The sequence below is a fragment of the Astyanax mexicanus genome, chromosome 8 (assembly GCF_023375975.1).
Source record: "Astyanax mexicanus isolate ESR-SI-001 chromosome 8, AstMex3_surface, whole genome shotgun sequence".
NCBI lineage: Eukaryota > Metazoa > Chordata > Actinopteri > Characiformes > Acestrorhamphidae > Astyanax > Astyanax mexicanus.
Genome location: NC_064415.1, coordinates 45276134 through 45396609, shown reverse-complemented (window position 1 = coordinate 45396609; position 120476 = coordinate 45276134). Strand labels below are relative to the sequence as shown.

Sequence of the window (120476 nt, the reverse complement as noted above, 5' to 3'; positions counted from 1 at the left end):
ATGTCTGTATACATTATCCTTAGAATAACAAACCTGCCCTTAGTCTCATGTGCATCTCTTTTTTCCCTTGATATGGAGATCATTGCAGAGCCATACCATCCCACATTTTAGCCATTTAAAATATAACAAGTTATAATCCACCTATAAAGACGTCCAGACATGGGTTCTGCATTTTAAGTTCATGTGACCTGCAATGTTCCTCTTCATTTACTGCATTAAGTAAAAGCTGAACTCGGTTGAGTAAAAAGGAAGTTTAGGTGAAACCTCTGTAACTCTAGATTTTAAGGGGTTTTGAAACACGGTGTCACAATATGGTGAACTCCATGTTTTTGCAGTGAGGTTAGGGGCTGATCGGTGTGCACTGTTTTTGCATCTTTTATTTTCACAGGAAACATGGTTGCTTACATTTAAACCAACAAATTACTTGTTATGATTATGTGTGCATCTAGATCTTCTTCACTTCTCCATGTCCACGTCATATTCAATTCTGCATTTTTTTGATTCAGTAAAGTATTTCTTCCATTCTCCTCAAGAAAGAACTGTAATCATGTACCGTACATGATTACATGTACAAAAGAAAAATGTCCTTCAGTGTAAAATTGTGAAGATTTGGATATTGCACTAAAAACAAGCTATACTGATCCTGTTTTGAAAATTAGTGTATGGGCTCAGGAACACGTCCAGAAATCGGAAAATTGTATGTGAACACTTTTAAATAATTAATTCAATGAATAAAATCTAAACTTAAAGAGTATCAAGTACCAGGATAAAAACCCTGAAAACTCTAAAATATGAAATTTAAAATTTAAAGAACTAATAATAGCTATGACTTGTCATAGCTGTGATAGTTTTAGTTCTTAAGACATTTATTAATTGAAATCATGTTTAGATCCTTTAGGTTTTCTGGTAATCTTGTATTTTCTTGCACAATTCATACATGCTGAATCGTTCTAGATTTCTCCGGTTTGTTAGTGTATCTTATAAGTTGTTGGGCTGTCTAGCAGACATTTTCTACATCAGTGTAGTTGGAAAATGTATCTTGGCTAATCATCAAACATTCATCACCATTACAACAAATTGCAGGTTGTCCTTTGAGTATAAATATGTATTGTTCAGGTTTTTAGGTGTATTTTGAACTTCTTGTACCATTTGTCCAAAAGTAGAACTTTTCTAAATCTTTGAGTTTGTAAATAACAACTAAACATACCTTTTGTTCCCAGGTGTTTAGTGTGTTTTCCTTAACACCTTCTTTGTGCCTAAAATCTCGAAAGTATTTGGACCATTCATCCTTTTAGATTTTTTTCTGGATCCTTAAGGTTTGTAGGTATGGTCTAATTGTTATTTGAACTGTCCTCCCAGGGGATCCTTCCTGCCTGAGGTTTGTACATGTATTTTGAATATTCCAAAACCAAGACAAAAGACCATTTGGATGCTAAAATATTTTGTATTTATTTATTAAAGGGTTAAATTTTTTTTGGTTTGGAATGGTTACGGAAAGCACCTTTTATCAGCACGTCTGAGATCCTTTCAGTGTAGATATTTTTAAACAGTGAAAATCACATACCTTAAGAAATAAAGAAGAAGTAGGTGTGTGTGTGTGTGTGTGTGTGTGTGTGTGTGTGTGTGAGTGTTTACCACATACAGGATATTTTTTTCTTTCAGTTCAACGTACGGAAGTGAGCAGTTCCAGTCTGTGATTGGTAAGAGGTGAGAAAACCAGAGTTTAGCTGTGTGAGTGAGTGAGTGAGTGAGTAATTGTGTGTTCACAAGATATACACATACATACACAGAAGAACACGGTAAGAGGCTCTTTAATGATGTGCTTAAATTTAGTTTAGCTGCTGAATGTGCACAGTAGTAAAGGTGTGTGTACCTTAATCTGATTGGACAAATCTCAGATATCTGATTAATAAATATGATCTTAATATTAGTCTAATCAGGACTCTTAACAAGAGTCAGAGGAATAGAGATATGTCTGATATAAAGCAGCTTGGGGTTGTGATTTTTTTTAGCTGCAAGGTTTTTTGTGAAGTAGTTTATCTGAAGTGGTGTTGACTATATCACTATATCGCTTTTTTATTTAATAACAGTAATAGCTGGAGCAAGAGAGAAAAAAAGAAACAGCGAGAAACATGCGTTTTACATGCATTGAGGTCATCAGTCTGGTCAGATGAGGAACTAAGAGTGTAACAGTATCAGATTATCAGTACCTTGATAATAAGCTTCTGTGAAAATTCTGTAGCATCTTCACAGATTTGTACATTGCATTTTTCTGTAAACCTTTATTCAGTAATTGCTTTGTCTGTTGTCAATTTTATGTAACATACAGTGGTGGGAAAAAATTTATCACCCTTTTAATGATTTTCCTTTATAAATCATTGGCTGTTCAGATCAGTAATTTTAAGTAATGTTCTTCAGAAGGCATCTAACAATGACTGAACGACTGTAATATTTTTTGTTTTAATGATCACTGCTTTAATATTAAGCATCAATCTTATACATTTTCATCTTCACCCTTGCAGTCTCACAGAGACCTCGGAGTGCGCATTATTAGGGTAATTACGGTAATTTCGCAGCAGACGCAGCTCTCCTGGTCTCCAGTGTAAAGTCTCTGCTGTCTTGCTGCTGCTTTCATATTTCTGTATTTGACTGAAAATAAACAAGTAATCAAGATATTTAGATCTTTTCCAGCTTATTTTACCCCCCAGATCGACCGAGAACGCTTTGTGTGTTGTTAAACTGCTGTAGGATGTGTAGTTAGCGCTAGCTAAGTTAGCTAGTTTATGTGTGTTAGTTAGCTAGCTAAGTAAGCTAAATTGTGTGCGTGGTTAGCGTTAGCTAGCTAGGTTATATGTGTGTTAGTCAGCTAGGTTATATGTGTGTTAGTCAGCTAGGTTATATGTGTGTTAGTTAGCTAGGTTATATGTGTGTTAGTCAGCTAGGTTAAATGTGTGTTAGTTAGCTTGGTTAAATGTGTGTTAGTCAGCTAGGTTATATGTGTGTTAGTTAGCTAGGTTAAATGTGTGTTAGTTAGCTAGGTTATATGTGTGTTAGTTAGCTAGGTTATATGTGTGTTAGTTAGCTTGGTTAAATGTGTGTTAGTCAGCTAGGTTATATGTGTGTTAGTTAGCTAGGTTAAATGTGTGTTAGTTAGCTAGGTTATATGTGTGTTAGTTAGCTAGGTTATATGTGTGTTAGTTAGCTAGGTTATATGTTAGTTATAGTAATTATTTAACTGTTACCATGTTTCTCACTTTATAATACTGTGACATGATCTGCAGTAACTCTTAAAGAAGAACACAGTAACTAATCTAACTAACCTCAGTAATTAATAATGGGTTACCATGTGCTGCTGTTAACTCCTGAAAAAGAAGACAGGGACCCCTTAATTATCTATGAAATTATCTATGAAAAACACAGGGACACATAGTCCGTTATCTAACACAAATATTTACTTATTAAAACATGGTTTCCAGCAAAATAAGGATGTAGGACACAACCTACAGTAAAGCTGTATGTGAGCCATCACTACTACTAAACACATCTCCAGGAGGACTTAGAATAAACACCTGTAACACACTGACAGAACATTACAAAAATTAGGGTTAAGCAGATTATTGCACATTTCAGTGTGTCTAACACTTGGACAATATTAAAGGATACTATGGTAAGTAATGTTTATAAATGACAAATGGTGTCACTGGCTGTAATATCACCACCTGCAGCAGCTGTCCGGCGCTGTGAAATTACCGTAATTACCCTAATAGTGCGCAAATTAAAGTATGAAGATAAACTTTTAAAAGGTTAGTGCTTAGTAATAAAGCAATGATGATTAAAACAAAAGTTATTACAGTCATTCTTAAGTGTCTTAGATGCCTTCTGGAGAACATTAATTGATGTCTCCTATGTAATAATATTATGTCATTATGTTTTTTCTTCCAAAAATGAGGTTAAGCAGACTAATACACTCTGTAGTATTTTACTATATGTTGCTAATATTTAAAAGATACTGAGGATAATAAAATAATTAAGGTTACTGCTACAAATGGTGTCACTGGCTTCAAATATGCCTTTATTATCACCACTAATCAAATAATTTCCCCAAGTGGCATGTAAGGGTTTTCAGTAGTTAATGTTGATTAATGTTGAGCAGTAATTAATGTTTTAGTAATTAATAGTTACTAAAAAGAAGACATAATTAGTAAGTAATTCTCCAGGAGGTATGTAAGTCTCAGTAAATAATGTGGAGTTAATAGTGAACTACTATAATCATTAGTTCAGTACTATCTACTAAGTACTTCCTGGTAGTTAATAGAAGAGGTTTAGGTGTTAATGTAGCACTATTACTTAGTTACTGCTTAGTTACCTATTAAACAGTGTTGTCCTTTGAATTGACTAAGAATAAAATATTTTGACACTGATTTCCATTGAAAGTTATGTTATTTGCTTCTATAAGATGTTGCTGTTCTTGAGATACATTGTTCATTATCTTCCTTATCATAACCTCAAAGCCCACTAACCTTTATTAAAACAACATTAAGACATCACCAAATTCACACATGTGATGCCTGTGGAAACACACTTTCCTCACTCTGTGTTTTTTTTTACTCTGTTGTTTCTTTGCCCAACAGTGGAAGGATTTACTGTCACAGTGAGCCCTGCATTACTTATTATTATTATATTAAATACGAAAGATTATACACTAAAATTAATACACTAATATACTTTCTGACAAAAAATGATTGCACCAAGAAGGAATCAAATGAAACTTTGTGTGTGAATATAATAATGATATTCTGTACGTAATTAATTAAGTGATTACAATATCAGAGTGAAAATGTATTAAAAAAAAAGCAAATAAACAATTTAAAGTATTCAACATAAGATATGGTTCCTGGTGAGCGAGAAGGCCAAGGAAATGTTGCAATCTAGAGCAGACATTCTTGGGAAGCCCATGCTCTGTGTGAAAGAGCATTATCCTGCTGAAAAATGACACCCACAGGATGTCCCACACATATTGCTGAGATGTTAGTGTCCCTTTTATCATTACTAGGGGTGACTAACTGCTGTATGCAATGGCTCCCCATTCCCTATGGCACCTTCATCCTTCTTGTATCCTACAGAATGACGGACATTCAGAAGCAGCCGATTCCTGAGGAGGTGAGCGGCGGCCCCGGTGTGGCTCCAGCTGACCCACCTCCGTATCAAACTGGACCAGATCAGATGCAGCCCCCTCCTCCATACCCCTACGGCTCAACCGTCTACTCCACTTACCCTCCTGTAGCTGCAGCCTATGGTCCAGACCCCACCCCACCTGTGTATCCAGCATATCCACCTTACCCCCCTGGGCAGGGTGGTCATGTAGCGGATAACCTACCCCCTGAGGGTAATATGGCCTATACAGGTACATCCACTCACTGGCCACTTTATTACAAACATCTACATTCATGAGCTTTCACTTTCTGGCCACTTTATTAGAAACACCTATGAGCTCCATCTTAGTGGCAGCTTGTATGGCACTGGGTTTCTAATAAAGTGGCCAGGTAGTGTGTATCACATTGCTGATGTATGATAACTGTGTTGAATTTATTTTTTAGGAACTGAGTGCACAGATACTCAGTCAGTTCTTGTAGATTCAGCATTCGAGGACAAAACCGTGCGGCGGGCTTTTATCAGAAAGGTTTGTGCTATTTTTTTTAACAGTTTGTATTTTGTGTTTGCTATTAAAAAGTATAACACAAACACACACACAGGTCATCAGACAGTGTTAGAGATTAGCCTCCAGTTCAGAGGACTCATGTCAGCTAAAAGGCTAATTTAGCAATCGAGCTAGTTACATTAGCTAGCATGTTTAAACTATGTTAAAAAATGGATAACCCACACACATATGGTAATTATGGTAATGTTAATTGTTGCCAGCCTTGTTATAGGATTCTAGCAGTAGGTTAGTTAAGCTAACCACAATGCATTTAACATGTTTTCCAATTGCAATAGCATTACCACTATCTAGAACCTCTGTTAAAAATATAAGTTTGAGTTTGTGAGGAATCTATACACCTAGCTAACAGAGAAAGTTATAAGAACATATTTCACATTTTGAAATGTTTCCTGGAACTTTAGCCAGTAATGCTACAGAATGCTACAGAAATAACATGTAGCAGTCCTACTACATGCTCTGCAGCCCGGTGTCCCTCCACCGAAGGCGTTGCGCTCTCCTCGTTCACTTCTGTCACTGAGAACGAGACACTGGCTCTCCTAACACGTAGCCGTCCTACTACGTGTCCGCTTGACCCAATTCCCTCAAACTTACTACAAACCATCGCACCTGCAATCATTCCGGCTATCACTCACACCATCAATGCCTCTTTAACTTCTGGTGTTTTCAAACAAGCACATGTGACACCACTGCTTAAAAAGCCTTCTCTCAACCCCGCCCAGGTTGATAACTACAGACCGGTCTCACTACTAACCTTTCTCTCTAAAACTCTTGAGAGAGCAGTTTTCAATCAGGTCTCTGGCTTCCTCTCCCAGAATGACCTCCTGGACCAGAACCAATCTGGATTCAAAAAAGGACACTCTACCGAGACGGCTCTGTTGTCTGTAACTGAAGCGTTGAAAACTGCTATAGCTGCAGGCCAGTCCTCAGTGCTCATTCTGCTGGACCTCTCGGCCGCCTTCGACACGGTCAACCACGACTTCCTCCTAACTATACTCTCAAACATGGGGATCTCAGACAATGTGCTGTCATGGTTTAGATCATACCTCACTGGGCGCTCGTTCAAGGTGTCGTGGCAAGGACAGCTGTCCTCAGCCCACTCCCTATCCACTGGGGTTCCCCAGGGTTCGGTACTGGGTCCCCTTCTCTTCTCAATATACACTGCCTCTCTTGGTCAGGTTATCCACTCACATGGCTTTTCCTACCATTGCTTTGCTGATGACACCCAGCTTTACCTATCATTCTCACCTGAAGATAACTCAATCTCTGCACAGATATCGCAGTGTCTCTCTGACATATCCGCATGGAGAAAGGAGCATCACCTTCAATTAAATCTCTCAAAGACTGAACTTCTGGTCATACCAGCAAAACCATCTTTTCAACACAACTTCTCTATAAGCATCGACTCTCTCTCTCTCTCACCGACAAAGGTTGCTAGGAACCTGGGTGTTATGGTTGATGACCAGCTCTCCTTCACGCACCATGTGGCCTCAGTTACTCGATCCTGCCGCTTCGCGCTTTATAACATCAGAAAAATTAGACCGTTTCTGAGGCAACAGGCCACCCAACTCCTGGTACAAGCAGTCGTCATCTCACGCCTCGACTACTGCAATGCCCTGCTAACTGGCCTCCCGGCCTGTGTAGTAAAACCACTACAGATGATTCAGAATGCAGCAGCACGTTTGGTCTTCAACCAACCAAAACGGGCACATGTCACCCCGCTGCTCATTGAGCACCACTGGCTACCAGTTGATGCTCGCATCAAATTCAAAACTCTTACAATCGCCTACAAGGTGACGACAGAACAGGCTCCTTCCTACCTGCACTCACTCCTGAAGGCTTACGTTACCTCCCGGCCGCTGCGCTCCTCCAATGAACGTCGCCTCGCTTTGCCAAACACTCACACAAAGCAATCCAGACTGTTCTCATACAGAGTTCCCCAATGGTGGAACAAACTACCTTCCACTACCAGATCAGGAGAATCTCTCGCTATCTTTAAGAGACTCCTGAAGACAGAGCTCTTCAAAGAGCACTTACTCTCCTAACACCTCTAACACACTAACTACTTCTAACCCCATTTCCTTCTTCCCCTCCTTCACTTCTCTATCCCTTTATTTCCCTTCGACCTCCTTTAAGCCCTATCTAAAAATGGTTTATCTTAATTCCTATTACTTTTGTACTTCATTATTGTAAGTCGCTTGGGACAAAAGCGTCTGCCAAATGTAATGTAATGTAATATTTTGTTCTGAAAATCTGTGACATAATAAAAGTTTGCATTACAACATTATTACGTTTCTTAAGCTGTAACATTCCCAGCTATGCAAATGTTAACATTAACATTAAAAGTAATGTTCCTAAGACTACAAATAAAAGTACTGTAAAAAAACATTCTAAGAACATCCAGAAAACCTGAATGCTTCAACCATGTTAACTGTAAGGTTCATGAAACGTTCTTCTAACCAAAAATTGTTAGCTGAGAAGGTGCTTTGAAGAGCCTTCATGAAAGTTTAAGGTGCATCAAGGAACATTTTCTTTTAAAGTGCTTTTCTTGAAGATTCCTCAAGGCACCTTAAGAGGCTTTACAGTTAAAGAAGGGTCTAATGCTAGACAGAGACATCACATCACTATTTACACTTACAGTCAAGTAGAACTTTGCAGTTATACAAAACTGCATATCGAGTTTTGCATTTGTATTTTTTATCAGTTGGTGTAATTTGAGTTGGCTTTAGTATGTTAAATACTTTAATATTGCATATTTTTTTAGGTGTTCAGCGTGGTCACTCTGCAGCTGCTGGTCACCTTCTCAGTAGTGTGTGTGTTCACCTTCTCGGAAACAGTGAAAACAGCAGTGCAGTCCAACATATGGGTGTACATCAGCTCCTACATCATCTTTATGGTGGTGGCTATGTGTCTGTCTGTTTGCTCCTCTTTCAGTCGCTTACACCCATGGAACCTCATCAGCCTGGTAAGAGTGTAACTGAACAAGCAGGTCTTGAAATCCATCACTGCAGTGCTAAGAATAACCCACCACCCAGATCATACTGTACATACTCTTTGGTGGTCCTGTGGGGTCCTGAGCATTTAAGAAAAGGGTAAAAAGAGAAAAATAAAGTATGCAATGAAACAAAATGGACTAAAGTCAGTAATTATTATTATAGAACTATAATAATATAATATAATATATAATATAATATTTATATGCTCAGAGTGCTGTTATGCTTGATCAGTATATAGTAAACTATTACCTTAGTAAATTTTATCATAATTCAGTAGAAGCATCAAAAACTTCCTCCTGTGTTATGTTATGTCTCCTGACCTGATTTATTTGTTCCTGTCTATGGTTCTCATGCCTCAACAAGCTGACCAAAAAAACAGTTTACCGCACATGTAGGGCATGAACTTCACTGTGGTTAGACATCTCACACTCTTTTGTTCTTTCTTTTCTGGCATTACATCATTTCTCAGGCAGCCTACACACTGGGCTTTACACATTTGTCTATTCATTCAACCTACAGCAGTTTATTCCACACATTCAGTCTACAGCAGTTTATCCACACATTCAACCTACAGCAGTTTATCCACACATTCAACCTACAGCAGTTTATCCACACATTCAGTCTACAGCAGTTTATCCACACATTCAACCTACAGCAGTTTATCCACACATTCAGCCTACAGCAGTTTATCCACACATTCAGCCTACAGCAGTTTATCCACACATTCAACCTACAGCAGTTTATCCACACATTCAGACTACAGCAGTTTATCCACACATTCAGTCTACAGCAGTTTATCCACACATTCAGTCTATAGCAGTTTATCCACACATTCAGTCTACAGCAGTTTATCCACACATTCAGTCTATAGCAGTTTATCCACACATTCAGTATACAGCAGTTTATCCACACATTCAACCTACAGCAGTTTATCCCACACATTCAACCGACAGCAGTTTATCCCACACACTCAGTCTACAGCAGTTTATCCACACATTCAGACTACACATATCCGTGATTATGACTAGACTTATTTCTTGTCTGGGAAACTGATGTATAGGAGATAAATCTTCTAATGAACATATTTTAAATTGTGTCTACAGGCGGTAGTGACCTTGAGTCTCTCCTACATGGTGGGAACTGTGGCTTCCTTCCATAACACAACTTCTGTGGTCATTGCTATGGGTGCTACACTAGTCATCTCCTTCACCATCATAATCTTCTCTGCTCAGGTAAGATCTGGAATATTTAAAAAGTCAAATAATACCTCAAATATAATCTGTCACTGAGAGTATTTACATGCACTACCTAATTTGATTATGAACAGGTTAATGCAGGTATCTGATTATTCAATTAGTCATGTAAACAGCATACTCTGATTTTGTATATTGGAGTCAGATCTTAAAATCAGATTAGAAAATCTGATAAAATGAGGAACAATTTACCTCAGCAATCAGTCTTTCTTAAGGCCCTGTCCCACTGCGATTGCGTCCAAATATCCACTAAAGTACGTCCAAATTTATCAGAAAACACTGCGTCCACTGAGTGAACGCGCTGCGTCCAAAATATAGACGCACTGCGTCCAAATTACTTCCATATTCCGTCTAAATTGAAGTTGGACGCCGACTTCCAAATTTGTACGTCGACTTCCACTCTTTGGACGTCCACTTTTTGGACATCGACTTCCAACTATATATGGTTGTTTTTTCTAGTGAATCATCATTTCTTCTTGAGCTACAAGAGAGAGCACATCTATTCTCTTCTACACAACCATGGACCACAGATTCCTTGCAGTGATGGTGCAGCAGCAGAACATACTCCTCCATGTGCTGGACCAGACCGGGAGGAGGAGGAAGCAGCAGCAGGAGAGGACTGTATGGGTCAGGCCTTGGATTGTACGCCGGGTGGAGTTTGGAAAGTGTGGAAAAGCGATGGACGCCAGAAAAATATTTTTATGGACGTCGACGTCCACCTGTACGTGCCGTCCAAATATCCACTAAATTACGTCCGTACTGCGTCTAAATATCCACTAAATTACGTCCATATTAGTTGCCGTCTATTCCGAAAATTTTAGTAAGTACCAAAACCACTTTTGCGTCTAAAGTGGACAGCAACGTCTAAACTACGTCCACTTGGACGGTGCCGTCCAAATATCCACTAAACTACGTCCAGATTGCGTCTAAATATCCACTAAATATCCACTAAACTGCGTCCACTGAAATTTGGACGTACTTTAGTAGATATTTAGACGCAATCGCAGTGGGACAGGGCCTTTAGTGTATGTGTATTCTTAACTAAGTTTTTTTTTTATTTCTTAGTTTGGTACCAGAAATAAGCGAGCAGCGTTTAACAAGTAACAGTTTTTAGTCTAAAGATTGAGGCTGTGTCTGAGTCCTGAACATATTCTGGAAATATTCCCAAATATGTTTAGGACTCATAGAAACTAATGTTTAAAATACTTTGGTATAAGCTGAGGTATCAACTCAACCTTTTTAATTTTTACTTTCAGAACTACTTAAAGTATAAAAGTAAAAGTAATTTAGGGGAAAAAAATTGCTTCTTGTTTCAGCTGCATATATTCATTGAAAATGCTAAAAACTGAAAAATTCTGCAGTAATCTGATTATGAAGTTCATGTAAGCACACTCAGTTTTTTTTGTAACTGCCTGTTTGTTTACTAAAGCTCCCTGAAGAGAGCTTGTTTTATACCAGAGTGTTTTGTAAAAGTGTTTCGTGGCATTTAGGTCGAACTTTTGGCTGATTGACCTCAATAGCTCAGAAGCGAGTGGTTACCACTTCTCATCTAATATTCCCTCATGGCATGAAAAAGTATTTTGCCCCTACAGATTTCTTTTGTTTTTGTATTTTTGTCATACTAATATTTTTTTGATTATCAGACAAACTTTAATATCAGACAGAGATAACCTGAGTGAAAAAAAAACTTTTAAATAAGAATTTTATTAATTCATGAAAGAAAATCTTTCCAAACCATTCTAGCCCTGTTTGAAAAATAGCGCTGCAACTAGAAGTTGACTAATCTGATAATATTTTTTTTGATTAGTCAGTTAGTCGTGGTTGTTTTTTGTCATGCCCTCTGTTTGTACTTCCTATTGGTGAGGCTCCCAATCCAGTGTGGTTAAACCAAAAAAGTCCAAAAAATATTTACCCAAAGTCCTAAGCATCATCAAGATGTTTTTTTGGCAAACGTGAGACTGGCTCTTGTGTTCTTTTTGGTCATCAGTGTTTTTTGCTATGGAACTCAACCAATCTCTTTTTTACTATTGAATCAAAACACTGACCTTAACCATGCCCTTTTGGAATAATTTCAGCCACTCCTAGGAAGGTTCACCAGTGTTCCATGTTTTCTCAGTTTGTGAATAATAGCTCTCACTGTGGTCCACTGGAGTCCCAAAGCCTTAGAAGTTCCAAAGCCTTTGTAACCTCTTCAAGATAACATTGTTTTCTCATCTGTTTTTAAATTTCCTCAGATCACGACATAATGTGTTGCTTTTTGAGATCTTTTTGCTGATTCATGTTGTCAGAAAGGTTCTATTTAAGTGATTTCTTGATTCTTCAGGTCTGGCAGTAATCAGGCCTGATTGTGGGTAGTTAACTTAAACTCAGCTTTCCAAAAAGTGTGATTAATCACAGTTAATTTATTGGGGCAAACACTTTTTCACACATTTTCATTCAAAATCATAATTTAAAAAGTGCATTTAAAAGTAACAGGCTATATGTGTCTGATATTGAAGTTTATTTATACAGATCAAGCAGGGTGATGTTTAAGTTACCCAATATTTTCTGCAGTGTATTAGTTTGTGAGAATGAGTCTACAAATCACGAACATTTTGGAGCATTACACAGCACATGTAGTGTATTACAATCTGTCAGAATGTGTGTGTGGATCATATGAAAATTCCAGTTTATACCAGTATGTCAGGATGGGTATTTGGATCATATGAACATTATATATAGCATTATAGAGCTCCCCCCTACCCTTCATTTAGAGTATTAAAGTCAGTCAGAATGAGCAGGAGGAATCATATAATTGTTATAGTTAAGTTCTGTTTTTTAATATTTCAATTTTATTTGGGAAAGAAAAAGATTAACAAGATTTTACATTTTCACATCCCATCAGAGAGAATATCTGGTACATTAATACAAAGCATTTATAAATAGGATTATAAGACTTATATTCATAAATGAAAAGAAATACAAACACACACACACACACACACACACACACACACACACACACAAAAACAAACAAAAAAAAACACCCTACACACATCCAAGGAGGTTTTGTTATATATGCGTACTCCACTTAAGTATTTCTTCATTAAATATGGTGGTATTATTACTAAGACCAATAATCATTTGGTCTTATTGGTTCCTGTTTCTAATTTCATGTGTGGTAAAGTTAAGTAACTGAAGTTATTTGTTGTTTTCTTGTGTGCTGTGTTTCAGACCCGAGTGGATTTTACTATATGTAATGGTATTATCATCATTCTGGCAGTCGATCTGCTCATGTTTGGCTTCTTCAGCATATTTTACTACTCAAGCATGTTACAGATTTTGTACGGATGTCTGGGAGCTCTGCTTTATTCACTGGTAAGAAGTGGTAAACATGCCCATCCACAGTCCACACTCAGAGTGGTCCAGTACACCACAAATCAGGGGTAGGCAATTAATTTTCCGGAATGACCACATGATATGCTGAGACTGTTTTGGAGGGCAAGGCCAACCAGTTGACTTCTATTTGTTAATTTTATATTTTTCAATAATGCATTAAAGATGATTTTGATAAGCTGTTACCAGTAAGAGTTACAGCAATGGAAATGTAAAGCACGCATAGTAAAAAAAACATTAATATTACAATTTTTATTTAAAATTCCTATTAAACAAAAATACTTATGTGAAAATGTTCGTGTTTGCAGTAAGAACGAGCATTAAATTACTTAATACTTAACAATTGTTTTTTGTCTTTTTAGTACTTTGGCTTGAACAAGTGCAGCAAAATCTAGTTAATTTTTTGAGAGCCGGGTATGGAAAGGCAAAAAAACAGATGTGGCCCACAGGCCTTATAGTTCCAGGGTCTGCACAGAACATTGCTGAATATGCTGGACCAGTATGTTTTGTAGTTAAATCTTATAGGAATAAAGAGGGGCGTTCCACAAGGTTCAGTTATGAGGCTGTTCATGTTTTGCCAGTTATTTTTTTTTTTTGCATGGTTCTTATGCATTCCACTGTGAAGAAAGTGAAAAACAAGTTTAGGACATTTTGCAATTTTGTGTGACACGAAGTTTGAGAAATTGGTTGCATAAATCTGGGAGGAAGAATAGGAAATCTGGTAAATGCTGTTGCACAAAATCAGCATCCGTGAGAAGATAGCGTTTGATCCCTTCTGATGTTGATTCCTGATTCTCAGGTATATGCTAATATTAAGTACCAATATCAGCTGTGACCTAATAATTATCTGTTCAAGAGAGTCCTTTACTATTGATATTTTCTGAATTTATTCATTTTTCTTACAGGCAAATTTCTCTTATTGACAATATGAACAGTTATTTTGTTTTATATTTGATCGAAATTGAATAATTCATTTCAACTGCCTTTATGAAAGAATAAATACAAGTTTAAATAAAGCACATTTAAATATTTTAATGTAAAAAAAAATAATAAGAGATTTCTCTGAAAAATGGGTAATCTATTGTTTTCAAGAAATGATTGATCTATTGTCATCTGTGTAGGAGTATGTAGTACATACTCAAAGTTACTGTCGTAGTCTAATGACTGTCTCTCTCTCTCTCTGCTGCAGTTTCTGGCGGTGGACTGTCAGTTGGTGATGGGTCGGGAGAAGTACAGCCTGAATCCTGAGGAGTATGTCTTTGGAGCCTTAATCATCTATCTAGACATCATCATGATCTTCCTCTACATCCTCATGATTCTTGGTGGAAGCTCAAACAATTAACTGCTTTTGATTAGAAAAGAAAACGTTCCATTAAAACGCATTTATACAGACATTCTCCATTTAGCACCAGTTTTGTAGAAGATCCAGAAAGGACATTTCACTCAGAGTTTGGTTACTATAGCACTCAAACGTGATTAACATCACTGAGTCTGTCTATTTATCTAAATATCTCTCTATACATCTACCAACATGTAATGTGACTGAAATATAAGACTGGAACTAATGACTCTTTAAGTAGTCGACTAGTCTACCCATTATTTTTTGATTAGTCGATTAGTTACTATTATTACTTTTGTGTTTCCTATTGGTAAGGGTTATGATCCAATGGATGTTTTACTGCACATTGACAGCTAAACATTTAGGGCTCTAGACAGATTTTGCAGGATATATAATACCTATATTAACCTAAATATTACAAAGCAAACTATAGGGGAGATTCACACATGCTGGATGTTGTTATTTTCAGGAAAATTTAGGTCACTTGAATATATCTTCAATGTAAATATGAACAGAAATGATATTGTCCAATGAAAAACAAGTATATTTTTGTTTTAGTATGTTTTGCATACTACATAATGTGAACACACAAACTGTCTCTTACACTGTGGCAAAATTCTTGATGAATGGACCAATAGAAAACGAAACGACCTGAAATGAACTCTCTTTACATTGACTTTAATTGAAAGTTAAGAAGCTTTTATCTCTCACCTTTAAAATTTCTGTTTTCAAGACACAAGTTGTTCATTGGACAGAAACAATTTATTACTCTGAATTTGACCATTTTTAGGCCTGTCGCGATAACTATGTTATCGATTTATCGTACAATAAGTTTCAAGAAAGGGTGGTATGTCCTGATTAGTTTATCACATCTGATGAAAACTAGCAGGAAATAAAAGCTGAGATTCTGAACTCTTGTCTCATACTAACCTTTCTGTCTTAAATCGAATTACTTGTTTTGTGGTCAAATGTTTAGTACAGCACAGTTCTACTCTGATACTACTACTGTGGTGTTTTATTATTTTTCTAAGTTATTACTTATAACTAGTTATTACTTGAATTGTGCTGAGTAAACCTTGATCTTGATAAACATTTGTTTGACTTACATGCTAAAAACTGTTCATAACTGCTGATTATCTAAACTGATTATAGTTTACTGGATTTCATGGAGCTGCCCACCATCATTCAGTGAATATAAAGGTATCCCACACCACGAGTGGAACTAACACCTCTGAAGTTCTCATGGAAAGCTTGCACGGTGGTGATATACGACTTGTAGATGCATTTATAAGATGTTTCGATAACTTAACTGATAACTGAGCTATCTGTTATAGACTATGTTGAAATTGTGCAGATTGATCAACTTTGTTAAAATGTAATTGATTACTTTCAGATTTCCTCATTTTAATATTTGAAATTCTGAAAAGAAAAAGTTTACTTTACTGCTGATAAAGGTAAAATGCATAGAAAATGGATTTTAAAACCAATCAACACTCAGAAATGTATGTGTATTTTCCTGTTTGCTAAAGGAATCAAGTATAAATGTTAAATACACCAAAATCTATTGTGAACATCAAAAAAAAAACAAAACCCATCAAATACAGTGGCTTTGGAACACTGAAATCTGTCATATTGACATTTTTCTGATTCTAAAATTTGAATATCAGACAAATATAATCAGCATTAAAATGATAATTTTATTAAAAGAAAGAAAACTATCCAAACCAATCTAGCCCTGTGTAGAACAAGAGTTTGCCTCCTGCAATCTTTACCGATAACTGGCACAGAGTCTCTTGCATCTCTGTGGAGGAATTTTGTTCCACTCTTTTTTTACAGAATGTATTTAATTCAGACACATTAGAGGGTTTTCGAGCATGAACCGTCTGTTTAAGATCATCCACAGCGTCTCAGAGTTGTTTGTGTGCTTTGGATCATTGTCCTGCTGCAGAACCCAAGTACACCTGAGCTTGAGGACATAAACAGATGTCCTTCAGGATTGTCTGGTAAACAGCAGAATTCCAGGTTCCATCTGTTACAGCAGGTGTCCAGGCCCTAAAGCAGCAAAGCAGCCCCAGACCATCAGACTACCACCACCATGTTTAAAGTTCAGTATGTTCTCTTCACACCAAAGATTGTTTATCCAAAGTTCTGGGGATCGTCAAGATGTTTGTTGGTAAATGTGAGACGGGTCGTTGTGTTCTTTGTGGTCAGCAGTGGGTTTTTCTGTGGAACTCTCCCATGGACACAAATTTATTATTAAATCATTAACACTGACCTTAACTGAGGCGAGTGAGACCTGAGAGTTCTGGTTAAATGTTAAATGTTGTTCTGGGTTCTTTTCTGACATCCTGGATGAGTTGTCCATGTCCATTTGGAATAATTTTGTTTGGCCAGCCACTCTTGGGAAGGTTTACCAGTGTTTCATATTTTCTCCACTTGTGAATAATAGCTCTCACTGTGAGTCGCTGGAGTCCAACAGCCTTAGAAACGTTTGTAACCTTTTCCAGACTGACAGATAATCTTTTTTGAATTTCTTCAGATCACGGCATAATGTGTTGCTTTTTGAACTCTTTAAGCTGCTTCAAGTTGTCAGACAGGTTTTATTTATGTGATTTCTTGATTCCACAGGGCTGGCAGTAATTAGGCCTGGTTCTGGTTAGTGAAACTCGGCTTTCCAAAAAGTGTGATTAATCTCAGTTAATTTATGGGGGCAAACCCTTTTTCACACAGGGCTAGATTGGTTTGCATATTTTTCCCGTAATAAATGAAATCATGTGAAGGAGCTTTTTATATTTACTCAGGTTATATTTGTCTGAGATTAAAGTTAGTTTGATCATTTGAAAAATTTACCTATGACAGTGTGAAGTGTAAACACAAAAAAAAAAATCCGTAAGGGGGCAAATATTTTTTCATCCCACTGTATGTCAAAAATGTTTGCAAAACTGAACATTACATTTGTTTTATGATATATCTTTCTGAAGACAGTAAACATGCATGTGTCACTGGGGTCCAAAAATAAATAGATACACTTTTCACTTTTAATAAATTATTTTTAATTACAAAACATAGCAGCAGCATAAGAACTGGAGTGAAACATGGAATATAAACTTCAATTCCAGTATTTGCTGTCTAATCAGCCTCTAAGACCCATCTGAGTCTCCTAAAACTTCAAGCACATATAACCTTTATTTACCTCAACTTTGACAGTGTCATACATTCACTTTAAATGAAATAGAGCAGAACCTTCAATATTTCAATATTCATTTTACATAGCTTTTCTTCTTTTGAAGTTCAAGCCGTAAACAATCACCAAATTTCCAGTTTTTCAATGTGTTCTTGAAAACCCAAACATGAAAACCTCTAAACCTTACTTTTTAAACCCAATAACGTATTAATAATTCCAGTAACAAAATGTCTAAAAGAAACAGCAACAGAGCAAAAAATAGTAAAATAGGTATCTTCAAAATATCCAGCAACTGTTACAACAATAAGGAGTCTGTCAGAACTGAACCCACTGTACGTTCTGGAGTCAGTACAGCTGTATCTACACTATGCTTCTACATGCAGGTCCCTTATTTCAAACCTTTATCCCAGGCACAGATCTGTAGCGCTAGGCTGATCAGCCTCACCACAGAGAGGAGTAGTTGAAGTGCACCCGGAGGAGGTATCTCATGCGTGTTTGAGCTGGGTTATACACCACAAACTCATTATACAGCAGGGAGCATCCTCCACCCTGGCCTACACCAGTCTTTACCCCGGGACCCATGGGCACGGTGGCACCATCCCTACAGAATAAGAGAACAGCAGAGAGTGAGAGCACTGATCCAGAATGAATTCACCACTGTACAGTCATTTATTTAAGCTCTTGGCCTATTATTCAGTTATTACACCTAATGCAGGAGTTGTAAATTCTTTGATAATGTTGTGGAATCCCTGATCTTAAATTTACAATGTTCATATATATATATATATATATATATATACTGCTCAAAAAAATGTATTAAACAACACAATGTAACTAAGCAAATGGAACAGAAAACCAGTGGAAATTATAGGCAAGAAAACCCCTATAAAGGAGTGTTTCTGCAGGTTAGGACCACAGACCACTTCTCAGTACCTATGCTTTCTAGCTGATGTTTTGGTCACTTTTATTGTTTTGTAATTCTTTATTTTTCCAGTGTGTACTTCCAAAATTGACATTCACAATATATAAAAAAAGAAATAAAATAGTTTTCTGGGTTGTAGTTTAGTCTGTTTGTTTTTCAATGAAATCTGGTCTTTCATTCTTCATGTAAATTGTCCATTTTGACCATAATTTTGCAAATTTTGACATTTGCAGCCTAAGTGCAAATGTAAGTTTTTCCATTACATATATTTCATTGACTATATTAATCCATTCTTCCATTACTGGGGGATCAGGTATATGCCATTTCCTTGTTATGGCTTTTTTACTTGCAATCAAAAGAATATTCCACAGATATCTATTTGATCCAATTGCTTCAGGACTGATCTCTCCTAAAAATAAAATATCAAATCTCTGGTTAATTTCTAAGTCAAATATTTTTTGTAGTGTATTGTGCAAATCTGACCAATAAGCCCTTAATTTTGGGCATCCCCAAAATATTTGCCAATGTCCAGCTTCCTGACCACACAGCATTTTTGTTTTATGTATTCAGTTGAATTATCTGTAATTTCCATTAATCCCTTATACATTTTAGATATAATTCCTTTTAGAGACTGAGATTGATGTGCTTCAAAAAATAATTTTGATGTGTTATCAGGTGAATTATTTTTAATTGTTTTATAGAAGTAGTGTCGAATCTGTAGATAATGATAAAAATCTTGGTTCTCAAGGGACTATTTTTTTTTTTACCGTTTGAAAATTTTGTGGATTATTTTTTTCAATAATATTACAATACGCTTTAATCCCGTTCGATAACCAAATTTTAAATCTTTTATCTAGTTTATTAGGTATGAAATCAGTATCATAAGCACACCATCGGATTACTCTCAATGAATCCGTGTATCATTCGTTCATTTGATATTCAATTGAGAATCAAAATCGGAAAATTAAAAAACCAATTCGTTTTTTCGTTTTTGAATATAATACCAAAAAACGAATAACGGCTTGTATTTTGTATTTTTATTTGGTTATCCAAACAAAAATTGGAAATTTAAAAAACGGACCAGGAGCCGAATTTGATTTTGATTTTGAACTTGACCCATTTGTGTGCCCCGGAAGTTACTGATTTGTTTATTCTTGGTGGGTTTCTGTTGCGCGGGAGTTCACTGCAGTGTTATCTACACAGTCTGTATTGCTGTAGGCTTTGGATGGAGTTGAGGATGGAGAGTTTTATCTTGTTCAGAGGAACTAAACGCGTTGCAGTGAAAGAAGACGATATGACAACAGAAAAAATCGGCAGGATCTTTCAGGTGTTTGTCTAACGTTCCGTAGCTAAATGTCATATTTAGTTAATACCTTCAAAAAGATCTTTAATTAGGCCAGAATGTGGTTCCAGTCCGGCCATGCTGCCTACAGCAATACAGACTGTGTAGATAACACTGCAGTGAACTCCCGCGCAACAGAAACCCACCAAGAATAAACAAATCAGTAACTTCCGGGGCACACAAATGGGTCAAGTTCAAAATCAAAATCAAATTCGGCTCCTGGTCCGTTTTTTAAATTTCCAATTTTTGTTTGGATAACCAAATAAAAATACAAAATACAAGCCGTTATTTGTTTTTTGGTATTATATTCAAAAACGAAAAAACGAATTGGTTTTTTAATTTTCCGATTTTGATTCTCAATTGAATATCAAATGAACGAATGATACACGGATTTCAATGATTCCTTTAAATTATGTTTTTTTATTACCATTATCCATGTACTTAAGTTTGCTTTGATATATGTGTTTTTTATACAATCAATTTTATTTTTGACAAATTCCCAATCCCCCAGAAATGCCTGTACAGGAGGATCATTTACCAATGAAGCTTCCATATCTTTCCATTTTGCTGTATATTTGGGATTACATGAATAAATTGGAGGCCTTGTCTGTGCTGCAACGTAATATTTTTCTAAATTTGGTAATGCCATTCCTCCTTTTTCTTTTGAGAGCTGTAAGGTTCGAAATCGAATTTGCCATATGCATCTAGAAATAATCATATCCCATGCTTTAAAAGTACTTGTAGGAATTCTGACGGGTAGCGCTTGAAAGAGATAAAGGAAACGAGGAAGTACGTTTATTTTAATGGATTCCACCCTTGAATTAAGGTTAAGAAAGGGAATCACATCCCTTCTTTGAATATCTGATTTAATTGTTGTGAAAAGAGGTCCAAGACAAATCTTTAGGTAAGGTATTTCCTAAATATTTTAATGTTTCGTTGAGCAATACGGACATTGAAACTGGTGCATGATCAGAAAGGTCTATGGTTCATTTTTCACATTTTAACATTTTATGCCGCTCCTTTTTATATGAAAAAAAAATAGTCGATTCTGGAATATGTTGAATGGGGAAATGAGTAGTGAGTGTAATCACGTCCTGTTGGGTAGAAATCCCTCCACAAATCTATTATTCCTAATTCCTCCATTATGAAATCTAATTCTTTTTTGTATTGATGTTAATTTTTTAGGTGATGTATGAGGCACATCCATTTTTGGATTAAGGTGAATATTAAAATCACCTCCACATATTAATACTCCTGTAGCCTCTGCCATTAAATTAAACATTTTCTGATAAAATTTAAGATTGCTACCTGGGGGAGCATATATATTTAACAATGTTATTTCCACCCCATCTACACTTCCTGAAATTAAAATGAACCTACCTTCCTTATCTTTGGTCATTGTATGCAACTCAAAAGCTACCTGTTGTGATATTAATATAGCTAATCCCCTTCTACTCCCAGTTTTGTATGAAGAGAAAAATATTTTGAAGAAACCCATGCGTTTTAGCTTTAGCTTTTTAGTGTCATTTAAATGGGTTTCTTGTAGAAAAACGTCAGATGCTCCTTCTTTCTTCATTTTGGTTAAAATTTTGCTTCTCTTTACAGGATTTAGTAGACCATTTACGTTAAATGAAATTATCTTAAGTTCCTCATAGGTCATTTTGTTTATACAGTCATATGAAAAAGTTTGGGCACCCCTATTAATCTTAATCATTTTAGTTCTAAATATTTGGGTGTTTGTAACAGCCATTTCAGTTTGATAAATCTAATAACTGATGGATACAGTAATATTTCAGGATTGAAATGAGGTTTATTGAACTAACAGAAAATGTGCAATATGCATTAAACCAAAATTTGACCGGTGCAAAAGTATGGGCACCCTTATCATTTTATTGATTTGAATACTCCTAACTACTTTTTACTGACTTACTGAAGCACAGAATTGGTTTGGTAACCTCATTGAGCTTTGAACTTCATAGCCAGGTGTATCCAATCATGAGAAAAGGTATTTAAGGAGGCCAATTGCAAGTTGTTCTCCTATTTGAATCTCCTCTGAAGAGTGGCATCATGGGCTCATCAAAACAACTCTCAAATGATCTAAAAACAAAGATTGTTCAACATAGTTGTTCAGGGGAAGAATAAAAAAAGTTGTCTCAGAGATTTAACCTGTCAGTTTCCACTGTGAGGAACATAGTAAGGAAATGGAAGACCACAGGGACAGTTCTTGTTAAGCCCAGAAGTGGCAGGCCAAGAAAAAAATCAGAAAGGCAGAGAAGAAGAATGGTGAGAACAGTCAAGGACAATCCACAGACCCCCTCCAAAGAGCTGCAGCATCATCTTGCTGCAGATGGTGTCACTGTGCATCGGTCAACAATACAGCGCACTTTGCACAAGGAGAAGCTGTAGGTCCTCAGGACAGATCTCCACAGAACACTGTGGAAACACACCTGTTTCCTAGCACTTCTGTGTTTCTTTTCAGTAACTGATTTCTGCACTTAGCACTGCCAATTACCCAACCCACTCACTAGGGCTTCCCCTATCACCTCCTGGCCCCAACACACCAGGAGGGTGAAGACTAACACAAGCGCAGCGGCTCGGTTCCGATACATCAGCTCACAGACGCCCTGTGCTGTGGACATCACCCTTTAGTGATGTGGCAAGAGAGCGCCATCTACCCACCCGGAGGGAGCAGGTCAATTTTTGCTTCCTCTGAGCGCCGCAGCTGCCGGCAGCTTGATGGCAAAGCTGCATGAGCGGGGATTCGAACCTGCAACCTCCCGCTCATAGGGGCAGCGCTTTAGAATGCTGGACCACTCGGCAGTCTATTCCTTTTAATATAAATCTATTGGTTTACCATAAGATTCACCACAATCCCACAATTCTTAGGTTGGCTGATGGGGGAAAATATCATTCTTAAATTCGGAACCTACAGTGTGACAAAGTTTTTAGGATCAGGACCGGTCTGTCCCAGGCCTTTAGTGCTGTGTTTTCCAGAAGGCAGTCTGTCAGCATCATAGTTTGCATCCAGCATCTCATTACAGTCACCAAGAGCCACCTGTTGGGGCAAGAAAAAATAATAAACACTCGTTCTTGTATGAGATTGCATTTATTGCCTCTGTGTTTATTTTACCATCTCACAACATAATTTAGAGTTGTTTATGAAAATAGTGAAACACCACAAAAAGTGCCTTATGCTTAAGGACCTTATGTTTATTATATTAACGTACACAATGATTTACTATTTAAATACACAGCATGCAGTAAATACTCAATACTTACACTATACCAGCATGAGAAGAGTTTTGGAAATGTTCTGAGTGATGTTAAACCTCTAATTTTTTTGTATGAATATTATTTATCTTTATCATAATATTGTAAGAAGAAGAAGAGTAAGAGAAAGAAGACATTTTGTGTTAACCAGATACCTAACCCTCCTTATTATACCAATAGATTTATTTATTTTTCTTTTAACCCAGTCTATTTGCTCCTTGCAACTTAAATAAAACTTTGAATTTGGGCACTTTAAGCAACACCACAGATTCAATTGTAATTTTTGACATGCTTTTAGTTTATGATTGTTAAAACAACATGGATTATCTGCTTTAAACATGGGAATAACTTTTGGTAACTTTTAAATCTTCTGCCACAATACAAGTTTTAAAAGATAATTAAAAAATATAAGCAAGTGGTTGCAATAATGCAGAAATATGACCAGCTGAAGATATCTCTAATTTATCAATTATATTACTTATTTCCTGGATATCAACAGATTTAAAAGAAGATATAATAGAAAATGTTCTGCTTATAAAGTGTAATTATATTTAAATTGTGTTTTCGTGAGAAAATAAAAAAAATACTGTCTAGATAATCAGCTTTTAACTCTGATAGTATATATATTTACAGTTCTGTACTTTTAGTTCCCTCTGACTAAGTGTGTTTTAAACACCTGGTCACCTCACCTCGCACAGCAAGAGCAGCCCAATGTTATTCTTCTGATTGGTGAAGCAGTAATTGGCACTTTTGGATGACATGTCAGCAAAGTAAATACCTTTTCCAAACTACAGACAAAAGAAAGACAGAGAAATGGCCATAACAAAACCAAATTATAAACCACATTAATAAACCTCAGAACAACAGTGTGAAAGTGTCCATTTATTATTTAAATTCAATTCAGTACTGCTTACAGATTTCTGGGCAATAGAGTATGAAGAGGAATTAGTGCCAAATTGAAAAGCAAACACTACTATGGAAAAATGTAAAAGCAAGCCAGAAAACGTTTAATGCTTTTCCTCACTAACATGCAGAATACATGCCGAAATGAAATGCAAAAACACATCACATTACATTTCACTGCACTTGATCTCAATACACAAGAATTTGCTTTTTTAAAACCAAACGCTGAACTTTTCCACCGATATTCAGGCTCAAAAGCCCCACACTTCATTGGCAGAATCTGGAGAGCCCTGACATTTAAAACGAAGCATTAAGAACTGCACAAAAAGTTTATTAAAAGCCACTGTTTACATCCCATTGCATGGGCAAATCTGTGGGCGTCGAGCACTATTCAACAAAGGTTACTATTTTTTTATCACGTTTTAATACACCCAAAGTCCATTTTACACTGGAGTTCTGCTTTAAATTAGAGAAAATGTATTTTTTGACAGGATATAATACTATAAATACTATAATACTATTAGGGTTGCAACAGTATGAGATTTTCACGGTATGATAACCGTCTCAGAAAATACTGTGTTATCACGGTATCACAGTTTTTACATATATTATTAAACTGACCCTTAACGAAATTACAACAAAGGTTTTTTGTTCAATTAACTATTTATTGTAGAAACCTGGAACAATTATAATTTTAATGTCTCCTTAAAAAAAAAAAAAAAAGGTGTACACCATTAGGTGAAGGAAACCAGGTTTTTGCACTACTCTTAAGGGCATTAAGAGTGTATATAAAAAATATATATATATATATATATATATATGTAAATATATATAATATATATATACACACATACACACACGTTATACACATTACATGTCCTCTAAGAAGTAAAGATCCTGTATTTAAAATATTCAGTACAATTATTTAAGTTTAAATTATTTAATATCTGATGAACTGAGACTGGGTCAGTGTCTGATAAATAACTGTTGTAAACGTCCGTTTTACTGCCAAGTTGGTATATAACCAGATACTGCAGAAAGAGGGGATTTATTTCTGACATGATCCTCACAATAGAGATTTCTATTTTAAGGCTTTCACACAGAGTCTGGTTTTAACATATGAAAAACAGGCACGTCAGAATTAGAAAATTAACGCATGTAAATAAATGGCGTCTTTCACATCCAGTCCGGCCAGGACCTTTACACGGACACGTGCATCCATCGTAGCACGCACTTCACGCCTGTACCTGCGTGCCCAAATTTCGGATAACTCAGCGCTTTTGCGGGCGCTTACCGCATGGGTTGTGCACGACTACAAAGAGGTTTTATTTAGGTTCAGAGTAAAATTATAAACGAAACATATTCTTTGCGCTGCACGGCGGGATGGTGTTCTCGGAGATGGGAGAACAGGTTTGACGTATGTTCACCTTTAGCTGTGACTTTACGGCCACATTGATCACAAAAACGGATAACCAGCCTCGGGTGCGTTCAGCGGGTATCCGAAATAGTCCCACACTGCTGCAAATTCAGTGTTTGGTTTCGAAATGTAAATAGTTGTGTATTGTTTTTCAATAAAGAGACCATGTTAGTGAGGAAAAGCTGCATTCACATTTTCCCACGGTAGTGTTTGCTTTTTAATTTGACACTAATTCCTCTCTATAATAGTGTTTTTATGATTGCTTTAGTGTGTGCTTATAAGTGTGTGTGTGTATGTGTGTGTGTGTGTGTGTGTGTGTGTGGGTTATCACCATATAGCCGGTAACTGGCGCTTCAGGAGGAGCCACTCGAAGACCCTGACTCAGGATGCCCACCCAGTTAGAGAGACGAGACCCATGCCACAGCAGCATCCTTAGGTCAACACACACACAATTATTAAGGATCTGATACAGCATAATACACTGTATGAAAAAAAGAGACACCTTAAAAAAACTTTTATGACATCCTGATAAAAGGCTCTAAAAGGTCTAACAGAAGGTATATAACTCTGCAGTTATTAAGTCAGTATTATAAAAAGACTGACTAATGTTTAGGGAGAGTGTGTCTGCTTAACCAAAACATACCACTAGAAAGGTACTCATAAGGCGGATGAAATTATGACCGCAAAGATGAAATTACATATTTCTATTAGGTGTCGGCCCTAAATGGCTAAAAAAGAATTATCACTTTATTTCAGGGTATTTTTGCAATAACAATGTTCCTGGATTTAAAATACACAACAAAAATTATTATTAAAAAAAATATGTAAACTTTTGTCTATTTTGTAAACAACACCAAGATTCTGATTTTGTGTTAAATAGTAATAATGTAACAATACACAATAAATAGCAAATCATTCAACCATAATTCCAAAAAGCTAAAACCTGAAAATCTAAACTAAACAATACACTGCTTTAAAGACTGCTATTATCACAATACGTATTGTTTAAAATCATATTACTATAATGATATTACTGTCAAGATATAATGTGTACGATACAATATTACACAGCCCTAATTATTAAATTGATAAATGCAATATATTATAGAACTACACACTTTCCACATTTCCTTAGCTCTGATTGCTCTCTGAACTTTCCTGCTAGACCAACTAGGCCAATCAGAAAAACTTATGTGGCATCTCAAAAAATATATCTTAGAAGAAACACTGTCTAGCCCAATATAATGTTGAATAAAATGTCTGCTAAGACTGTCATGGATTTGCTTGAAGTTCCACCCAATCGACAGAAACCTCAGCCCTCTGATTTGCAAATATATTTTTTGTTTAAGAAAATCACACTCAGATGTTTGTTAGTACCTGTTGTGCATCTCAGTGAGGAAACTGTCCCTCTCTCCTTCTCTGTCCACTAAGAAAATATCCAGGACAGTCATGGTGTAGTCACTGTGGGTGGGTGCATGGGTGGACTGAAGATACTTCTCAATTACCTAACAAACATTAAAAAAAGTTGTGGAGAGTATGAACAGATGCACATTCCAGTAATATTTGACAGTACATCTCTTTTCTTATAGTGTAAAGACTGCCTATTTGTTCATAAAGTAACACTTATATTGTCACTGATGCACAAAAACCTTGCAGCCTCTTAACTGTTAATGAAAATCAATGTAAAAACGTTTAATTCTAATGCATTAGGAAGCAATTATAGTGGTCCATTTATCAAGAAAATTTGAAACAATGCTTAAATAATTTGCCCAAGTTTTCCCCTTTTCAATGTAAAATGAAGAAAGCAAATTTTTTTTTAAATGTTGAAAAAAATTATAATATTAAATGTAACGGCTTTTGGAGATCAGTTTATCTTCTGCAGTTAGGAAGTGGAGTTTGAGCTTCACACATTTCTGGACAAGCTCAGAGAAAAAAAAAAATGTTTTGCCTGTGCTGATAATGTTTTTAGGATGATATTTGCCTGAGAAATAATTGCAATAAACAATATTATCATTTTAAGGCATTTCATGCCACTGCAATAAAGATAATGAAATATAATCTGGTGCGCCTTGTATGTATGAATTTTACCAGTTAGTTTGTAAGGAGCAGTAAAGCCACTCGCTGAAGTACAGCATTATACAGGAGTTTCAGTTTAGTTCTCCAACACAGAGACTCAAGACTGGAGCAGTATTAGCATTACCCACTAACTGTGCTAAGCGCTAGCTACTTTGCCAAGTCAGTATTATCGGACCATAGCCTGTGTTAAAACAAGCTATGTGGGGTGAACTAGCTAGCTAATATCACCCTGGCTTACCAGAACACTCGGGGTTCCTCAGTGTAGCGCTGTCAACCGGCATTAGCCGCTTACCGCGACTAGCCACTGAAATCTGCAAATCTAAGCTTACTATAAGTAAACAGAAGCACTTTACTCACCCAAATATTCAGTTTTCAGGAGAGAAATCAGTGTATATTAACATCCAGCACCTTATAGTACGGAAAATATGGTAAAAAGTAAACTGAAATATTAAAAAGCTTAAATATTATACCACACCTGTCACAAAAACATTTTTATGTGCACAATATATTGTACCAAAATAATTGTGATAAACGTTAATCATTCATTGTTTTGCCAATGATTTGATGATAATAAATAATTGGTAAAATTATGCCAATGATTTAATGATAATATCCTAAATAAATAAAATGAAACCACTGTTTTTAAACCAAGTCAACATTATTCTATTTACCGTATTTTTCGGACTATAAGGCGCACCGTATTATAAGACGCACTATCAAAGAACGCCTATTTTCTGCTATTTTTCCATACATAGGGCGCATCGCATTATAAGGCGCGTTAAGTGACACTAGAAAGGGTGCCTATATCAAAGTGAACAGGGGTGGCGCCATGTTTCCCTTCCCCCACCGGGGGTGGTCGCTTGCCGGTGGAGCGTCTCAGTATACAAAATATAGCTCTTTCAAAGTCAAACGAGTGCTGGATATTAATCTACACAGATTCCTCTCCTGAAAACTGTTTATTTGGGTGAGTAACGTGCTTCAGTTTATTTACAGTAAGCTTAGATTTCCAGATGTCCACTAAGGCTTGCTGCACCAGCGTTAGCATAGCTATCCGCTAGCACGCTAGCTAGTCACCTAAACTAGTAAAGTTAACCCAAACTTAAACGACAGCGTTACACTGAGTAATCCTGCGTGTTCTGGTAAGACAGTGAGATATTAGCTAGCGATTCGTCCCCCGTAGCTTGTTTTAACACGGTAAACAAGCAGATTACAGGCTGATAAAACTCACCTCTGAGAGAGTTAGCGCTTAGCATCTAGCTAATGCTAGCCAGGCTAAGCAGCACAGACTTACAGGCCGATAACTCACCTCTGAACGGTGAACGCTTAGCGATTAGCATCTAACTCTAATAATACTGCTCCAGCAGTATTAAAAGTGCTAAATTTAGAAAATACTGATCTCTGAACAGTGAAAAAGCTAGCTAGCTAAGCGGTTAGCATCTAGCTAATGCTATTTATTGCTGCTCCAGCCTCGGAGCGGCACGGCTCTGCACGGAGTGTGTGTTTACTGCTCCTTACACCTGACGGGTAAAATTTAGATAATACTGATCTCTGAACAGTGAATAAGCTAGCTAATGCTATTTGCTGCTCCAGCCTCGGAGCTGCACGGCTCTGGACTCTGTATAGCACTGAAACTCTGTATAACGCTGCACGGAGTGTGTGTTTACTGCTACTTACAACCTGACGAGTAAAATTTAGATAATACTGATCTCAGTGAATAAGCTAGCTAGCTTAGCGGTTAGCATCTAGCTAATGCTATTGCTGCTCAGCCTCGGAGCTGCACGGCTCTGGACTCTGTATAGCACTGAAACTCTCTATAACGCTGCACGGAGTGTGTGTTTACTGCTCCTTACAACCTGACGAGTAAAATCCATACAAAAGGCGCACCGTATTATAAGACGCACTGTCAATTTTTGTGAAAATTAAAAGTTTTTAAGTGCGCCTTATAGTCCGAAAAATACGGTAATTAATTGCTCCTGTTTTTAGTGTTGTATGGTTATTTGCAATCCTCTGCCGCCATCTACTGACCAATTTTGGTGTTTTTTCTATTCAGTAACTAGTTGATGATATCATATTTAGTGGACATTAGTTCTACATGAAAACAGAGCAGGGTGCTTTACTCTTGCTTGCAGAGGCTAAAGTTACACGTTTATTTCTTCCTGAGCATCAAGGTTGCTTTGAAGGCATCGTCGGTAGGTTATATTTCACGAGATGCTTATGAATGACTTAGTTATAAAGTTTAGTACAAGACTGTATGTTACTTTATACTCTGTCTAAGGTAACCTTGTTTTGCTAGCACTCTGTTAAGTTACATTCTGAATGGGTTGTATTTGTTTCCTAGTTTTACCCTACTTCAAAGACCATAAAGTGTGAATTGGAAACTGTCGTCTGGTGTGTTTTTTTGGAGGAGTTAACTTGCTGTTGACCCTGGCAAGGCATTGGGGCAGAACAATACAAACATCCTGGCCATTCACATTATTATTCTAACAGGCCTGTCACTGAAAGTTAATTAAATACAAAAAAAAAGAAATGCTACATAACAATTTGCTGCAGTGAATTAATTTACTAAACATCAGTAAAAGCCACCTTACTCCAATCAACTACTGGTTCATATATTATACTAAAACATCAGTTCTAACTGGGCTATGATCAACCTGCTGTCCAGCTGCTGCATCTGAGCACAGCTAGTTGTGTGTACCTGGAACTCGTGGCTGTTGGGGGTCACAGGCTGCAGCTGACACTTCAGAGAGTGGTATTGCCTGTCCAGAGGATGCTCATCACTGTGGCTACTCGACTCCACCATCTTCACTGCTATCTGGATATCACTTAGGGCCTGAGTGTGTGAGATGTGAGATGTGAGAGAGAGAGAGAGAGAGAGAGAGAGAGAGAGAGAGAGAGAGAGAGAGAGAGAGAAAGAAGGGGGGGGACTTACGCTACTTTTTTTTAGAATATAAATGACATGGTAAAACAAGTAAACAAACAGTTCAGCTAATTATACCCATTTATGATTTATGGTATAAGAGTTTTAATAAGTTTTATGATCAGTGTTCTGTGATTAGCTTGTATTTCTGCTCACACCTCCAGCAGTGCCATCTTCTCCTTTAGCTCCTCCTCTGTGCGGATTGTAGGGGGCACCCGTAAACTAGAGAGCAGAAATAAAAGAAAATTACAGATTGTAATGTTTTCAAATTAGATACAGCTAGTACAAAAGTTAAGCCCTAAAACAATGTTTATTGTCAATCTCTCTTTCTTTATCTCTCTCTCTCTCAACGACGCTTAGTATGAATGTCTAAAAAATTTATTCTACCAGATCTAAACCACACTACACTATTATTACTGTGGCCTCACAATAATACTAGGAAGTTTCAGCATTAAATGAATTTTTAATTCATTTTTAAGTGACTGACACCACTAATTTAATTAAATTTTAACAATCCATTGCAGATATTTCTTAAAAAGAACTCAAACATAAAAAAGCACGGAACCGTGGGGTTTATACGAAGTTTGAACTGAACCGTAAATGTTCTGTGCCGTTTTACCCCTATTTAGTACTATTAGTTATTAAGTCTTCACTATGAATAATGTAGTACCTAGTGACTTATTTCAAACCTCTAGGAATCATTCAGTGTCTACTATGAAATGTTCAGTATCCACCGTGAATTATTTAGTATCCATTGTAAATCCTTCAGTAACTACTATGAAATATTCAGTGTCCACTATATATTATTTAGTATGTAATATGAATTACTCAGTACCTAATTTGAATAGTATCTACTGACACTTTTTCAGCATCACCTATGAATTATTCTGAATCCACTGTATTTACTTAGTAAATACTATAAAATATTCACTATTTACTACGTATTATTCCACAACCACTATATATTATTTATTAGTATCCACTGAGTTATTTAGTATCTACATTTATTGTTTAGTATCTACTAATAATTATTGAGCATCATCTGTGAATTACTTAGTATCCATTCCTAACCATTAATTATTCAGTAACTACTGCAATACAAATGAATCCTCTAAAATGTATCTTTTTAATTAATCTAATAAGCTACTATAAATCGTTCAATATTTAATAAGATATATTTTGTATTATTTATATTATTCCAACCATCCATTTTTCAGTAATCACAATGGACCATTTAGTATCCACCATGAATTATTCTGAATCTACTACAAATGAATCATTAAGTATTATAAATGACTATTCAATACTCATTATGAATTGTATTGTAACTACCACTGAATTATTTGGTATGCACTACAAATTATTTTGCATTAACTATTATTAATTATTCAGTATGTACTATTGTGCACGTTTTTTTTTAAGGTGTAAACATTTGTGCTGCCGTTTTACTGACTGTACCCGAAGTCGTGGGGGATTCGAGTGTAAAACTGGTTGCAGGCCTCCAGAAGCTCCCTGTTGCTGCCTTTTTTCTTCAGACACTCCTCAATCCTCTTCAGAGAGGCGTACCCTGCTCGGATCTGCTCGACAGTCAGCTTCCCTGAAAGCATTTACACAAAAGTTACAATCTGTGTGTGATTATAAGAATTTAGATCAGTTAAATTAGTAGAATTTAGATTTACCATTTTTTCTGTTAGAGACAGACAGACACACACACACACACACACACACATACCTAAAGGAGCTTTTTTGGTGTCAAACTTCATTTCAAGAACACACTCCTCCATGGCTTTAATGTCACAGATGAGCTCCAGAAGAGACTGCAATTTAAGGTCCAGCTGAGACGGCTTCTTCTGGACAGAAGTGGAGACATCACATGATTCTTCCTCCTATTAAAGAAGCAGAAAGTAAATTATTAGATTAGATAAGGATTGACCATAACTATTAACTGAATACAAGTAACCATTCATCAAAAAACGAGTAAATAGGTAAAAATATGTGCAATCACTTATTACATTAATTTCACTTTAAGGTTAAAGATGTGTTTTGGTTAGATGTTAAAAAGCAATCGTATGTTAACCATGATTCCACTAATAATAGTAATAAAAAACACTTCACACAAATATTTATATTATAAAATTTCTAAATACATGAGAGTTTACAAGGATCAAACCATTTGTTCATTCTTACATTGTCATTACCAGTATAGTCCATGAACACCAAATCATATTTTCCAGGTACTTTTTCAAAATTTGCCCGATCCTCCCACTCATTTTTTGTCTTATCTAAGAATCTGGGAAACAAAAACACACACACACAACTGTAAAATCTATGCTAACAAACAGTAACTAACAGTACTGAAATCAACCTTTAAAGAAAATCATACTTTTTTTTAAAGATCTCTTTAGCTTCAGCGAGGTTTCCACCACACGACACCAAATTGTTCTGTCCAACTTTTCCCACTGTGGGAAAATATCATGTGTTATAATTAGTACAGTATATACTGCAGACCAAACCAAAATCTAATATTTAGCAGTACTACGTATCTATACTGTATCCACTGCCTTCCAAAGAACAGGACCTGCATCTATGGTTCACTGCATTAAATTGAATTATAATTTTAGTGGAGGGGAATGAATCTCGATTATGGGGAAAGACAGAGAATACACGGTACCCAAAAACAGCTAACTTAAAAGCCTCATATGCACCAGATACATCCATTGCACAAGAGGTTGTAGGTTGAATGTGTGGATAAACTGCTGTAGACTGAATGTGTGGATAAACTGCTGAAGACTGAATGTGTGGATAAACTGCTGTAGACTGAATGTGTGGATAAACTGCTGTAGGCTGAATGTGTGGATAAACTGCTGTAGTCTGAATGTGTGGATAAACTGCTGTAGACTGAATGTGTGGATAAACTGCTGTAGGCTGAATGTGTGGATAAACTGCTGTAGTCTGAATGTGTGGATAAACTGCTGTAGACTGAATGTGTGGATAAACTGCTGTAGGCTGAATGTGTGGATAAACTGCTGTAGGCTGAATGTGTGGATAAACTGCTGTAGGCTGAATGTGTGGGATAAACTGCTGTAAGCTGAATGTGTGGATAAACTGCTGTAGGCTGAATGTGTGGATAAACTGCTGTAGACTGAATGTGTGGATAAACTGCTGTAGACTGAATGTGTGGATAAACTGCTGTAGGTTGAATGTGTGGGATAAACTGCTGTAGTCTGAATGTGTGGGATAAACTGCTGTAGGCTGAATGTGTGGATAAACTGCTGTAGGTTGAATGTGTGGATAAACTGCTGTAGGTTGAATGTGTGGATAAACTGCTGTAGGCTGAATGTGTGGATAAACTGCTGTAGGCTGAATGTGTGGATAAACTGCTGTAGTCTGAATGTGTGGATAAACTGCTGTAGTCTGAATGTGTGGATAAATTGCTGTAGGTTGAATGTGTGGATAAACTGCTGTAGGTTGAATGTGTGGATAAACTGCTGTAGACTGAATGTGTGGATAAACTGCTGTAGGCTGAATGTGTGGATAAACTGCTGTAGGTTGAATGTGTGGATAAACTGCTGTAGACTGAATGTGTGGATAAACTGCTGTAGGCTGAATGTGTGGATAAACTGCTGTAGGTTGAATGTGTGGATAAACTGCTGTAGGCTGAATGTGTGGATAAACTGCTGTAGGTTGAATGTGTGGATAAACTGCTGTAGTCTGAATGTGTGGATAAACTGCTGTAGGTTGAATGTGTGGATAAACTGCTGTAGTCTGAATGTGTGGGATAAACTGCTGTAGGTTGAATGTGTGGATAAACTGCTGTAGGTTGAATGTGTGGATAAACTGCTGTAGGTTGAATGTGTCGGGTTAAAATGCTGTAGGCTGGAAAATATTGCCTACCTCTCCCCCATCTCATCCATACACTGTAGGCTTTGGCGTGGTCATCCTGCAGCAGCTGGATAAGGTAGTACTTATTGTTGTTGAACTGCAAATTTGTCTGAAAGATGGCACAATCGGTCAATTTGAGTGGATGTGGACTCAAATCTATTCAAAGTGAATGTGAACATCACATAACTACGTTACAGTTTAAATGTCGGAACTAAAAAACGCTCCAACAGGTTGGATTTTCTACTTAGAATACCGGAAAAGCCTCTCAACCCCAAGTTAAAACAGAGCAATAGTGTTGTTAGGCAGGTAGGAGGGTACATAGGTAGGTAGGGTACACTGTGTGATGTAAAACTTTAAGTTAAAACAACCAATCTGAGGGACATAATCTGCTGCACCAAGGTGGAACAGATCATTTGAATCAGCTTCATATAGGCCTGTCATGATAACATTTTCAGGATGATATATTGTACCAGAAATGATTGCAAAAAATGATAATATTGTCATTTTAAAGCGCCACTATAGAAAATGTTTTTTTTTTTTCCTGCTTCTGGGCTCCCAAAGTAGCTTAAAGACAATGTGCCACAGTAATGATAAAGTAGCATTTTAATGTGAAATTTGACATTGAGAATGTGACATTGAGCTTCCAATACTTTCCTTTACTAAATAAACAAAACAAATAAAGTACAACCACACTGGGGCACATTGTGAATTCTAAGAATTGTCAGACCTTGTCAATAAAACATGTAAAAGGGTAAAATTAAGTAACAACAAACTCTGGAAATAACATACATATGTATTTTTTACTGTTTCAATAAGGAAAAATCCAAGCAGTCTGTTGTTATGATAAGTCGATAACATAACTATCGTGACAGGCCTAGCTTAATATTATATTACATTATAAGTTCTTAATATTGAACAGCTTTTGAATTGTGTGTAACCATGGGATTCATATATTCTGCAACATTTGGCCAATGTTTCGACATCTTGTCCCTTCACTGTTCTGTTTCATTAACAAATTAATACAAATAAACCAGTTTAGTACACACCTGATTTAGCATGACATCATAAATGTCACTTCCTTCGCTGTACACATGAGCCTGCAGAGGAGCAGGAGGGTGGACGTCACAGGGGAACCAGAGGAATGATACATGTTGTGTTCAGTTTAAACTTTCCAGCTTATAAATAGAAAAACGTCACATCACCCTACAGCTCTTCTAAAAGTTACCTTTCCCAGTTTGGCCTTGCACTCTAAATCTACCGGAGCTTTCCCCTTCATCACCACCGTCTTTACCACCTCTGTAGCAAAACACACATAGAAGGAACTGTGAATAATGTTTATTTATATGCAAATCCACAAAGCAATTCATCTGAGGATTAGCTGTTACTGCTACTAAATTCCCCATGGAAAAGAGTGGATTGAAATAAAACCTTTTCAGGAACTTGACTGTTAAACCTTCTACAGCGCCAATGAGGGATTTACAAAAATAGTGTAAAATGTTTAAATAAACCTAAACAAATGATTACATTTTTTATTAAAGTTTTATCTAAGTTTTATCTTAAACTAAAGTAAATCTATTTTTGCCATTTTACATGAAAACTACACAGAAAGCTACACAGGATATAAACTATGGGCATGGATCAACAGGCACATTAATTTGAGCCTCCACTAATTTTGGTTGAATATAAAACATAAATAATATATTATATGAAAATATAATACAAATATATATTTTGTAAAAACAACATACATATTTTCATTCACATGCGTTTTAGGTTATTCTGATTCATGACATAGTAATAAGTTAAATAAAATTAAACCCTGTTGTGTTAGAAATACGCCTTAATGCTGAAGGTCACTGTTAATATTGTGCATATTTCAGCAGATCTACAGTAAAAGTCACCTTTACTGTCTGTCTCCTTAGTGGGTGAAGCTTTGGTATCTTTCTGGCTCTTCCCACCTCTGCGTCTCTTCTTTGCATCAGGCACCTCCTCCTCAGTTTCTTCCTCTTTAACGGGAGCATCACTGGTCAGATGGGAGCCCCCATCTCCATTCACATTCTCTGTAGGGTGAAAAGACAGAATGTGTGTGTATGTTTCTGTGTGTATTGCCTTTATTGTCTATATGTGGTAAATAATGTCTTCCACATCTACCTGCCTTCACAGTGTGTGAGCGGATCTTCCTGCAATATTTGGTTGCTGAGTTAGTCTGGGTCATCTTCACCAGGTCCACTTTGTATCCAGGGCCGAACTGCAGGGTTACTAAGCTCTTCCTGGCTCTGAATGCTGCATCAAGCTGGGCACACACTGTGGATGTATATGGCTCCCACTGTCCATCATCATTCTCCCACTGCCACACTGAAAATAGGCAGAAATATCTTCTTTATTACCAGCCATACCTAATAGTAGCAATATTCCAATTTTTTATAGAGCTGAAATATTTTCTCTTGTGTGTGTCTGGATTAGTGCTGTTGGAAGCAAGGTATACAATTAAAATTAGGATCATGGAAACCATGACTGTATTGCCTTTAACAGTATCCTGTACTAGAACACACTACTTGTGTGAATTTACTGTAAAAAGCTTACAGTGCTGTGAAAAAGTATTTGCCCTACATTTTTTTGTTGTTTTTGCTTTTTTTTTTTATCATACCATACTTATATTTTTTCTGATTAACAAACACAATTTTACATCAGACAGATAACCTGATTCAATATAAAAAGCAGTTTTTAAATAATTCATTTATTAAGAGAAAAAAGTTATCCATATCAATCTAGCCCTGTGTGAAAAAGTGTTTGCCCCCTAAGCCTATTACCGGTTGGGCCTCCCTTGGCAGCAACAACTACAATTAAGCGATGGCAATAACTATCAATGAGTTAATCTCTGTGGAGTTAGTGCTGGGCAGTATGACCAAAAATGCATATCACAGTATTTTCAAGATTCTGACAGTTTCACGGTATATCAAGGTACTATTATTATTATTATTATTTTTTTTTTTTCAATGACCGGGCTTTAATATAGGTTTGTAAGTTACTACACTGTTAGGAGTACATATAATATAAAACACAAAGGCTTAAACTGAGGCTTTGACACTATTGAGTTTTAGAAATCAGACTTCATTATCAGAAATACAGCTGAAAAATAAATAAGACATTTTACCAAAACAATTGGTAAACCACAGTTATCTAAAATAAACTGATCACCATCACTGTGTACTGTCTTTTTGTCTCATTGGCAAGATTAGAATAGAATACATTACTCTTCTTTTGGCCACCAGGTGTGAGTCACAATAGACATTCAAATCCAGGAGAGATGAGCAGCCATATGGCTGTTTAATTAAGTCAGATGACATTTTGTCTGTAGTAAAATGCACAAATAAATACAACAGTAATGAAAAAAATGGGACGAACAATTTTAGTTTGGGGTGGCTGACAAGCTTAAGGACAGTTGGTGGGGGGGGGGAGTTAGTCTGGTGTTTTTTTTTTAATTCTACTTTTTATTTTTTGCATCACTAGGCTTTTACATTGGTTTGTGAGTTACTGTACTGTTAGGAGTACATATAATAAATAAAATTCTAAGGTTTTAAATTAAGGCTTTGATTAGTATCCTACAAAATTAAACAATATATGAAGAAATCAGATTATTGGCTGAAAATCAGCTGAAGAATGTAAACAATCAACCTTAAAAAGAGATATGCCAACAACTTTAAAACAACTTCCTTTCCTAAACTAAATATTTAATTACCGTTTAGTTTAGTTATATAAATTATAGTTTCATAATTACTATAAGCGGATCTAAAATACACAAAGTTTAAATATTCAAGAGATATTTCTCAAAAGCTCTATTGCACAAGTCAGACAAGTTTAATATCTATTTACAATATATTAATCCAGAAGCCATTAGAGGCTTTACAGTATTAAAATACAGCCACAATTCCCCTTTCTTCAGTTAACAAATACATTCAAATCCTCCTTCAAGCTACAGTATTAAAATATTTAAAAGGGCTGTAGGTACTGCTGTATTTTACTCAGGTAAAAATACTCATATAGTGAGAAACAGAAGCAGGAGCTGTTCTCATTTCTCTCCAGGCAGGACAGAGCTAGACCAGCGTTGGACTCCACAGAGCTGCTTGTTCTTTTTTACAGTGCTGTTTCTCACAGCGCTCCGCAGCGCCTCTAGCAGTATGACGGTATGACAGAAACACATACCGGTTCTACTTTGCCCTCAGGTATGCCGTAGGGACCGGTATACTGCACAGCACTACTGTGGAGGGTTTTAAAACATGAATAGCCTCTTCCAATATATAGCCTTTTCAAATATATATAGATATATACAGTAGCATAAAAAGTATTTGCCCCTTATAGATTTCTTTACCCTGTTTTTGCATTTTTGTCAAACTTGCATTATTCAGATTATCAAAAAAACTTTAATATCAGGCAAATATAAACTGAATAAATATAAAAGCACTTTTTAATGATGATTTCATTTATTAAGGGAAAATAAATATCCAAACCAAACCCTGTGTGAAAAAGATTTTGCCCCCAATTAACTGTGATTAAATTAAATTTTACTAACCACAATCAGGCCTGATTACTGGCAGACCTGTGGAATCAAGAAAACGCTTAAATAGAACCTGTCTGACAACATGAAGCAGCAAAAAGATCTCTAAAGCAACACATTATGCCGTGATCTGAAGAAATGCAAAAACAGATGAGAAAACAAAGTCACAGATTATCTGTCAGTCTGGAAAAGGTTACAAACGTTTCTAAGGCTGTTGGACTCCAGCGACTCACAGTGAGAGCTATTATTCACAAGTGGAGAAAATATGAAACGCTGGTAAACCCAGGAGTGGCTGGCCAATCAAAATTATTCCAAATAGACATGGACAACTCATCCAGGAGTCTTAAAAGAACCCAGAACAACATTTAAAGAACTGCAGGTTTTATTTAACAGTGGTAATTATTCAATAATAAGATATAGACTGGTTAGAAAAGGTCTCCATGGGAGAGTTCCAAGAAAAAAAAAGGTCTGGAAAACTTGCTGTGATAAATGGAACCAGATTTTCTGCTGTTTGCCGAACAATTATTAAAAATAGGATACAGAGTAAACCCGGCTGTTAGATTTACCTGCTGGCCCTTCAGTCTCTGACTTAGCGGCTGATTTTGCTCGGAGGCTTCTTGTTTGACGCATTTCGTCTTTATAAAATTATATAATTAATATTGTTTAAAGTTTATTTCTCCTGCAGCGCGAGGGTAATGCTAACTACATGCTCCTTCCTAACTCCTTCCTGTTGGAGTTCGCGCCGGAGTTACAGTGAATTCGGTCCCCCAAAGCCGCATTACAGAAGCACAGAAACCCCACACGGAATTATTCAGAACAGCTAAACACGAGCAGATTAAAATAACTCAGCATTTAACAGAGATATAACATGCACAGAGTTTATTTATATGTTCCACTAAAAACAGTGTAGAAGTATCTACACTTTTATCTATACTGACCGAAACAAATGTTAGTTCAAGATATGATAGTAGTAATGTGCATTTTTTTATTTGTGCAGTTTTATATATATATATATATATATATATATATATTTAGACACACCTTATTGTTCAATGTGGGTATAATAATTCGACTTATAATTCGATTTACAATTTCTACAAGCAAAAAAGGAGCTTTTGTTAGCAAAAATAAAACAACTGTTATTATCGATAGAAATGGAAATTCTATGTAAATGGATGGTGTCTAGTCAGAATGGGTTTATAGTTCTGTATATATTATTATTTGTAAAATATTTACAGCTGATCTCCGAAATGAGAACTTTTACTATAGAAAACCAATCCTACTTTGTAGAGATATTACATTTTGAGTTTTTACCAGTAAAACTGATTTTAGGCTAAGTGGCCATATTACGGTCATATAACGCTATAGGAGCGCTGAGGAGAGAAACAGATTGCATTGTTAACTCCGGAACGAGTTACAGTCCGCTGCGTGTTTCTGCACGGCTTTATTTTGATGCTGCTCCTGTGTGAGTCCATGTGCCTTGATGGTGGTGGGTGATGAGCACAGGCTGTGCTGGACTAGAGATTATCTGAGCTTGTTCTGATCCAGTTTATCTGATTGTTTATCTTCATTAAACCGGAGCATTTTAATCCGGATCAGGAATGTCTTCTCTGCTTCAGCGGCTGATCGGTGCTGGTTGGAGACGCTTTGCTGCTTTTCCCCTCAGAGACACACAGATGGTGAGTGTGACCCTGCGTTCATACTAGAACGCGACGAGTCGCTCGTGTCGCCTCGCGTTTTTCGCTTGTGGCCATGTCAAAGCTCAACGCGCGCGTGTATTATGATTCAGCGAAAGGAACCAACAATTCAGAGAGCAGAAGCTTTGAGGACTTCCGACCGCCTTGAATGTGATAGGTCCAAAAAAGGTTGGCAGCCTATCAGGTTAGAATGTCGCTTCACCGCATCATAAATAATATGCATAAAGTTGAGATAATTTCAACTTTGTGTCGCGGCGACAAATCGTGCCTTGCCATAGGAAATAGTCACTTGTTGCGTTGTCGCTTTCCAGCATAATCGCAGGGTGAGTGTCCCTCAGAGACACGCAGAGGGTGAGTGTGAGGGTTCCTGGCTGTTTGCTGTGTGTGTAATGCTGCAGACCGGAGCCCCAGTGGGCGTAGCTAAAGGGCGGAGCATGTGTCAATCATTTTCGAATAGAAAAGCCCTGACTTTAGCCTTTGTTATCCATGTGATCTCTATTACATGTAAACTGTAAATTTGTTCACTGTTGATTGTGGGATAATGTTATTGATTATAGTACACAGTAAAATTGTATTTTAGTAATAGTTAAAGTAATGTAATATTTTAAAGAGATCAATGTAAAATCGAACTACCATACCACCTACATAAATTAAGTAAGCATAACTTAAATACACACTTTACACATTTAGTTCATTTGTATAAGATCAACCTATTAGCATATTTTGACTTAAGGTCAGTTGATTTAGTTGAGTTACTCACCATCCATGAGCAGATAGTGCTGGCCTCTGTTTTATAGGCTGTAAGAGCAAGTTAACCCTTTCTCTGCTGCAGAGAGTGGCCTTATGTAGGTTAAATGCCAGGTCAAGATGTATAATCAGAAGGTTCTGGGTTAACTTAAATAACTGTCTGTACTTCATTCAGTGTGTTATTTAAGCTCAAATTATTACAATTATTAACACCTAACTGGTTTAAGTTGACTTGCTTTACATTTACATTTACGTTTTATTAATGCAAACATTTAAAAACAATTAGGTTGAGGTTTAAAGTAACTGTGTTAATGTAACTTGTTAACTTGATTTAGAAAAAAAATCCATTATGTGTTCCCAATTGTATTTTTTTTAAGTTGGTCTAACAATTCTCTTTTTTCAGTGTAATACTGGATAATACAAAATAAAGGAAGATGAATTGTTCAAATTCTGACATTGAAGGTGTTAATTATATAATAGGTGCTAATAATATATATTTTTAAATAATTTTAATCATTATAACTAAAAAAAGCCCCTTTCTACCCTACAAGAACACCCTGTAAGAATAGAATATAAACATGATGGAACCAATAATTTTAGGGTCGGTTTTCTCCAATACAGCTATTTTGGAAGCCAGTGCAGGTCCAAATTCAAGATTAAAAAGCGGGAGGAGAGTAGTCTGAATTGGGTTCCGGTTCAGTGGACCGGCTCACACATCGCACTCAGTCTGCCAGCCGCGAGCGATTCCAAGCCTGCTCGCACCGCATCAGCTGCCGGAGTTCAGATCACTCCGCGCGGCGTCTCGTGCGGGTACTTGCGCGCTGGCCACATTTCTCTGTGCGCTCGCTCATCTGGTCAGATGACGCCCTGCGAGAGCGGCGATTGGCTCGTGTCTCAGACCTTCCCCGAGATGATTGGTGGAGTGACGAGCACTCAGCACGTGACCTCTACAGTGAGCTTCCACCCGCTCCGGAAGTTATGACATCGGAAGACTGAATTTATAGGCACGTCAGAAGGAATTGTGTTTCGATTACGGTGGATTTTTTTTTTACGATTTCGGATTTGTTTGTTTGTGTTTAAGTAACAACATTTATGTTTAGAACAGTAAAACTAATGATAGGGTGTAATACATTTCTCTGAACGATTCGCGGAACGAAGAGATTTTTGGGAAAATGCAGATAGCCCTCAGTGATTGGTTTAGACTGTATGACGTAAGAGGACGCGCTCAATGTTGCAGAACGCGTTTATATTATAAATCATAAAAATGTCTGGATTTTTACCGTATTTGGATTTCTTAGTCAACCTTCTTATGATTGTTGATTTAAAGTTTCACACTCATACAAACAACTGTTTGTAGATGATTTATACCTCTACCAATACCACACTACAAAAATCAATTTACAAAAACAAAATTCTTGAAGTATGACTTGAACCAAGTAAAAATCTCTAATTTTATATCTTAAATTTGTACACATGAATCAGATTAACTTGACTGGTGATATTTTTTGCCCATTTTGAGTTCAAATAATTTATAAAATGAGACCAAATTTCTAAGTGAGTTTATTTTAAGGTCATTGTTCCTAAAATTAGATAATTTTTTTGCAAGATTTTATTTTTTTGTAGTGTAAAGTGACTTTCTTGTCTTAAGCCTTTACATATAAGATCATCTAATTTTATTTAGTATTTTTGTTACTTTCAGTCGTTTTTGCAAATTACTTAATTAAATATAATGTTAATGCAAAAAAAAGGGACGTGTTTAAATGGTAAAGAACCAAAATCCTAAAATGTTCATGTCAACATTACGAATATATAATTTAAGCTTAGTGTTTCTCGATTTGCACTCCTACATGCATGTGTAATAGAAAACATTATTATTATTATTATTATTATTATTATTATTATTATTATTATTATTATTATGTTTGTTTATCTTATTACCTAAATTTCTGTGTGTAATGTTTGTTAGTGTGAGAGTACAGCAGTGGCTCTGGTCCAGGCTGAGTTACTGAAAGGCTCTCCACACAGAAAACACCCCGGAGTGACAAACCTCAAAACAGTCCGTCTGCCTGAGGATCTTCAGAGAGGAGCCCTAATGCTCATACACAGTGAGTGTAAAAACAAAAAACACTATTACAAATATAAATAGTGTTTTATATTTTATGTTCACACAGCACTGCATCATTTCTGTGTAGAATGCCATTCAGTATTTTCTTACTACAATACCCAACATTGCTAGCTGCTAGCTTGGCCACTAAAGACCCATCCAGCAAATTTATATGGGTGCCATGTGGGTTTATGACCCATTTATATGGGTCCCATGTGGGTTTATTATATATATATATATATATATATATATATATATATATATATATATATATATATATATATATATATATTTTTAATTATATGATTTATATGATTATCTCTGTATTAGAATCTGGTGTTTTGGTGTGTTTATGACTGAACTAACCCACTCTCCCTCAGACTGTGACACTCCTGCACATACCTGCCAGCCAGAGCAGGACTCCGCTCCTCTCCCAGCACTACCCTCAGTTTCTGTTTATCTGATAAATCAGTGAATATGTTTATATTTATTACAGTGGAGGAGAAAGTGCATCTCTGTCTACACCTCTCCCCGCCCACACTGATCACACAGCCTCTCTCCTCTGGGCAGCCAGGTCTTCCTCTGCCTGCCTCGCTCTATAGCCAGGCTGTGATCACTCAGTCTGTACTTGGTAAGGAGGTTTCTGTGTTGAGGATCTCTGATAGAGTAGAGATACGGGGCCAGTGTGTAGGTATCTCTGATGGACCGGTAGCAGATCATTTTGTTTTGCTGAGTTGTTGTGGTGTCCCAATGTTCCAGATAAGAATTTTGTGAGAGTTTGATTATTTGTTGAATTGGAATTTGGTCAGCAGGAGGGGTCTGAACTGTAGAGCTGCTGGATGGTAGCTGATGAGTGAGCTCTAAAATTAGTTAATAATACTGCAGAAAACCTTCCCCAGGTTACTATTTACACATATGCCTCTGTAGTTGTTAGGGTCCGTTTTCTCACCACTCTTATAAATTGGTGAAATCAAACCTATATTCCAGAACTCAGGAAAACAGCCTGCAGTTAGTATTAGATTGAACAACTTGAGCACAGCTTCTTGCAGTTCAGGAGTCATATGTTTTAACATCTCTGTCCGAATGTTATCAGGGCCACTTGATTTACCCGTCTTCAAAGAAGCTATTTTATCTGACAGCTCCTGGATTTTGGTTATTTTTAATTGTGGATTCAATTAAGGACAATTTTTCCACTATAGCTTTTTGATCTGAGTTCCAATCTTGTGCATTTATTTCTTGGTATAAATTTGTAAAATGTTTTTTCCATATTTCTCCATTTTGAATAGATGTTTCTTGTTTTGTTGTGTTCAATTTATTCCATAAAATAGTGTTTTGGTTAAATGGTTGTGTTTTTTCTTTTTTAAAACATTCTTATACAATTTTAGTGTATCAGAATATTCCAAACAACAGTCTTTGTCATGTGGGTTGTAATGTTTATAATTTGATAGCTCACGTAGCTTTTGTCTGATAATTTTACATTCAGTATCAAACCATTTCTTAGTTTGTTTATTTGGTTTTACTTTTCTTTTTCTTTGACTAAGGTTGGATTTAATGGCAGCTATAGTAAAGATGTTGGTGATGTCATTTACAGCCAGGTTTATACCTTCTTTATTTGGATTGTAGTGAGTGTTCTGAAATGTGCCTATTTTATCCATTAATTCTGCTGATTTTAGTAGAATATTTCAGCACTGTTTGCAGCCCATCTGTATGGTTGGGGAAGATAATAACAATATTATAATAATATAATAAGATAATAATAATAATAAGATAACTCTCTCACTCTCTCACTCTCTTACTCACTCTCTCACTCACTCACTCACTCACTCACTCACTCACTCTCTCTCTCACTCACTCTCTCACTCACTCACTTACTCACTCTCTCACTCACTCACTTACTCACTCACTCTCTCACTCACTCACTTACTCACTCTCTCACTCACTCTCACTCTTGCTCACTCAATCCCACTCACTCTCTCACTCACTCACTTATTCACTCTCTCACTCACTCACTTATTCACTCTCTCACTCTCCCACTCTCTCACTCTCTCACTCTCCCACTCTCTCACTCTCACTCACTCACTCTCACTCTCTCTCACTCACTCTCTTAATCACTCACTCACTCTCACTCACTCACTCACTTACTCACTCACTCTCACTCACTTACTCACTCACTCTCACTCACTCACTTATTCACTCTCTCACTCACTCTCACTCTCTCTCACTCACTCTCTTAATCACTCACTCACTCTCACTCACTCACTCACTTACTCACTCACTCTCACTCACTTACTCACTCACTCTCACTCACTCACTTATTCACTCTCTCACTCACTCTCTTAATCACTCACTCTCACTCACTCACTCACTTACTCACTCACTCTCACTCACTTACTCACTCACTCTCACTCACTCACTTACTCACTCTCTCACTCATTCTCTCACTCACTTACTCACTCTCTCACTCATTCTCTCACTTACTCACTCTCACTCACTCTCACTCACTCACTTACTCACTCTCTCACTCATTCTCTCACTCACTCTCACTCACTCACTCATTCACTCACCGGTGTTTTGCCGGTCGCCATGGCAGTGGCGGAGAAAGTTCGGTTTGAGCAGCTGTCCCGCAGGCACGGTATTAAGATCGCCCCTGCAGTTCGGTGCTCAGTAGAAGAATGTGCCCTGGCTGTCGGAAAGGCAACAGGATTCTCAAGTATCCTGTCTGCCTCCAGAATGAACAGTGCTGTAGTGATCTTTCCGGACAGCATTGATAAAGCTAATGCTATAGTCCAATCAGGTGTAGTTATTCAGGAAACTTTGACACCTGTAGTGCCCCTTATACGACCAGCCAAGAAAATAACACTGTCTAATGTCCCACCTTTCATCAGAGATGAAGTATTAATTGCAGAATTAAGCTGTTTTGGTCAGGTAATGTCTGGAATGAGAAAAATTCCCCTTGGTACCAAATCACCACTACTGAAACATGTTGTCTGCTTCAGACGCCAATCCTAATGGTTTTAAAAACTGAGTAACTGAATGTGACTTTTAAATTTAAGATTGATGGTTTTGAGTATGTAGTGTTTGCTACATCAGACACGATGAAGTGTTTTGGGTGTGGACAGACTCTGCACCAGCGTGTGGTGTAGTGGGTGGCACGGCTGATGCAGATTCTGAGCCTGATGTAGTAGTGGAGACTGAGGCTGAAGCAGAAGCAGGGCCTAGAGGAGTGGGGGATAGTGAAACAGTTTTTAGAGCTGATGAGTTAGGAGCAACTGTTGTAGCATCAGATACTCATGCTGGGGAAGGTGGGGAGTCTGTTACAGAGGACAGATCTGAAAGCAATATTGATGATACTGTGGGGCAGGGGAGGCAGAGTTGTACTGAAGCTGGGGCAGTGGTGGATGCTGTTGCAGCTGCTGAGCTGATTTTGGAAAGGGAGGGTATGGAGATGGACTCTGTGGCTGATGAGTCTGTCTTGAGGGTGCCATCTGGTAAAAGAAAAATGAAACGGGCAAAGGCTACTGGGAAGAAAGGAAAGGCACAGAGCGAGAAGCATAGAGAGAACCCTGGTTCTGGCTCTGGCACTCTTGATGATTCTGACAGTGATCCTCCAGGTGTTAAAAGCCAGCGTAGTAGAAGCAGTGCATATGTTTTTGATAAGATACGGTTCTTTCTTCACAAAACCAAAAATATGAAGGGTGTTGTGGTGGAAGAATACTTTCCTGTTCGTAAACTTTTTATTGATTCTGTCCTAACTTTTTTGAGAAATGAAGGAGATGATCAGTTCACTCCTCAAGAAATTTACAGATTAAGGAAAATAGTTTTGAGACTGAAATTGGAATTAAAATATGAAGATGGTTTTGAAACCTCCTAGTCTTGTCCTGCTTCTTGTTCTACTGTGTTTCTCCTTTCTACCTTTTATGAGTAAAGTAAGGGTGGGCTCTTTAAATCTGAATGGGGCGTGGGACTTTCGGAAGAGGGCACTGCTGTATGAGCTCATGAAGCAGAAAGGTATAGATATTATGCTTACTCAGGAAACCTCATGCTGCATCCCAACATGCTCTTCGTGAGATCCTGAGAATTCATAGTCTGTGTGATGTTTGGAGGACTCTAAATCAGAGCACTAGGCAGTATACATGGTCTCAGGTGAGAGATGGTTTTATGTCAATGGCCAGGCTTGTCATGGCTAGTACAGAATGCAGACACGTACAGATACTGATAAAAGATTGTTTATTATAAAATAAACAGATGTAAAACGTAGTCGGTACAAAAAAATAGGTAATCACCAATAACAGGAGCAACGTAGACAAAACCATACCATAAACGAGAAACAGTCCAGAGTTCATAATACACAGTCCAAGTAATACACAGAAAATCCAATATCAGAGGCAAAGGCAATAATCAGCGTCGAGAAAACAAAGGCAAGGTCATACACAAGATAAACAGAGACAAGAGATAAAGTAACGCTTTGTAAAGAGGAGAACCTACAATACGCGGCGTGAGTGTGTGTGTGGTGTGCTCTTAAATAGTGCCAGTAATCAGTATTCGGGACTTCCTGGAGGAAGCAGGTGAGGTGTCACGTGATCAGGTGTGTGCGTGATGTCAGCGGGTGGTGCATTCTGGGTAGTGTAGTTGTTGACCTGAGAGCCTCCGTTAGAGCTGGGTGTGGAAGGGACAGAGGAGCTAACAGCACAAGCCGTGACAAGGCTAGATCGGTTTTATTGTTTTAAGTACCAGCTGAATGTATTTAAAAGCTGTGTAATTACTTCTGTTGGGTTTTCAGATCATAGTTTGGTTTTGTGTTCTGTTTTTACTGCTAATTTTAAACCCAACAGTGCATATTGGCATTTTCATACTAGTCTTTTTTGTGATGTTCATTTAAAAAAAGTTTTTGTTGTTTTTTGGAATGGTTTTAAATTGCAAAAGCAATATTTTGGTAACCTACGGGAATGGTGGGATTATGGCAAGGTACAAATTAAGCAACTCTGTCAGCAGTACACATTTAATGTCTCAAGGCACATTACCCAATCTATGAAAGATTTGGAAAATGAAATTTCAGAATTACAAAGACACATGGACTCCACTGGAAACCAAAGTCAAGTCAGAGTTCTTAGCTCTTAGCATCCAAAAGCTCTGAGAGACCTTTTGGATGTCAGGGCACAGGGAGCTCTGGTCCGTTCTAGGTTTCAGACTCTGACCCAGATGGATGCCCCATCCAAATTTTTCTTTAGTCTGGAGAAGCGGAACGGTCAGAGTCGTTTTATTCACTCTCTGCGCTCTGAGGATGGGCAGGAACTGACAGAGCCAACAGAGCTCCGTAAGCGGGCTGTACGTTTCTATACTGAATTGTACAGAATTGAGTACAGGGAAAATGAGGAACTGGCTGCTGATTTCTATGCAGGTTTGCCGAGGGTCAGTGAATGCTCCAGTGCAATACTGGAAAGGCCGCTAGGTGTGCAGGAGCTCTATTGCTGCTTTGGGGAGCATGGAGGGTGGGACTGCCCCTGGTATAAGTGGTATAGGTAAATGACCTGCCCCACTTCTCTCAGTCTGGTAGCCAGGGTTTTAGAGAGGATCTTCAGATCTCAACGGCAGGAACCCATCAGCCAAACTCTCGTTTAAAACAGCAAGCAGTTCTTAAACGAGAGTTTGGCTGATGGGTTCCTGCCGTTGAGATCTGAAGATCCTCTCTAAAACCCTGGCTACCAGACTGAGAGAAGTGGGGCAGGTAATTTACCAGGATCAGACCTACTGTGTCCCTGGCAGGTCCATTAGGGATAATATTTGCCTAATTAGAGATATTTTGGAAATCTCTAAGACTCAGGGACTTGATTTTGGGCTCATTTCTATTGATCAGGAGATTGCCTTTGATAGAGTTGAGCTCCAATACCTATGGCACACTCTGGAGACTTTTGGTTTTGGGCCATCTTTTATTAAAATGATTAAAGTACTGTACCAGGACATTGAAAGTGTGCTGAAAATTAATGGCGGGCTGAGCGCTCCATTCAAGGCTCTTCGGGGCATAAGGCAGGGCTGTGGATTGTCTGGTATGCTCTATTCCATTTCCATTGAACCACTGCTAAATAAGCTTCGCTCTAAGATTGAGGGTATTAAGTTGGGACTTGAGCATCCTATTCATCATCGTTTATCATCTTATGCTGATGATGCAATATTATTGGTGAAGGGGCAGGCTGATATTGATAATTTAATTTCTGTTGTTAATGATTTTGGGGCTTTATCGTCAGCTAAGGTGAATTGGGGTAAAAACGAGGCTTTGGCAGTGGGGCAGTGGGTTGGAGGGCTGCCTCGGCTGCCACCTGACATGTCTTGGAAAAGAGGGGGAATAAGGTACCTTGGGGTTTTCCTTGGGGATGAAGGCACACAGCAGAAAAATTGGGATGGAGTGTGTGAAAACATGAAAGGCCGTTTAGCAAGATGGAAATGGATACATGGACGGATGTCTTTCAGGGGTAGAGTGCTTGTTATTAATAACCTGGTTGCATCAGTGCTGTGGCATAGACTCTCATGTATGGACCCTCCTATAGGCCTACTATCTCGGCTGCAAGCAATTTTAGTGGACTTCTTTTGGGACCGTCTGCACTGGGTCCCACAAGGTGTGCTCTTCCTACCCAGGGAAGAAGGGGGGCAAGGTCTGGTGCATCTTGCAAGCAGACTTGCTGCTTTTCGTCTGCAGTTTATTCAGAAGTTCCTGACGAGTTCTGTGGATTTAGTGTGGAAAGAGGTGGCAAACACCATTCTACGCACTGTTGATGGACTGGGTCTGGACACGGCTCTTTTTCTTGTGGATTATAAACAGTTGCGTTTAAATGGATTACCTATTTTCTATCGTGGACTTTTTAAAGTGTGGGGACATTTTAAGTTTCAAAGACTGGAGAATAACTCGCTCCACTGGCTGCTTGAGGAGCCTTTGATCAGAGGTTCTCGTCTGGATGTTTCGGGTGACGGTGCCATGGGTCTCAGTCAGATGCTCTGTGCTTCGAGGATGGTAAAACTGCGGAACTTGGTGGATTTTGCTGGATCGGACTTGGCTGATGTCCAGGCTGTTGCATCTGTGCTTGGGCATAGATCCATTCGTCACACCAGGATGATTGTGGATGCATGGAAGGACAGACTCTCCCTAGAAGAACTGTCCTTACTACGTGATTATGGAAATGGGATTGTAGTGCCTAACATAATAGATCCTTTCCCTAAGACTGCTCTTGCACCAGTTATGGACAGTGCATCAGGTCCATTGTTGGAGCTTTCTAGCCTCCAAGACTTGGACTTTCACACTGTGTCTGGCAAGATTTTATACAGATGTTGTGTAAAGGTTTTTAATAAGGCAGTGTTGAATGGTCGGCCTGACACTGTGTGGAGGGACAAGCTGGGGGTGGAGATGGACTGGCGGCCTGTCTGGAGAGTACTGTATAAGCCACCACTCACAAAAAGATCTGGTGATTTTCAATGGAGAATATTACATGGGGTTTTAGCTGTTAATGCTTTTGTTTCCATCATTAATCTAGACGTTCGTGATACGTGTGTGTTTTGTGGGCTCAGAGAGACTATCTTTCACTGTTTTTTAGAATGCTCAAGGCTCAGCTCCCTCTTACACCTCTTGGGGTGTGTTTCACTTCCTGTGCGTTTATCTTTGGTGCTGGTTACAGTCAAAAGCAACGTCTAAAATGGCAACTGTCTCACTCTCTTAGTCTCTCACTCTCTCACTCTCTCACTCTCTTAGTCTCTCACTCTCTCACTCTCTCACTCTCTTAGTCTCTCACTCTCACTCTCTCACTCTCTTACTCTCTCACTCTCTCACTCACTCTTACTCACTCACTCTCTCTCTCACTCACTCACTCACTCACTCACCCTCACTCACTCACTCACTCTCACTCTCACTCAAGTTCAAGTTCAATAAAGCTTTATTGGCATGACTGTCACAAGGTACACTGTTGCCAAAGCAGACAAACAATACACAAATATAAACACAATGAAAAAAGAAAATCTAATAAAACAACTTAAACAAGAAGAGATTAAATAATATTGATATGAAAAATATTAAATATGAAATAACAATGTTAACAATAATAATGACATATCAATGAAAAGATATATATATATATATATATATATATATAATCTAAATATAAATAAGTGAACAGTAGGGGGTAATATTGATTAATAATGGATATTGATTATTGTTTAGAGTGGTTGTCTCTCAGGTTGTGACAGGCTGTGATATAGAGAGCTGAGAGTGGGAGGAGTTTACTCTTCTCTCCTAATAAACAGGAGAGTTTCTCATTGTTACTGTAGTGCAGGAACTCAGGAGAGATGTCGATCATTTGTCCATAATATCTCTCTCTGATCTGGGCGTACCTGGGACACTCGGTCAGAAAGTGCAACTCTGTCTCCACCACGGACCAATCACAGTGAGAGCACACCCTGGACTCCCGTGCCGTTCTGTTTCATTATGCCCCATCCAGTCCAGTCCCCCGCCCCCTCCCCGCCCCCCGCCGGGTGATTGGGGTAAAAGTGCAGTGCATTCGGCCTCCGCAGATTGACGTCCTTCCTCTCAGACCAGGCTGAAGCCCTCGTACTGCTCGATGGCGCGGGTGAGCCGCAGGTGCAGCGTCTCTTTGGTCTTGTAGCAGGGCATGTCCAGCAGGTTGTAGCAGGTGTGGGCCACGGGCAGGTAGTGCTCGGCCGCGGACGTGGACTGGAGGACGATGCGCAGGCTGGCCATGCCGTGGATGGGGATGCGGTCGCTGCCCGTCAGGAACAGTAAGAACTGCTTCTTCTTCTCCAGGGGAAAGTCGTGGAACACCTCCCAAAACATCCGCACTGTGGGATGAGAGGCTGAGAACTCGCCCTTATAAACCGCATTCTTTTCCAGCTCCTCCCAGTTGTAGCTGCTGTTGCCCACCACCATGGCCATAAGCTCGGAGGGCTGGAACAGCGAGAGGATCCTCCCACCACAAACCTTCAGGAAACCCCCTGAGAAAGCAGAGTACAGCTCCTGCACACTGTCACTGAACACGTAGCGCAGGTACGCCTGCACAAACTCCTCTCTGTTGGACCGGTCCACTGTGATGTTCTCTCCTCCAGGAACCAGCTCCTTCACCTCAGTCATCCCATAATGCTCACTCTCTCACCCACTCACTCACTCTCTCACTCACTCACTCACTCTCACTCACTCACTCTCACTCTCTCACTCTCTCACCCACTCACTCTCTCACTCACTCACTCACTCTCTTAGTCTCTCACTCTCTCACTCTCTTACTCTCTCACTCTCTCACTCACTCTTACTCACTCACTCTCTCTCACTCACCCACTCACTCACTCACTCTCACTCACTCACTCACTCACCCACTCACTCTTTCTTACTCACTCACTTACTCACTCACTCACTCACTCTCACTCACTCACTCACTCACTCTCACTCTCTCACTCACTCACTCTCACTCACTCACTCACTCACTCTCACTCTCTCTTACCCACTCACTCTCTCTCACTCACTCACTCACTCTCTCTCACTCACTCACTCTCACTCACTCACTCACTCTCACTCTCTCTTACCCTCTCACTCTCTCTCACTCACTCACTCTCACCCACTCGCTCTCACTCACTCACTTATTCTCTCACTCACTCACTCACTCTCACTCACTCACTCTCACTTTCTCTCACTCACTCACCCACTCACTCTCTCTCACCCACTCACTCTCACTCACTCACTCACTCACTTACTCACTCACTCTCACTCACTCACTCTCTCTCACTCACTCTCACTCACTCACACCCACTCACTCTCACTCACTCACTCTCACTCACTCACTCACTCACTCACTCACTTACTCACTCTCTCTCACTCACTCTCTCTCACTCTCTCACTCACTCTCTCTCACCCACTCAATCTCACCCACTCACTCACTCACTCACTTACTCACTCTCACTTACTCACTCTCACTCACTCACTCTCTCTCACCCACTCAATCTCACCCACTCACTCACTCTCACTCACTCACTCACTCTCACTTACTCACTCACTCACTTACTCACTCTCACTAAGTCACTCTCATTCAGCGCGCACCTGCCTCTTAAAGGTAATGACTACAGATACACTGATTGGATTATTTCACATTACGCCCAAAACACACCCATGAATACCACGCACAATTAACTAGTGCACTATAGATCGCTAAAATAGGGCCCTTAATGTTTTCCCATGTGGGACCCAGCCAAAACCCATCAGATTGCCCATAATAAACCCACCTGTAATAGCCCATATGAAACCCAGTTAGTTAAAAGCTAGTTTCATGAGTTGTCCAAGCAGTGCCCAAACATAGCCGATGCAATTGTCCACTGAAGACCCAAGTGGGCTGTCCCACATAAAACTACACACTTTGAATGGGAAGCCCCAGTGGGGCCCATTTACAGCCCATATATTTGCTCACTTTGAGCCCAAGCCCAGCTTAAGCCCGATAAACCCATGTAAAGCACATGTGGGGCCCACTTGCTGGTTGGGGAAGAAGCTAATAAAGGTCGATGTTATATTCAGAGTAGGGTTGGGCGCTATGATGGTATTTCGGTATACCACGGTATTTAAATATGGTAACGGTGTATTACGAAATAGTGATGAATCAGTTAGTTATATTTAATACGGATGATAAATGAGGTTTATTATTATTATTGTTGTTGTTGATGTTGTTGTGATTGTCTCTGTGTTGTGTGTGCTGTTGCAGAGTCAGAGGTCAAGGACTTGTCTGAAAGGTCCAGCAAGTTGAAGAACTACCTGTGGAGCCGTAAACGAGCAGTAGAGGCTTCAGAACTCAGGGAGAAGGCCGTGACACTGGAGAGGAAATTGATGGAGAAGAATCAACAGAAAGGTAAGCTCTAGCAGGCAGATAGAAGTTAGAAACTTGCAAAAATGACCCCAAATGGCTTACACTTAAGAATGGCTATTCCACTCATTAAATTCATGTTGAGTTTAGTGGAACTGATATTAACTGCACTTTTACTGTTCAAATGTTACAATCACTGAACAAAGAAGAGTTTACTTCAGTTCTGCACTATAAACTCAATGAAGGCAGTTTGATAACACTGTAAACTCAGTAAAGGCAGTCTGACTGTGCTGTAAACTCAATGATGTCAGTCTGTCTTTGCTGTAAACTTAAACTTAACGTTGTAAACTCAATGAAGGCAGTCTGACTACCATTTAAACTTAACAAAGGCAGTCTGACTCACACTGTAAACTCAGTGAACAAACTCTAAGCTCAATGGAGGTCCGCTTGGTCTCGAAGAAAAGGGGACAGGCCTATTCAATAAATTTACATTTACAATTACATTTACAGCATTTAGCTGACGCTCCTATCCAGAGCGACTTACAAGGTTATTCCTATTACAGATGTGGGCCAATGAACAGTAGTGTTAGGAGTATTGCCCAAGGACTCTTATTGATGTAGCACAGTATGGACACCCAGACCTGGAATTGAACCCCAGTCTCATACATAGTGGCTCACTGGCAGGCGGTGGAGTTCCACTGCACCACACCAACCACTATGTATAAATAACTATGCGAGTCTGAACAGTTTTTGCAAGTAGCTGGTTTCAGATGGCCTAAACTAGTCTTTGACATTCAAGGTGGATGAAAAACTGCTCATCCAAAGGGAAAACAACCCCCAGGCTCAAAACACCACCAGTAAAGAAATAGACAAGCAAACTTAAGACATCTAACAAGTCCTGGCTGATTGACTGGAATAATGTTTGTTCTGTTAACATGTTTATTTTATGTTGTTTAGATGGAGAAGATTCTAGCACCTCAGAAGCTAAAATCAGGAAGAAGGTTTTGTATGAACTGAGGAAGATGACATATCACTGGATGCCTCTGAGGTGCAGATGAAGTTCATGAGTTATTTTACTCTTCTGCTCTGTGTGTATCTGCTCTTCCTCTCTGTGTTTACTCTGCGGCAGGTATGATGAGGAGCTGGGCGTGGTGTATTTGGCTGCTAGGCTTGCAGGTAGCTATGCTGCTGCCATAAGAGCACTTAACGAGGTAAACACACACACACACACACACATATATAAATATACAGCACTGTTTGCTGCTGTACTGCAAAGATAAATTAGCTCTAGAACTGTGAGGCTAGTGTAACTACATCAATAGGAGCTTACACCCCAAAAAGTTAATAAAAAAAGCATTGTAGTAATTTAGGTAATAAATAATTAAATCATGTAACTCACCAGTTAACACTGTATCTATGACACTATTAAAGCAGAGCAGAGACATATAGTAACATATAGTAAATCTAAGCTCACTTCTCTTCTAAAATGCTGCATCTGTATCTACTGAAGTATTATTTTTTTTCTTTTATTTGCTTTTTTATAGGGTCATCCATGGTCCCTTTTTTATTTATGTGATGTTATAAAACGTTATTATTATTGTTAATAATAAGTAATAATATATTAAGTATATTAATAATATAATGACTTATTATTGTCATACAGTGCATACCCAATGTAAGGTTAAATAACACTAAAACTTTTACTCAAGTAATTTTTTTGATAGAGCACTTATACTTTTACTCAAGTCTAGGTCTCTAGTACATTATACATGTGTACTAACAAGTAATGGAAGCTCACACTAGGGGTGGGCAATATTATATCGTATACAATATATCGTGATACAGAAATATCGTGATATTAAAAATCCATATCGTGATAATAGGGCTGTTCTGTCTTAAAAGTAGTCTGTTATTTACTGTGAAGCTTTAGGTGTATTTATTGTATAATTGTTTTAGTTTGCAGTTTATATGCATGCACTAAATATTCTGCAATATTTTTTGCTGCATTATATTATTTTATGCTATATTATTTATTTTGCCACATTATGATTATGCTGTTATACTCTTATACTATATTCATGAAATAAATTAAATATTTTTCTGTTTTCTTATATCGCCAAGTATATCGTTATCGCAAAAATACCCTGAAATATTGTGATATTATTTTAGAGCCATTTTGCCCACCCCTAGCTCACACTACAAAAATGTAGCAAATGATCAATGTAGCTAATGAATAACAGAGCCCCAGTAAAATAATGTAAAATGTAAAATATCAAATAATAAAACAATTGTACATTAATTCTAACCCTAATGCCAATTATTAGACATATACAACAACATATACAGTATTTAGCATGAAAAAAAATGAACAGTTATACCAAAATTAGTTCCGAGCCTGCAGTGGGATTGGCTGAGAGACATTCTGTGAATGCCATTATCAGCTGGTTATGCTCTGTGTAACTGAAGCTCTCCATGTATTATGCCATGTATAACCACATACAGGTAACCTAGAAATGATGCAGCACTTACAAGCCAAAAAGCGCAGCTTCAAACAGAGCAGCAACATTGTCATACATTAAAACAACTTTTTTTTATACATAAAAAAAAAACTTTGGGCCCTATTGTACACCCTGTGCAAAGTGTGTAGCCTGGCGCGTTGCCATCGTACACCCCGTCAACAGTCTATTTTTACGCCTTGCGCACACGTCCTTAAAATAGCAATGGATTTTTGGAATATATTAAGGCTGATGGGCATGGTGGTCTGGAAATGTCGTGTGTTCAGGTACATTTCTGGCGTGTTTCTATCTTGGCACACAGATTGTGTGTTTGATTCTCTGAAAGGACGTCTAAATTCACCTGTCACTGGCCCAGCCAAAACTGAATCACGATCACCCTGCGCTCCAAAATACCCCCCCATCACTTCCTTACCACTAAAAAATAAACCTCACCCAGAGCCTTCAGCAATCAACTATAAAAATAAAATATACTTTTATACTTTTACTGTACTCTGCAGAGTAACTATAAATTATTATTAGTTATAATTATTTCTGTCAGTTAAAAGGCTTTATATTTATGTTTGGTTCACAGACTAAATAACTGTAGCTTAATATAGCAGACACAGGAGGTCCTGTAAGTTAATCAAATAACTGAAACTAACCAAAACTTTTTTTATTCTGCACAGAAAGCCTGTGATTGTGTTAAATGAGTTTTTAAATAAGTTTATATTTTATATTATTTATTTTTTTATTCATTTTAATTATTTTTATTCTTTTATTAATCAAACTTACTTTTTATGTCAATTTTTATGATCTTTTTAAAAATGTCCTGTTTTTCCTTTTTTACGTATATATTTTATTTGTCTATAGTAAATGTCTTTATGTTTTTATTTCTGTTTTTTTTTTATATTTTTAATCCCTTTTAAACTGTAAATGCTCAGCGGCATTGTAAATGAGGGTCCCCCTCCAGTGTAAATAATCGATTGCTTGATTAATATTCAGTGTTGCAAACCCAGTTTTTACATAAACAATAAACAGAATAAAGAATAAAATAACATTACACTTCCCTTATTTCAGCTGCTTCCCTTATTTGAACAGCGTGACACGAGTCAGTTTATTCGCTCTTAAAATAGAAATGAACAGAAGTCAGAGCGCAGCTGCCTCTTAAAGGGGATAAATACAGACACACTGATTGGTTTATTTCATGTTACGCCCAAAACACACCCATGAATAATTAAGGGAATTAAAACACGCCCTTTGCGCCGTTGGAGCTGTGCAAGGCGTATTTTTTGCGCCCTTACGATACCAAAGACACAGGACACGCCCCTAAATCCAGCTGTTACCCAGTGCGCAATAGATCGTTAAAATAGGACCCATTATGTCCCACACAAACCACATGAAAATGAGTTGGGGAACGAATTTCACTTCTGAGAAATGAACCACCCAACATGCATGTAAATGCAGCATAAGCTCAGGCTTTTTTTTCTTTCAGTTTAACCAGATAAGTTAAGTTTTGTGTCCTTCAGCTCTTCTCTTATTTTAAAAATATTTCCTTGCAGATAAAGAAGAGGGATCAGATGTTTGCGCCTTGTTCTTTACTGGACTTCGGCTCGGGGCTTGGAACTGTTCTCTGGTAACAATGACTGAGCTGACTAGCTTACTAGATTTTCTTTTGTGCTAATTATTTTTAGCAACATTAATTTGTTAAGACTATTTCTTAATCTTAAAGATGTGTTTAAAACATGTTAATATCTGTATTTGTTTAATAATAATAATAATAATAATAGTTTATCTACACTGACATGCCAAAAGTATTGCAACAAGAACTAGTATTATGTCCCATGCCATATGCGATGGAATGTAAAAAACATGACACTGTGAATTAAGCAATCACACACAACCTAATTTATGAATCCATCTGGCACCCATTATCAGCATCCACTATTTCAGGTCTCCTTGCCATGAACAAACTGGCCAGGGTTTGGGCTTTTCCAAGTTTCAGTAACAATCATAAATGTATTGAGACCGATGTTTAGAACCTTTAACTGATGTAAATCTTGCAAATGATTTTTGAAAAATTCTGTTAATAAGTTCACTAATTTGTGTGTGTGTTCACGTATCAATATTGAGTTAAAAAGTTCAATTAACCATGAAATTAATTTAAGTTATTAGTGCCCTTTACTAGCTCAGGGTCGGCCATATTACATCAGAGAGGATTGAGAGCATTTATGTGTTTGCCCTTCATTTGTTCTGTTCTCTTAATTCTCTCCTCTACTCTCGCTCTGCCTCAGGGCCTCGCACTCACACTGGGGCGACTCTCTGAAGGAGTATGTGTGTGTGGATGCTTCAGGAGCCATGAACACCCTGGCAGAGCAGCTCCTCAGCGGTATGATAACTGAGGAAACTCTGATGTACACACACTTGCTTAGACATACACACATACACACAACACATTGCTGCAGTGATTCTAATTACAGTGGTGTCATTTGTACAGGGGGCAGCGAGAAGGGTCCACTCATTAAACATGCCTACTTCCGTCAGTTCCTTCCTGTCTCTCCAAAAGTAAGTGTACACCTGTGGAGAACACACACACACACACACAAACCTACAGTCAGCCACTGCTCCTGCTGAATCCAGTCATAATGTTTCTGGTATTTTTTAACTCTGATAATGTGTGTGTGTGTGTTCTCCACAGGTCCAGTCTGATTTGGTGGTGGCAGCGTTCTCTTTATCAGAGTTGTCTACCCAGAAAGAACGAGAGGACACTGTTCTTACATTATGGAGGAAAACAAACACTTACCTCGTAAGTGATCAGTTACAATGTGTGTCCTGTTAATATTTGTATTAGAACATCGTTCTGAATATTAATATTATTAGAGCTTCATTCTTGTAAATTAGCTTGACAGTGGTTCTTTATCATGGTCCTGGAGTACTACTGCCCTGCAAATTTTAGATTTTAATATTTTGTAGCTAAAAGGCGATAAAAGATATATATTTCAATATTTTTTCATCTCATGAGGTAATAACAAAAAGTCACTTCTGAGACAATGCTACATGTTACAAATTGTATACTCATTTATACAAATTTTATATGTATACACATTTTTTATAAATGTTTAGCTGCAGATGAAAATGAAAAACAATAACTAATTTCTTGTATAAAAAAAATTCTGCCTCTATTATACCTTCTGTCCTTTTTAAGGTCCTGGTAGAAAATGGAACAAAACAAGGTCATCATATATTAATGGAAGCCAGAGACGTATTGCTGAAGGTATGGTTTTAAAAGTATAAAGTGTGTAGGAGTATAGGTTTATGTGTAATGCATCTTTTATGTGTGTGCATGTGTTTACAGAAGCAGGAGAAGGTGCTTCATGACTTCCGGAGGCCAGTGGTGTTCGCTCCTGTGAGTTAAAGCTACTGATATAATCGTTACCATTATTGTTACACCATAGTCTACTGCTTTGCTCTAAACACTGCTTTGCTTTGTTTAATGATGCAGTCTGTTGTGTTTTATTTCAGTGTACTCATGAGCTGTCTTGTCCAAAACTGCTTAATCAGCCAGTAGTGCCCTGCAATTTCCTCCAGTCTTACTGCCCCCTTCCTCTACCTGGGGTGAGTCATAAAAACTCATTTACATATCCCCACCTCTTTAGCTTCACACAGTATTGGCCCACATATTCTTAAAATAATTGTAATATTCTTTAATGGACATCTTTCATGGACATGTGTGTACAATGATTAGTATGTTACTAACTGCATCTACACTACGTGTTCAAATGTTTGTGGATCCGCTTCTAATAAAAACATTCAGCTACTTTAAGTTGCTTGCATTGCAGACACAACTTGTCTAGTCCCTGTAGAAAAGTACTGGATCTCATAAACATAAACCTACTGGTTCCTCAAATCATTTAACATCCCATTTCATTCATTCAGGTTGACATTACAATCATTTCTAAAATCATAGCCAATCGATTGAACCAGGAAATGGCATACTAATTCATATTGATCCGGTGGGTTATATAAGGCGTTTTATTAATATTATGTGCTCAATGACAGAAGTTTTAACCCCAGTAGGTACAATTTCCCTAGATGCTTAAAAGGCCTTAGATATTGTAGAATGGGTCTGGATCTTTTTGGGGATAAATATATAGTGGATACATGTTTTATTCACCCAGAGCAACCTATTGGTTAAATTTCTGAATATGTCAAGCATGGTAGAGGAACAAGTCAGGGTTTACCCCTTTTTTTCCACTGTTTTGTTTGGCTAGCTGTAAGAGCAGAGAGTTTCCAGGGGTCATAATAAGCGAGACAGTTCCCAAAATTATGCTTTATGCGGACGATATACTTTTATTTGTCAGTAACCCGGGTTAAAATTATTTTCTAAGATTTTCAGGATATAGAGTAAACTGGTTAAAATCTAGAGCACTCTCATTTACTGGTAAATGTCCTGCTATGGCTTTTCACCCGGGAGCATTTAACTGGCCCAAACAGGGGATTAAATACCTAGGCACTCTATTTCCTCCTCAGCTGAAAGATTTAGTTAAGGTTCATTTTAAATTAACTGTATCCTCAAATTGAATTATCTCATCCATTCTCTCCTGCTGGAGATCCCAATGTCATATTTTAAATGGTTTGACAGAATAACATCATCATGTATTACAGTAACAAAGACCAACAGATAAAGGCAGACTCCGAGTCCCCAACATATTGTTTTACTATTATGCTTTTAATCTTAGACATTTGTCTCCTCTGTGGTTTTGTGTTGAACGGTCTGTCATGGCCCCAGTTTTATCCATGCAGAATATTTCTACCAATTTAAGTAAAAGCCAACCAGTAATTGCCCATCTGAAGTCAATCTGGAGTAAAGTTACCCTGAAGTTTGAAATGGACCTTCAATGGATTTTCAATGTCTTCGAGTATTTGAATAAATTCAAAGTTATACATTGGTAAATTTTCATTTTGCTGGAAATAATGAACAGAAAATGGAATTTATACACTGAGTGATCTCTATTATGATGGGTGAAACCCATCGTAGACCTGTAACAACTATTAGACACCTACAACTCAGTCATCTACAATTTTTCTCCCCAATCTGCACACTTTCTAGGTACTATATTAAACAGCTAAAAACAGGTTGTGAAACTTCAGTGTACTACTCGATGATGATTTAAAATATGAATAGAAACTCTTTACTAGCTCTCAAGAATATTTGGGAAGGGATTCGAATCAAATGTTGGGAGATAAAAGAGTGGGATAAGATGGAAATATTAAGGCAATGTCAAAGCAAAGATGCACCTTATTTAAAACTATGTATTGTTTCTATTGGACTTCGGATTGTTTAGGTTAGGGTTATTTAGGGTTACACTTCATTAGTCCTAAGTTAACTGTTTTGGCTGACGAATCAGTTTCATTAGGTGTAGATAAAAACACTAGTTGGATTCAAACAAGCATCGTGGTGGGCAGACAGATACTGCTCAGGAGATGGAAGCATGAAGGAGCCCCACCAGTCAGTAAGTGGGAAGAAGAAATGGCTAGGGTGGCCGTTTTTGAAAAGATATCTTATAAACATTTTGGTAGACTGATTGAGTATGGGAAGAAATGTATATGCTGAACTTTCCGAGTGGTTCAGGCAATTAACCAGTGTAAAGACGCACGGTTTGTTTTCCCCCTTTTTTTTCCCCTATGATGACAAAAGACAGAGAGAGAGATGGTATTTTTTTTTACAGTGGTGAGAAAAAGAGTTTGACCCCTTCATGATTTCTTATTTGTTTGCATGTTAAACAAATGTAAATATTAGATAAAGACCAATGCAGTTTTTAAATGAAGGTTTTGAGTATTAGGGAGAAAAAATCCAAACCTACATGGCCCTGTGTAAAAAAAGTGTTTGCCCTTAAACCTAATAACTGGTTGGGCCACACTTAGCAGCAACAACTGCAATCATGTGTTTGTGGGAACTTGCAATGAGTCTTTTACAGCATTGTGGAGGAATTTTGGTCCACTCATCTAAACAGAATTGTAATTCAGCCACATTTGTGGATTTTTGAGCATGAATGGCCTTTTTAAGGTCATGCTACAGCATTTCAATCAGATTCAGGTCAGGACTTTGACTAGGCCACTCCAAAGTCTTCACTTTGATTTTCCTCAGCCATTTAAAGGTGGACTTGCTGGTGTATTTGAGGTCACGAAAAGATGGCTGGACATTCTCTTTTAATTCATGGTTTCATTTATCACAGCAAGTCTTCCAGGTTCTAAAGCAGCAAAAAAGACCCAGACCAAAACTTTACCAACACTATATTTTACGCCAGATGTAATTGGAACAAACACCTTCCAAAAAGTCAACTTTCATCAGTCATCAGAGTATTTCCCCAAAAATACTTGGGCATTTTTGCTCAGCAGTGGTTTTTTTCTTGGCACTCTGCCATGCAGGACATTTGTGCCCAGACTCTTTCTTATGGTGGAGTCATGAGTATTTCTGTTGTCTCTGCCTAAAATGATATTTGAGTGACAAACATGCAAAAAAAAAAAACCAAGATATCATATTAATCTTAAAAGCAACCTTGATGCTAAAAGCAATCAAATCCCCACAACTTGATTCAAAATTCAGTAGGTGGCTTTACATGGACAGTAGAGACCATTACTCACAAAAAAGCCCTTGATTTCAGAAGAAAAAATAAGTGAGCAGGTATCCCGATATCTCAGACTTAAAGGCATGGTGTGTTTGTTTACAAGAGGTAAAAGGATTGAAAAAATTATATATTGTATTATTATTAAATTATATAGTACCAGTCAAAAGTTTGGATACACCCCTCTCATTTAATAAGTTTTCCTTATTTATATTTATTTCTACTTTACAGATTGATTTTGAATGATTTATGCAATCATGAAGTAAACAGAAACGTGTTAAACAAGCCAAAATCTGTTTTATACTTTAGATTCTTCAAAGAAGCACATTTTACTTTGATGCCAACTTTGCCCACTCTTGGCTTTATTCGCTTAGTCAGCTTTATGAGGTAGAACCTGACAACTAGAACTTGTTTAAGAGGAGCTGAGCTCTCTTGCTTTTTTTTCCCACTCTGGGCTCCAACTAGTCCCAAAAGACCTGGAGCCTCATGTACTAAAGGTGTGTACGCACAAAAACATTGCGTACGTCATATTTCACGCTCACGGTCAGATGTACTAAATTTGACTTGAACGTGAGAAAGTGCGTTCCCCCACGGCACTTTCGTTTCGGGTGTACGCCTTTTTTTTGTGCGTATGTATTGTGTTTGTCATTTGGCGACACTTATGTTGTACGGAACATTTTAGTAGGAAGTCCACGCAAGTCTTAGTACATGAGGCCCCTGGATTGGGTTTTTATGTCAGGTGTTTGTGGAGGCCAAACATTTTTTGTCTACTACCTAACTGCATATGTGTTCTTTAATAGTTTTTAGGTATTTAATGTTAACCTACAATGTAGTTAAATATACGAATAAAGAACAAATATTAATGAGAATGTCTGTCCAAACTTTTGGCAGAGACTGTACATCGTAAACACACATGTAAAGCTAAATGAAATACTGCTAGTACTGCTGTGATCCACACATCAAAGCATCCTTAATCAGAATTGAAAATGTCACATATGGCAAAAAAAAGAGTTTTGGCCACATTTACCTGCTGTGTGAACATAGCCTTAATAAACCAGAATCAGATTATCTGGACGTGATGTTAACAGAAGCTCTGTTTGATTCTTTGTCTCATTAGAGTGGTGAAACAGAGCAGGAGAAGTTCAGCTACCTGATCATGTGCAGGGAGGAGAAGCAGGTAGAAAAGCCGGGGCAGACGGAGCTAGTACAGTGGGGTAGACTGACCGCTCCAGTTCATCGCAGAACCAGACATGTCCAGTGTCAGATCTGCAGTTCCACCGGAAAGCTCAAACAGCTCGCCGTCACCCCCCGCAAGCATGGCAGGTACAGTATACACGCTTCCTTATTTTTACACATAACCATTTGGAATAACATAGCAACTGCCTAGTAACTCCCTAGCAATGTTTTGCAATACCATAGCAACCACTATGCAACACCTTAGCAATCACCTGCCAACTATAATATAATAACTAAGCAAAAACATGACAACACCCTAGCAACTACCTGGAATAACTTGGCAAGCACGTATCAATGCCCTAGCTACCATCTAGTAAAACAAGCCAACAAGAAACTAGACCTCTGGAATACCGTAGCAACTGCTGAATTACACCCTAGCAACTAGGGATGGTCCAATGTGAGAATTCTGGACTGATGCCAATATCCAATGTGCCTTACAGAGAAACTAGATACCCTGGTATAACTTTAGAAACAAATGTAACATTTATGTGCCTCACCTTTTAGCTTTCATCCAGCTGTATGCAAACTATAAAATGAAAGTTTTTTTTCCTGAGAAACTTGTTTTTATATCTTTTGGGTTCACATTTATTTAGTGAACAGGTTCTTACACAGCCTGGTACCAGCTTTAAACCTTTTTTTTAATTAACAGGTTACATAAAACAAACAATCTATTGAAACTAATACAAATAAATAAAACAATAAAATCAATGAATTTAAAAGTATTGTGGCCAGTGTCACCCAATTGTAGCAGTGCAGCCAGTGTCAATTGGTTATTTTTCAGCATACAATAAATACATCAGCAATTATCATGAAATATCGATAGCCGATGCTGATAATTCAAAACAACAACCATAACAACCATATGAAATAGCAAAGTACGTGCCTAACACTGCCATAGCAACCATACTGTATGTAATAACGTGTCATCTGGATTCTGAGCAGTCATCTGGAATACCATAACTACCTAGGAACTTTTGATAAAAAGTCACTCTGCATTTGTTGCAATAAAAGCACTTTAGTTTCTTGGTTTGCATTTTTTATTTAAATTATTTATTTAAGTTACACAAACGCTCTTCAACTGTTTCAAATAAGTGCTTTTTTTTATAGCAAAAACAAGTGTGTAACTGTTTTAATTGTGACTCCCCCAGATATACTTAATTCAATCCGCTTCAATTTTTTTTCAGAGAAACAAACTCAAAAGTCAGCCTGAACACTTTTAAAAGATTTTTTTTTTCTTATGTCTTTCAGAGACATGTACCGCTGTGCCCGGAGCAGTGACTGGGGAGATCGTCTGCCAACCATCTCCACAGAGGACAACGCCCTCACAGAGGAGCCTTAATTAACAGTTGATATTATAATAATAAATAATAATACATTTCATTTTTTAAAGTGCCTTTCACAACACTCAAGGACACTTTACAAAATATAAAAATAAAATAAAACAAACATAGGACAAAAAAAACACAGGAGACAATAGAGTGGAAAATTACAGCTCATAGGCTAGTTTGAACAGGTGAGTTTTAAGTCTAGATTTAAAAAGAGGAAGAGAATCAATGTTACAGATGTTGGGAGGGGGGGAGTTTGGGAGCAGAGCGGCTGAAAGCACAGGTTATTAAAATTGTTGGGATCTGAGCCAGGTTTTTTTTTAGAGTAGGTGTAATGGCTGCTATTTTAAAGAGTGTATGAACAATTCCACTAATAAGTGAGAAATGAACGATGGCAGTTATGAGGGTAAGCAGGGAAGAAAAACAGGATTTAACTAGAACTGTAGGGAGAGGATCAAGCTGACATGTAGAAGGTTTCGCTCGAGTTGTCGGAGTACAGGGGTTTACCAGGGGGCAGAAAGAGAGAAAGAAACAGAGTGGGTTTTCACAGGGGCAAGAAAGTTCAGAATATCTGTTAGACCGTTGTTACAGTTAGCAGCGAGTTCATCAGGTGTGGATTAATTGTCCAGGTTCAAAATACAGTCGAAGCTAGCGGTACGGACATCCATATTATTGTCTTTGATATTCCTGAATGAGATGAGACATGATGGTTTATTTTTGGAGAGACAGAGTGTAATGTTACATGAGAGAAGGAAATGATCAGTACATGGAGATCATCAGTTTGAGGGAATGAGGCCGGAACAACAATTTTAGTCCAGAGTATATCCTCTTGTGTGGATCCTTGGTGAGAGGAAGATTACTGCAGTCCATGTGTAGAGGCAAAATCCGTTAGAAAGTCCTTGTGTGGCTTAGGAGGACGGTAGACTGTAGTGATGATGGTAGGAGAAGGTCCAGGCATTTCACACGTTAAACACTCCAATGAAGGGTAAGTGGGCACAGACACAGAGAGGACTTTCCAATCCTACGCCGCTGTCATCCCCGATGAATGTAAATGGGGCGAGGCAGAAAAACGATGTCGTGGGGCACCACTGGCGGGGGCTCCAGGTGATGAAAGAGAAGCCGCAGGAGTTCAGTCACGGTGTATTGGTGTAAACCTGCCGCCGGTTGATAAAAGAGACAGGCCAGGACAGGCAAAACAAGCGCAAAACAGATGTACAACTGGCACACCCGCATTGTAAAGCAGATGGTTAGTAGACCCAGAAGTGTATTGACCAAAAAAGAAGAGAAATAACAACAATAATACCGGAGAGCAGCGGCAGTTACATTCACACAGTACTGTTTTTTCCTAAAAACCTGAATAAAACCAAATGATATTGTGATATTATTCCCAAATCTTCATGCATACGTTTATATAGGTGTATTTTTGCATTTATTACTGTTGGCAATGCACCCTGTGTCGTGTCTCATCTGTGGTCGTGGCATTGTGGTACCACGTTGTTACATATACTGCAGCGGACTACTGTACAAATTGCCGTCCATTTAGAAATAAGAAACATATGTATGGATTAGGGCTGTCAAATTAACATAAAAAAACTGATTAATTGTCTTGTGCCCTATTACCCAGCGCTACAGTTCTGAGTCGAACGTAACGTCTTATAACTGAAGGCCAGAGATATGTAGAGACATCATATACATATCATATTAAACCGCACAGCACAGTAACTTTATTCTAATATCAAAAAACAGCCTTTATTTCATCTCAAAAAACAGGTAGTATCCAACCTAAAAAATTTCAATCATAATGCTGAGTTTCACGGTTATCTAGCATTAATCTGTTATCAAACCCCAGAACCTACTAATCTAACCAACACAGTGCCATCCATCTGTTATCAAACCCCAGAACCTACTTATCTAACCAGCACAGCGCCATCCATCTGTTATCAAACCCCAGAATCTACTAATCTAACCAGTACAGCGCCATCCATCTGTTATCAAACCCCAGAACCTACTAATCTAACCAGCACAGCGCCATCCATCTGTTATCAAACCCCAGAACCTACTGATCTAACCAGTACAGCGCCATCCATCTGTTATCAAACCCCAGAATCTACTAATCTAACCAGTACAGCGCCATCCATCTGTTATCAAACCCCAGAACCTACTAATCTAACCAGCACAGCGCCATCCATCTGTTATCAAACCCCAGAACCTACTGATCTAACCAGTACAGCGCCATCCATCTGTTATCAAACCCCAGAACCTACTAATCTAACCAGTACAGCACCATCCATCTGTTATCAAACCCCAGAATCTACTAATCTAACCAGCACAGCACCATCCATCTGTTATCAAACCCCAGAATCTACTAATCTAACCAGTACAGCGCCATCCATCTGTTATCAAACCCCAGAACCTACTGATCTAACCAGCACAGCGCCATCCATCTGTTATCAAACCCCAGAACCTACTAATCTAACCAGCACAGCGCCATCCATCTGTTATCAAACCCCAGAACCTACTGATCTAACCAGTACAGCGCCATCCATCTGTTATCAAACCCCAGAATCTACTAATCTAACCAGCACAGCACCATCCATCTGTTATCAAACCCCAGAATCTACTAATCTAACCAGTACAGCGCCATCCATCTGTTATCAAACCCCAGAACCTACTAATCTAACCAGTACAGTGCCATCCATCGGTTATCAAACCCCAGAATCTACTAATCTAACCAGCACAGCACCATCCATCTGTTATCAAACCCCAGAACCTACTAATCTAACCAGTACAGTGCCATCCATCGGTTATCGAACCCCAGAATCTACTAATCTAACCAGCACAGTTTCATCCATCTGTTATCAAACCCCATAACCAGCTAATCTAACCAGCACAGTGCCATCCATCGGTTATCGAACCCCAGAATCTACTAATCTAACCAGCACAGTTTCATCCATCTGTTATCAAACCCCATAACTAGCTAATCTAACCAGTACAGTGCCATCCATCGGTTATCAAACCCCAGAACCTACTAATCTAATCAGCACAGTTCCATCCATCTGTTATCAAACCCCAGAGCCTACTAATCTAACCAGCACAGCACCATCCATCTGTTATCAAACCCCAGAATCTACTAATCTAACCAGTACAGCGCCATCCATCTGTTATCAAACCCCAGAACCTACTAATCTAACCAGTACAGCGCCATCCATCTGTTATCAAACCCCAGAACCTACTAATCTAACCAGTACAGCACCATCCATCTGTTATCAAACCCCAGAAACTACTAATCTAACCAGCACAGCTCCATCCATCTGTTATCAAACCCCAGAAACTCTTAATCTAACCAGCACAGCGCCATCCATCTGTTATCAAACCCCAGAAACTACTAATCTAACCAGCACAGCACCATCCATCTGTTATCAAACCCCAGAATCTACTAAACTAACCAGTACAGCGCCATCCACCTGTTATCAAACCCCAGAACCTACTAATCTAACCAGTACAGTGCCATCCATCGGTTATCAAACCCCAGAATCTACTAATCTAACCAGCACAGCACCATCCATCTGTTATCAAACCCCAGAATCTACTAAACTAACCAGTACAGTGCCATCCATTGGTTATCGAACCCCAGAATCTACTAATCTAACCAGCACAGTTTCATCCATCTGTTATAACCAGCTAATCTAACCAGTACAGCGCCATGTGAATGACGCGCTCACAGCAATCACTCAACCCGGTTCCATGACGGAATATGACGAGAAGAGGTCAGCGCTGGAACTAGGTCACCGGTTATTTTTACAGAGCCCACTGAGCGGAAAAAAGCAGCTGGGAGGAACTCGTGATGGGGGTCTATGCAGACCACTGCCGAAAAACAGAATAGGGATTAATGAAGAGAGCACATTGCGCACAAACAACAGTGTACTGTGGAAAAACAGTGGAAGTCCTGTCCAGAGTTTCTTAGCCCTGTCCTTGGGGAACCTCAGATGGTTCATAGTATGCTCGATCCCTGTTTTGAGATGGTCTAGAAGAAATGGATTTGGAAGCAGGTTATATTGGAGTCATTTGGTCAGTTCAGAGCTTGAGGATCCCCAACAACCATATTTTGGCTTTCTCTCAATTCCCATTGCACCTTTACCAAGCATACATAACTGAACATCTGGTAGAGGTGTAATAGGAGGAACAGCCAAATGAAAATGTTCTTGATAATGTGAATTTGGAAGGACTGCACTGTGTGAAAGTCAGCATATTACCAAGCATATATATATATATATATATATATATATATATATATATATATATATATATATATATATATATATATATCAGTGGTGGATGCTGGTCTTTCAAGGAGGGGAAGCTCAATTTCGCCCTACATCTTAACATATGTCGTTTTATTTATACGTAAATTCTACTCTCCCTGAGATGTTTTTTTTTTGTAAACAAAAGGCATTATTTTCAAGTTTTCACTACACAAGAAAAAGGTACCCATTCTTTACATTGAACAAATCCATAAAAAAGACGCTATGACATGAATAAACATAAAATGATCATTAAAAAAAACTTTTTGCAAAATCTTTAAAGTTGGTAATGGAAAAAAATGCAGGTAAATGTATTTCCTTTTTGAACAGTTTTAATTCCCTTGAATAATCCCTTTAATATTTTTAATGACAACACAATACTTACTACTGGTCCCTGTTAATTTATGTCCTGAGATTCATCAAGAGGAATGGCCATCAGTACATTTTATTTGTTACAGCACTTCCAGTCAGCCAGCTCACTTTATCATACCAGAAAAGCTGAAAATACCTGTTACTTTTCCCACTTTTACACCAAATTAATCTGAGCAGTTGATCTGCCCTCCTGTTTAACTCTTAAGTTTTTCTTCGTAAGGAAGACTATCAAATGGCTTCACCAAAATCCGGTCCACAACATTAAAACTGTCTGATATTACCCATCACGGATTTTTACACTAAAAGATCGCTGATTCGCTTATTTCGCTGTCAATCAAAAAGGGACTCCGCCTCAGACAGATCATCCAATCATCATGCAGAAGCTGAGCGTCCGGGCCGGCCGAGGCCAGCCCACTGCTCCATAGACCCCCAGAGACGCTGAGCGTTCGATGGGCGGGACAAAGCCCAGCATTTATCCAATGACTCGTCTCGTTTCGCCGCGCGCTTTGCTCCGCTATTGAAGTCTGTGCACTGTTTAAAGCAGCGCTGTGAAGCTGCGGGAATGAGTGAGAGGAAAGCCGTGGCGTTACCAGTGATAAGAAGCTGATTCTGAACTAATTCAGCGCGATGTAGCGCATATTTAATCAGTGACATGTACACACAACAGTATATATTTAATCACTTATTTTTTTTACATTTTAGGGGAAGCTGAGCTTCCCTTGCAGTCTTAGAGCAATCACCACTGATATATATATATATATATATATATATATTTACAGGGGTTAGACAATGAAACTGAAACACCTGGTTTTAGACCACAGTAGTTTTTTGTCCTGAGGACAGTTCTGGTGGAAACAGGAGAGTTGAGGTGCACATTGAATTCTGCCGTGATTTGGGGAGCCGTGGTTTTATTTTTTTTGGATACAATCCGGGTTAGCACCCGAACATCCCTTTCAGACAGCTTCCTCTTGTGTCCACAGTTAATCCTGTTGGATGTGGCTGGTCCTTCTTGGTGGTATGCTGACATTACCCTGGATACCGTGGCTCTTGATACATCACAAAGACTTGCTGTCTTGGTCACAGATGCGCCAGCAAGGCGCGCACCAACCACTTGTCCTCTTTTTAACTCTGGTGTGTCACCCATAATGTTGTGTGCATTGCAATATTTTGAGCAAAACTGTGCTCTTACCCTGCTAATTGAACCTTCACACTCTGCTCTTACTGGTGCAATAATGCGCAATTAATGAAGATTGGCCACCCAGCTGCTCCAATTTAGCCATGAAACCTCCCACACTAAAATGACAGGTGTTTCAGTTTCATTGTCCAACCCCTGTATATACCCCCATATTGGCTACCTGGGATATCATTGCAACTGCTCTACAGCTCAGTGGGGCTTAATACCCCGCTATCTCATGCATGGCATTAGGCATGTCATGTTTTAACTGCTTGAGAGAGTTGTATTTTATTGGCACTAGAGATGGGCAATATGACAATATTTTTTTGTTTTGTGATACATTTTGTGATACAAGTTTATCATGAATATTATTAGTTCTTAGTTTACAAACCTTTACATTTTATTATATAGAACATAATCGTATATAATCGTAAATAGTCCAGTTATATTTGATAAATTGCAGCAAATTTAGATAAAAGAAATGTATGTCATAAATATGAGAGAGCATTTGAATAGTCCAATTACATAAATGTGTCAATATGTGTCAATAATTTATGCAAGTTAAAGTAGCTGAATACATTTACTGAAAGGGGTGTCTACAAATATTTGGACATATAGTGTAGCAAGCATTCCAACAACTTCATAGCAACTACAGGGAAAACTGTCACTTAAAATAGCATATTAACCCTCTAGCAAACCCACAGCAACCACCTGGGAATTAAGTGCACAATGTGCACAATCACTCCCTGTTTTCTGTTCTGGTTTGTTTTCTATTTTCAGAAAATGAGTTTTTCTTATATATAATCACTTTAGAAATCTTTTGACTGGAAATGAAAGAAATAAAGGGTGCTCTGACTTTTGCACAGTACCGTACATCAGACCATGTGTGCGCTATGTATTTACTAATGTAATAAATTTAATTTCTGGTGATTATAAATTAAAATTTTGCTTGCTTATATAAACCGATTGTCTTCTGATATATCGTCTGCAGTCTCTGCAATGATGATCTTCATAACATAGTACCTAATAATCCAGGTACGTTTGATTTTCTAGCCTTTGACGATCTTCCGCAAGGCTGAGACTAAGTCTGGGTACTGAAACTGAAATCCAGACTCCAGAGTCCTCTTGGGAATGACCTTCTGACCCTGTGTGAGAATGACTGCCCTTTCAGAGCCTAGTAGGGCATCCATGAGGAACCCTGGGACAGGGAACAGGGTGGGCCTCCACAGGATCCGGCCCAGCTCCTTTGTGAACTCGTAGTTGGTGTTGAGTGCTGGGGCTACCCCATTAAACACCTCTGGTTGTGTGGAGGGGGGTGTGGTGTTTGTTGAGGGCTCCAAAGCGTGGAGGATTAGTCCAGCCAGGTCTGAAACATGGATCCAAGGAAAAGGTTGACGACCAGAGCCCAGAGGACCACCAAGACCCAGCCAGAAAGGGGTCAGCATCTGCTTCATAGCTCCGCCATCCCGGCCCAATACAGCACCTGAAAAAATAACATACACAGAGAACAGTGCATTGAACTAGATTTGTAAACCTCTAGGCACCTGAAGATCCCTCACAGAAAGTTAAGATTGCACCAAATGGTTATGAAAACACTGCCTGATTCATATTTTGGTATGATATTGGGTCTAAAACAGGTTTGGCAGAGAGACATCTATGCAGGGTGTTGTGTGACCCAACAATAGTACCAAAGAAAGGATTTTAACAGATTTATACTATTTTACACTCATTGTAAAAAAAAATTGTTGCAGCCAGGCAGGAATATAACTCGGTAGTTGTGTCGAACTGTCATCGAGTGAATGGCAGTGGGTCATCCTCAGGCATGAGTCCCATTTGTGTTGTGGTGGATATCATCAACAAATGCGTGTGTGGAGGCACCATAATCAGCACCAAGATAAAGGGTTTGTTGTCACCCATCACATGTCCAGGAAGTCTAGTGTTACAGTGTAGGGAGCAACTTTGTACAATACCAGATCACCTTTTGCTCTTTGTTACAGGCCCTTTGTTAACCCAATGTTACATTAATGAGGTCCAGCAACCAGAGGCCTCATCATTTCTAAACGCACACTTTTGTGTACTTTTGTGCCAATGCTAGTCCATATACTGCTGCCATCTCAAGAGCCTGCCTTGAACACGCAGATACTATGCCTTGACCATCCACACTGCGAGAACTATCCCCGACTGCAAATATGTGGGAGGCTATTGGACGTATCATCACTATTCCACCTGTACTGCAAAATCTTAACAGGAATTTCTTGAATATTCCAGCTGTGTGGAATAGATTATAAAAGGGCATCATTAAAAACCTCTAAATGATTGTTCCTGGTAACCTTCCTTCTGGGTGTGACAAATTTTGCAACCATGTCTTAAATGATGTGTGTACATCATCAAACACTCCATATAAAACATAAAAGGCACATTATTTTGATATAATTTAGTTTTAACCTACATTTTTACAACCCCTGTGACAGGGAACTGTGGGATTTGGAGTGAAGAACACATTGGAAAGCTTTACAAAGCTTTAACAGGTTTGCTGTAGATCACCTGGTCTGATGACCACTTGTCTGGTTTTCTGAGCAACACTCTGAGGGAGACGTCCAGCCTCTTCCCACTCCTCTACGAGTCGGGACAGCAGGTCAAAAGATGTCCACTCACTTTCTTCTGTATACTGGTTCTGGAGACTGGGTTTGTAACAGGCTGTAAACGAAAAGATGATCACTGTCAGAAACTGGAAACATATAAATAAATATAAAGTCCTGCTAATTCAGACAGATAACACACTCACCTACTCCTGTGATCAGTACCCATGAATGTGGAGGCAATGAGGAAGTGCTAATTGCCTGAGCCAAAGTTCTTGTAGTGTCCACTCTGCTGGAGAACAAATCCCTCTTATAGCTGTCATTCCACCTGTGGGATCAAAGGTGCCAGATCAGGAATACTGCACTGCAGTTTAGTTTACAGCGAGGCTTTCCAGGCATTTCTAATGTAGCCAGTAAGCGATTAAATAGAAAGTGATAAAATACAATAATAAAAAAAGAGCTTAAAACAAATAAACAAGTTATATAAATAAATAATACAAATAAATGTATTTTAAGAACAATAAAAGTCTATATAAAAATGATTGGAATTATATGGAAAGTTATTCTAAACTTAAAATATAAATTATTTAATATATTTACATTTTACAATTGACAACTGCATTTAATTAGAAACTAAATATAATTCAATCCTTCTGTAATGTTGTGGGACCAAATTGACACGTTTCAAAGTTTAAAAATAGAGAAAAAATATTTCAAATCATTGAATCCTTTTCCACCGGCTTTAATTAACTAGTTCTTTACTGTATTAATATTATGTACATTGATATATGTTCATGTTACACACATGTTGTTTTGGTCAGTGACCCAGTAGTGAAAACAGGCCTCAAATAATAAAATTTTAAACCATAACTGAGGCCTAATTGTGTGTTTGTAAATAATCACAGGTAAACCATGCTCTTCCAAATATGCATTATAGTTATAGTACTTGAGTTAATTATATATTAAACATGGTTAAACACAGCTCAGTTATGGTTTCAAGCTGTTGTCCCACGTCTGTGGAAAGCCCTCCCAGACTCCCTGAGGGCGTCACAGTGCGTGGAGTCTTTTAATATACAACTAAAGACTTTCTTATTTTCTTATCCTACTAGGACATATTCATTTATATCTCTATTGATCTGTGTAATTTTGTTGTTTTTATCCACTTGTTCCTAAATGTTTGCTTCTGATTTTATTGCCTTTACGCTGTAGCACTTTGAGATTCCTTCGAAATGTAAAGTGCATTACAAATAAAATGTATTATTGTTATTATTACTATTTGACCAGGGAGCATTATTGCTGTTCCATACAGTTGGTCATAACAGAAGGATTAAAGAAACATAAAAGAAAATACAGAAAATAACTACCAAAAATAAAATTATTGCAGTGTGACTGGAGGTGGGTGTGAATTAAGTATAGTCTAATCAATTCAATTTATGTTAGTCTTGTTTCTATCCTCTAGTTTAAATATATGCCAATAGTACAAAAACCTAAAACTAAGAACAGTAAAATAAAAAAAAAACGGTGATGTCATTGTATGCTGACTGACCATCTCAATGGGTTCATGATGTTTTCCCCAGCCAGGTTTACAGCCCCCTCACACGGTGGGAGACCACTGGATTCAACATCAGCCTTCAGAGGAGACGCCACAGAAAAAAAGTCATTATAGTATAAATATAAATGCATTTTCTTTGGGCAAGACATCTTGAAACACACTTGGTCTAGTGGTTACTAAGATAAACAGACACTTGGGTGATTGAAGGCTAAACATGACTGCAGAATGTCTGATTGCAGTATAGGAGACCACAACACATTATTTGGGTAATGCCCAAATAGATGCCCTCAATAAGACCATACCCAAGTGATTCTGCCAGGACCAGGCTGTCTGGAGATGATGGTGACTTCATGACCTTTGCTCTTCAGCAAACGGGTGAGTTCCCGCCCCACAAACCCTGATCCTCCTCCTGGGGAGATAAGACAGCTAGAGGTAAGACTCTTATGTAACAGTATGGCACAATAAATATATTTCTATCAGAAAAATGTTACAGAAAACATCTCTTATATATATACAGATCATAGTATACATTATACTGCATCATGTACTATATTCTATTATTTTAGTTTTATATACTAATTCTATAAATAAATACTTAATGTTAAAGGCTAAATGCCGCTGTTGGGAAATTTCTGAATTAAAAAAAAAAAAAAAAGATGTTCATATCATTAACTTTCTAGCATTTTTTTGCCCAAATCATCTCCTCACAATGCTGTATGGCCCACCTGTGGCAAAATCTCCTACACCCTCAGCTGATCAGATCACCTGCACTACTGCTTATACTTGCACTGTCATACCCACTTTAATTCCCCCTGAACTTTGAAGAACTATATGCTCTCATTCACTTTACCAGCCTTAAGGGATTATACAACAATATTTGCACTATACTGTTGTACAGGTTTTGTTTATACTGTCTTTCTCTCTTTAACCACCCCCACCCCATCATTATTGCACTACTGTCTTGTGTACTTTGCCTCACGTGTCTATCTGTGTCCTTCTTCTACTGTACATATAGTGTCTCCCATTCTTTTATATTTATAATCTTTTTTCTGTATTTGTTGTTACCTTTGGGAAGAAGAGTAACGTAATTTCAATCCTCTGTATGTCCTGTACATATGCAGCATTGACAATAAAACTACTTGACTTGACTTGATAAGTATCTATGTCAGGAGTGTGACTTAAGATTATTTACTATGCCTACAGCAAGATAAAATGTGACTTTAATTTTAATTAATAATGATGGGAAAAGTACTATTATTTAAAGTTTACTTAATATTAATAAAGGATACACATTTTATAGTTGTTTAGTCTTATTATAGAGTTATTTTGTCTGCAATTTATTCTGTATTTCAGTCAGCAAAATAGTCCATAAAGTAAAAATGCTGTACAGATTGTGGCTGTTAAAATGTTAACTGTTATCTGTCTTTCCAATAATTTGGAAAAAAACGTTGAATTAGGATTGTTTCTGGTTGCTTCTACTGCTCGACTTTATGATAAACTATCCTCTTAAACCATTTTTCATTTTAAAATAGCCACGACAACTGTCATATGTTTTTGCGTTTCCTAAAAAACATTCTTTCACTGTGCAAAAAAATAGGCACATTTTCTGATCCAGTGCGCATGTGCGTCTCTGGGTTTACAAAACAGCTCACCTCCAGTTCTAAAAAGGGAAAGCTAAATTTGACCTTTAAGGCTGAATTAAACTAAACACGTATGTGCATTGTACAGCATTTAATTCATGTGTTACCATAAACAATTCACAGTGTCTTTAAAGTACTGTTTACAGCTCCATGCATGACCATGACTGTCATTAGAAATGACAATTAGAAATTAGCCTTTAGCTATTTATTTAAAGAACATCACAGCTACGCCCACCCGCTCTGAGTCCCTTCGACAACGTTTAATCGATTAACTCACCGATCAGAACTCTCATTCTGTCGTTAACCGGTAAATTCCCTTTACGTGTGTCTAACATGAATCACTCAAGAACATATTTCCAGCATTGTGATTCTAGCAACACTTAGCAGGAGTCCAAAGCGATTTCCTGTCAAAATAAAAGTCCCCCTAAAATGTAATAAAAATCAGTTTTGAGGCTGTAAATGAAAAAGTATGAACTAGTTTAATAATATTTACAGTTTAAAACTAATTAAAAGCTTTTCAAAACTTCTAAACACGTTTAAATAACGTAGATAATAAAATAAAAAGTAAGAAATTGTACTAAAACTAGTGTTGCTGGGTAATACAGTTTTGCGCTGGGACTTTATTATTATATTCTGATTCAGGACACACAACTCTTTAAAAACAATTGAATATTTTAAAGAAAAATATATTTCTTTTTTTTATTTCTGATTTTTCACCATTTTCGGATATCCAATTGTCCCTTTGTGCGTCCCCATCACCGGTGACGCCCGTGACCCTCGGAGGATGCGGACGAGCACACGCCTATAATAATAATAATAATAATAATAATTATTATTATTATTATTATTATTATTATTATTATTATTATTATTATTGTTTTATTTTTAACAGTGTTTTATTAAACAGAATGGGCATAGATACTTTCATTTGCTAACATGTTTTATTCTGTGTATTAATACAGTACAATATGGAGTTTTCTTATAAATTAGCAAGCCAATCGACATTATTTAAAAAAAAAAACCTGTGTGGCAGAGGGAAATTCCACTTCTTACCTGTCTTACCTAACCTTCTTCTCGGTAAAATCACTTTTATTTTGACGGGAAAGTCACATGACTTTTCAGCAACTGTTGCTCATTTCACATTGCTTTAATTATACTGTAATTTTTATCTTATTTTACTATTAACTAGTTTGTGGGGTCTAATAACACAATAGAATATGCGATAGTTTTTATTTTTTTTTTAACGTAAAACCTTGAGTTGTAGTTCGTTTTTAAAAACTACAAATCCACAAGAGCAACACGGGATTACTTGGCGATCTTTAGCATATCAGTGAACTAAAACAGAACCAACAAACGGCGCTCCTCTTTTTCATTAGATATTAATTTTAACATTATTCTACTTAAATCAAGAGAGCTGCATTATTACCAATTATCAGTGCTGAGTAGGTAAACAATAATACCACACTGCACAAAAAAATCTATTGGCAAAAACTAGACAAAATATATTTAAATTTTAATGAATATAACAGATAATATTAAGGAGGAAAAACTGCCAATAGGGTAAGCTCATTGTTCTTAGTAAGTGTTTTTAAATATAATATCAAGTCTTAAAATGAGTGAAAAAATACATAAATCAAGCAAAAATCAGTGATCAGTGAAAGTGCGACTGGTTAAGTTTATCAGGAAAAAAAGATGTAATGTTTTATGTATTTTGTACTTTTTTAGCAGTGCAGATAAGCTGGAGAGCAGGTATTCATGGGAAGTGTAGTTTTTATATTTATTATTTTCAGTTAACATGAATCAGTAGGAATGCATGAAGTCTGAAAAGCGTGGATGGGTAGCCATATTGGTAAGGGCATTTTTTTCTTATTAAATGTGAACATTTAAAACAAAAATCATTAGAAGTAGTAGTTTGATTGGGATGTTGGATCTTAATACAATTTAATAAAGTTTCAAAATTTAATTAGAAAAAACATATTTGTGTATGATGTGTATATAAATATATTAAAATACTAATATGAAGATTGATATTTTTTCCTTAACTTATCTGAATAGGTCTGAAACCTCATGAATTATCTTGCTGTAACATAAAGACTGTACTGATGACAGTCACCTATTATTATTATTATTATTATTATTATTATTAATATTATTGTTATGCAGGTAGAAAATCACATTACTGCATATTTACTCATATTTTTAATAAAATAAATAAGCTGTGTAAGAAATGTGATTCTACCCTTGCAGTTAATCGTGATTAGGAGGAGGAGTAAAGGTGGATGGGGCGATGAGCAAGAGGAGCACGTGGTTGATAAGATAAAGCACGAGCACATGGGGCGCTTCTTTCTTTCTTTACCTCGCGGGAACGGAGGCCAGCTGGACAGCCAGCTAGCTGCACTTGGGCCCAGATTAGCGCGTTTTTATTTTTATTTATATATTTTTTCATTGTTATTTCTTCTAGCCTTTAGTTATTATTAGGTTTTGTTGTTTGGGTTTACAGCGACCCTGGGGTGCTGTAGTCTTTAATACAGTATTCACGCGCTGTATTAGAAAAGGGGAGGCTAGCAAACACGAGGTGAAGCTAATGGGCTGTGTAATGCGGACTGGAGGGACACTGAAGAGTTAGTTGTTTGTATGAAAATATTGGCTATCTGAGCTCGCTTAAACTCGCACGCAGATCATTTTAAAGCCGTACTAGCCATAAATATCAGCGCTGCAGGGGAGCTGTGCTGAATCCCCGTGTTCGCAAAGGAGCTGCCGGGTCAGATCAGGCTTCAGGAGCACGCGAGATGGTAAGAGCTTAAATGTGGAAACTGAACTGTAATAGCAGCAGGTGCCTCCATCCAAACACAGCTAACTGCTTCCAGATGTGTCGCAGTTCTGCGTTCATGCTAAACTCTTTACACAGCAAAGATACACAGAGGAACTGTTACAACCCCTGCAATGTTTCAAGCGCTAAACGGAGACTTACTGGGTTAAAATAAACTTGTTTTGAGGCTAGTCGCGTGATAGTTTAAGCTCAGTGCTGCTAACATTGTGCTAAGAAATTTACTAAATAAGATTTACTGGTCTTGCAGGCCGTGGGTACATTGATAAGAATTATAATTATTTACTGCGAGTTTACTTTGACTTCTTCACTCATGGCTTCAACATGCATCCAGCTTGATGGTGCTTTATTGCCATGGATTTGGTTCTTACTGTCCTGTATTATCATCCCAGGATTAAGGCACTTAACTGCTGAATTGGATCTTTTAGTACTGAATTAATCCACAGTTCTGCTTTTGAGTCTTGCCAATGGTGTTTAAAGCCACTGTGTCTAAGAGACAATGCAACACTACTTTAAAGAAAAGTTTGTTTGCCCAATGCCCAGCCTTATGTCTGGAAAACTGCTGTTAAGGTGTTGAAGTTTCAATTCAGTGCTAATTTTTTTGCGGCATCAGGATTTTTGTTCTCCAGCAGCACATGGATCGGGTTAGTGATCTGTAGTCATATGTACTTTACTTACATATGACCATGTATCACTAGCATTACTGTGGGGGTTGAGGACTCTTGTTCTTTGCTGTGTTGAGTAATTGGTGTATCTGCTGTTTAATCCTGAAGTGATGATTTCTGCAGTCCGTGTTTCACCTGACTGTAATGATTACACTCTTACTGCACTGATCAGGTCTGCAGATGGAAAGTGAAGCAATTTTTAGATGGAACTGGATTAACACTTGTTTTTCTTTTACAGGGTCCAGCTGCAATTTATGGTCTGATGGTGAGTTACTTCCTTTCTCTGAGGTGTGTTGTGCTGATAAGCTGGATGTCTGTCCATGTTTCATCTGAACATCGTTACTATTAGGGCTGCAACTAATGATTATATTGGTAGTCGATTAAACTGATTATTTTTTGGATTAGTCAACGATTATTTCTGCCACTTCCTCAATCTCTAAAAACAAAAGACAGATAAACACAAGGGTTAAAAGGCATTTAAAGGTCTAGATTTTGTTTGAACATGGACTAAATTTAGTAAGTAAATATGTAATCTGTTGTCTCTGGGCACTTTTGGAAAAACAGAGTTGAATTTAAACTGTTTAAGTAAGCCACTTACCCATCTCCCATTGTGCTTCTGCCTCCAGTACTTTGTGTAATGCAGTACTTTTACAAATTAAAGATTAGTCAACAATGAAATTTTTACGGCAAATTAAAAAAATCGACATTGTCTATGTCGACTAATCGTTGCAGCCCTAGTTACATTTTACATGCTTTGAAAGACTAGTTACTACATGTTGCACCTTCATTGTGTAGAAATAATGCCTTTTGCAGTCATTTAAAGCTAATCCCAGTGTACATTTTTTGAAAATTTAACTTTTGTTTACATTGTTTTACTATTGATCTGGTTTTGTAACTGAAGCACTGAATGATCATGTACATGCTCAATTAATAAATGTCTTAATTATGAAGCTGTGCTGTGTCATTACTGTGTTCTGTCCTTTAGAATTGTGTGGGTGGGGGTGTGGTTTCCCATGTAAATCACCTGGAGATGTATACAGTATATACCAGGGCATCTCAAATTAAAATATAATTTAAAATCTACTGTAATTTATTTAAATGTGAAACCTATATATGTATTACACCCTGATTTATTAAGTGTTCAATTGTCTGTGGCTTACAAGGTAATGAAAAGCCATGTCAGAGAATTAGAATATTGTTAGGACCAACTGATACTTTTGGAAGTATGCCAAATCCTGCTGGAAAATGAAAATCGTGTCTGTAAAAGTTGTTGGAAGCAGTTAGTGCTGTAAGATTTTCTGGGAAAAATGCACTGACTACGGACTTAAAACACAGTGGACCAACATCAGCAAATTACATGGCTCTTCAAATTGAGATGCACTAGTACATTCAGTCTTCAACCAGTTTTTAGTGACTCTAAAGATGGCAACATTTCTCATTGTTAGTAGGGCCTGCTAGACTTAAACAAGCTACATTTAATTTGTAGTAAATTTACTTCATTTGGCAAACAAGTTATAATTTCCTGCATTTTCAATTCCAAGTTAAATGCAGCAACAGTTGCCTTTAGAGTAAAAGCCAACCCAAACATTTCTTTAAAATAAAATTCAAAGTCTTTTCTCACTGAAGTTTGGTAAGTGTGAGTCAAGACAAGTGTTTACATTACATGTATACTTGTTATGGACACGTTAACAACACTTTTTAATAATGGGTTTTTCCCATGTACGATTTCAACATAAATTCTCTGAGAATCTCCTTCATATCTGAACAGAACCTGCAATTGTAACTGAGGGACTGGCTGCTCGCTAGCAGGTTAGCTTACTCCGAACTCAGGGTTACGGCCACTTTTCTCATGCAAACGGATCCAGTTGATATTGAAACGCAAATTATTCGCAGAGTTCTCCGTCCTGAACGAGTAATTAGACCCAGATTAGACGTGCTTTCAGTTTCTCCTCGTACGTTACCGTTTTTCCTCGCAGTCAATGTTATACCTAAACAATATTTTAAAGCCACACATTTAAAATATCCCGCATCGTGGATCAGCCTTTTAAAGTATGCCTAACTTTAAAACAGTTGTTGTCCAGTTTTGTGGTGTTCCTGGGCATAAGTCTTTAATGAACATTAAAGAGGAATTCCACAGAATTGCAGGGTTGTCTTTATAACAAAGATTACAAAATTATCAGACAAATGGGAAGTGGAAGATAAGTAGCTCTGCAAAATTACATTTATAAAAAAAATAAATAAATAATAATTATATTATTAAAATAATATTTTAGGATTTCCAAGAGTCATTGCATGCATGGATGGAACCCACGTTCCAATTAAAGCACCTGCCTAAAATGAAGGGGATTATGTAAACACAAAATCCTTCCACAGCATTAATATACAAGTAATGATCATAAATGTACTACTTTAAAAAAAATAAAGGACTAATATTTAACACATTACACACTTATTTTCTCCTCCATTAAGATCATATGTGATGCTACCAACATTATGAAGCCAAATGGCCAGGCTCTGTACATGATGCAAGAATACAGTAAATTTGACCAGGGTTTGCTTGTGTTTATGATTTATTTATTTCCTGAAAAAAAAATGCCAACAAGTAAATTTTCTTGTCCTCATTCTTGGTAAAAACAGGTATACATTCGCAGCAACTACTCCCACCTTTAATTTATATTCCAGCATCTCAATTTCCAGTCTTGTCTGTTTTATTTGCAGTTTTATGTGTTCCTTTTGTATATCACACTTCTCAATGTGTTTTTTTTAGGTGAACCTAGTATAAATCTTAAACAGCCATCATGGAAGAAAAATACAAAAATACCATGTTATGACTAAATAAATAGCTTTTTGTTCTGAATAGTTTTGATATTTGTTGAGACATAAGCATTCTTACTGTTCCAAGCTGAGCTTTGGAAGTGGATGGTTCCTCATCAGATTCCTGATCACCAGTCACATTCTGTTATAGGACAGTCACTCCCACTGTTCTGTGAAAATGCCAGATCCTCTGTCTGGGTAAAAGGTGGCGGTGGTGGCACCCCTCCTGTTTTTCTTACCTCAGCCTTTTTCCTATTAGCTACAAAACCATAATCAACTGTAGGGCAAACTAAGCTTGATAAAAGTAACAATATTAGGTAGTTGTGTACAAGTCATACCACTGTGGACTATGTTTTTTATATTTAATTTTCACTTGCTGCCATGTGCGTTTAATCCCACTTGGATTACACCTAAATTAATAAAAAAAAGAAGAAAAGTGTACAAATTAAGACAAATAAAAATGTTTAAATAATAATAACAACTAAACAATTACATTAAACAACAATTAAAATATTTTCCATGTTTTTTGACTAAGTGCAATGTTGAGTTTAAAATTTTTATGTTAACTCACGCATTGACTCTGTCAGCTATTTTTGCCCAAACTGACTCCCTTTGCTTTGCTGCTTTTATGCCTGAATATGATTTCAGACTATGATTTAATACTTTGCATACGCAGATATTAATATTTCCTGATCAATGGGGGTGAAATATGATGCCTGCTTTCCCTCATTCATTTTCATGGTCTATCCCTGTTTCAGCGCTCCATTGAGAAGGTCTGTTTGTAGGTAGCCGTGAACGCGCTTCACCTGGGTTTAACCTAATCAAAGTTGAGTAACCTAACTCTGATCAGCTGCTGTGGAACTGAAAACTCGGGAGTATGACGCGGTGAGGTAAGTCAACTCTGAACGCCAAAAGGCCCAAAAAACTTCTGAACCAGACGCCTTTTATCGAAAAGAACGGCGTAAAATATGCCGCTCTGTGTGGGCTTTACGCCGTAATATACGCCGTATGATTTCACGACGCCGTGAAAAACGCCGCTAAAAGCATAGAAAACGCGTTTCCCCCGGCGTCTTTCGACCCTTTTGGCGCGCTGTACAGAGCGCCGTCTCAGTGCAATAAGACGGCGCAAAAAGCGGCGTTTTAGTGTCTCTCTTGACGCCGTAAAAAGCGGCGTTTAATAATAAGATAATGAGCTCCACCTTCCAGTTTTTAAAGCCAATACATTTAAACTCTGTTCAGCCAATGCTCTTACAGAGAGACTCAGGCTTTTTTTGGAATGGCATACTACATACTACTCGCGTACTAAATCTGCCTAAAGCTTGTATGCAGTATGCGACCAAACTGAGGACCTGTAGTGCACTACAGGTACCTGGATGGTATACTACTCCGCTCCGATTTCGTAGTGTGCATGGGGAGCTATCTTCGCGGTGTACTGCATCCCAACATGCATTGCGACTGGCTTCTCCAGCTTGCTTCAGAAAAAAAACAAGATGGTGGCGCTGATTTTTAAATTATATAAATAAATATATTTTTAAATTAAGGGAATTATTTTGGAAAGTATTGGCTCACCGCTGTCGATCCCCCTCCGCTGCCGCGGCCGAGCGCTTTCCGCGGCCGGGACCCTCCGCTGCCGTGGTCGAGCGCTTTCCGCGGCCGGGACAGCGGAGGGGGCTCGACAGGGGTGAGCCAATACTTTCCTTGATGTAGTAAATAATTACTTCAGTTTTAATAAATTATTCTGTTACTTTAATAAATAATTCCCTCAGTTTTAATAAATTATTCTGTTACTTTAATTAATAATACCCTCAGTTTTAATAAAGTATTCTGTTATTTTAATAAATAATTCCCTCAGTTTTAATTAATTATTCTGTTATTTTAATAAATAATTCCCTCAGTTTTAATAAATTATTCTGTTACTTTAATAAATGATTCCCTCAGTTTTAATAAATTATTCTGTTACTTTAATAAATAATTCCCTCAGTTTTAATAAATTATTCTGTTACTTTAATTAATAATACCCTCAGTTTTAATTAATTATTCTGTTATTTTAATAAATGATTCCCTCAGTTTTAATAAATTATTCTGTTACTTTAATAAATGATTCCCTCAGTTTTAATAAATTATTCTGTTACTTTAATAAATAATTCCCTCAGTTTTAATAAATTATTCTGTTACTTTAATTAATAATTCCCTCAGTTTTAATGAATTATTCTGTTACTTTAATTAATAATTCCCTCAGTTTTAATAAATTATTCTGTTACTTTAATACATAATTCCCTCAGTTTTAATAAATTATTCCCTTACTTTAATAAATAATTCCCTCAGTTTTAATAAATCGTTCTCTTTATTTAATAAATAATTCCAATAAATCGTTCTGTTAATTTAATAAATAATTACCTTTGTTTAATAAATCGTTCTGTTAATTTAATAAATAATTCCCCTAAGTTTTAATACATATTTTTCTTTTAAATAAGGGAATTATTTGAATACAAATTAATAAAATTGTTTCACTTGTGTTGAGATTGTGTAAATATGAATGAGAGTTTGTTTAAATGTTTTCTTGTTGGTACTTACATAGATGAAAATAGTAATCTACTAAAATAAATAGGAAAACATATTAAACGAGTTGTCCCCCTGTCACAGGGGGACGTAGGGCCCTCGCATAACAGTGCAATTCGTACCGGGCCAAACCGAGAAACCGGTGAAAGTAATTTAGAGGGCTTATTGAGTGTGGCAATTTTTTAAGAGTTTTCTATCCTGCCAAACATGTAAAATATTCATTTAAAATATAGGTGGCGCTATAGAGCTGTGAAAACACATGTATTCGGAATTTTAATTCTAGATCAAACAACAGCCTCAGATAAGCAGGACGGTCAAATTTTCTTAGCTTTTCTCTGTTATAACCTCCTCAAAACGACTAGCATTACCTAGGTGTCAACTTCCTGTTTCGAGGTGGCATCTCAAAAATTCAACAGTCCGCCATTTCGTCCTGGTTTGAGATATCGACTATTCCTTTACAATTTATCATCAGATATGTTAAATGTTTATTTTTACCAAATAACAAGAGTATTCAACAAATTCCCTAGGAGGAGTTTGAAAAAGTACGCAAAAAATGTGTGTTAAATGCACATATTTCAAAATGGCTGACTTCCTGTTGGGCAGTTTAGGAGCAGTTTAAATGAGTTTGTTAAAAATATGTAAAAATTTCACAAATTTCAAAATGGCCGACTTCCTGTTCGGCGGAGCTAATACAAGCCAATTGCAAATATCTGCAGAGTTACAGTATCTACACTCCTACCAAAATTTGAGAAGATTAGACAAATTTTGACACATCCACAGCTAATTTATTAAACAAACGAATTAGGGGGCGCTGTAGAGTCTGTTAGCTACACATGAAAAAATTATCACTATATTTGTATAGTGTTTTTAGGTCTTATGCAATCTGACAATTTTCAAGAGTTTTTGAGCATTTCCGTAATGTAAAATATGCAATGAAACCTAGGTGGCGCTATAGAGCCAATGAAATACGTATATATGAAATTTCAATTTTGGATCAAAGCGCCGCATAAATCAAGCAGGCCTGTAAAGTTTTATGAGTTTGCAACCTTTTTAACCTCCTCAAACACCTACCAACACCAGAATGTATTCACTTCCTGTTTTAATGGAGCATCTCAAGCAATTCAACTGTCCGCCATTTCGTCCTCGCTTAAGATATCGACTATTCCTTCGCAATTTATCATCACGGATGGTAGTAGTTTTTTGCTGACAAATATCAAGAGTATTCAACAAATTCCCTAGGAGGAGTTCGACAAAGTATGCAAAAAATGTGTGTAAAATGCACATATTTCAAAATGGCCGACTTCCTGTTGGGCGGAGTCAATCATATCAACACTGAAAACGTGTGTAATGATGTCTTTTATGTTTTTGCCAAGTTTCATGAATTTCCAAGCAGCTGTGTTCTGATCATGCTAATGTTTCTGTTTGGTTTAGTGTTGTGTCTCCATTAAATCAATTGCCCGCCATTACGTCATCGTTTCAGCTATCGACTATTCCTTCGCAATTTAGCACCATGTATGTCTGGGGACTATCCACTGACAATTTAGAGGTAATCTGACAAAGACTCTAGGAGGAGTTCGAATGAGTTTGTGAAAAATATGTAAAAATTCCACAAATTCCAAAATGGCCGACTTCCTGTTGGGCGGAGCTAATGCATTCCGATTGCTAATATGTGCAGAATCATATTGTCTATGTTTCTGTCAAAAATCGAGAATATCTGAGAATTTTTGAGAAGGCCACGGCTAATTTATTAGCCGAACCAAATAGGGGGCGCTGTAGAGTCATCTAGCTACACACGATAAAAATGACAATATATATCTAAGTCACTTCGAGGCCTTATTGAATCTGCCAATTATCAAGAGGCTGAGCGCTTTCCAAAAATGTCATATGAAATAGGTGGCGCTAGAGAGCTGATGAAACACGAATATACAAAATTTTAATTCACGGTGAAAGTGTGGCCTAAGCCAAATAGCTCTGTAAAATTTTAGGAGTTTTCAAACATCCTAACCACTCCGAAACCCAGCGGGAAACTTTTTATTTTGCAACTTCCTGTCAAAATGGCCGACTTCCTGTTGGGCGGAGTCAAATAAAACCTAGTGATTCTTGTTGTTTATGAAGAGGTCAATGAGTGTACCAAAGTTGGTACACTCAAACACCTACCAACACCAGAATGTATTCACTTCCTGTTTTAATGGGGTATCTCAAGCAATTCAACTGTCCGCCATTTCGTCCTCGTTTAAGATATCGGCTATTCCTTCGCGATTTATCATCAGGTGTGTTAGTAGTTTATTACTGACAAATATCAAGAGTATTCAACAAATTCCCTAGGAGGAGTTTGACAAAATATGCAAAAAATGTGTGTAAAATGCACGTTTTTCAAAATGGCCGACTTCCTGTTGGGCGGAGTCAATCATACCAATGGTGACAATGTGTGGAATGATGTCTATTATGTTTCTGTAAAGTTTCATGATTTTTCAAACACCTGTGTTCTCACCGTGCTCATGGTTCTATATGGGCTAGTGTTGCGCCTCCATTAAATAAATTGCCCGCTATTATGTCATTGTTTTAGCTATCGACTATTCCTTCGCAATTTAGCACCATGTATGTCAGAAGACTATCCAAACCCAATTTTGAGGTAATCTGATGAAGACTCTAGGAGGAGTTCAAATGAGTTTGTGAAAAATGTATAAAAATTTCACAAATTCCAATATGGCCGACTTCCTGTTGGGCGGAGCTAATGCATGTCAATTGGTAGTATGTGCAGGATCATATTATCTATGTTTCTACCAAATATCGAGAACATCTGAGAATTTTTGAGAAGGCTGCGGCTAATTTATTAGCTGAACGAAATACGGGGCGCTGTAGAGTCATCTAGCTACACACGACAAAAATGACAATATATATCTCAATCATTTCGAGGCCTTATTGAATCTGCCAATTACCAAGAGGCTGGGAGATTTCCATAAATGTGATATAAAATAGGTGGCGCTAGAGAGCTGATAAAACACGAATATCTGAAATTCCAACTTAAGGTCAAAGAATGGCCTAAGCTAAATAGGCCTGTGAAGTTTTAGGAGTTTTCAAACATCTTAACCCCTCCGAAACCCAGCGGGAAACTTTTTATTTTGTGACTTCCTGTCAAAATGGCCGACTTCCTGTTGGGCGGAGCCAAATAAAACCAAGTGATCCTTGTTCTTTATGAGGAGGTCAATGAGCGTACCAAAGTTGGTGCACATTGGACAAACTTTATCCCGGCCACTGCTGACATTTGGGGGCGCTATAGAGCTCCTGAACCACGCCAAAGTCCATGCTCTATGGAACTTTAAAATTTTCGCCGAGTTTGAGGCCTGTGCCAAAATGCCCTAATAATAATAATCCTTCCAAAAACAATAGGGCTTTGCACCTCCGGTGCAGGCTTCGCCTGCGCCTTCGGTGCTCGGGCCCTAATAAACGGACCAAAAACAATAGGGCTTTGCACCTCCGGTGCAGGCTTCACCTGCGCCTTCGGTGCTCGGGCCCTAATAAACGGACCAAAAACAATAGGGCTTTGCACCTACGGTGCTCGGGCCCTAAATATAACTGGAACATACTTGGGTTGTGGGGGCTGCTGCTAAATGGTTGTTAGAATTGGGTTAGCTGCTAAACTCTAAAATAAAAGCAGCAATTGCTGTTCTTGACAGTATGCAGATCTCATTAGTCTTAATAATGAAACGGTAGGACATTTTTCATGTTCTTTCTGTTTACAACTCACTCTAAGGAATTCAGAGCACTACAGAGCACTGACTGGTGTGTCACGGGACCTTGTATGTACTGCAATCAAAAGTGGTGCAGTGCTGAATACTACATACTGCGCAGTGTGTAGTATGCAGTACATACTAGTGCAGTATGCAGTACGCAGTATAGTAGTATGCCATTCCGAATATAGCCTCAGTCTAAAGCATTTCACTGCAGATCCGAGCTCCTGAACTCTTCAGACACAGTTTTTTATTACCAATTAACAATATACCATCTATAGACATTCCCGCTGGTGCTCATGCCTTTTATTAGTCTAATATTTATGCTGTATCAATGTAAAAATAAACTCTAGGTTTAGGTGAAAGCAAAATGCTGTGCAGCTCCCCACTTGTTTCTTTATCCAGATGGAAATCACATCACCTTGTCAGTATATCACACATGAAGAACCCTATTGTTGCAAAAACATCAGGGTTTCAATAAATGAATTTATTAAATTAGTTACAAATTATATTAGGAAGCTGATTCTTCTTATTTTTATTCTTATTAAGTAAAACAATAGCAACTGCCTAGCAACCACTTAGCAACACCTTAACAACCACTAGGAAAACGTTAGCAACTGCCTAGCAACCACTTAGCAACCACTTTAGAAATGATAGCAACTGCCTAGCAACCACTTAGCAACCACATGGAAAACTTTAGCAACTGCCTAGCAACCACTTAGCAACCACTTTAGAAACGATAGCAACTGCCTAGCAACCACTTAGCAACACCTTTGCAACCACCTGGAAAACATTAGCAACTGCCTAGCAACCACTTAGCAACCACTTTAGAAATGATAGCAACTGCCTAGCAACCAGTTAGCAGCACCTTAGCAACCACTAGTTAAACGTTAGCAACTGCCTAGCAACCACTTTAGAAATGATAGCAACTGCCTAGCAACCACTTAGCAACACCTTAGCAACCACTAGGAAAACGTTAGCAACTGCCTAGCAACCACTTTAGAAATGATAGCAACTGCGTAGCAATCACTTAACAACATCTTAGCAACCACCTAGAAAATGTTAGCAACTGCCTAGCAACCACTTTAGAAATGATAGCAACTGCCTAGCAACCACTTAGCAACACTTTAGCAACCACCTGGAAAACGTTAGCTACTGCCTAGCAACCACTTAGTAACCACCTGGAATACATTAGCAACTTCCTAGCAACCACTTAGCAACCATGTGGAATATGTTAGCAACTGCCTAGCAACCGCTTAGCAACCACTTTAGAAATGATAGCAACTGCCTAGCAACCAGTTAGCTACACTTTAGCCACCACTTGGAAAACGTTAGCAACTGCTTAGCAACCACCTAGCAACCACTAAGCAACCATGTGGAATACGTTAGCAACTGCCTAGCAACCGCTTAGCAACACCTTAGAAACCACCTGGAAAACGTTAGCAACTGCCTAGCAAACGCTTAGCAACCACTTTAGAAATTATCACAACTGCCTAGCAACCACTTAGCAACCATTTTAACTTTACAACGTTATTAGCGTACTTTTCCAAGCCAACTTAAAGTTCGTTCACGAACTTTGCCTTTTCTAGTTCTTCTTATTATTATTCTATTTGCAAAATTTAATCACTCTTCCTAGGGCTTTTAACGTAGGAACACGAAACTTTACAGGATCGTTGGACCTATGCCCGATTAGGTTGCTTGTGCTTTTTGAAGCGATATATCGTACGGTTTTCGTAAAAACTTCGTAAACGTACGCTTTTTTTCCCCATAGGAATGAATGGGGGAAAATTTTGAACGTCCACGTAGGTCACAATTTTTGAGATACGAAGACGTAATTCGGCTGGTCTATAAAACCTACCGCGTTCTTTCCGAAAATATGCTTTACGAAACGATACGTACGGTTTTCGTACAATTGTCGTACGAAGTTTTTCCATAGAAATGAATGGGGGGACCAGAGTTCTAACTCGCACACGAGCAGCTCTGCGCACGGAACCCCTTCTCTCCCCTGCTCCTCCAGTACTGTGAGTGTATGGAGGAGCTGCTCTATGGAGCAGCTATCAGTCAAAAGTTTGGACACCCCGGCAGCCCAGCCAGGGTTTAGCAACCACCTTAGCAACCACCTGGAAAACGTCAACAACTGCCTAGCAACCACTTAGCAACACCTTAGCAACCACCTGGAAAACGTTAGCAACTACCTAGCAACCACTTAGCAACACCTTAGCAACCACCTGGAAAATGTTAACAACTGCCTAGCAACCACTTAGCAACACCTTAGCAACCACCTGGAAAACGTTAGCAACTGCCTAGCAACCACTTAGTAACCACTTTAGAAATTATAGCAACTGCCTAGCAACCACTTAGCAACACCTTAGCAACCACTAGGAAAACATTAGCAACTGCCTTGCAACCACTTAGCAACCACTTTAGTAATTATAGCAACTGCCTAGCAACCACTTAGCAACACCTTAGCAACCACTAGGAAAACGTTAGCAACTGCCTAGCAACCACTTAGCAACACCTTAGCAACCACTAGGAAAACGTTAGAAACTGCCTAGCAACCACTTTAGAAATTATAGCAACTGCCTAGCAACCACTTAACAACATCTTAGCAACCACCTGGAAAATGTTAGCAACTGCCTAGCAACCACTTAGCAACACCTTAGCAACCACTAGGAAAACGTTAGAAACTGCCTAGCAACCACTTTAGAAATTATAGCAACTGCCTAGCAACCACTTAACAACATCTTAGCAACCACCTGGAAAATGTTAGCAACTGCCTAGCAACCACTTAGCAACCATGTGGAATATGTTAGCAACTGCCTAGCAACTGCTTAGCAACCACTTTAGAAACGATAGCAACGGCCTAGCAACCACTTAGCAACCACTTTAGAAACGATAGCAACTGCCTAGCAACCACTTAGTAACCACTTTAGAAATTATAGCAACTGCCTAGCAACCACTTAGCAACACCTTAGCAACCACTAGGAAAACGTTAGCAACTGCCTTGCAACCACTTAGCAACCATGTGGAATATGTTAGCAACTGCCTAGCAACCACTTAGCAACCACTTTAGAAATGATAGCAACTGCCTAGCAACCACTTAGCAACACCTTAGCAACCACTAGGAAAACGTTAGCAACTGCCTAGCAACCACTTAGCAACACCTTAGCAACCACTAGGAAAACGTTAGCAACTGCCTTGCAACCACTTAGCAACCACTTTAGTAATGATAGCAACTGCCTAGCAACCACTTAGCAACACCTTAGCAACCACTAGGAAAACGTTAGCAACTGCTTAGCAACCACTTAGCAACCACATTAGTAATGATAGCAACTGCCTAGCAACCACTTAGCAACACCTTAGCAACCACTAGGGAAACGTTAGAAACTGCCTAGCAACCACTTTAGAAATTATAGCAACTGCCTAGCAACCACTTAACAACATCTTAGCAACCACCTGGAAAATGTTAGCAACCGCCTAGCAACCACTTAGCAACCATGTGGAATATGTTAGCAACTGCCTAGCAACTGCTTAGCAACCACTTTAGAAACGATAGCAACGACCTAGCAACCACTTAGCAACCACTTTAGAAATGATAGCAACTGCCTAGCAACCACTTAGCAACACCTTAGCAACCACTAGGAAAACATTAGCAACTGCCTAGCAACCACTTAGCAACCACTTTAGTAATGATAGCAACTGCCTAGCAACCACTTAGCAACACCGTAGCAACCACTAGGAAAACGTTAGCAACTGCCTAGCAACCACTTTAGAAATTATAGCAACTGCCTAGCAACCACTTAACAACATCTTAGCAACCACCTGGAAAATGTTAGCAACTGCCTAGCAACCACTTAGCAACCATGTGGAATATGTTAGCAACTGCTTAGCAACCACTTTAGAAACGATAGCAATGGCCTAGAAACCACTTAGCAACCACTTTAGAAACGATAGCAACTGCCTAGCAACCACTTAGCAACACCTTAGCAACCACTAGGAAAACGTTAGCAACTGCCTAGCAACCACTTATCAACCACTTTAGTAATGATAGCAACTGCCTAGCAACCACTTAGCAACACCTTAGCAACCACTAGGAAAACGTTAGCAACTGCCTAGCAACCACTTTAGAAATTATAGCAACTGCCTAGCAACCACTTAACAACATCTTATCAGCCACCTGGAAAATGTTAGCAACTGCCTAGCAACCACTTAGCAACCATGTGGAATATGTTAGCAACTGCCTAGCAACTGCTTAGCAACCACTTTAGAAATGATAGCAACTGCCTAGCAACCAGTTAGCTACACTTTAGCCACCACTTGGAAAACGTTAGCAACTGCTTAGCAACCGTGTGGAATACATTAGCAACTGCCTAGCAACTGCTTACCAACACCTAAGCAACCACCTGGAAAACGTTAGCAACTGCCTAGCAAACGCTTAGCAACCACTTTAGAAATGATCACAACTGCCTAGCAACCACTTAGCAACCATTTTAACTTTTCAACGTTATTAGCGTACTTTTCCAAGCCAACTTAAAGTTCGTTCACGAACTTTGCCTTTTCTAGTTATAATATTATAATTATATAGTATAATTATAATATATTGTAAATATTATATAAAATTATATATTATAATTATTTATTATTATTATTATTATTATTATTATTATTATTATGATTATTATTATTATAAGATGTAAATTATTCTTAATTTACTATGAATATTATTGTTTTGTTGTTGTTTAAGCATAATATTATTAATATTAGTTTTTATGCTTCAGCAGATCCGGTAATTTTTCTATTTCCATAAGGAAACAAGTAATGTCATTTACAGACATAGACTTACAAGTTACATATTTATTATATTTATATTTATTATTATATTATATTTACTTCAGTCGCTTAGAAACCTTCATTAAATTATTAATCTGGCTCTTTACTTTGGAAAATCTATCCAATATTATATAATATAACTCATTGGCAAGCCCCACGCACATTATGAATGTCAACTTATCTCATCATATTCTGTTATTATGTAACATCAATTAGCTGATACACATACAGGCAGTACAATACACTGTATTTAATATAAACACACAAACCGACCAACAGCACCACAGCTAGCCTAAATCACTCCAGTCTAAATGCTGGACAGCCTGCATCATTAGCTTAATAGATTAAAGAAGCGCTGTTAAATTTTGCGTGCGTGTATGCATTTTTCTTGACGCGGCTCCGAGACAAAGTGGATCAGAAATTTCGCGCTGCGTGGGGAGATTGATTTTGTTCCTAAAATTATGTATTTGTGGTATACTTTAAGATTTGAACATTTTTAACATATTACAGAGACACTTCTGTAAAAACAATCAAAACATCCCAAAAAAAGGGGCTATAGCGACGTTCCTGTGTATAGACACCTATTCACGGTTTGCGGATGTCTTATCAAGTCTTGTCATTTATTTGACCTAAAAAAAGGCCTTTAAATCTTACTGTAAATCCTTTGAATTTAACATTGGTGTTTTGTGCTTTTTGCAATTTTCATATTTTCATAATTTTGTCTCTGGTGGTCTTAAAAATCATTCATTTGCACAAACAGGGGCAAAGCAGCCCGGCATTGATTATTTATATATATATATATATATATATATATATATATATATATATATATATATATATATATATATAATTTTTTTTTTTTTCATTTATTCTTATTAATTCTATTTTCTTACTCGAGAAAAAAAAGGTTTATTAATTGAATGATTGGTAAGTTGAGCTATCCAGTGATCAAGAGTGTTCTTCGTGGAGTATAAATTTAGCCGTCATCCTTCTCTCTACCAACACCTCCGTGTCCGTTCATTGAATATTCAGCTGTCGGGGTGTTTTTTAGTTTATCACTGTATATCTTATAAACATTTACGTTTCCTTACATTTTATGATTACTAACACTCCTGTTATTTAGATCCTTCAAATAATATAAATACTGATACAGTACCTGGCTAAATATTTAAGAGCTAATAAACCAAGAAACTCCTGAAATATAGCAGAATGACCCTATTAGCTACCATTTACCAAACGTAGCCTAAAAAGAAACACACCATTAATTAATAAAATTCATGCACAAGGGGTGTCCCTACTACTATTAATTTTATTTAAAATACATTGAACAGCATAAATATTAGACTAATAAAAGGCATGAGCACCAGCGGGAATGTCTGAAGAAGGTATATTGTAAATTTGTAATTAAAAAACTGAAGAGCTCAGGTTCAGGAGCTCGGATCTGCAGTGAATTGCTTTAGACTGAGTCTCTCTGTAAGAGCATTGGCTGAACAAAATTTAAATGTATTGGCTTTCAAAACTGGAAGGTGGAGCTCATTATCTTATTATTAAACGCCGCTTTTTACGCCGCTTATTATGGCGTCAAGAGAGACACTAAAACGCTGCTTTTTACGCCGTCTCATTGCACTGAGATGGCGCTCTGTACGGCGCGCCAAAAGGGTCGAAAAACGCCGTGGGAAACGGCGTCTTCTGTGCTTTTAGCGGCGTTTTTAACGGCTTCGTGAAATCATACGGCGTATATTACGGCGTCATGAAATCATACGGCGTATATTACGGCGTAAAACCCACACTTTCGATAAAAGGCGTCTGGTCCAGACGTTTTTTGGGCCTTTTGGCGTTCCATAGAGTTCAGGGTTAGGTTTGGAGTTTGTTGAACCCGCTTTCTTAATTTGAGGCCAATCTGCTGAGAAAAACTCCCACAAGTTTCTCGTGGATTTAGAGAATATGGTTCCTGGGTGGAGCTAATACGCATCTATCCAATGCTTGGCAGTGGGTATGGTGCCTTTTCCTTGTATTTGGTACTGTTGTTCAGTGTTTTGATCGTATTTCAATACACATCTGATTCATATGTGAACATTTTATAAAGCTTGCATCATTTTATTTTATTAGTGTCCTTTGTTACATTCAGAGAAATACTGTATAACACAATGTTGTTCCACAGTGTGGCCTTATAAATGCTCTCAGAATGAGTCCAGCTCATGCTAAAATGTTAAGCAGTCCTATATTTATTGTTGTCATTAGGATTTATAGGTTCCTCACAGAAGATGAGCTGCTCACAAAGCTCTGCAACTCACATTCAGACCCTGCCTGACTCACTTAGTTTTGTGCCAAGAATTACCATGTCCAATCAGGCAAATCTGAAGTAGAAAGTCTATAAATCTCTGAATTAAACCTCTGATATAAGCCATTGGACACAGAATACCACCTGAGGACCCTAAGTAACAGTTTCCCATACAAGGATTAAGCTTTATTTTGGAATATATAGTTTTGAGTTGAGACTTTTCCATTGAATATATATATAGTTTACAACTCCATTCAGTAATAAACTTGCAAACAGGACAAAATGATACATCATTAACGCGTTAATAAAATGTATTACGTCCACACTGTCACCAAAAAGTCACAGTCATCACTGAGGGATGCCATTGCAATCCCTATCAGGAGTCCCAGAGAGCATAACAGTCTTCTCTCTAATTGGGAAGGATTATACCCTCTCTCCTTCATCACTGAGTGTGGGCAATGATAGCCAGTGGGGTCATCGTTTAGCTGTTGTAACAGAATAAGTGTTTGCATCCAAGCATGTTGCGTTCCACTGGAGTTGTGTTGGCTGCAGTTTGACTGGGAAGATGTGCTGGAGCAGTGGAACTGTGTTCTCTGGAATGTGTTCTCTATCCAATACTTTTGGGATGACTTGGGGCTAAGGTGAGGTGGTTGCTGTACTCACAGCAATGCTACAAAATCTTTTTTTGGAGTAGAAAAGGGGAAAGTCTTTCCTGAACTGTAGAGACAATTACTCCAACAAAAGCAGGATAAAAACACCTTTTAATTAGAAAGAAACAATGAATAAACAGGTGTACCAATACTCTTGTTTGTATACCTTACATTTTATAATCAGTTTTTTTACATCATCTGCAGGTTTCTTTAACACCCCATGTTTTGGGTTCTATGTTTTAACATAAGCGCTGGTGGAGTTTGGGGAGGTTTTCAGCCCCAGAGCCATTTTCTCTCGACCGACCTGCTCAGCTTTTCTGCCGTTAGAGTCTGAGGCTATACCCTCGAAGAGCCGGGCCATAAATGCAAAGCCATCAGCTCTTATGTAGGATCGTCCGGCAAACGTGTACAGCACCGGGTTAGCACTGCTGCTGATGAAGGCCAGGGCAGAGGTCACCGGGCGGCAGGACTGCCAAATTTTATCTAGTCTGCGAGGAAGAAAAGGAAAGAGGAGAGATGAGCTGTTGATTTTAACACAGTAAAGCCTTTCAAAGTTAAATTAATAAGGGAATCCATTCCTATCATATTGGTTAACAGTCTATTGTTCATATTCTACATGTGCACTAAGGGCACATTCCATCCAAATACCCTGTCCAAATATATGTCTAAGCTAAATATAATTATCCTGCCTTGTCTATGTTAATAAATACATTTTGTTGGTAGCCTGTTAGCTCTTAATTGGTGTAGCAGTTAACTGAGTATGGCATCTGGAAGCCCACCAATGAACTGAGTACAACTTTCTCAGATATGCAAATATTACAGTTATTATAGATATTATAGTAAAGGGATATAAATGTGGAGACAGGGATTTTACTAATTTGTCCAAAGAGGTTTCTGGAAAGGTGAACAGTTGTGTTGTGTTGTGTTGTGTTGTGGAGCAAAACAACCACACTTCAGCACATTCTGACAATCGTTCACATTTTTGGCCCATGGTGCAAAAAATGTGCACATGTTGCCACATTGCATTTGTGCCTGACACAAGCATGGTAAATATGATTGTTTTTCTTATCTATGCTAATAGCTACATTTTGTCTGTAGCACATTGGCACAATGATAATCGTTTTGGGGTTTCCTGAAAAAAATATAACAGTAAAATAAAAGGTTCATATTCCACATTTTCTCTGTTCTAATTGGCTGTGCCTTGTTCTAACAGAGCTGACCTGTGAAACAATCTGTTCAGTTTGTTGAAATATATCAATAAAATAGCATAATTTAAAGGACGCAGGGATCTAATCACAGTAGCTGTATAGGCATTTAACATTGCTCAATCCACAGTGTGCCTTGTGTACTGGAAAACTGCATATTTAGAAAGGTAGGTAAGCCATTACTTACGTTTCCTTGAGATTCGAATTCTCTGATGTACATGCAGCTGCAACCTAAAAAACACACATGTAATTAATTTAAATTCAGCATTTGTATTTGAATTCACTTTCACAATCTTCGAATCCTGCAGGAGTTAAGCTCCTCACCTGCACAATATTGATAATGTGGTAGGGCAGCCAGAACACAGCAAAGGTCACTACAATGGCCAGGATCAGCTTCTCACTGTGGACTCTCCTCTTAAACTTGGACTGCCTGAGGCGTCGCAGGATGCACATGTAGCTGCCCAGGATTATTCCATACGGGATCAGGAAGCCCACCGATGTCTCTGTCATGAACTGGAGCACCACCTGCTCAGATACACAGATAATACAATCAGAGTTCATCAGAGTTAAGTGATATTCTTAATTGGTGCTTGAAAGTTTGTAAACCCCTTAGACTTTTCTGCATATTTCTGCATAAATATGTCCTAAAAAATCAACAGATTTCCACACTTAAAAGTCCTAAAAGTAGATAAAGAGAACACAGTTAAACAAATGAGACAAAACTTTTACACGTAATTATTTGTTTATTGAGGAAAATTATCCAATATCACATATTTTTGAATGGCTGAAAACTCTTAGGGGGAGGATTTCACCCATTGTCCTTGTAACTCTGTTCCTAGGAGAAGTGTTACACTCAAACAAGGGTTAGAGCAGGGGTGTCCAAACTACGGCCCGCCATTTGCGGCCCGTTTCCTTCTTTGGAGCGGCCCGCGAGGTATTTTAGAAATAGAATGAAAGTTGGTCCGCTGTTAAACAGGTTTTTCTAATGTGAGATTCAAAGTTTGAACGCTAGGTGTCAGAAACGGGCCAAAGAGTCTAAAAGCGGAGAAAGTGCGCATTTCTAGCGCAGAAAAACGGGGCCAAAGAGTCTAAAAGCAGAGAGGGTGCGCATTTCTAGAGGAGAAAAACGGGCAAAAGAGTCTAAAAGTGAGAGAGTGCGCATTTCTAGTGCAGAAAAACGGCCCAAAGATTCTAAAAGCGGAGAGAGTGCACATTTCTAGCGCAGAAAAACGGGGCAAAAGAGTCTAAAAGTGCCCGTAATTAAGGAGTTTAATATTAAGAGACATCATGAAATTAAACATCAATTTGAAAAATCTTAGTTTACACAACACTGTCAAAGATAAAGATAGTAAGTCAAGTAAAATGGTGTGTAAATGAAATAATCAGGAAAAAAGTATTATTTCAAGTGGTATATTTCATTATTTGTTTTATTACAGAGTTTGGCCCGTGACTTCAAATATATTTCTCCTTCTGGCCCCCAACAAAAAAAGTTTGGACACCCCTGGGTTAGAGATACAAAACAGAAATGGGACTATGCTGGTGCAACTATGACAAAATTATTTTCCAAATCATTTTAAAACATTTTAAAAACAAAGCTTCAATTTCCACCATCTACACACTTCTTTGTAAAGCTGTTTTTCTTTTTGCCCTTCTTATTGGAGTCAAATATTGATATTTTTTGACTTACTAATAAAAAAACTAATAAAAAACTCAAATAATTACTTCATGTGGTGAGTTAGATAAATATGCGGTGAATAATTTTGGTTCTCAATTTCTGTCAAACTGTAACTAACAAATACCTAATTCCTGGTAGTTGATTTTTCAGGAGTATTTATCCTCTTCCTTAACACAGATGCTGTGAAATTTTGTACATAATTGCCCTGTGATTTTTTTAATAATAGCGCAGAATTACAGTATCACAGTATTGTAATAATACCCTGTGACTCCCACCTGTAGTAACCAAGCAGTTGTGTTATTTAAATGAATCTACTTGTCAGTTGCATTTTTCTGGCTGCATAAGGATCCTTCAGTTTGGAACAACCTTCTTTGTAACAGCTAAGACCCGAAACCCATTTCAGCTGCACCCGAGCTATTGGAATGGAGCTATAGTCTTTTACACTACTAAAAAAGAATTCAAACATTCTTACATTCTCGGAATTAAATTTAGACTACATTTAGGAATTAAAAGTTTCTGTAATTTTTCGGCTTCATTATGGAATGGTGGAGGTGGAAAGTTGTATGTACTGTATAAACTGTAAAAAAAGAACAGTTGAGAAGTACGTACGTAGCTAGTTGAGTTGTGGTTGTGATCGCAGAGCAATCGTTGTTTTTTGTTCAGCCGCTCCTCTCTAAAAATTAAAGCTGGCAAAGCCAGAGTGAAGACCAGCAGCCACATCCCAATGAGAATAGCCAGGACATTCCTGCGACGGGCGAGGGCGTGGACGCGGTGGGGCCACAGCACGGCCACCAGCCTGTGCAGGCTCATCAGCGTGATCAGCATGATGGAGGCGTACATGTTTGTGTTGCACAGGTAGAAGAGTAGCTTACACATCACTCGGCCAAACACCCAGCATTGTTTGGCTAGGTACGTAAAGAAAAACACGGTGAGGCACATGATGGTGCCGTCAGCACAGGCTAGGTTCAGGATTAGCAGTGTGGTGACGGAGCGTTTGCGGGCCCGGGCCAGGATGCTCCAGATGATAAAGAGGTTTCCTGGGACACCTAGGAGGAAGACCATGACCAGGATGAAGGTGCCAATGATGAAGGAAATTTCTGAAGAAGTCTCGGGGCGGACAGTGCTGTTAGTATTTTCTGGGGTCATTGGGAAGGCCTGTGAAGATAAGGTCAACAATGATTAGGTACTTTTTAATATTGATGAATATATTGACTAAATAGGTTTAATAAATATTAAAAAAATACTTTTATTACTATTATTTATCTATTTAGGTTTCATATCCTACATCCTTCCTAGGTATTGTAAAACTCCTGAGTCCCACTTATAGCACCTGTGTGGGTTTAGAAACCATTATTTATTTCCTGCAGTTAAACACATTGTTCTTATAGTACTATATACCAATCAGTCATCACATTATGACTTTATGTTCTTTATGTTTATATACCCATTATCCTTTTTTCATCTCTACTTATCCTATAGGACATTTTGCCTAAAATTACAGGCTGTAAACCTGTATCTGTTTCTCTGAATACTTTTTTATCATTTCACTCTGTTCTTCAATGCTCAGGACCGCACAGTTTTGCACAAGTGAATCAGATACAGCAGTGCTGCTGGAGTTTTTAAAGACACCCATGTGTCGCTGCTGTGTCAACCTTGTACAAACCCAATTCCAAGTTGTGTAAAACAAATAAACACAAAATACAATAATGTGCAAATTCTTTTTAGTTTAATTGAATACACTACAAACAGAAGAAATTTAATGTTCAAATAGATAAACTTTATTTTTTTGGCAAATATTTGATGCTGCAACACAGTCCAAAGAAATTGGGACAGGGGGATGTTAACTACTGTGTTACATTACATTTACTTTGAGTACTCAATAAGTGTTTGATAACTAAGGAAACAAAATGTTTTGTAGGTGGAATTCTTTCGCATCCTTCCCATCAACAGGCCGGGTCTCGTATCATATATTTAATGAGCCATGCATTTGCAGTGGAAGACAGGTCTGGACTGCAGGCAGGTTATATATATAATGCGCATTTGCAGTGGAAGACAGGTCTGGACTGCAGGCAGGTTATATATATAATGCGCATTTGCAGTGGAAGACAGGTCTGGACTGCAGGCAGGTTATATATATAATGCGCATTTGCAGTGGAAGACAGGTCTGGACTGCAGGCAGGTTATATATATAATGTATCTTATAGCATTAATGGTGCTAAAACATGGAATAGAATTGAATAAGTAGTAAACTAACAGTACACTTATAAGTTAGAGGTTAGATCAGGCCTAAAAAATCCAGCCTGACCCGTCCTAAACCCATGCACGTTTTGCCTGAGCCCACTTTAGGTATAGTTCAAAGTATACCTGGACTACAAAATTAGACTTATATGTAAACTACTTGTGTACTCAAACTTCACTAAATGTACAACTAAAGTACACATAAAGTGTAGTATAATACTAGTGTACAAGTAGTACATTTTGAATACATTACTAGTTTACATCTAAGCTTTATTTTTTAAAATATTAGTGAACTAGTTGTGTATTTAAAGCGTACTACTTGCATACTTAAAATTATACCTTTATACTTTTATACTAAAATTGGACCAATTTACTCCAAGAAGTATTAAACACTCACAAGTCTACAAGTACATTGATCCTAGTATACTTACATAATATATACTTGGGAAAATATACTTAAACTTTACTTACGTTTACTTATTAAATTAACTGGATTTTTTTCGTAAGGGTTGAAATATTTGCTATTGCAGTTGTTTACAAAGTGGTGTATGGGATGTAAATCTTGCCAAAAATAAAACTAGAAAATATATTTAAAAAAAAAAGGAAAATGCAAATACCGTTTTGCACTTTCTTTTTCCAAACATGTATGAAAATATGAACAAAATTAAATATCTTCATTTGCAATTACATTTTTCACTTTAGCATGGGTCATATGTGACAAAAATAAAATTAAAATTTTGGCCTTTGGTGCAAAGCGCTAGGGAACCGCGACCTCAGCAGCCTCCAGCCGCTTCCATGGTGAGAGAGACCGTTCAGGGTCAGTGGCTTGTTAGTTAGCCAGTGTTAGCTAGCTTAGCTAACTAACTAACAAGCCACCTACTTTAAACGGTCTCAGTTGCCACGCAAGCGGCTGCAGGCTGCTGAGGTCGTGGTTCAGCAGCAGTACCCAGCACTTTGCACCGGAGTCAAGTATCAGTGCTGTGGCTGTGGTCCAGTTTAGTCCCTGCGGTCCCCCCCGCTGCTTTGCTCTCGCTGGCAGGAAGGTCAGTAGTTGTAACCCAGCCTGCTGTTCATTTACATGTATTTCCATGCTGGCAGGGCTGGGCTGGTGATCTGGCGGGTGGGTGGACAGTCCTTTTTTTCTTCCTTTTTTTCTAAGAGACCGGCCCACAAGTTAGAGGAGGTCTCTCTCTCGCTCCCTCGCTCGCCTAATCGCACGCACTCTCTCTCTGACTGTCTCTCTCTCTCTCTTTCTCGCTCTTTCCATTTTTTCTCTGTCTCTCGCTCGCTCGCTCTCTCTCTCTGACTGTCTCTTTTTTTCACTCGCTCTCTTTCTCTTTTTCTCGCTCTCTCCCTTTTTTCTGTCTCTCGCTCGCTCTCTTTGACTGTCTCTCTCTTTTCCTCGCTCGCTCTCTTTCTCGCTCGCTCTGTCTCTCTCTGATGTAAGTGATTGACACTACAAATATAATTTAATTTATAAATTTAAAGCTGATGTTTCTTAAAAAGAACATTAAAATGCATCCAGTAATAATAAAAAAGTATTTGTAGTTAAAGTAATGCTGTTTTTGTTTTTAATAAAGCGCCACAATCAGGCTCATTGTTTGTTTGTTCTACCTAGATCAAAATATCCTCTCATGATGAGAGTAGGAGTGAACCCTGGTTTCAAGCATTTAATAAAAGAGCTCGAGCCCCGTTACAACATTCCATCCCAAAAAACAAAACATGATTATAATAAAGTACAATTTTTATTATGAAGTTGATAATGGTGAGGCTATACAGAAAGCCCTGTTTGTAGCCTGATACAAATACATGGTATAACTGTTTAAAGGAGGAAGCACCTTTAACCTGAAAAAATAGAATTGAACTCTATATTGAATTTAATATGCTGATGATACATTATGCTTCTCTGTAACCCCACATATATAAATTATAAGTTGGTAGTGTTCCGCTAATTATGAGGGCCGGTCTAAACCAAAAATGCCAGGGCCGATTTTTTGTCCCAGTCCAGCCCTGCATGCTGGTGAAGTGGAAAATCAAAATAAAAAATGGGAAAATGAAAAAGCAAAGTGAAAAACAAAAAGTAAATCACCACCGAATGACAAAATGTTACTTTGCTATTGATTTTCCAATGTAGTGTTTTTTATTTTAATTCTGTCAGACATGCAGCTCATTCAAGGACTAATAAATAAAAAAGTTTTCATTTCATTTTGATTTTATTTTTGACATTTATTATGCAGTTCATCAAGAAAACGCAAGAACAAAGCCTTTATTTATTTTTTGCACAGTTAGCTTTTTTCATTATAGATTTGGTTGTAAAATACCTGTATGATAAAGAAAATGAATTTTAATTTTATTTTTGACACATATGACCCATGCTCACGAGAAAAATAGCAAATGAAGTGATTTAATTTTATTTTTCAATTTTTCATAATATGTTTACACGTTTGGAAAAATGAAAGTGCAAAATGGATAAAACGGTATTTACATTTTCATTTTAGTGTTTTCATTTCAGTTAAAGTTTTTGCCTCTTTTTTTTTACCTCTACTATAGTGGTGAACCTCACCCCATCCTTGCTTGTGAACAACGCTTTTGTGATGAGCTTATCAGGGATGCACCTTTTATACCCAATCATGACACTTATCTGTTTCCAATTAACCTGTTCACCTGTGGAATCTTCCAAACAGGTGTTTGTTGGGATGCTGCCCACAAGACTATTCTAAGCCCAGCAGAGACACTGAGGTGTTGTAAAAACTGTAGCAGCACAGCTGTGTCTGACCCACTTATACATCACAACACAAACACACCACCCAAATAATAGCTGCTCTGTAGTCGTCTGTCCTGTGGGGTGCTGAGCTCTGAAGAACCGGGTGAAAGGAGGATAATAAAGTAGTCAGAGAAACAGATACAGAACTACAGTCTGTAACTAGAAAAGGCAAAGTTCGTGAATGAACTTTAATTTGGCTTGGAAAAGTATGCTAATAACGTTAAAAAAGTTAAAATGGTTTATAAGCTGTTTCAGTCTGAAGTGTGTGTGAGTGGTTGCTATGCTGTTGACAAAAAACATGTTCCAAAAACATGGTGGAATACTAATAATTGTCTGATATAGGAATGTGTTGCTGAGTGGTTGCTAGGCAGTTGCTAGCCTTGTCCAGGTGGTTGCTAAGATGTTGCTAAGTGGTTGCGGTTGTTAATGTTTTCAGGTGGTTGCTAAGGTGTTGCTACCTGGTTGCTAGGCAGTTGGTAACATATACCAGGTGGTTGCTAAGCTGTTGCTAGGCAGTTGCTAACATTTGCCAGGTGGTTGCTTAGAGGTTGCCAGGCAGTTGCTATAATTTTTTAAGTGGTTGCTACGCTGTTGCTAGGCAGTTGCTAACATTTTCCAGGTGGTTGCTAAAGAGTTGCTAACTGGTTGCTAGGCAGTTGCTATCATTTCTAAAGTGGTTGATAAGTGGTTGCTAGGCAGTTGCTATCATTTCTAAAGTGGTTGCTAAATGGTTGCTAGGCAGTTGCTAACGTTTTCCGGTAGTTGCTAAGGTGTTGCTAACTGGTTGCTAGGTAGTTGCTATTATTTCTAAAGTGGTTGCAAAGTGGTTGCTAGGCAGTTGCTAACATTTTCCAGGTGGTTGCTAAGGTGTTGCTAACTGGTTGCTAGGCAGTTGCTAACATATTCCACATGGTTGCTAAGTGGTTGCTAGGTAGTTGCTAACATTTTCCAGGTGGTTGCTACGCTGTTGCTATCTGGTTGCTAGGCAGTTGCTATCATTTCTAAAGTGTTTGCTAAGTGGTTGCTAGGCTGTTGCTAGCGTTTTCCAGGTGGTTGCTAAGGTGTTGCTATCTGGTTGCTAGGCAGTTGCTATCATTTCTAAAGTGTTTGCTAACTGGTTGCTAGGCAGTTGCTATCATTTTTAAAGTAGCTGCTAGGCAGTTGCTAACATATTCTACATGGTTGCTAAGTGGTTGCTAAGTGCCAAACTTTTGACTGATAGCTGCTCCATACAGCAGCTCCTCCATACACTCACAGTACTGGAGGAGCAGGGGAGAGAAGGGGTTCCGTGCGCAGAGCTGCTCGTGTGCGAGATTGAAGGGTGGGGCCCCCATTCATTCCTATGAGAAAACTTCGTAAGACAATTGTATGAAAACCGTACATCGTATAATTTAATTATACCTATTACATCTATAAGCTCTCCGAATTTGGTCTTCATATCTCAAAAATTGTGACCTACGTGGATGTTCAAATTTGTCCCTATTCGTTTCCAATGGGAAAAAAAAGCGCACGTTTACGAAGTTTTTACCAAAAAACGTACGATATATCGCTTAAAAAGGCACAAGCAACTTAATCGGGTATAGGTCCTACGATACTGCAAAATTTCATGATTCTACGTCAAAAGCTGTAGGAGGAGTAGCGTTAAAGAAATTGTGGCGAGAATAATAATAATAAGAAGATTACGAAGAACAAGAAGTTGGCTTTCCAAGCCAACCTAATTTCAGAACTGGAATTTGGATAAGGGGGGAAAAACAAGAACATTTCTATTTCTAGATAACAATCCTGCATTGTGCTGCAGTGTAAGCAGTAGTCTAGAGATTACAGAACATCTCTACGCAGCTTAAAGTAACATGTCTTGACATATTGATCACATATGTGGTGGGGTTAAAAGTGTTTTTTTTTTATTTTTGTGGCCTATAGAGCTCTGACGCACGTGCAGAGATATTTGCTGTTCTGCGCTCTTGCAGCACTCAGCAGTAATCTACAAATGCAGCATGTTAAAACATGCCAGGTACGCAGTCAATTGCTCATATCCTCTCTTGTAACAGAGCATATTGGCCCATCCTTAAACACAAATGAAAGCTTGAATTATTCCTGGCCACAGGCTAGATGATTCAAGAGAAAGTTTTGTAGGTTGTGAGGTGGGACCAGTATGGAATGCATAATTTACACTGGCTACAGGTCGTCCTTCTTTAAAATATTATGGTTTATATTGACCCCTGTATACTGGGAACAGCCCACAAGCCCTGCCTGATGTGTTAGGGGTAATGTGACACGATTGATAAGGAAAGGATTAGTTTGGCAGATTAATAAGAAGGGGTTACTTTGGAGGATTGATAAGAAGGGGTAATGTGACACGATTGATAAGGAAGGGATTAATTTGGCAGATTAATAAGAAGGGGTTACTTTGGAGGATTAATAAGAAGGGGTTAGTTTGGAGGATTGATAAGAAGGGGTTCGTTTGGACTAACGATAAGGAAGGGATTAGATGGTCGGATTAATAAAAAGGGGTTAGTTTGGAGGATTGATGAGAAAGGGTTAGTTTGGAGAATTGATAAGAAGAGGATAGTTTGGAGGATTGATAAGAAGGGGTTAGTTTGGAGGATTGATAAGAAGGGGGTAGTTTGGAGGGTTGATAAGAAGGGGTTAGTTTGGAGGATTGATAAGAAGGGGTTAGTTTGGAGGATTGATAACAAGGGGCTAGTTTGGAGGATTGATAACAAGGGGTTAGTTTGGAGGATTGATAAGAAGAGAATAGTTTGGAGGATTGATAAAGGGTTAGTTTGGAGGATTGATAAGAAGGGGTTAGTTTGGAGGATTGATAAGAAGGGGTTAGTTTGAAGGATTAATAAGAAGGTGTTAGTTTGAAGGATTAATAAGAAGGGGTTAGTTTGGAGAATTGGTAAGAAGGGGTTAGTTTGGAGGATTAATAAGAAGGGGTTAGTTTGGAGGTTTGATAAGAAGGGGTTCGTTTGGACTAACGATCAGGAAGGGATTAGATGGTAGGATTAATAAAAAGGGGTTAGCTTGGAGGATTGATGAGAAGGGGTTAGTTTGGAGGATTGATAAGAAGAGGATAGTTTGGAGGATTGATAAGAAGGGGTTAGTTTGGAGGATTGATAAGAAGGGGGTAGTTTGGAGGGTTGATAAGAAGGGGTTAGCTTGGAGGATTGATAAGAAGAGAATAGTTTGGAGGATTGATAAAAGGTTAGTTTGGAGGATTGATAGGAAGGGGTTAGTTTGAAGGATTAATAAGAAGGGGTTAGTTTGAAGGATTGATAAAGAGTTAGTTTGGAGGATTGATAAGAAGGGGTTAGTTTGGAGAATTGATAAGAAGGGGTTAGTTTGGAGAATTGATAAGAAGGGGTTAGTTTGGAGGATTGATAAAAGGTTAGTTTAGAGGATTGATAAGAAGGGGTTAGTTTGAAGGATTAATAAGAAGGGGATAGTTTGAAGAATTGTAAGAAGGGGTTAGTTTGGAGGATTAATAAGAAGGGGTTAGTTTGGAAGATTGATAAGGAAGGGATTAGTCTGGAGGATTGATAAGAAGGGGTTCGTTTGGACTAACGATAAGGAAGGGATTAGATGGTCAGATTAATAAAAAGTTTGGAGGATTGATAAAAGGTTAGTTTGGAGGATTGATAAGAAGGGGTTAGTTTGAAGGATTAATGAGAAGGGGTTAGTTTGAAGAATTGGTAAGAAGGGGTTAGTTTGTCGGATTCATAAGAAGGGGTTAGTTTGGAGGATTAATAAGAAGGGATTAGTTTGGCGGATTAATAAGAAGGGGTCGTTTGGAGGAATGATAAGAAGGGGTTAGTTTGGACGATTGATAAGAAGGGGTTAGTTTGGAGGATTGATAAGAAGGGGTTAGTTTGGAGGATTGATAAGAAGAGGATAGTTTGGAGGATTGATAAGAAGGGGTTAGTTTGGAGGATTGATAAGAAGAGGATAGTTTGGAGGATTGATAAGAAGGGGTTAGTTTGGAGGATTGATAAGAAGAGAATAGTTTGGAGGATTGATAAAGGGTTAGTTTGGAGGATTGATAAGAAGGGGTTAGTTTGAAGGATTAATAAGAAGGGGTTAGTTTGAAGGATTGATAGAGGGTTAGTTTGGAGGATTGATAAGAAGGGATTAGTTTGGAGGATTGATAAAGGGTTAGTTTGGAGGATTGATAAGAAGGGGTTAGTTTGAAGGATTAATAAGAAGGGGTTAGTTTGGAGAATTGGTAAGAAGGGGTTAGTTTGGAGGATTAATAAGAAGGGGTTAGTTTGGAGGATTGATAAGGAAGGGATTAGTTTGGAGGATTGATAAGAAGGGGTTCATTTGGACTAATGATAAGGAAGGGATTAGATGGTCAGATTAATAAAAAGGGGTTAGTTTGTCGGATTCATAAGAAGGGGTTAGTTTGGAGGATTAATAAGAAGGGATTAGTTTGGAGGATTTATAAAAAGGGGTTAGTTTTCAGTGTTTGTAAGAAAGAGTTAGTTAAGAGGATTGATATGGAGGGGTTAGTTTTCAGTGTTTGTAAGAAAGAGTGAGTTAAGAGGATTGATATGGAGGGGTTAGTTTTCAGTATTTCTAATAAAGAGTTATTTAAGAGGATTGATATGGAGGGGTTAGTTTTCAGTATTTCTAATAAAGAGTTAGTTAAGAGGATTGATATGGAGGGGTTAGTTTTCAGTGTTTGTAAGAAAGATAGTTAAGAAGATTGATACGGATGGGTTCGTTTTCTGTATTTGCAAGAAAAAGTTAGTTAAGAGGATTGATATGGAGGGGTTAGTTTTCAGTAATTGCAAGAAAGAGTTAGTTAAGAGGATTGATATGGAGGGGTTAGTTTTCAGTATTTGTATGAAAGAGTTAGTTAAGAGGATTGATATGGAGGGGTTAGTTTTCAGTATTTGTAAGAAAGAGTTAGTTAAGAGGATTGATTTGGAGGGGTTAGTTTTCAGTGTCTGTAAGGAAGAGTTAGTTAAGAGGATTGATATGGAGGGGTTAGTTTTCAGTGTTTGTGAGAAAGAGTTAGTTAAGAGGATTGGTACGGAGGGGTTAGTTTTCAGTGTTTGTAAGAAAGAGTTAGTTAAGAGGATTGATATGGAGGGGTTAGTTTTCAGTGTTTGTAAGAAAGAGTTAGTTAAGAGGATTGATACGGAGGGGTTAGTTTTCAGTGTTTGTAAGAAAGAGTTAGTTAAGAGGATTGATAAGAAGGGGTTAGTTTGGAGGATTGATAAGAAGGGGTTAGTTTGGAGGATTGATAAAGGGTTAGTTTGGAGGATTGATAAGAAGGGGTTAGTTAGGAAGATTGATAAAAAGGGGTTACTTTGGAGGAATGATAAGAAGGGGTTAGTTTGGAGGATTAACAAGAATGTGTTCATTTGGATGTTTGATAAGGAAGGGATTAGTTTGATGGATTGATAAGAAGGGGTTAGTTTGGAGGAATAATAAGAAGAGGTTAGTTTGGACAATTGATAAGGAAGGGATTAGTTTGGAGGATTGATAAGAGGGGGTAAGTTTGGAGGATTTATAAAAAGGGGTTAGTTTTCAGTGTTTGTAAGAAAGAGTTACTTAATAGGATTGATACGGAGGGGTTAGTTTTCAGTGTTTGTGAGAAAGAGTTAGTTAAGAGGATTGATACGGAGGGGTTAGTTTTCAGTGTTTGTAAGAAAGAGTTAGTTAAGAGGATTGATATGGAGGGGTTAGTTTTCAGTGTTTGTAAGAAAGATAGTTAAGAGGATTGATACGGATGGGTTCGTTTTCAGTATTTGCAAGAAAAAGTTAGTTAAGAGGATTGATATGGAGGGGTTAGTTTTCAGTAATTGCAAGAAAGAGTTAGTTAAGAGGATTGATATGGAGGGGTTAGTTTTCAGTAATTGCAAGAAAGAGTTAGTTAAGAGGATTGATATGGAGGGGTTAGTTTTCAGTATTTGTAAGAAAGAGTTAGTTAAGAGGATTGATATGGAGGGGTTAGTTTTCAGTATTTGTAAGAAAGAGTTAGTTAAGAGGATTGATACGGAGGGGTTAGTTTTCAGTGTTTGTAAGAGTTAGTTAAGAGGATTGATACAGAGGGGTTAGTTTTCAGTGTTTGTTAAAAAGAGTTAGTTAAGAGGATTGATATGGAGGGGTTAATTTTCAGTATTTGTAAGAAAGAGTTAGTTAAGAGGATTGATACGGAGGGGTCAGTTTTCAGTGTTTGTAAGAAAGAGTTAGTTAAGAGGATTGATACGGAGGGGTTAGTTTTCAGTGTTTGTAAGAAAGAGTTAGTTAAGAGGATTGATACGAAGGGGTTAGTTTTCAGTGTTTGTAAGAAAGAGTTAGTTAAGAGGATTGATACGGAGGGGTTAGTTTTCAGTGTTTGTAAGAAAGAGTTAGTTAAGAGGATTGATATGGAGGGGTTAGTTTTCAGTGTTTGTAAGAAAGAGTTAGTTAAGAGGATTGATACGGAGGGGGTAGTTTTCAGTGTTTGTAAGAAAGAGTTAGTTAAGAGGATTGATACGGAGGGGTTAGTTTTCGGTATTTGTAAGAGTTAGTTAAGAGGATTGATTCGAAGGGGTTAGTTTTCAGTGTTTGTAAGAAAGAGTTAGTTAAGAGGATTGATATGGAGGGGTTAATTTTCAGTATTTGTAAGAGTTAGTTAAGAGGATTGATACGGAGGGGTTAGTTTTCAGTGTTTGTTAAAAAGAGTTAGTTAAGAGGATTGATATGGAGGGGTTAATTTTCAGTATTTGTAAGAAAGAGTTAGTTAAGAGGATTGATACGGAGGGGTCAGTTTTCAGTGTTTGTAAGAAAGAGTTAGTTAAGAGGATTGATACGGAGGGGTTAGTTTTCGGTATTTGTAAGAGTTAGTTAAGAGGATTGATACGGAGGGGTTAGTTTTCAGTGTTTGTAAGAAAGAGTTAGTTAAGAGGATTGATACGGAGGGGTTAGTTTTCAGTGTTTGTAAGAAAGAGTTAGTTAAGAGGATTGATACGGAGGGGTTAGTTTTCAGTGTTTGTAAGAAAGAGTTAGTTAAGAGGATTGATACGGAGGGGTTAGTTTTCGGTATTTGTAAGAGTTAGTTAAGAGGATTGATTCGAAGGGGTTAGTTTTCAGTGTTTGTAAGAAAGAGTTAGTTAAGAGGATTGATATGGAGGGGTTAATTTTCAGTATTTGTAAGAAAGAGTTAGTTAAGAGGATTGGTACGGAGGGGTTAGTTTTCAGTGTTTGTAAGAAAGAGTTAGTTAAGAGGATTGATACGGAGGGGTTAATTTTCAGTATTTGTAAGAAAGAGTTAGTTAAGAGGATTGATACGGAGGGGTTAGTTTTCAGTGTTTGTAAGAAAGAGTTAGTTAAGAGGATTGATACGGAGGGGTTAGTTTTCAGTGTTTGTAAGAAAGAGTTAGTTAAGAGGATTGATACGGAGGGGTTAGTTTTCAGTGTTTGTAAGAAAGAGTTAGTTAAGAGGATTGATACGGAGGGGGTAGTTTTCAGTGTTTGTAAGAAAGAGTTAGTTAAGAGGATTGATACGGAGGGGTTAGTTTTCAGTGTTTGTAAGAAAGAGTTAGTTAAGAGGATTGATACGGAGGGGTTAGTTTTCAGTATTTGTAAGAAAGAGTTAGTTAAGAGGATTGATATGGAGGGGTTAGTTTTCAGGGTTTGTAAGAAAGAGTTAGTTAAGAGGATTGATATGGATGGGTTAGTTTTCAGTGTTTGTAAGAAAGAGTTAGTTAAGAGGATTGATATGGATGGGTTAGTTTTCAGGGTTTGTAAGAAAGAGTTAGTTAAGAGGATTGATATGGAGGGGTTAGTTTTCAGTGTTTGTAAGAAAGAGTTAGTTAAGAGGATTGATATGGAGGGGTTAGTTTTCAGTGTTTGTAAGAAAGAGTTAGTTAAGAGGATTGATATGGATGGGTTAGTTTTCAGGGTTTGTAAGAAAGAGTTAGTTAAGAGGATTGATATGGATGGGTTAGTTTTCAGTGTTTGTAAGAAAGAGTTAGTTAAGAGGATTGATACGGAGGGGTTAGTTTTCAGTGTTTGTAAGAAAGAGTTAGTTAAGAGGATTGATACGGAGGGGTTAGTTTTCAGTGTTTGTAAGAAAGAGTTAGTTAAGAGGATTGATACGGAGGGGTTAGTTTTCAGTATTTGTAAGAGTTAGTTAAGAGGATTGATACGGAGGGGTTAGTTTTCAGTGTTTGTAAGAAAGAGTTAGTTAAGAGGATTGATACGGAGGGGTTAGTTTTCAGTGTTTGTAAGAAAGAGTTAGTTAAGAGGATTGATACGGAGGGGTTAGTTTTCAGTATTTGTAAGAGTTAGTTAAGAGGATTGATACGGAGGGGTTAGTTTTCGGTATTTGTAAGAGTTAGTTAAGAGGATTGATTCGAAGGGGTTAGTTTTCAGTGTTTGTAAGAAAGAGTTAGTTAAGAGGATTGATATGGAGGGGTTAATTTTCAGTATTTGTAAGAAAGAGTTAGTTAAGAGGATTGGTACGGAGGGGTTAGTTTTCAGTGTTTGTAAGAAAGAGTTAGTTAAGAGGATTGATACGGAGGGGTTAATTTTCAGTATTTGTAAGAAAGAGTTAGTTAAGAGGATTGATACGGAGGGGTTAGTTTTCAGTGTTTGTAAGAAAGAGTTAGTTAAGAGGATTGATACGGAGGGGTTAGTTTTCAGTGTTTGTAAGAAAGAGTTAGTTAAGAGGATTGATATGTAGGGGTTAGTTTTCAGTGTTTGTTTTAAAGAGTTAGTTAAGAGGATTGATACGGAGGGGGTAGTTTTCAGTGTTTGTAAGAAAGAGTTAGTTAAGAGGATTGATACGGAGGGGTTAGTTTTCGGTATTTGTAAGAGTTAGTTAAGAGGATTGATACAAAGGGGTTAGTTTTCAGTGTTTGTAAGAAAGAGTTAGTTAAGAGGATTGATACGGAGGGGTTAGTTTTCAGTGTTTGTAAGAAAGAGTTAGTTAAGAGGATTGATACGGAGGGGTAGTTTTCAGTGTTTGTAAGAAAGAGTTAGTTAAGAGGATTGATACGGAGGGGTTAGTTTTCAGTGTTTGTAAGAAAGAGTTAGTTAAGAGGATTGATACGGAGGGGTTAGTTTTCAGTGTTTGTAAGAAAGAGTTAGTTAAGAGGATTGATATGGAGGGGTTAATTTTCAGTATTTGTAAGAAAGTGTTAGTTAAGAGGATTGATACGGAGGGGTTAGTTTTCAGTATTTGTAAGAAAGAGTTAGTTAAGAGGATTGATACGGAGGGGTTAGTTTTCAGTGTTTGTAAGAAAGAGTTAGTTAAGAGGATTGATACGGAGGGGTTAGTTTTCAGTGTTTGTAAGAAAGAGTTAGTTAAGAGGATTGATACGGAGGGGTTAGTTTTCAGTGTTTGTAAGAAAGAGTTAGTTAAGAGGATTGATACGGAGGGGTTAGTTTTCAGTGTTTGAAAGAAAGAGTTAGTTAAGAGGATTGATACGGAGGGGTTAGTTTTCAGTGTTTGTAAGAAAGAGTTAGGTAGACAGACACAGTAAAGTTAATTGAGTTGAGAATAGATAAAAGTTACTTACCAGTGTGATTGTGGAGGGAGCGTTTGAAATGCAGAAGTTTTATCAGAAAATCCAAAAAGGACTGAGTCGGATAACAATGTCGGATGAACTTTCCCTCTCCCTCTCTATCTAGAGTCTTTTTCTCTGTTTTTGTTTTTGTCTGTATTTCTTAGTATTTTACCTTCAGATTTTAATTCACTCTCTCTTTCTCCCTCCCTCTCTCTCCTTTTTATCCTCTTTTTTCTTTCTCCTATGAAGAAACCTGTTGTCTCTGTGCTTACGACACTGTTGTGTTCCCCCTGATTTTAGCACACCAGGTTTTGCCCAGGTTTTACTGCTCCACACAGGCTGCAGCATGCTGAGAGAGAGAAAGAGAAAGAGAGAGAGAGAGAATACGTCAGTACTTTCTCCTCCTCCATCCTCTCTTGTTCTAAACATTTCTATAACCAATAACCAAATAAAAATCTGTATAGATCCCTCACACCCCGCAAACCATCTGTAACCAGACAGACAGACAGACAGATAGATAGATAGATATTTATTCTATCTATCTATAAGGTTACACATGTTGTTCCATATGTTGTTTTTGTATGCATAAAATGTTATTTTAATACAGCAAAAAGCTCTAGTAGTTCTTTGTAAAACCATTTAAAGAAAGTGTTCCATTATCAACAGAACCTTAATTGGATTGTATCATTATCAGCCAGTTATCAGCATTATGGTATATACAGCAGATAGTGATCTACGTATATTTAGCATTAAGGCTTGTATCACATAAGTATCGGCTGATAGTCAGCATTATGGTACTAGGATCAGATTGGTATTAGCCAATACATAGCAATAAGGTACTAAGGTTGTCAGGATTGACCCAGGTAGGGAGACGAGGAGACGACGTAAGTGCAAGTGCAAGTTAGAATTTAATAACTAAACCACAAATAAACAAATAGACGGGTAAACATGGAACAATGAAATGAATAAGAAAACCAACATGATATAAAACTAACATAAACAAACAAGAGATACTATAAAACTGGGCAAGTTAAAAATAAAGGGAACTTAAAAATAACAAAGGATAAACAAAAGATATACAAAGATATATATTAAGAAGGGAACTAAGGACACAGGGACCATGACAGGGAGAGAAAGGGGCACAAAAAACACAGGAGGGTGCCCAGGACCAGCAAAAGTCTGTGGGGACAGCCTGGGCACAGTACTGGGGGCAAAGTCAGGAGGCCTTGCTGGCCTAGGGACACGGGGCCTAGGGCCAAACATTGTTCTGGGAGTGGGCACAGGATCAGAGGCAGTGGGTACCACGTGGGCGGCAGGCACTGCTGGAGCTGGAGCTGAGGCTGGAGCAGCGGGTGCTGCTGGTGCTTGAGCTGCGGGTGCTGCTGGTGCTTGAGCTGGAGCAGCGGGTGCTGCTGGTGCTTGAGCTGGAGCAGCAGGTGCTGCTGGTGCTTGAGCTGGAGCAGCGGGTGCTTCTGGTGCTTGAGCTGGAGCAGCGGGTGCTGCTGGTGCTTCAGCTGGAGCTGGAGCAGCGGGTGCTGCTGGTGCTTGAGCTGGAGCTGGAGCAGCGGGTGCTGCTGGTGCTTGAGCTGGAGCAGCGGATGCTGCTGGTGCTTGAGCTGGAGCTGGATCACCGGGTGCTGCTGGTGCTTGAGCTGAAGCTGGAGCAGCGGGTGCTGCTGGTGCTTGAGCTGGAGCTGGAGCAGCGGGTGCTGCTGGTGCTTGAGCTGGAGCTGGAGCAGCGGGTGCTGCTGGTGCTTGAGCTGGAGCTGGAGCAGCGGGTGCTGCTGGTGCTTGAGCTGGGGCAGGAGCAGACATGGAGGCTGGAACTGCTGGAGCTGCCACAGAGGTTTGGGCTGCACGTACATCAGCGTATGCAGGCTCTGGGACGGCAGGAGTCCGGGGGCGTAGCTCAACAGCCGAAGAAGCCGAAGTGAACTTCGGGGCTCGGCGTGTAGAGATCCGGTGCTGCAACAATGGGGCCTGAAGCCGCGGGTGAAGCAAAAACCCGGACTGGAGTTGTAATCTCTCCGGTAGAGTCAGGTGTGAGGAGAGTCTCTGGCCGCGGCTGTTTCGCCGCGTAGGGGGTCTCGGAGCGCGGTTCAGCCACCGCTCTTGGAGATAGCGGCAGGCGGGCTGGTGTGACAGGGTAATCCTCTTCCTCCTCACTGGACGTGTGTGGTGTGAGGAGGTCTGTGTAGTCCCAGAAATAGGACTCCTCACAGCCTGCATCCCTGCCACCCCCGCTCTCCTCGGGGGGTGGGTCTCGGTGGGCTCCTCTGAAGCTGGGCTGACGGGCTCCAACCCGAGGAAAGGCGCTGGAAGCGGATCATCTCCCCGGATTTGCTCGGCGAGAAGCCGGAGATATTCAAGGTCCGCCTTTCGAGCTGCATGCCACTGTGCTACGTCCATGATGGTCGGTCTTCATGTCAGGATTGACCCAGGTAGGGAGACGAGGAGACGACGTAAGTGCAAGTGCAAGTTTGAATTTAATAACTAAACCACAAATAAACAAATAGACGGGTAAACACGGAACAATGAAATGAATAAGAAAACCAACGTGATATAAAACTTACATAAACAAACAAGAGATATTATAAAACTGGGCAGGATAAACTAAAACAGGGCAAGGGAATAAACTAGGGAAAACACAGGGAACTTAAAAATAACAAAGGATAAACAAAAGATATACAAAGATATACACTAAGAAGGGAACTAAGGAGCACGAGAATAAACCAGAAGATAAATATAAACTACAAACAAAGAGGGAGGCTATACGAGGAAAACAAATAAATAATGTAACAAGACTATGAACAAAACAGAGCAGAGACAATAACAAGGAGTAAACAAGATAAACAAGGAACTATAACAAGACGGGATAAACAGAGAGCAGGAAACCAAGGAGCGCAGGAATGAACACAAGAAACAGAGGTACGACAAACAACAGGGGTTAGTGCAAAGACCGACGAAGGACAAGTGACCGAGGAGGGCTATTTAACACACAAGGGAAGTGGAAACACCTGGGGCTAGGGGGCGGAGCTACAAATTGACACAGGTGGAAAAGTACTGGGACAGAACACAGAGGCACAGGTCACGTGGAACACACACAGGCACCAGGACAGACAGGACATGACACAGGTACTCAGATCAATTGGCATTAAGTTTCTTGGATCGTTATGAGCCCATATTCAGTGTAAATATACTTAACTCATAAATTCAACACTAAGGTACATATTGGTATTAGTTGTTGTAAGGTGCTCAAATTGGACCAGTATTAGCCAGGACTCAACATAAAAGTACTCGGATTGCATTGATATTTGACTTAACTTTAAGATACAGAGATAGTCAAATCAAAATGGTATTAGCCACATCAGATCAGTATTGGCTGATTCTGAGAATTAAGATACAGCTATAAAGTACTGGGATCTAATTGGTATTAGATGATCATCAGCAATAAAGCAATAAAGTACTCTTATCAGAATAGTATTGATTGATACTCATCAATGAGGCGCTCAGATCAGATCAGTATCGACTGATTCTCAGCATTGAGTTCCTCAGATCAGTATCGACTGATTCTCAGTATTAAATTTCTCAGGTCAGATCAGTATAGACTGATTCTCAGCATTGAGCTCCTCAGGTCAGATCAGTATAGACTGATTCTCAGCATTGAGCTCCTCAGGTCAGATTAGTATTGACTGATTCTCAGCATTGAGCTCCTCAGGTCAGATTAGTATTGACTGATTCTCAGTATTAAATTTCTCAGGTCAGATTAGTATCGACTGATTCTCAGCATTGAGCTTCTCAGGTCAGATCAATATCGACTGATTCTCAGTATTAAATTTCTCAGGTCAGATTAGTATCGACTGATTCTCAGCATTGAGCTTCTCAGGTCAGATCAGTATCGACTGATTCTCAGCGTTGAGCTTCTCAGGTCAGATCAATATCGACTGATTCTCAGTATTAAATTTCTCAGGTCAGATTAGTATCGACTGATTCTCAGTATTAAATTTCTCAGGTCAGATTAGTATCGACTGATTCTCAGTATTAAATTTCTCTGGTCAGATCAGTATGGACTGATTCTCAGTATTAAATTTCTCAGGTCAGATTAGTATCGACTGATTCTCAGTATTAAATTTCTCAGGTCAGATCAGTATCGACTGATTCTCAGCATTGAGCTCCTCAGGTCAGATCAGTATCGACTGATTCTCAGCATTGAGCTCCTCAGGTCAGATCAGTATCGACTGATTCTCAGCATTGAGTTTCTCAGGTCAGATCAATATCGACTGATTCTCAGTATTAAATTTTTCAGGTCAGATTAGTATCGACTGATTCTCAGCATTGAGCTTCTAAGGTCAGATCAATATCGACTGATTCTCAGTATTAAATTTCTCAGGTCAGATTAGTATCGACTGATTCTCAGTATTAAATTTCTCAGGTCAGATTAGTATCGACTGATTCTCAGCATTGAGTTTCTCAGGTCAGATCAGTATCGATTGATTCTGAGCCTTGAGCTCCTCAGGTCAGATTAGTATCGACTGATTCTCAGCCTTGCGTTTCTCAGGTCAGATCAATATCGACTGATTCTCAGTATAAAATTTTTCAGGTCAGATTAGTATCGACTGATTCTCAGCCTTGCGTTTCTCAGGTCAGATCAGTATCGACTGATTCTCAGTATTACATTTTTCAGGTCAGATTAGTATCGACTGATTCTCAGCCTTGAGCTCCTCAGGTCAGATTAGTATCGACTGATTCTCAGCCTTGAGCTTCTCAGGTCAGATCAATATCGACTGATTCTCAGTATTAAATTTCTCAAATCAGATTAGTATCGACTGATTCTCAGTATTAAATTTCTCAGGTCAGATCAGTATCGACTGATTCTCAGTATTAAATTTTTCAGGTCAGATTAGTAT

The 120476-nt window shown here is 38.1% G+C and overlaps 5 protein-coding genes and 2 long non-coding RNA genes across 16 annotated transcripts; 4 read left to right on the top strand and 3 right to left on the bottom strand.

The window, feature by feature from the left end:
* Positions 1-1671: 1671 nt before the first annotated feature.
* Positions 1672-15591, top strand: si:ch211-284o19.8 (protein lifeguard 1). Of its 2 annotated transcripts, none has more exons than XM_049482987.1 (7): positions 1672-1707; positions 5124-5404; positions 5598-5680; positions 8481-8681; positions 9816-9944; positions 13179-13322; positions 14530-15591. In XM_049482987.1, the coding sequence occupies exons 2-7, from the start codon at positions 5125-5127 to the stop codon at positions 14680-14682; spliced, it is 990 nt and encodes a 329-aa protein (XP_049338944.1). In that variant the 5' UTR covers positions 1672-1707; position 5124; the 3' UTR covers positions 14683-15591. The 2 variants fall into 2 exon arrangements, with proteins under 2 accessions (XP_049338944.1, XP_049338942.1); XM_049482985.1 differs by having other exon boundaries at positions 1681-1799.
* A 2117-nt stretch (positions 15592-17708) lies between these two features.
* Positions 17709-40008, bottom strand: parp2 (poly (ADP-ribose) polymerase 2). Of its 2 annotated transcripts, XM_022663598.2 has the most exons (18): positions 39714-40008; positions 39163-39189; positions 36744-36947; positions 36494-36652; positions 35818-35888; positions 35639-35689; positions 34605-34701; positions 33094-33169; positions 32898-33000; positions 32443-32596; positions 32169-32307; positions 30869-30932; positions 30489-30623; positions 27095-27222; positions 26049-26148; positions 24087-24185; positions 23058-23182; positions 17709-18464 (listed from the first exon to the last, which is right to left on the bottom strand). In XM_022663598.2, exons 1-18 carry the CDS (start codon positions 39775-39777, stop codon positions 18305-18307), a joined length of 1956 nt encoding a protein of 651 aa, XP_022519319.1. In that variant the 5' UTR covers positions 39778-40008; the 3' UTR covers positions 17709-18304. The 2 variants fall into 2 exon arrangements, with proteins under 2 accessions (XP_022519319.1, XP_007241737.2); XM_007241675.4 differs by lacking the exon at positions 39163-39189 and having other exon boundaries at positions 39714-40006.
* LOC125803998 (uncharacterized) lies at positions 33816-34594 on the top strand. Of its 7 annotated transcripts, none has more exons than XR_007440494.1 (4): positions 33816-33905; positions 34097-34150; positions 34232-34339; positions 34475-34594. It is a non-coding gene; the product is annotated as an uncharacterized LOC125803998 (long non-coding RNA). The 7 variants fall into 7 exon arrangements; XR_007440495.1 differs by having other exon boundaries at positions 34421-34484; XR_007440493.1 differs by lacking the exon at positions 34097-34150 and adding an exon at positions 33962-34015 and having other exon boundaries at positions 33826-33905; positions 34151-34258.
* A 588-nt stretch (positions 40009-40596) lies between the features above and the next one.
* Positions 40597-67590, top strand: mettl17 (methyltransferase like 17). Its single transcript, XM_022663599.2, has 14 exons — positions 40597-40826; positions 43558-43696; positions 54429-54572; positions 55485-55575; positions 55657-55738; positions 58582-58655; positions 59314-59408; positions 59517-59584; positions 59718-59825; positions 60225-60293; positions 60375-60425; positions 60542-60634; positions 64763-64968; positions 66130-67590. The coding sequence occupies exons 1-14, from the start codon at positions 40749-40751 to the stop codon at positions 66218-66220; spliced, it is 1389 nt and encodes a 462-aa protein (XP_022519320.2). The 5' UTR covers positions 40597-40748; the 3' UTR covers positions 66221-67590.
* Positions 67591-72357: 4767 nt separating this feature from the next.
* On the bottom strand, positions 72358-78221 carry sdr39u1 (short chain dehydrogenase/reductase family 39U, member 1). The gene is made up of 6 exons (XM_007241677.4): positions 78102-78221; positions 76487-76593; positions 76179-76261; positions 74839-74960; positions 74598-74750; positions 72358-73536 (listed from the first exon to the last, which is right to left on the bottom strand). The coding sequence occupies exons 1-6, from the start codon at positions 78157-78159 to the stop codon at positions 73103-73105; spliced, it is 957 nt and encodes a 318-aa protein (XP_007241739.3). The 5' UTR covers positions 78160-78221; the 3' UTR covers positions 72358-73102.
* Positions 78222-80099: 1878 nt separating this feature from the next.
* On the top strand, positions 80100-82266 carry LOC111189890 (uncharacterized). The gene is made up of 2 exons (XR_002648921.2): positions 80100-80616; positions 81555-82266. It is a non-coding gene; the product is annotated as an uncharacterized LOC111189890 (long non-coding RNA).
* Positions 82267-98275: 16009 nt separating this feature from the next.
* ltb4r2b (leukotriene B4 receptor 2b) lies at positions 98276-115980 on the bottom strand. Of its 2 annotated transcripts, none has more exons than XM_022663600.2 (5): positions 115582-115980; positions 101671-102216; positions 99711-99911; positions 99574-99617; positions 98276-98669 (listed from the first exon to the last, which is right to left on the bottom strand). In XM_022663600.2, exons 2-5 carry the CDS (start codon positions 102205-102207, stop codon positions 98414-98416), a joined length of 1038 nt encoding a protein of 345 aa, XP_022519321.2. In that variant the 5' UTR covers positions 102208-102216; positions 115582-115980; the 3' UTR covers positions 98276-98413. The 2 variants fall into 2 exon arrangements, with proteins under 2 accessions (XP_022519321.2, XP_049339044.1); XM_049483087.1 differs by lacking the exon at positions 115582-115980 and adding an exon at positions 103771-104092.
* Between the last annotated feature and the right edge of the window lie 4496 nt (positions 115981-120476).

Excerpts from the sequence above, each read along its gene's own strand:
- sdr39u1 (XM_007241677.4), bottom strand. The coding sequence starts at position 78,159 with ATGTTAGACACACGTAAAGGGAATTTACCGGTTAACGACAGAATGAGA. Across the intron at positions 76,262-76,486 it reads GTCCTGGCAGAATCACTTGG|GCTGATGTTGAATCCAGTGG; the intron begins GTATGGTCTTAT and ends TCTCCTCTGAAG. Across the intron at positions 73,537-74,597 it reads ACAAGTGGTCATCAGACCAG|GTGCTGTATTGGGCCGGGAT; the intron begins GTGATCTACAGC and ends TTATTTTTTCAG.
- parp2 (XM_022663598.2), bottom strand. The coding sequence starts at position 39,777 with ATGCGTCAAACAAGAAGCCTCCGAGCAAAATCAGCCGCTAAGTCAGAG. Across the intron at positions 32,597-32,897 it reads ACTATACTGGTAATGACAAT|GAGGAAGAATCATGTGATGT; the intron begins GTAAGAATGAAC and ends CTTCTTTAATAG. Across the intron at positions 32,308-32,442 it reads CACCAAAAAAGCTCCTTTAG|GGAAGCTGACTGTCGAGCAG; the intron begins GTATGTGTGTGT and ends AAATGCTTTCAG.
- ltb4r2b (XM_022663600.2), bottom strand. The coding sequence starts at position 102,207 with ATGACCCCAGAAAATACTAACAGCACTGTCCGCCCCGAGACTTCTTCA. Across the intron at positions 99,912-101,670 it reads ACCACAACTCAACTAGCTAC|GTGGTGCTCCAGTTCATGAC; the intron begins GTACGTACTTCT and ends GTATCTGAGCAG. Across the intron at positions 99,618-99,710 it reads ACATTATCAATATTGTGCAG|GTTGCAGCTGCATGTACATC; the intron begins GTGAGGAGCTTA and ends TGTGTTTTTTAG.
- mettl17 (XM_022663599.2), top strand. The coding sequence starts at position 40,749 with ATGTCTTCTCTGCTTCAGCGGCTGATCGGTGCTGGTTGGAGACGCTTT. Across the intron at positions 43,697-54,428 it reads AGCCCTAATGCTCATACACA|AGTCAGAGGTCAAGGACTTG; the intron begins GTGAGTGTAAAA and ends GTGCTGTTGCAG. Across the intron at positions 59,585-59,717 it reads TCCTTCCTGTCTCTCCAAAA|GTCCAGTCTGATTTGGTGGT; the intron begins GTAAGTGTACAC and ends TGTTCTCCACAG.
- si:ch211-284o19.8 (XM_049482987.1), top strand. The coding sequence starts at position 5,125 with ATGACGGACATTCAGAAGCAGCCGATTCCTGAGGAGGTGAGCGGCGGC. Across the intron at positions 8,682-9,815 it reads CATGGAACCTCATCAGCCTG|GCGGTAGTGACCTTGAGTCT; the intron begins GTAAGAGTGTAA and ends TTGTGTCTACAG. Across the intron at positions 9,945-13,178 it reads TCATAATCTTCTCTGCTCAG|ACCCGAGTGGATTTTACTAT; the intron begins GTAAGATCTGGA and ends GCTGTGTTTCAG.